At 44.5% G+C, this 144179-nt stretch overlaps 2 protein-coding genes and 1 long non-coding RNA gene across 3 annotated transcripts; 2 read left to right on the top strand and 1 right to left on the bottom strand.

Moving 5' to 3' along the window:
- The first annotated feature begins 32585 nt into the window (after positions 1-32585).
- On the top strand, positions 32586-110412 carry LOC311121032 (unconventional myosin-IXAa-like). The gene is made up of 41 exons (XM_084195573.1): positions 32586-32648; positions 33992-34091; positions 36903-36956; positions 44093-44190; positions 44399-44525; positions 46244-46333; positions 52021-52137; positions 53499-53633; positions 61634-61755; positions 62734-62875; positions 63998-64193; positions 67014-67133; positions 69628-69703; positions 73844-73981; positions 74253-74292; positions 74387-74509; positions 77177-77368; positions 79117-79239; positions 81559-81708; positions 84043-84353; positions 85010-86965; positions 89250-89352; positions 89682-89882; positions 90749-90852; positions 92102-92232; positions 92392-92600; positions 93043-93162; positions 94172-94360; positions 95477-95527; positions 95931-96042; positions 96429-96490; positions 98448-98640; positions 98793-98921; positions 99104-99209; positions 101015-101146; positions 106361-106484; positions 106812-106865; positions 107515-107532; positions 107982-108193; positions 108448-108590; positions 108768-110412. Exons 3-41 carry the CDS (start codon positions 36903-36905, stop codon positions 109274-109276), a joined length of 7212 nt encoding a protein of 2403 aa, XP_084051699.1. The 5' UTR covers positions 32586-32648; positions 33992-34091; the 3' UTR covers positions 109277-110412.
- A 5702-nt stretch (positions 110413-116114) lies between these two features.
- On the top strand, positions 116115-124037 carry LOC311121035 (secretory carrier-associated membrane protein 2-like). Its single transcript, XM_084195575.1, has 9 exons — positions 116115-116254; positions 116948-117025; positions 117806-117895; positions 119051-119168; positions 119380-119508; positions 120046-120205; positions 120549-120650; positions 121571-121688; positions 121900-124037. Exons 1-9 carry the CDS (start codon positions 116198-116200, stop codon positions 122044-122046), a joined length of 999 nt encoding a protein of 332 aa, XP_084051701.1. The 5' UTR covers positions 116115-116197; the 3' UTR covers positions 122047-124037.
- A 2202-nt stretch (positions 124038-126239) lies between these two features.
- Positions 126240-127708, bottom strand: LOC311121033. The gene is made up of 4 exons (XR_014612226.1): positions 127604-127708; positions 127272-127400; positions 127086-127166; positions 126240-126841 (listed from the first exon to the last, which is right to left on the bottom strand). It is a non-coding gene; the product is annotated as an uncharacterized lncRNA (long non-coding RNA).
- Between the last annotated feature and the right edge of the window lie 16471 nt (positions 127709-144179).

The following is a 144179-nucleotide window of genomic DNA, read 5'->3' as shown; positions in this document are numbered from 1 at the left end:
CTATCGACCAAACAATCGACCAGTCGACTAATTGGGGTCAGCCCTAGTTGTAATATAAATATAATGACGAAATTAGATGATAAGCTACTCAATTATAGTGCAAACAGGCCCACTTACTGTGATGGTGTTAGTCATTCAAATAGGCTGCATCCGAGAACACTGGGTTATGTGGAAACGTCATATGCTTCTGTACTGTGCATGTTTTAAACAGTGAACGTCCTGATTGGCTCTCTTGAAAGGAAGACGTGTACATACCAGGAAGTGTTTTAAACAGGAGGCTGTGTGTTGGTCCTCCCATTTGAATAAGTGTTCAGTAACTTTGGGTATACTGTGAATGGTTTCTACGGTTTCAATCCTTTTCCATCACCTTGAGATGGATGGTTAGGGGCAGCCCTCTTGCCACACTAACTACAGTTAATGTTATGATATATACGGTTGTTAACTATAATCCTCGTTAACTGGGATTGTTGATAAAAGTCCTGTGAGGTGTAGAATAGATGCAGTACAGTATATGGTAGTATGTAATGTATCAACCTGTTAAGAACACATGTATCTCTTTCTCTGCTGGTATGCTGTTTTAAATAGACTAGCCTCATTACAACGGCTGTGGTGAGCTGACCTCCTCTCTAGCGGAGCTACACACACCTCCTCTGTCCTCCCAGTTACACAGGCTGCATTCCGCTCGTGTGTGTGTGTGTGTGTGTGTGTGTTCGTGTGTGTGTGTGTGTGTGTGTGTGTGTGCACAAACCATGCACACACACAAACACTATTTTTGGGGGTACAGTGATATTACTACTCATCTTCTAAAGTGTTACCAAAAGTCCTATTGCTTACATGCAGTGTACATGCCAGTGCACTAACCTGTATTCACCCCCCCCCCCCAAAAAAAAAGATCAAGCTGTGGTGAAATTAAGTGATTTGCGTCTTCCGACTGCTACTTCTCAGCCCTACGGGCTCAGTGTCCCTCATTGAAGATTGATTCGCTAGCTGTCTGGCTCAGCCGTTCCTAGCAGGTAGAGGAATGCTAACCAACTCCCCTCTGCTTCTTCTAACACTCCTTATCTCCCCCAGGCAGAGCCAAGCACAGTTTCTCTCATAGACACTGGCCTGGTGCAGCGCTAGCTGGCTGAGGAGGGAGGGTTCGCTACAGTACATGCTGTTCCATCCTGGTCCTACTTTGTCGTCCTGACTCAACATTCATGTGTTTTGAATGTATTGCAGTCCTGTGTGTTTTTTATGTGCTAGTACTATACCTGACATCACAAATAATGTTCCCTCAGGTAAAATAACGTTTTCCCTCAGAAGTTCCCTCAGGTAAAAAAAAGTGTTTTCCCTCAGATGTTCCCTTTGAAAAAAATAAGCGTTCGTAGTGGATCGACGCTCACTGCTGCTTCTCCCATTGGCTTAAAGGGCAGCAGCAGGTCAACATTCAGTCAGACATTTTGTCTCTACGTCGGATCCAAGTGTCGACAGGGCCAGAGTGAATACTTTTGAAGGTTGGGAGTGGTGTGTTGTGTAAGTGAGAGTCCACTCCCCTTACTAAATCAAAGGAAAGGATGCTCCAACTGGACTCTTGATGAGTAATGCAGATATGTAAACATTATTAAAGTGACTAAGATACCGTAGAATAGTATAGAATACAGTATATACATATGAGATGAGTAGTCCAAGATATGTAAACATTATTAAAGTGGCTAGTGTTCCATTTCTTAAAGTGGCCAGTGATTTCTAGTCTATGTCTCCATGGCAACATCCTGTCTGTGTGACTGGGGGTACATTGTATTTGGGATACACAGTGCAGGGGGTGGAGTTTCTTACGAGGATACAGGCTAATAACTAATGTATTAGTCTGGAGAGAAAAAATGCATTGTTTACAGACAAATCCCTGAGTCCTTGATCTGCTCTAGTTACTCACATTTTTGTGCAATTAAGTCAAGATGACGCACCAAGAATTTGTTCAGAGGACCTTTTCTGTAGACAAAGAAGTCTCAAACAATACCATATCTCTTTATAGCATTCACTTGATCAGAAGTCTTTGCAGAAACGTATCATTGAACTGCAGAACAGTAGCCCAATCTCTGAACAGACGTAGCATTAGCTGTCCAGGCAGATGCTGGTGTACAGGGCCTGGCTCCTGTCACACTGCTGTAGGCTACCAGTTGGCTAAGCAGTGGCAGATGCTGTTGGTGTGTCCAGTCAGTGGCAGCCCAACAATGTGCTTGTGTTTGTGCGGCCTCAAAAAGCCTCTTTATTTAAGGGGAGGCACGTGAGAGTCCTCAGATTCCATGTCAGCGACACAGTGTAGCCAGCACCTGCTGTTAGCTGCCCCAGCTCACTGCCTGTACTTCCCCTGGGCCTTTGTCAGTGTGGTCAGATAGATAGATAGATAGATGGAATAGACTTGTTAGATATATGGGAGAATAGATGTATGGAATAGACTTGTTAGATATATAGGAGAATAGATTAATGGAATAGACTTGTTATTTATACATTGCATTCGGAAAGTATTCAGACCCCTTGACTTTTTCCATATTTTGTTACGTTACAGCCTTATTCTAAAATGGATTGAATACAAAACATTTCCTCATCAATCTACATTTACATTTACATTTTAGTCATTTAGCAGACGCTCTTATCCAGAGCGACTTACAGTTTGTGAATACATATATATATATATTTTCTTTTATACTGGCCCCCCGTGGGAATCGAACCCACAACCCTGGCGTTGCAAACGCCATGCTCTATCAACTGAGCTACATCCCTGCCGGCCATTCCCTCCCCTACCCTGGACGACGCTGGGCCAATTGTGCGCCGCCCATGAGTCTCCCGGTCGCGGCCGGCTGCGACAGAGCCTGGATTCGAACCAGGATCTCTAGTGGCACAGTTAGCACTGCGATGCAGCGCCTTAGACCACTGCGCCACTCAGGAGACTCCACAATACCCCATAATGACAAAGCGAAAACAGGTTTTTAGAAATGTTTGCAAATGTACTCAAAATAACAAACAGAAATACCTTATTTACATAAGTATTCAGACTCTTTGCTATGAGACTCGAAATTGAGTTTAGCTGCATCCTGTTTCCATTGATCATCCTTGATGTTTGTACAACTTGATTGGAGTCCACCTGTGGTAAATTCTATTAATTGGACAGGATTTGGAAAGGCGCACACCTCTCTATATATGGTCCCATAGTGCATGTCAGAGCTATATATATAATATATATATATATAGTACCAGTCAAAAGTTTGGACACACCTACTCATTCAAGGGTTTTTCTTTATTTTTACTATTTTGCGCCATAGCCAATCAGCGCTACAGTAGGCCTATATGCAAATAAGCAATTTGCCACACGGGCCTGCCATCATTCACTTTGAACTGGACTGTCTGTTTACAGTCAGTAGCAACAGCGCAACATTGTATCCATCTATTCTGCCAACAATGCCTTACTCTATGTCATGGAATTTTGAGTCAAATAGAACCTATCTTTATAACCTCTTATAAAGTTGGTTTTGTAGCATAAACTGGGAATTTGATATATTTTACTGATATTATGAGTGTTTGTTTCATATCTGCAAAGTAGTTAACGCTGTCAGTTCCACTTTAATGTTTCATCCCAATGAATAGGCTGTGTATCTTCCCAACAGCTTTAACTAATATACACAATGTGTCCCTCTGTTATTCATAGACATGCACTCACTGTCTGTGCACGTTTTGGGAGCGGAAAATAGACCTTCTGTATTTCTGGCTTGGTTTCATTCTTTCCAGTTGAAACTACATGGTTCAATAATTTCCGTTCAAATGCACTCAGTACCCCCAAAGAGTGATAGAGGAGCTGGTTACGCTCACTGTTTTATTCCTTGTGCTTCCTTCATTGTAGAGACACACACCATAGTGTATGAAGATAACAACACGACCATGCAGAGGGACGATCATTCACGCATCACTAATACACATCATGTCTCTGTTAGCTCCCGTTCTCTTTTTCCTACCCCCCCCCCCCCCCATACACACACCATCCATTCCTCCTTTCCTCTTTGGCCTTGACTGTGTCCGTCTGCAGCTGGCTGTGTTATCCTCCTGCTCCCTCCTCTGCAGCCCTCTGCACTCCTCTTCTGTCCTGGACATGGAAAGGAGAGGATGTCAGTTTGTTTTTACAAAAGTCATTTTTTGCACTCACTCATCTTCTGCCTCCCTCTTTCTCCTCCTCCTCGCTCCCTCCACCTTCCTTCCGTTAGAGGAGTGGGAGGGGCTTAGTAATAATGTCCTGTGTCCTATCTGGTTGTATAAACGCCAGTGTCTTTATGTTACTGTCTCTAGGTCCCGTGTGGCTCAGTTGGTAGAGCATGGCGCTTGCAACGCCAGGGTTGTGGGTTTGAATCCCACGGGTGGACCAGTACGAAAAAAGTATGAAAATGTATGCACTCACTACTGTAAGTCGTTCTGGATAAGAGCGTCTGCTAAATGACGTAAATGTAAATGTCTAGTTAGTCTATTTGGGTATCTAAAAGTCAGTGTCTTTGTTACTGTCTCTAGTTAGTCTATCTGGGTGTCTAAAAGTCAGTGTCTTTGTTACTGTCTCTAGTTAGTCTATCTGGGTGTCTAAAAGTCAGTGTCTTTGTTACTGTCTCTAGTTAGTCTATCTGGGTGTCTAAAAGTCAGTGTCTTTGTTACTGTCTCTAGTTAGTCTATCTGGGTGTCTAAAAGTCAGTGTCTTTGTTACTGTCTCTAGTTAGTCTATCTGGGTGTCTAAAAGTCAGTGTCTTTGTTACTGTCTCTAGTTAGTCTATTTGGGTGTCTAAAAGTCAGTGTAGATCACAATAAAGTAGACTCCCATGTGCACCACTTTCCCACCTGCCTCTCTCCTACCTGTATTAAACTAAACTGTAAAGGGGGAGCATTAGAATATGTATCCTGTCAGAGGACACGCCCAACACTCCTTAACCCTAACTCTTATATTGTCCGCACAGCTAAACCACACCCATATCCCCTTCGACTAGCTCATTGGTCAGTTGGGTCCTTTCCCGGGATTTATTTGAACAGGGACCAATCATATTCTGCCTATGGTCATAGATGTCCAGGCTCATTATAATGATGAGAGGTATAGTATTATCAGTGAAAATGTTCTCTAGAACACATAAATGAATACCTTCCTTTAAATTAATTGTTTTATTTTCCTGATTCGAGGATCAATAGGCATGTGCGTAATGGTCATGTGAGGTGAAATGTGTATATTTTGGGATGTGAGCACTCAGTTTGTTTGACCTTACGAAGATCCGTTTCAGATCGAAACGTTGTCAATAAAGCGGTAAATTGGGAGTTTTAACAGTGTACGGGCCTTCTTGTTCTTTACTGAAATAAAAGATCCCAGAGATTTTCTGTGCCCACAAAAAGCTTATTTCTCTCAACTTTTGTGAACACATTTGTTTTTGAACATTTCTCCTTTGCCAAGATAATCCATCCACCTGACAGGTGTGGCATATTAAGAAGCTGATTAAACAGCATGATAATTACACAGGTGCACCTTGTGCTGGGACAATAAAAGGCCACTAAAATGTGCAGTTTTGTCACACAACACAATGCCACGGATGTCTCATGGTTTGAGGGAGCATGCAATGGCATGCTGACTGCAAGAATGTCCACCAGAGCTGTTCCCAGAGATTTTAATGTTCATTTCTCTACCATAAGCTGCGTCCAACGTTGTTTTAGAGAATTTGGCAGTACGTCCAACCGGCCTCACAACTGCAGACCATGTGTAACCACGCCAGCCGAGGACCTCCACATCCTGCTTCTTCACCTGTGGGATCGTCGGAGACCAGCCACCCGGACAGCTGATGAAACTGAGAAGTATTTCTGTGATAAAGCCCCATTCTGATTGGCTGGGCCTGGCTCCCCAGTGGGTGGGCCTATGCCTTCCCAGGCCCACCCATGGCTGCTCCGCTGCCCAGTCGTGAAATCCATAGACTAGTGCCTAATGATTTTTTTTCAATTGACTGATTTCCTTGAACTGTAACTCTGTAACCGAAATTGTTCCATGCTGCGTTTATATTTTTGTTCAGTATACATCAATTCACAGAGGTGACCTGAGTGGTGTGGTTCACATCTGGCGATGGGCTTCTTAGCGGCCCAGTACTCTTAGTCCAGACGGGGTTTCTCTATCTGCAAAGTGTGCATGCTGTTCCCTCCTCACACTAAAGCACAGACATCTGGAAAACAGCAGGGTATTTTCCTAGTGAACAACATGAGGGACGGCACCCCGGAGTAGGTCAGTCGTGGAAATAACGTCACGGGCCGTGGACTGTGCTCTTACTGTAGCCGTCCCATAGTGTGGTTCAGGTGCAGGCCGTGTCTGACTCTGGTTCAGGTGCAGGCCGTGTCTGACTCTGGTTCAGGTGCAGGCCGTGTCTGACTCTGGTTTAGGTGCAGGCCGTGTCTGACTCTGGTTCAGGTGCAGGCCGTGTCTGACTCTGGTTCAGGTGCAGGCCGTGTCTGACTCTGGTTCAGGTGCAGGCCGTGTCTGACTCTGGTTCAGGTGCAGGCCGTGTCTGACTCCAGGCAGGTTTGGGGAGTTTGTGTCCTCTTCTCCATACTTTTTACGTTGAAGAGCATAGAGCTCTCTGAAGCATGTGTACAGCAAGGTTGAGGTCAATTCTGTTTACATTTAATTGAGTTAATTTGGTGAATGCATTAAAACTCTATAAACTTAACTCTGGTGGACAGTGACTTTTAGCGTTGACCCCAAAGGTCGACAATAAATTAATTGATGAAGGAAAGCTTGAACTGCCAGTCTCTTATCCCCTCCTTCTCACCCTCGCTCCCTCGCTCTCTTGCCCCCCCCCCTCTGGTTGTCTGGTCATTCTAACTGCACTCGACTCACTACCCTTGCCCTGTAAAATGATACGTGTCACCACCATGCTAAGAATATATAGTATACGGTATAGTAAAGGACATATTAACTGTCCACAACAATCACTACAGTACCCTCCCAATGTAAAGCCTTTAACAGCCTATATCTGCATTGTATCCAGACTTCACTGGTTCCTTCTGAGTAAGCCCTGGCCTTAACAATGTCCTGTTAATGCGTGACAGGACATTGTTACAGTAAATGCGGCAGAACATGGTTGTCCATTGAATGTTTAGGTACAATAGGCTACATTCGTTTCACGTTTGTTTAGCTAATGTAGAATTTAGCATATCATACTCACAGCCTACACCAGTACCTAGACAGGCCGCAGGGATATACCCCTGAGAATTGGCACGGGATTGGAGGAAGTGTCTGTTTGAGATCTAACTAATGGGATTGACCTCCTTTCTGCTGCGTCCACGTGGGTTAGCGTTAGCCTCATTGTGCTAAGTCACTCCCTTCCCTCTGTCTATAGTTAGCCCTAGCCTAGCCGTAACCATCTAATGCTTGACGTGTGGCCCACTTTGTGGGTTTGTTGCTGGCTGATAAGGCCAGCTGTTCTGGCTTTACCTCAACATGTCCGGTTTAGCAGGAAGAGCTCTAGAAACACCCAGAGCATTACATGTCCAGAATGTTGAAATGACAGTGTAGATTCAGGAGGTCTCAACCTTCCCCCTACTCCTCCTGCTCTCACACTTCAAGCTAGCTTAGAATCTGAAGTTTGACACTTCATTTATACTGAACAAAAAATATATAAACGCAACATGCAACAATTTTCAAAGATTTGACTGAGTTACAGTTCATATAAGGAAATCAGTCCATTTAAATAAATTCATTAGGCCCTAATCTATGGATTTCACATGACTGGGAATACAGATATGCATCTGTTGGTCACAGATACCTTAAAAATAATGGGCCTCACAATGGGCCTCAGGATCTCATCACGGTATCTCTGTACTTTCAAATTGCCATCGATTAAAATGCAATTGTGTTAGTTGTGCGTAGCTTATGCCTGCCCTTACCATAACCCCACTGCCACCATAGGGCACTCTGTTCACCATATTGACATCAACAAACCGCTCACCCACACGATGCCATACACGTGGTCTGCGGTTGTGAGGCCGGTTGGACGTACTGCCAAATTCTCTAAAACGTCTTTGGGGGCGGCTTATGATGGAGAAATTAACATTCAATTCTCTGGCAACTGCTCTGGTGGACCATTCCTGCAGTCAGCATGCCAATTGCATGCTCCCTCAACTTGAGACATCTGTGGCATTGTTGTGTGACAAAACTTTACATTTTAGAGTGGTCCTTTGTTGTCCCCAGCACAAGGTGCACCTGTGTAATGATCATGCTGTTTAATCAGCTTCTTGATATGCCACACCTGTCAGGTGGATGGATTATCTTGGCAAAGAAGAAATGCTCACTAACAGGGATGTAAACAAATTTGTACACAACATTTGAGAGAAATTCGTTTTTTCTGCATATGGAACTTTTTCAGCTCATGAAAAGTTTATATTTTTGGTCAGTGTAGTTATTGTTGGCTCACTTTGACAGAGTTTAGTGGATTAATTAAATAATCTCTTGTTGTAATCAAGCAAGATCGCAATGGAAGCTGTACGTGAGCCACTGCCCACTACACAGGAGCTTAAAACCATCAGTGGTGTGGCGTTTAGTGAAGGGTGTTTGCTGGGTAAATACTGGACTTGGATTAGGGAATGGAAGCTCTCCAAAGTAAACAATGTTCATGTGTGGAGGAGTTGAGGGAGAAACGTTTCATGGAGAGACAGAGGGAGAGCGTTAAGAGTGAGAGATAACAAAGGGCCGAAAGCCAAACGGTCTTTCTCCACCACCTCCGATCAAAAGCCTAGCGATCACAGCGCTGATAAAACCCATATGAACACAATGATAAAGTACCGGTTTCATACATTGCTTCTGGTGAATCCACATGGATTTCCTCGCAGTTTCGTAAGTGATTTCCTGCGTAGTTAAATATTTCCTGGCTAGTAGAATAGATGAAGTCATAGCTGAGGTTTAAGGAGCAGCTGCAGTGCTGTAGAGCAGGGGTTCTTAAACTTTTTCAGCTCAAGACCCAAATGACAAATTGACCGTCGTCCCATGACCTAAATCAACCGCCAGTGAGCCAAATGAAGTAGAAATAATGATGTGTGATTTTATATATTTATATCTCGCGACCCACCTCTCAAATGCACATGGTCCATTTTGGGTCTTGACCCCTATTTTAATAAACCCTGCGGTAGAGTGTTGACAGTGTTCAGTACCATTGACTTATTGTGGGCCAACTGGTTCCTGGCTGAAGTGGGTTATTGACATCTGGCCAGAAAGCGGTACGGTTTCCCTCCCAATTGAGGCTCAGATGCAATCACATGAATGTCCTCATGCTAACCTCAATAAAGATAAGGTAGACTTGTATTTGGTGAAGTTGGATACCTAACCTAAAGCTACCAGAAGTACATCTTCAGAAGGAGTAGTTTATTTTATGGAACATTTAGCTAACATCTTTAAAGCCTTGAGGTAAGTTTTTAAAAAAAACGTCCACAAGAACCAAGAATCTACCTTGCACAGAATGGCTTTTCATCTGTTTAACAGATTCTGCTCTCCCCGGAGTTGATTGGAACGCTACTACGGTATTGGCAAGGAACACAATAGAAGTTATTGTTCTACTGTCGCAGTGGGATGCCCAAAAGCTCACTGTAGGTCTGCTATTGGGAATTTTATCCTGGTTTGCCTTGACCGTGGCTCAGTCGGTAGAGCATGGCGCTTGCAACGCCAAGGATTGTGGGTTCGATTCCCGCTGGAACCACCAATACGTAAAATATATGCACGCATGACTGTAAGTCGCTTTGGATAAAAGTGTCGGCTAAATGGCATATATTCTTATTTTCTATATTACTACTGCATCTCCCTGTCCACTTCTGTCTTTGTGATTCAGTGTGTTTGAGAATTACTTCCCTTCAGCAGCCTCTATCACAGTAGACCTTTACATTCCACCGTCTCCATTAACTCCATCCCTGTACACACAGTCAGCTAAGGCAGTACTCTGGGAAAGCAGAAGTCCTAGCCCGGCCTCTGGCCAACACTGACTGATCTACAATAACAATTAGCAATACCATCGCTCTGTTAGCACAAGGAGTCTCTTGGCCTTACAAATACATGAGGAGAGTTGGGTTTACATGACTGCTGCTTAGGAATCCTACTCCATACTCTACCACTCCATAGCCCTTTTCACAGCGCTGCTCTTTCATGCTTCACACAAACAGTTTTTCCACCCAACATTTCATCTTTGAATAATGAGGTTCCTGGCGAAGGGATGTGGAGCTCGCGTTACAATTCAGCATCAAAGTGTGAGAAAGGAAAACAATGACAGACTGGCTAATGAGGCTTTGGGAACACTTTACTGTAGCTGTCCTTATTCATGCAGTCATAAAGCCGTTATAACAGATATATAACACTTTACAACTTTTGTCATAAGCAACATTTCTCTCTCTCTGTGTGTGTCTGTCTCTGTCGCTCTCTGTCTCTCCGTGTCTGTGTCTCTCTCTGTCGCTCTCTGTCTCTCCGTGTCTGTGTCTCTCTCTGTCGCTCTCTGTCTCTCCGTGTCTGTGTCTCTCTGTCTCTCCGTGTCTGTGTCTCTCTGTGTCTCTCTGTCTCTCCGTGTCTGTGTCTCTCTCTGTCTCTCTGTCTCTCTCTATGTCTGTGTCTCTCTCTGTTTCTCCATGTCTGTCTTTGTCTCTCTCTGTCTCTTTGTCTCTCTCTGTCTCTCTCTGTCTCTCTCTGTCTCTTTTTGTCTCTTTGTCTCTCCGTGTCTGTCTCTCTCTGTCTCTCCGTGTCTCTCTCTCTCTCTCTCTCTCTGTCTCTTTGTTTCTCTTTGTCTATGTCTGTCTCCCCCCTCTCTGCTACATTCCCTCCCCCACTATAGCAACCAGAATTGGGAAGCTTCTCTCCCCGCCACCCGCATTTCCTCTGCTTCCGCTCGCGTCTGAGCTCTCCTTCCTTTTCCCGCCATGGCGAGGCCAAAGCCTGGCGGGCCCCCTCTTTCAGCCATCCTCATTCTACTGTAGCTAACAAGCCAAGTGGAGGACAAAGTGCCTGAGTGGTAGAGAGGGATGTCTGGGTAATACTAGAGTAATCCACTTGTCCGAGTGCATCTTGTGTTTTGGTATGAACACACACATTCATATACTGACAAGTATACGAACGGATGCACACACACACAAATAAACTCACACGGATGGATTTTGGGTTTCTCTCCTTAGCTGAGAAATCCGTCAAAAGTTCATAAATCCTCCCCAGAATTCCCCCTCTTGTCTCCCTAGAGTGATCCTCTATGGTGGAGCTTTATGTTCTCTTGTCTAGAGTGGTCCTCTATGGTGGAGCTTTATGTTCTCTTGTCTAGAGTGATCCTCTATGGTGGAGCTTTATGTTCTCTTGTCTAGAGTGATCCTCTATGGTGGAGCTTTATGTTCTCTTGTCTAGAGTGATCCTCTATGGTGGAGCTTTATGTTCTCTTGTCTAGAGTGATCCTCTATGGTGGAGCTTTATGTTCTCTTGTCTAGAGGGGTCCTCTATGGTGGAGCTTTATGTTCTCTTGTCTAGAGTGAACCTCTATGGTGGAGCTTTATGTTCTCTTGTCTAGAGTGATCCTCTATGGTGGAGCTTTATGTTCTCTTGTCTAGAGTGGTCCTCCATGGTGGAGCTGTATGTTCTCTTGTCTAGAGGGTCCTCTATGGTGGAGCTTTATGTTCTCTTGTCTAGAGGGTCCTCTATGGTGGAGCTTTATGTTCTCTTGTCTAGAGTGGTCCTCTATGGTGGAGCGTTATGTTCTCTTGTCTAGAGGGGTCCTCTATGGTGGAGCTTTATGTTCTCTTGTCTAGAGTGGTCCTCTATGGTGGAGCTTTATGTTCTCTTGTCTAGAGGGTCCTCTATGGTGGAGCTTTATGTTCTCTTGTCTAGAGGGTCCTCTATGGTGGAGCTTTATGTTCTCTTGTCTAGAGGGTCCTCTATGGTGGAGCTTTATGTTCTCTTGTCTAGAGGGTCCTCTATGGTGGAGCTTTATGTTCTCTTGTCTAGAGTGGTCCTCTATGGTGGAGCTTTATGTTCTCTTGTCTAGAGTGATCCTCTATGGTGGAGCTTTATGTTCTCTTGTCTAGTGGGTCCTCTATGGTGGAGCTGTATGTTCTCTTGTCTAGAGTGGTCCTCTATGGTGGAGCTTTATGTTCTCTTGTCTCCCTAGAGTGGTCCTGCTATATCTTCTCAATATAAACTGTCTCACAGTGGAATCTTCCTATCATAGCCATGTGCCTCTCAGCAAGGTTTTCCCATGTGGAACACTTTACCAATGTTGGTCATATGGGTATTTCTCAAATAAGGTGCACCACCATTTAGACCAATTTGTGTAAACATTCAATTGAAGATATTGTATTTTCATGAGAGATGGAACATCAGCTCCGTAGATGGGTATTCAATGTATGGTCTTTCATTTTTGCCATAATATAGTGAGTTCACTGGAAAAAGGTGTCTCCTTTCAATAAAATACCTGCTATTCCCATTCATTTAGGTGGGTGTACTGAAGTCACCCCAACATCCAGTCATGTCACTGTTGTAAATAAAAAGCTATTTAAAAACATTTGTTATCCCTTCTCTTGTTCTTGGCTCTCGCTGCTTACTTTAGGAAATCCAGTGTCTTTCACAAGGGAGCTAAGTAGATAGGGAAGCGAAACCTCAGCAGGCCAACCCAGAAGATGGTTGGAGTTGTTGAGAAATCCCATATTGACACAGTCCTCGAGAGTGAGTGGGTTTTTATTGTTTGCGCTAGAAGATAGGGCCTGTTCTGAAATAGCAGGAGCACATTTACTTAGCCAATGTCAAACACATCACTGCCGGAGTGTGTGGGTGTGGGTGTGTGTGTGTGCGCAAGTCTGCTCTGCGTGCGTGTCTCTGCCATCGTGTGTGTGTGTGTGCTTTGGCTCTCCTCCACAGACTCCTGCGTGTCATGTTCCACTGAAAGTGACAGATCAGCGTTAACTCCAGTGGGTTTGTGTTGCAGATGTAATTCACTTTGAGTTAGGTCAGTCCAGGGACTTGGCTCTAGACTAGAGGACTGTTTGTTATCTTGTGGATCCACTGAGCCATCATTGGCTTGACATAGAGAAGGGTAAAAAGCTGTGTCCAAATGTGTCTGTTGCAAAAATCTTGGCCCAGCCTATAGTTTGTGCTTTTTTGGAGCTTTCGGACCGTTCTTTTTCACAGTTCTCGTCATTTTTACATATTACCTAAGTGCGATAATTGAGACTAATCCCAGCGGTCTATGGTGGCCTATAGAGATCTAGACCAGACATAGGCCTTATTGTCTAATTGAAACCTCCTCTAGCCCTGGACCAACAACAACATGTCCCATGACATCGCTACACCAGACAGACCTGACAACTCTCTTCCCAGAATGTTTTCACTAATCGAATAGATCCCCATCTCCACTAAGCGGAAAGATCCCCATCTCCACTAATCGGATAGATCCCCATCTCCACTAATCGGATAGATCCCCATCTCCAGTAATCGGATAGAGCCCCATCTCCACTAAGCGGAAAGATCCCCATCTCCACTAATCGGATAGATACCCATCTCCACTAATCGGATAGATCCCCATCTCCACTAATCGGATAGATCCCCATCTCCACTAATCGGATAGATCCCCATCTCCACTTATCGGATAGAGCCCCATCTCCACTAATCGGATAGAGCCCCATCTCCACTAATCGGATAGATCCCCATCTCCACTAATCGGATAGATCCCCATCTCCACTAATCGGATAGAGCCCCATCTCCACTAATCGGATAGATCCCCATCTCCACTAATCGGATAGATCCCCATCTCCACTAATCGGATAGATCCCCATCTCCACTAATCGGATAGATCCCCATCTCCACTAATCGGATAGATCCCCATCTCCACTAATCGGATAGAGCCCCATCTCCACTAATCGGATAGATCCCCATCTCCACTAATCGGATAGATCCCCATCTCCACTAATCGGATAGAGCCCCATCTCCAAAACCCTTAAACTATAATTAGAAACTTACATCATCTCCCACCAATACCTTTTTCTCTGAATCCCCTTCCTCTTTCTAGTGGCCAGTTGGTTTAGAGTGGGGGCCAGTTGGTTTAGAGTGGGGGCCAGATGGTTTAGAGTGGGGGCCAGATGGTTTGGAGTGGGGGCCAGATGGTTTGGAGTGGGGGCCAGATGGTTTGGAGTGGGGGCCAGATGGTTTGGAGTGGGGGCCAGATGGTTTGGAGTGGGGGCCGGGCCAGATGGTTTGGAGTGGGGGCCGGGCCAGATTGTTTGGAGTGGAGGCCAGGCTGCCTGCTGTCTGTCTCTCTAAAGCTTTAGGCTCTGTAGTCTTTAGTGGTGCTAAAGACCTCATCATAGGGACACTCTTTACATAATATGGCCTCTCTCTCTCTCTGGGCTTGCGTCTTAAGCTGGAAAAGCAATCAGCTTTGTAGCTACTGCCAATACAGCCCCCTTCCCTCACACGTGCATAGACACTCCCAATCCTGCATCACTCCCCATCATACATCACTCCCCATCCAAATTCTTTGTGGATCTCTGTAATCTGAGGGAAATATGTGTCTCTAATATGGTCAGGAGGTTAGGAAGTGCAGCTCAGTTTCCACCTCATTTTGTGGGCAGTGTGCACATAGCCTGTCTTCTCTTGAGAGCCAGGTCTGCCTACGGCGGCCTTTCTCAATAGCAAGGCTATGCTCACTGAGTCTGTACATAGTCAAAGCTTTCCTTAAGTTTTGGTCAGTCACAGTGGTCAGTTATTCTGCCACTGTGTACTCTCTGTTTAGAGCCAAATAGCATTCTAGTTTGCTCTGTTTTTTTGTTAATTCTTTCCAATGTGTCAAGTAATTCTCTTTTTGTTTTCTCATGATTTGGTTGGGTCTAATTGTGTTGTTGTCCTGGGGCTCTGTGGGGTCTGTTTGTGTTTGTGAACAGAGCCCCAGGACCAGCTTACTTAGGGGACTCTTCTCCAAGTTCATCTCTCTGTAGGTGATGGCTTTCTTATGGAAGGTTTGGGAATCGCTTCCTTTTAATTTAATTGGTTATAGAATTGAACGGCTCTTTTCTGGATTTTGATAAATTGCGGGTCTCTCTCTCTCCCACTCCCTCCTCTCTCTCTCCCCGGTGTGCTCCCTCTCTCTCTCCCCGGTGTGTGCTCTCTCTCTCTCTCTCTCTCTCTCTCCCCGGTGTGCTCCCTCTCTCTCTCCCCGGTGTGCTCTCTCTCTCTCTCTCTCTCTCTCTCTCTCTCTCTCTCTCTCTCTCTCTCTCTCTCTCTCTCTCTCTCTCTCTCTCTCTCTCTCTCTCTCTCTCTCTCTCTCTCTCTCTCTCTCTGGTTTTCCCAGTTTTTCTCTCTCTAACAGCTGTTGCTCTTGTGGAGGACAAAGGGCTCTTCGGTCCTGTGTGTGTGTGTAGAGGTCAGGGGGTTCAGTGGGCCCTGGTACCCTCCCTACTTCACAGCCTGCTTGTGACTGCAGTCCACCACAAACAGATGCCAAGAGCAGTGCGTCACAACACTCACAGTCCTGCAGGTCTTTCCTTTACGCTCTGTTGCATTGTACTGCAGTTGAAGGTCAGGCATTGAAGGGTTAAAGCCTCAGGAACACTACTGGCTGGACAGGGGTTAAGGATTTGTCTGATGTCTTCACCTAAGGCAGTTTGCGATGGATCAATGTCACCTCAAAAGAAATGGCAGTTTGGAACCACAATGGTTCAAATGTACTTTGATAGGCGTTTATTGCATCCTCTGAGTCCTACAGATAGAGATAATGCATCCTCTGAGTCCTACAGATAGAGATAATGCATCCTCTGAGTCCTACAGATAGAGATAATGCATCCTCTGAGTCCTACAGATAGAGATAATGCGTCCTCTGAGTCCTACAGATAGAGATAATGCGTCCTCTGAGTCCTACAGATAGACAGTGGCAAAAATACACTTTTTCACAGGGATGTGCATTTACACAGTACGTCTCTACACAGTGAGATGAATACGAGACGTGAGATAACAGAAACAACCTATTCAACCATTATTTTCCTTCAACAACATCGCTAACACATGCTAATGCTCACGCCACTCTGGACTCGCCCATAGAAGACAGTCAGTCCCGCCCATCTCTGCCTTGCTGCAGTGACCTGGCACAGACCCAGGCTGGCTGGGCGGTCCAGACGGGTCAGTTTGGATCAATATGAGTGATGTCGGACGCCCACAGCGGCGCTTAGTGATTCACATGGGTCAGTTCTGCCCAGTGGCAAGGTTAGTTTGTCACTATATGTAGTCAGTCAGTACTGAGAGACTGAATCAGCTCTGTGTCAGTGGGCTTCTGCATTAGGTCTGATATTCTCAGAAAACTATCCTACTGAATCAGCTCTGTGTCAGTGGGCTTCTGCATTAGGTCTGATATTCCCAGAAAACTATCCTACTGAATCAGCTCTGTGTCAGTGGGCTTCTGCATTAGGTCTGATATTCCCAGAAAACTATCCTACTGAATCAGCTCTGTGTCAGTGGGCTTCTGCATTAGGTCTGATATTCCCAGAAAACTATCCTACTGAATCAGCTCTGTGTCAGTGGGCTTCTGCATTAGGTCTGATATTCCCAGAAAACTATCCTACTGAATCAGCTCTGTGTCAGTGGGCTTCTGCATTAGGTCTGATATTCCCAGAAAACGAACCTACTTTAGTGATGCTATGTCATGGTAATGGGAAGTCAGGTGTCATAAGATGACATCATTTCTGTATTGTAATGGCTCTTCTGTTGTCTGTTATGTAATCGTTCTGATAGTGTTATCAAGTCCTTGTGATGGAGGGTTAAAGCGTTGCAGTGATCAAGTAATTCCTCAGGACTGAGGGACTAGGGTGTTATACTCTTGGATTGTGTCCAGGAGGGAGCAAAGCACTGAACGTTGCCGATTAGAAATGCTATGAATAGAACTGATATGATTCCTTACTCCACATGTCAGAGAGGCACAGGGAGGCATGTCTGTTCTACACAAGGGATTTCTATCTGAACGACTCACAGCGGTTTGTAATGGCTGTTTGGACACACACCTCAGGAGAACTGCAGTGCTGCTACCCAGGGTGCCTTGACATCAGCAGGCTGCTACACAGGCCTAGCCCTGCAGGGCACCCTGCCAAGTCTCTCCCTCCCTGCACCCCACACACACACACACACACACACACACACACACACACACACACACACACACACACACGCAGCATCTCCACAGTGCTGATACACTCTGTACGCAGTGCTGTGGGGATCTCTAGGGCAGGGCAGAAGAGACTGCTGGCTAGGGTAACCGTTACAGCTTCCTGCAACAGAGTAGTCTGATTCTATCCTGGGTGGGTGCTGCTATCTTACTTAATATCCAGCTCTGTTGATAGTCAGCTTTCTGGCTTCTGAGAAATCCGTTGTGTAACATGGGATTTACGGAGGAATTTGTATGGATTTAGTGTCAACCAGGAAGTGCTTTATACAGCACTACCAGTGGGGGTAACTGAGGGAGGGGTAGGGAGAGTGTTCCCCTTTCTGTGTACTCTTAACACATTAGTCAGTTCTCTAACCTCTTCCATCCATTATGGATCAATGGCTTTGTTTGTTTCTGGAACAATAGAACATTAGCTTGTTCTCTGATCAGTATGAACTGTTTGAACAGTCAGAATTTTGTCAAGGTTGGGTTGCCTTGTCCAAGTAAGCATCTCAAATCACTCTCACTGAGAGCTTTTTTCTTTTGCCCTTATTTTACCAAGTTGACTGAGACACGTTCTCATTTACAGGAACGACCTGGGAAATAGTTACATGGGAGAGGAGGGGGGATGAATGAGCCAATTGGAAGCTGGGAATGATTAGGTGGCCATGATGGTAAGATTTGGAATTTAGCAAGGACACCGGGGTTAACACCCCTACTCTTACAATAAGTGCCATGTGATCTTTAGTGACCACAGAGAGCCAGGACACCTTTTTAACATCCCATCCGAAAGACCGCACCCTACACAGGGCAATGTCCCCAATCACTGCCCTGGGGCATTGGGATATTTCATTTTAGACCAGAGGAAAGAGTGCCTCCTACTGGCCCTCCAACAGCACTTCCAGCAGCATCTGGTCTCCCATCCAGGGACCGACCAGGACCAACCCTGCTTAGCTTCAGAGGCAAGCCAGCAGTGGGATGCAGGGTGGTATGCTGCTGGCAAAGCTGGTATCTGAGAAAGATCAGTGGTCAGTTGGCTGGACAATACGGTCTTGTTGTTGGTCCTCTGTAGGTCGGTGGGTTGGGTGGATGACTCAGAGTCCAGAGCTAAGGCCGTGGGTGAATGGAAGGAATGGTCTCATCATGTGACTCTGACACATCAGTGCGTTTAAAAAAATGTTTTTAGTCATTTTTAGCAGACGCTCTTATCCAGAGCGACTTACAGTTAGTGATTGCGTACATTTTCATACTGGCCCCCCGTGGGAAACGAACCCACAACCCTGGCGTTGCAAGCGCCATGCTCTACCAACTGAGCTACAGTTTAGTTTTTAAGACATTTTCATGTTAATAAATAATAAGGATATAGGCCTAGAACACTTACAGTAGGTTTCTCATGGCAACCCACCCTCCTCAGACTATAGCCTAACTATAAACCAATGGAGGCTTAAAGGCTCTACGTGGTCAATCTGACGTCTGAAGTGGCCGTACAGCATTTACTGCCATGCAGCCTCCACAGACGCCAGGGCTTTCATACTTCTTGCGCTTAGCGGAGCAGAGCTATTGTGAAGGAAGTTGTCAAGGAAGTGAGTTTGTGTTTATACAGGACGTAACGCACCCACCTACCGTTAACATTTGAGACGTGCACGGCGATGTGGTACGGAGCTTGATTTGTCCTCTGCATGCCTCCAGAGGCTCCGCAATTGTGTCACACCCTCCATATGAAGCCTCCGACCACATTTTTGGATCAAGCATAAATTGGCTTTTAGCTGCTAGGCTAAAAGCTAGGCTAAAAGCTAGGCTAATAGCTAGGCTAAAAGCTAGGCTAAAAGATAGGCTAAAGGCTAGGCTAAAAGCTAGGCTAAAAAATAGGCTAATAAATAGGCTAAAAGCTAGGCTAATAGCTAGGCTAAAAGCTAGGCTAAAAGCTAGGCTAAGGTTGCATGCTATTTGTGTAGTTTTATCTTAGGATGTGTTAGCGTTCTTTCACTACCGCATTAAGCTGGCCGTGGCTAGCTGCTAAACACCAGGTAGCTTCCACTATCCCCCGCACGCACACGACTCATTTACCATCACCCTGCTGCTCTGTGTGAACACGCTGTGACTAGATAGCGCTAGCGCTAATCTCCTTAACTGCTTTGTGCCTGTGATGACTGGCTAGGCTAGGCTGGGGTGTCATGTGCATTCGAGGATCACTCTGCAGCCTCGTCTCTTACAGTAGACATAGATAGGACATAGTGTTTGTCCTTTTTGGAGTGTTCCAATTTTATACGAGCTACACAATATTTGTCTAGATTCTGTGATGAGAATGATATGTTAGAGTACCATATGCTTTATTGGTGTAACAAGTGTGTGAAGTTAACCTTATACGCTGTTCTAATGTCATTTTTGCAGTTTAGCCCTTGTTAGTTAGGGTTAGGATTCAGGGAAGGAAAGCTGGTCCTGGATCTGTGACTTGGGGGTCAACTTCTACCAGGGATTGTCTGCCTCTAAGGTTGATCAAAACAAGAACCCTTCAACCGTTTGAAGTTTCTCTCTCACTCCCCTACCTCTGTCTCTCTCTCTCGCGCTCTCTCTCGCTCTCGCTCTCTCCCACCACCTCTCTCTTTCTCCCTCTATCTCTCTTCCTAAAGCTTGCTCGACAGTGGAGCAGGTTGAGAGCTTCAAGTTCCTTGGTGTCCACATCACCAACAAACTAACATAGTCCAAGCACATCAAGACAGTCGTGAAGAGGGCACAACAAAACCTATTCCCCCTCAGGAGACTGAAAAGATTTGGCATGGGTCCTCATATCCTCTAAAGGTTCTACAGCTGCACCATCGAGAGCATCCTGACTGGTTGCATCACCGCCTGGTATGGCAACTGCTCTGCCTCTGACCGCAAGGCACTACAGAGGGTAATGCGTATGGCCCAGTACATCACTGGGGCCAAGCTTCCTGCCATCCAGGACCTCTATACCAGGCGGTGTCAGAGGAAGGCCCTAAAAATGGCCAAAGACTCCAGCCACCTTAGTCATAGACTGTTCTCTCGACTACCGCACGGCAAGCAGTACCGGAGCACCAAGTCTAGGTCCAAGAGGCTTCTAAACAGCTACTATCCCCAAGCCATAAGACTCCTGAACATCTAATCAAATGGCTACCCCCCCCCCCTCTTTTATGCTGCTGCTACTCTCTGTTTATTTTCTATGCATAGTCACTTTAATAACTCTACCTACATGTACATATTACCTCGACTAACCGGTGCCCCCGCACATTGACTCAGTACCGGTATCCCCTGTATATAGCCTCGCTATTGTTATTTTACTGCTGCTCTTTCATTATTTGTTACTTTTATTTCTTTTTTCTTAAAACTGCATTGTTGGTTAAGGGCTTGTAAGAAAGCATTTCACTGTAAGGTATTCGGCGAATGTGACAAATACAATTTGATTTGATTTGATTGCTCCACTTTCACAGAACAGTGCACTATTGTTTATCTCAGAATGTCCTGGGAATTTGTATCCAAAGAAGGAGCTTCTGCTCTGGGGCAGAATTCATGTTCCGCCATTCTTCTTTGTTCCACATTTATTTTCTGTTTGTCGCAGATGCCACTCTGGATCAAGGAGGGATAATTAATCACAAGCTCGGAGAGGAACTGCGTTTGAATGTGTCCACCTGGAGTAGAGCGGGCGGCTCCCCTTCAAAACACTGCCCCCCCCCCCCTCCACATACCTCTCATTTCTCACACTTAAGGAACCTTCCATAACAAAGGGTCAAAAGTTGAACGGGGGAAGAAACATGGCATATTTAGATTCTCATCACATATCTCATCTAGAAAAAAAAAACAAGGAACCTCTAGTTGAGGAACAGGAATGATAATAGGGTGAATGTTTGGCCAGGATGTTACTTTAAAGAACAGGGATCCCACTGTATGCGCTGTGAGAAATGACATCACATCTTAGCGATGTTGAAAATCAAACCAGTGTGACGGCCGTTCCTAGAGGATGAAAGGGGGCCTGAGGAGAGACCATGTGAGGCACTTTAGATCAGGGATGGCCAACTTTAATGGGGGTGGGGGCCACAATAAATCTCAACTCATCATGCGGGGCCGCAGTTGCTCGCGAGTCGTGTGTACCCACGTGCATTTTATTGATCCGAGGGCCGCCAGTCCCCAATCCCTGCCCTAAGAGTTGTGCAAAGTTAGTAGAATCTTACTCACAATGATTCACATCTGTAATGGCTGCCTAATATCTAAATAAGCAGCTAGGTCTATAATGGTCCCACATGTGATGGGGGTGGGGGCCTTCAAAAGGTTGCCCATCCCTGCTTTAGACCAAAGCAGAGCAGACGGTCACAGTTAGTTGTCAAGTTAGGTAGTATCTCCTGGTATTAGCAGACGTACCGTTCTGCATGCGTGTATATTGAGAACCGATAGTGGTAAATCTCAAGGCGTTCCTCAAAACCTCTGCCCTCCATCCTATCCCCGCCTCCTTTGTAAAATGTCAGAGGGAAGCAAGTTCTCTCCCTCAAGCCTGACCTTACAATCATGGAGACAACACAACACCTGATCTCCTCAAGCCTCACCTTACCATCATGGAGACAACACAACACCTGATCTCCTCAAGCCTCACCTTACCATCATGGAGACAACACAACACCTGATCTCCTCAAGCCTCACCTTACCATCATGGAGACAACACAACACCTGATCTCCTCAAGCCTCACCTTACCATCATGGAGAAAACACAACAGCTGATCTCCTCAAGCCTGACCTTACCATCATGGAGAAAACACAACAGCTGATCTCCTCAATCCTGACCTTACCTTACCTTACCTTAACAGCTGATCCTAGACCAGCGTCTGAAGGCAGCATCATCACTCTCCTGTGCCTCCGCAAATCAAAGAGCTCAGTTGAAATGGTCTGTGATTGACAGCTATAGGAGGTCCCGCCCATCACTGTTTTAAAGCCTTTCTTTTCCTCTCACCAGGTCTTTATTGGACGCTTCCAGTCGTGTTGACACGTTGCCTCCCGTTCCATGCCAGTGACCACACACAGTCAAGCCTAGTCATCAGCAGGCCCAACTTTTTAGCTTTGTTGTACACACACACACACACACACACATCTAAGCATCTGGTGCCAAGTTTGTGTACAGTCGGTACAGAAAACACCCCCTGCTTTCAATGAGGAGCGCTCGCGGGGGAATTCTACCCCAGTAGGGAACTTCAAAACAAAGGCGACTAACCTTCAATTTAGGAGTATTCACATCCCCTACGGGCACCTGCTTCTAAGGAATTCAGCCTTTTCAGTTAAACAAGTTCATGGGTGGTAGTGAAAGCTACAATATTGTAACATTAAATGGATGTATTTTGTGATGAAGACCTTTCGACACCGTCTTTCTGTCGTTTGTCTTTGGAACACGCATGTACCCTGAACTGGGTAGTAGCCCATTGCTATATGAGAACATTCTATCTGGATCAAATCAGTTAGGTAATAGATGATCAACTACTGGATAATACAGCAAGTGATGTGGGTGGCTGTAGATGGCACATGGCAATGCTGGGTCCTATTTACTACACTGCTATTGGATGAATCCTTAGTGAGTGGTACTGTAGCAGGGGATTAGGTGGAGTTGGATGAATCCTTTAGTACTGTAGCAGGGGATTAGGTGGAGTTGGATGAATCCTTTAGTACTGTAGCAGGGGATTAGGTGGAGTTGGATGAATCCTTTAGTACTGTAGCAGGGGATTAGGTGGAGTTGGATGAATCCTTTAGTACTGTAGCAGGGGATTAGGTGGAGTTGGATGAATCCTTTAGTACTGTAGCAGGGGATTAGGTGGAGTTGGATGAATCCTTAGTGAGTGGTACTGTAGCAGGGGATTAGGTGGAGTTGGATGAATCCTTTAGTACTGTAGCAGGGGATTAGGTGGAGTTGGATGAATCCTTTAGTACTGTAGCAGGGGATTAGGTGGAGTTGGATGAATCCTTTAGTACTGTAGCAGGGGATTAGGTGGAGTTGGATGAATCCTTTAGTACTGTAGCAGGGGATTAGGTGGAGTTGGATGAATCCTTTAGTACTGTAGCAGGGGATTAGGTGGAGTTGGATGAATCCTTTAGTACTGTAGCAGGGGATTAGGTGGAGTTGGATGAATCCTTTAGTACTGTAGCAGGGGATTAGGTGGAGTTGGATGAATCCTTTAGTACTGTAGCAGGGGATTAGGTGGAGTTGGATGAATCCTTTAGTACTGTAGCAGGGGATTAGGTGGAGTTGGATGAATCCTTTAGTACTGTAGCAGGGGATTAGGTGGAGTTGGATGAATCCTTTAGTACTGTAGCAGGGGATTAGGTGGAGTTGGATGAATCCTTTAGTACTGTAGCAGGGGATTAGGTGGAGTTGGATGAATCCTTTTAGTACTGTAGCAGGGGATTAGGTGGAGTTGGATGAATCCTTTAGTACTGTAGCAGGGGATTAGGTGGAGTTGGATGAATCCTTTAGTACTGTAGCAGGGGATTAGGTGGAGTTGGATGAATCCTTTAGTACTGTAGCAGGGGATTAGGTGGAGTTGGATGAATCCTTTAGTACTGTAGCAGGGGATTAGGTGGAGTTGGATGAATCCTTTAGTACTGTAGCAGGGGATTAGGTGGAGTTGGATGAATCCTTTAGTACTGTAGCAGGGGATTAGGTGGAGTTGGATGAATCCTTTAGTACTGTAGCAGGGGATTAGGTGGAGTTGGATGAATCCTTTAGTACTGTAGCAGGGGATTAGGTGGAGTTGGATGAATCCTTTAGTACTGTAGCAGGGGATTAGGTGGAGTTGGATGAATCCTTTAGTACTGTAGCAGGGATTAGGTGGAGTTGGATGAATCCTTTAGTACTGTAGCAGGGGATTAGGTGGAGTTGGATGAATCCTTTAGTACTGTAGCAGGGGATTAGGTGGAGTTGGATGAATCCTTTAGTACTGTAGCAGGGGATTAGGTGGAGTTGGATGTATCCTTTAGTACTGTAGCAGGGGATTAGGTGGAGTTGGATGAATCCTTTAGTACTGTAGCAGGGGATTAGGTGGAGTTGGATGAATCCTTTAGTACTGTAGCAGGGGATTAGGTGGAGTTGGATGAATCCTTTAGTACTGTAGCAGGGGATTAGGTGGAGTTGGATGAATCCTTTAGTGAGTGGTACTATAGCAGGATTATAGGGGGAGTTGGATGAATCCTTTAGTGAGTGGTATTGCTGTGATGATAGGAGCAGGCTGGACTGTTTACATCACCGTGCAATGCCTCATTACACATAAGATATGGACAGCAGCAGGAAATGATTACACATAAGATATGGACAGCAGCAGGAAATGGTGTGTGCATGTCTGCGTGTGCATGCGTGTGCATGTCTGTGTGTGCATGTCTGTGTGTGCATGTCTGCGTGTGCATGTCTGCGTGTGCATGTCTGCGTGTGCATGTCTGTGTGTGCATGTCTGTGTGTGCATGTCTGCGTGTGCATGTCTGTGTGTGTGTGTGTGTGTGAGAGTCAGAGAGAAAGAATGTGAATCAGATGCCTGACAGAGGCAGTCAGAGGAAGCTCGAAACACTGCCCTACTCCAGTTAAGGGATGGGATGGGGGGGGGAATTGTTTTGCTGACTCACTGGAGAAAGTCAAAGTCAGGTCACTCTCTCCTAGCGTGTGACCAGGGAAACCAACACAGATGGCAGGGCTGCCATCGCCCCATCTTCCACTCCACTGAAACAGGAAATGGACACATCCAGATGCCTATCAGTATCACTTACCGGTAAAGGCCAGATTACATACTCCATCCGTGCTGCTTCCTTTTAGGCTTTAGACAGTGAGTCAATCCCCGGCTCTCCCAGCTCTCACTTTTCTCACAAACGGCGGGGCGGGGCGGGGAGGTGTGTGTTTGACTGTGTGAAATTCTAGGGACTCTGGCAGCGATGGTGGTAAACGCTGTGTCACCCTCTGGCCTGCCTAGCCTCATGTGGATAGTGCTAACTAGCTAGGTGTGAGGGTTGTTTGCTTGGCCTGCCTAGCCTAATGTGGCTAGTGCTAACTAGCTAGGTGAGAGGGTGGCTTGCTTGCCCTGCTTGGCCTGACTAGCCTCATGTGGCTAGTGCTAACTAAATAGCTGAGAGGTTGGTTGGGATGGTGTAGTGTTAACGATGTGGAGGTTGGTTGGGATGGTGTAGTGTTAACGATGTGGAGGTTGGTTGGGATGGTGTAGTGTTAACGATGTGGAGGTTGGTTGGGATGGTGTAGTGTTAACGATGTGGAGGTTGGGATAGTGTAGTGTTGTCAGCGATGTGGAGGTTGGTTGGGATAGTGTAGTGTTAACGATGTGGAGGTTGGTTGGGATGGTGTAGTGTTGTCAGCGATGTGGAGGTTGGTTGGGATGGTGTAGTGTTGTCAGCGATGTGGAGGTTGGTTGGGATAGTGTTGTCAGCGATGTGGAGGTTGGTTGGGATGGTGTAGTGTTAACGATGTGGAGGTTGGTTGGGATAGTGTTGTCAGCGATGTGGAGGTTGGTTGGGATGGTGTAGTGTTGTCATTATGGAGAGAGTTGTACAGTATCTGATCTGTTTCCCGCTAGGTTATTTCCCGCTAGGTTATTTCCCGCTAGCAAATCTGGCTGATTAAAATGAACTGAACAAAAGTGTTTTATCTCGCCATGTATTCAAGTAACTGAAAAGCCGCTCGATGTACCCTTGAGCAAGGCACTTAACCCTAATTTGCTCCAGGGGCGCCGTACTATTATGGCTGACCCTGTAAAAACACAATAACACTGCACCTATCCGGTGTATGTGACAATAAAAACTATTTTTACTCATTCTCTCTCTTTTTCTCTCTCTTTTTGTATTGCTCCCTCCATCTTTCTCCTTTCTCTCTCTTGCACTTCTCTTATTCTGCCTCACACCCTGTGTCACGCCCTGTGTCACCCATATCTGGGTTGAGTCATCAGGTTGCGTCTACCTGTTGTGGTTCACTATGAGAGAGTTTGTCAGACACTCTTCTGTGGTTTCAGTTTCAAACCCAGTTTCCAGCACACCAATTCAGTGTCTCAGTTCTTATAGAATTAATATCAAGATATTATACCAAGGTAAACACCACCACTTAAACTGAATGGAGAAAGTAATGGTTGAAGGTTCTCAAGTCTTTTGTCTGTTTCAAAGCAAGACGACAGGATGGGACTTAGTTAAGTTCCAAGGCATGGTGGTTGTAGGGCGTAGGGAGAGGGTGTTGTGGGGGGTAGGGAGAGGGAGAGGGTGTTGTCGGGGGTAGGGAGAGGGAGAGGGTGTTGTGGGGGGTAGGGAGAGGGAGAGGGTGTGTGGGCGGCAGTCTTCATAGAACTGCATATGTGGAAGACCTTCTCCAACAATGGCATCTTATGTGCTCTGTCTGAAGAGCTTGGTTGTTCAAACTGACCTTTGGACTCGACCAACGCTTGTGTCAACGGCAGTGCCTTGGCATACTTAGACTATTTTTAATAACGCAGAAACTATTATTAACATGTCGAAGTCAAGTCACAATTTCCTGCATTGGCCAGGGTCAGTAGATTACTCATTTCGCGTGCAAAGAGATCCTCATAAAGAGTTAGTTTGTTCCAGTGTAAGATCCTGTGACACTTGTAACATTAGGTGGAGATGTTTAATTGCACCCGGAGGTTGCAGCATGACTTTCGGCGTTTCTCCTAAATTACTACAGTCCATGCTAGCATTAGTGTTGCTGCTAATTCCCTTAGGCCCACAACTTAAATTATTCTCCTTTCCTCTTGCTGGGTTTGAACCGATTGTAAACATTGTGGGGAATTTCCGTTGGAGAGATTTCATCCATTATTTTCTAGATAAGGGGTCAATAGTATTTTGTTTCAAGGGGTTTTTGGGATTACATTGTGACTTTTCAATTCATGTCTTTAGTAGAATCTCTTCTCCCTCACGCAATCACTCACTCACTCACTCACTCACAGGTTTATTTTGTGAACCAACTCAATCAAGATCACCTACTGCATCTTTGGCATGGCTAACATTCCCTATTTGAAGATCCAAATGTTTTAATTAAGTAACACCTGGTAAAGTAATGCTCTAACTAGTCTTAACAACATTGTTTAAAATTATGTTATGTAAGTTAGTTGGCCTAATTGCTTTGTAATTGCATAATAATGGAGATTAGAATCTTTAGTTTGTCACAGAAATGTGTTAACAACTTTGTCAATGTTCACTGTTTCTTTAGCAGGACCTGTAATCCCTCAGTCTGTCACCTTAGTAAAGATGCTATATGAAGGTATCACACTGGCAGCCTGGCATGGATCTCTAGGACCTTGTCTGTGAGCGACTGCTACCATTAAAACCCATTGCCTTCTTGTCTCTCCCTTGAAACAGTCTGGGAAACATGACTCAAAATAACACTGACTAAATAAAGCACAGTTACCACAGCCACTTTAGCCAGAATGACCTAAGAAGGTGTGGGATTACAGGGGAAACTGTTAGCAATTAGCCTGGGTAAAACGCTATCTGGGAAGAAGGATTGGCGCGCTCACCTCAAAAGTTTGTAGTAGAAAAGATCATTTGTGTGCCAGGTTCAAAAGCCATACGTTTGGAAAAAAGAAAAACCCGCACTCACTGGAATAATCTTTACGTTTTTATGTCTTTTTTTTTGCAGCAGAGGTCAGAACAAACCGACGCATTTTGGCAACAGCCTTTGTCAGCGTTTCTTTTTTAAACAGTATCTACCCCCCCTTCACCCCCCCCACACACACACACACACACACTGTGGCATAAAACATTTATCTGCCCACACACACACTGTGGCATAATTGTGATACAAGCTGAGTCTAGTCATTGGCTTTTTTATCTCATTGTGAAAGTTGTTGAACCCTCAGATTGCATTAGGTGAGTTGTAGACATACCATTGTGGATAATGGTAGGATGTATTCAGGGAAGCTGTATGAGTCAGTGAGCAGAAGTGTGACCTTGCATGTCTACAGACTCAATGGCTGCGTTTACACAGGCAGCCCAATTCTGAGATTTTTCTTTCACTAATTGCTCTTTTGACCAATCAGATCAGCTATGAAAAGGATCTGATGTGAAAAGATCTGATGTGAGGGGTCAGAAGACCAATTATTGGCCAATAAAACGCAGCCAAAGACAAGAAATCGAGGAAATGGGCATGAGCAACACGTAGTGAAGTACAGGAAGTAGCCTTCATCATCAGATGGATTTTTACTGTAACACTTGGTGACCTGCCCTATACAAGACAGCCGTATGCTAGGCATGAGCCTACATGACTTGAAGCAGTATTGGGCCTGAAAATGCACATAAACTATGTATAGTCCATGTATTGGAAATGTTGTTGCTGTGTTGGCTTTTTAACACGCACACACACAATGGCTCTGTTCTCCTCTCCTTCAGCAGGAGTCACTAATTAACTCCTCCTATATGATTAAGGTCTGTGTCTCCGCTCATCGATGCATGACCCAGTGCCCACTTCGTAGTGTCCCCGACATACAAAGCTCTAATTATCCACCACAGATGGGAGGCACTCATGGAATTCCTACAGAATGCGTAAGATCTGACTGGAACTATAATTATTCACCCTGCTGTTGAAAAGGAAGAGGATCTATCATAAAGTCAATGTGACTCAATGTGGCTAATCTATCTATGTGCTCTTCTACTTTGTAGATAGAATTATATTTTTAATTAGGAGGACTTCTTTACTGTGACCTTGCACTTATCAGCATGTTGCCTCCGTAGTGGGTTGGTGCATGTCACGTTAGCTCTGTACTAGGTTACTCATAACCACAGCTTTTCTAATATATTCTATGGAAAGTAGAAGATCTGTGCATCTTGAGACTGATTACAACAAGAACAGTGCTATGACCGGTACCATGCCCAGTTGCAGTCCATGACATCACACAGCAGTTGCTGTAGTCGGGTCACATGTCCCTATCAGTGGCAGGACACTAGTCTTTATAACACAGCAGCACAAGACAAGGTCCCCTCGGGAGCTATCCCAGCCCACCCTTCCTGCACTCTCTCTACTCTGGCTCCACTCCTCTGAAGCCCTCCAGAAATGTCAGCTAAACAGTCCCTCCCTGCACTCTCTCCACTCTCGCTTAACTCCACTGAAGCCCTCCAGAAATGTCAGATAATCAGTTCCCCATGGTTCCTATCCCAAAAAATTATGAAGCGCATATTTCTGCTCTGATACAATGCAGTTTGGCAGTGCTGTTTTTGTTTCTGACCACGCCCCTGTTGTAGTTGTCATAGACTTCTACTTGTGAACCAATGGCATTGTGAGTTCGCTCCTTTGATCACTTATCCACCTGCTTCTTAAAGGACCAGGACCAGGTCTCTCTTGTTGCATGCTGGATGCTAGCCAAGGTCCTGCTCCTCCCAATATTATCTGAGGAAGATTTACTGTGGCAGATATATGTAGCTAGCCAAGCCTGGGGAACAATACATATGTTGTCGGCCGTAAATGTGTCCGCTCTAACTAGGGATGGTTTTACACAGACCGTGTGGATGTACACATGGTACACCCAAGTAAAACATTCAGAGTTTTTAATGGTTCCCACTCCTGTATAACGTGGGGTTTTGAGCGTCGAATAATACCTGAAATGTTCCAGGGTCTGCTGTTTGTGTGACCCGAGTTTGTTTCCTTCACCTTGAATAATGTGTGTTAGATTTGTGCGTGGGCTCCGAGATGCACTTCTCCTTCCTCTAGAGAGCAGGAAGTGATGAAGGGATACTGGTTGCTGGTTGGCTGTCTCGTCTGACCTGTACTTTCTGGATGGTGCAGGTTAGCTAGGTTATGGCTAGAAGGGGTACAGCTAACCCTAACCCTTTTCTTAACCTAATTCTCCTAACCTGCTACGTTCATTCTTTGATTGTCTTAAAGCTCCATGGAGCATATCTCATTCACAGCCTATCATCTAGCCTTTCAACATCTCACCCTTAATGGCTTCCACATCATCAACTCCTATCCAGTACTCCAATAGGATTGACTTGGCACTCTAATGCAGTTTCACCTCAATATGGGAACATGGTGTATTAACTTTTCCTCTGTCTGCCTGTGGACAATTTGTCTGGTGGGCGAGGCACAAATAGAGCTGTGAGGTCGCTGATACTGGCTGCGACCCGGACGTGTTCGTCTGGCCCTGCCCTACCAGTAGCAGAGTGGCCAAGTGTCCTGGGTTCCCTCGGCCTGCCGCCAGTGTAGCGTCCTCCAGTGTAGCGTCCTCCAGTGTAGCGTCCTCCAGTGTAGCGTCCTCCCAGTGAAGTGTGAATACGAGCAGGGAGGTGTGCTCCCGCGGTCTCCGGCCTATTTACTCAACCCGTCCTGGGGCGCCTCCAGCTAGCCTAGCATTAGCACGCTAACCACCCTTTTAATAAGCGCGCGTGTTAGCAGACGCACAAGGTGCAGCTCAAAAAGGTGATTCACTGAGGAATTAGTTTACTTGCGGCGGAGGCTACAAATAACTGCAGGGTTTATATAGGGCGAATAAGGACTTCCCCTCCAGGCAGCCGTACAACACAAACCCAGCCAGAGGGGAATAACTGGACTCTTATTAAAGCACACCACTGCACATGTTCCAGCAGGTCCACATGGATTGCATTACCCGACTGACTATTTTTTTCCCCATCAGGGCTTCTTGCTGCAGCTCCATCATTTTTGGTGAATTTGTCTGACTTTAAACTGAAGAACTTTGGAGCGTTCTGAAGACCTGTTGGTTTCTGTGCTGCTCCCAGCCTGTTGTGTGTATGTTGTGTGGCGAGGCTCCTGTGTCAGCAACATGACACATTTCCTGTATAATGCATAAATAAAGATCTATTCCATGTTATTAGACTGAATGAAATATGGCTCTGAGGTGTAGCTGATCAAAGAAATGTCTTGAGGTTGGCTCACAGTGGTTGTTATCCCATATTGGTTGACCCACAAACATGCCCACGCCTATCAATATTTTGCAACATGGACATATAACCTACAATGAAACATATATTTAAACGCAAGATGTAAAGTGTTGGAGCCCATGTTTCCTGAGCTGAATTTTTTGATTTAATCCCAGAAATGTTCCATATGCAGAAAAAGCTTATTTCTCAAAAAGTGTTGTGCACAGTTTTGTTTACATCCCTATGAGTATTTCTCCTTTGCCAAGATAATCCATCCACCTGACAGGTGTGACATTTCAAGAAGCTGAATAAACAGCATGATCATTACACAGGTGGACCTTGTGCTAGGGACAATAAAAGGCCACTTTAAAATGCCACAGGTGTCTGGCATGCTGACTGCAGGAATGTCCACCAGAGCTGTTGCCAGATAATTGAATGTTAATTTCTCTACCATAAACCGCCTCCAACATTGTTTTAGAAAATTTGGCAGTACGTCCAACCGGCCTCACAACCTCAGACCACGTGTAACCACGCCAGCCCAGGACCTCCACATCCGGCTTCTTCACCTGCGGGATCATCTGAGGGGGGTGGTGGGGTGCTGAGGAGTATTTATGTCTGTAATAAAGCCCTTTTGTGGGGAGAAACTCATTCTGATTGGCTGGCCTGGCTCCACCCATGGCTGCACCCCTGCCCAGTCATGTGATATCCATAGATTAGGGCATAATTGAATGTATTTCAATTAACTGATTTCCTTATATGAACTGTAACTCAGTAAAATCTTTGAAATTGTTGCATGTTTAGTTTATTTTAGTTCAGTCTAGTTTCCTTGTCTAACGGTCTCCTGCTTGGATTTTCTCTCATCACCTCTTCTCTCTCCTCTGCAGGCGTTTGGGAATGCAAAAACTGCCCACAACAACAACTCGAGTCGCTTCGGCAAGTTCATCCAAGTGAATTACCAGGAGAGTGGCACTGTCCGAGGGTGAGAAACATACCCGTTCAGATATTACATTTCAAGTCATTGTTCTAGTTGACTGGCTATGTCACCTGGCTATGTCCCCTGGGTCCTCATCTGTATTCGGGCACCGATGACGTGTACGTTGTTTAACGGCACCCCGCACCTCTCTGATTCAGAGGGGTTGGGTTAAATGCGGAAGACACATTTCGGTTGAATGCGTTCGTTGCGCAACTGACTAGGTATCCCCGTCCCCTGTCCTTCCTATGTCCTCTGTCCATTCTGTGTCCCCTGTCCATCGTATGTCCCCTGCTAACACATCTATAGTCCTACCTGTCTATAGTCCTACCTGTCTATAGTCCTACCTGTCTATAGTCCTACCTGTCTATAGTCCTACCTGTGTATAGTCCTACCTGTGTATAGTCCTACCTGTGTATAGTCATTCAATTCTATATCTATACTCATACTGTTTATAGTCCTACCCAACATCATAGTGAATTTGGTGGCAGCTTAGCGTGCATTGTCCAATGCCAATATCTGATCAAGTTGGTCCCGACTCCCTATCACCCCCATGTTGTGACTGACGCCGGGGTCTGTGCTGTTTGTTCCAGAGCCTATGTTGAGAAGTACCTTCTGGAGAAATCAAGACTGGTCTACCAGGAGCACAATGAACGGTAAGCCCTCACAGCATCTTAATCATCCTACTGCCACACACAGTCATCATTCTACAGTATTGTACTGTAGTATCATATTAGTGCAGAACAAGGACATGGTGTTGTATTCACATAGAATCAGACACTGATCACTTCCCTAATTGTTTTGTAAGACTGAGTGGAACACTTACACAGCAAACCCCACTGGGAAAACAAATACACAATGAATGACTAGTTGGATCATTTATTTTCACCACAGTGTTCAAAAAGTGTCAATCTCTGACCTTGAAGTGTCTCTATAGAGACTGTTTGATAAGAATCCAGAATTGAGTAGCTCTCATAAACTAGGCCAGAAATCACATCTCCTTCCAATGAGGTTGTCTTTGCTGAGAGAACTTCAACTCAGTGTGAATAAGCACTCCATTCTATATAAAAGGGATCATGTGGGAATGATTGCGTCACATGATATAGAGTGTCTCTAGAGTCATGATTGGATCCCACTGCTGCCACCAACCACCAATGCGTTTAGACGTTGACACTTTTGGCGAGGAATGTAATAGTCCATTCGTGCTAGAAAGTCCTTTCCTACAGTAGGTGTGTGTTTCAGTTGGTTACAGCAGGGTCAGAGAGAGACATGTGGTGCCAGATGAATCCTGACACCAGTGTGGACCAGGACTGTAGCCTCCTGTACTTAATGTTCCAATACTGGAGTCGCTGTCTCATAATTCACCCGATCCTGAAAACTCTTAACAAAAAATGGACTTCTCTTTTCCACTGTAATTCTGGGGTCCTTCACGGTTCATGATTTTGTCCTAAAGAAAGTTAACGGCAAGTATCAAGTAGTTTGACATCAACAAGTGTTCAACAGAATCAGTTTAGATGATGGTGAATTACCCAGCCAAGCTCGGGCTGCGTGCTGTGTTTCTCAGTAGCCCTAAGTGGGGTTGACACTAATATGCTGTGCAGGCTGAATGGTGTTGCGAGGGTTAACCTCACTGTGGGTGGGGTGGGGGGGGGGGGGGGGGGCTCAAAAGGGGCCCCTTTAGGTCAGGGGGCTCTTATTGAGATATATTTCTGACTCCAGGCTCCCACTACAGCTGCACAAAATGTGTGTGGGTGGGTGTGCCACGAGAGGACCAGCTGCAGCACAGTTTTGCCCTCTGACCTCTGACCTCTAGACTATACACATTCACACACACACACACACACACACACACACACACACACACACACACACACACACGTACACACACACTCAATGAGTCAACTCTTCCCTAATGGACAATCCAGTGTTTGTTTGTCTTGTTAGTAAAAACTAATGTTGTTAAGTGGTGTTAATGTCTTCTGACCTGCTTGCTTTTCAGGAACTACCATGTGTTTTACTACCTGCTGACAGGAGCAAGTGAGGAGGACAGGAGCACCTTTCACCTCAAAAAGCCTGAAGAGTATCATTACCTCAATCAGGTGAGAGATACAGTAGGACTTCAACACTGTAGCCAAGACGCATCTGTAGCCCCTCCTCACGGACTGGTGATTGGAAAGAGATGTCTGACTCTGTCTGTCTGTCTGACTCTGTCTGTCTGACTTAATGTGCACGACACATGGTTGTCTCTGGGTTTTGTTTCTGTGTATATGGTCTGTCTGTCTGTCTTTCTGTCTGTGTGTGAGCATCACGCAGCTGCCTGCTCCCAGAGGTCCACGGTGGCCACACCCCTCTCTCTCTGCTAACAGGAAAGAGAGGAAAGCAAAGCCCAGAGGAAACATTACATTGTTGGTGGCTTTCAGCAGCTCCCATAGTCTCTCTCACACAGAGACACACAGAGGCTTTAACAGAGCCTCATCCCTCAGCCCACCAGAGAGACAAGGCAGTGGGCCCTCTCATTACCATGACACTGCCTTGTGGCCCAGTTAATCTGCTGGCTTTTGGCGCGTGGATGTTTGTTGGTCTGTGGAGTCTATGTACATGTGGGTTTGCATATCTACATGCAGATGTCTTTTTATTTGTGCTTTTGACTGTGTGTGTATATATATATATCTATCTATATATATATATATACTGTGTGTGTATATATCTATCTATATATATATATATATAATTGTGTGCGAGCCTTTTTTGATTGATTGATTTACTGTTATTCCCATACCATTGGACTTAAACAGTAAATTATTTTCAGGGTGTGTGCGTATGTGTGCGTGCGCATGTGTGTGTTTAAGAAGGAGGAAGAGGTTAAACTCTTTGCTTAATTTTCTCAGAGAAGATCTGTTGATTCAGTTATCTACACATACAAAGCAACACCAGTCAAGTCCCATCACGTAACATCCTACTGTACCATACATGCATATTGTATTTAATTCATTTCATGATATACAGAGGGGTACTTAATTCAAAAGTCAAGATATTATTATTCATATACACAAGTCCACTCGTTGAACAAATGGATGTGATTTCTAAATTGTAATTAAGCAGAAGCCAATATGTATATATAATGAATTATTCATCATCAATCTACTTGCTAAAAGTCAATTAATTGTAATGGTTCTTGGGTAGTCTGGCCCAATGCCTTCGGAACATTTTAATTAAACCGAACCATAACAACAGGCTATAAATTTGCTTGGCTGCGGTTTGATGAGGCTGTGTGTGTGTGTGTGCGCACGCAGGTGGATGTGTGACCCTCTCATCCCTGTTAGACATCTGTCAGGCAGCACGACAGGGTCTCTTTCCGTGTCTCAGTCACACACACATAAACACACACACACACACACATACACACACACACTCACTCGTCTCACACACTCCCTATGACTGTTGTTGTCAATATGCTCTCACAACACTCTGCCATCTCCGTTATCCCCACTACTCCAATCCCAAGGGGATGCAACCCAGTCTAACCAATCACATAAGAACACACACACTTAGAAACATCCAGAAGGAGAAGCTGACTGGCTGGCTACCACTCTGTCTACCCCTCTCTGTCTACCCCTCTCTGTCTACCCCTCTCTGTGTACCCCTCTCTGTCTACCCCCCTCTGTCTACCCCCCTCTGTCTACCCCCCTCTGTCTACCCCCCTCTGTCTACCCCTCTCTGTCTACCCCTCTCTGTCTACCCCCCTCTGTCTACCCCCCTCTGTCTACCCCTCTCTGTCTACCCCCCTCTCTCTACCTCTCTGTCTACATCTCTCTCTACCTCTCTGTCTACCACTCTCTCTCATGCCAAGCTTTGTTTCCCTGTTGCTTTCCTGGGTTTCACATAACAAGGCAACCACACACACTCACTCATACACGCAGATACACACACACACACACACACACACACACACACACACACACACACACACACAAACACACAAAACCATTACAAGCGGGGTGCAAAGTGTGGAATGTTGATGTTGTTCAAAACTTGTTGCACCTCTGCCAGCTCCGAAGCTCCAATGTTCATAACATAACATAGAGATCCAGCCATGTCCAACCCCCCCGCTACTCTGACAACCTGACGCCCATTCTGAGAAGGGTGTGAATTCCTTCTGTTTCTCCGGTGTTCTCTCTCTCTCTCTCTCTCTCTCTCTCTCTCTCTCTCTCTCTCTCTCTCTCTCTCACGCTCACTCACTCACTCTTTTCCTCACTCTCTCTCACTCTCACTCTCTCTCTCTCTCTCTTACGCTCACTCACTCTTTTCCTCCCTCTCTCTTTACCAAAGTGTATATTGTAACCCAGTCACTCAGAACAGCTCAGAGTATTTCACAACTTCACATTCTAAGGGGTTCAGACAGTCTGTTTACAGGCAAAATAAGCCATTTTGAAACGGAGCAATTTGCAGACCAATTTGTTCTCATAGCTATAGCATAGCTCTCGATCCATATTTCTTGCCCTTATTCATCATAATGCAGTCACCACACATTAGAATAATGCTATGGCTAACTTCAGTGGTTCTATTACCTTAGCATACTGTACGCATGGTGTCAGGATGAAAGCATTTTTCATCCCGATTTGGTTTCTGACCATGTGTTTTATGTCCCATGCTTCTGTGTCTGTGTTTGTGTGCGTTGAGAGAGTGTGTGTGTGTTTTTGCATTGAGTGTGTGTTTGTAGGACGGGCCCCAATGTGAGGTCTAAATATGACTTCATTTCCTCTACTAACTGCATGTCCCTTCCAGTTCCATGTGTAGTGTGTGTGTGTGTGTGTGTGTGTGTGTGTGTGTGTGTGTGTGTGTGTGTGTATGGAATGCTGCGCTGCCTAACCCTAACCCCCATCTACTCTACCTTTTTCAACCCTTTCCAGATGACAAAGAAAGTCCTGAGACTGCACTGGGAGAATTACTATGAGAGCGAGCCGGTCAGTATACATCTCTCTCTCTCGACGAGAGTACGTTGAGTGTTCACCAATCACCTGGAGTTTTGGTTATCAAAACTAATAATCACTGGCTTCCCCCCTCACAACCACATTGTCCTCGCAAGTGCTTGTGCCCCTGAGATATATTCTGTGCACTACTACACGCCTTTCTCCTTGCTTTCCCGTTTAGTTTTAGTTTTGTTCTTCTTCCTGGTTTGGGTTGTGTCCACTTCCTCAGTTGTATGTAGCCTGTCCCAGTCTCTGTTCCTTAGATCTCTGTTCTGATCTTCTGATTGGCTTCTTTGGTCTTTGACTAGATTGATTAGATGGAAAGATATTCAACCTACACCGTCAGTATCTCCTGTACCGGGAGTTGGAAACCCCTAATCTATGACTACTGTACTCTCCCACCTTAGTGAGGACGCTACTGGTACAGTATGTCTACCACACACTGGTACCCTGGGTCTCCACTCACTCAGCCATTAACTAGTGTTACTATTAATACAGTGAACCCGGTGTATCCCAGTCAGAATCTGCCAACAAACACTTTGGGCAGATTGAATAAGCGCATGGCGATAAGCAGCCGTCCAAACATTCCCCTGTTTGGCCCGGTACTTGTTGACATAGCCTCGCAGTAGCTGGCCCGTGATCCCCCCCCCCTGTGTGTGTCACAGCCGGCCGGTGCAACCTTAATTGGGGAGGATGGGCTCATAGTAATGGCTGGAATGGAATCAATGGAATGATATCGAACACATCAAACCCAAGGTTTCCACATGTTGGATACCATTCCATTTACTCCATTCCAGCCATTATTATGAGCCGTCCTCCCCTCAGCAGCCTCGTGTGTGTGTGTGTGTGTGTGTGTGTGTGTGTGTGTGTGTGTGTGTGTGTGTGTGTGTGTGTGTGTGTGTGTGTGTGTGTGTGTGTGTGTGTGTGTGTGTGTGTGTGTGTGTGTGTGTGTGTGTGTGTGTGTGTGTGTGTGTGTGTCCAGGCAGTAGGCTCACACGGACAGTCGTTTGTTCTGAGCTCTCCTGCTCTTGACCACCATAGGATTGATGACTTGACCTGTGAACTTTTGACACTAATCAGGAGGCAGTGGAATATGGAGGGGAGCTTTGTTCAAAAGCCTGGACATACACACACACTCAACCAGACACACACACACACTCAACCAGACACACACACACACACACTCAACCAGACACACACACACACTCAACCAGACACACACACACTCAACCAGACACACACACACACACACTCAACCAGACACACACACACACACACTCAACCAGACACACACACACACACACACTCAACCAGACACACACACACACACACACACACACTCAACCAGACACACACACACTCAACCAGACACACACACACACTCAACCAGACACACACACACTCAACCAGACACACACACACACACACTCAACCAGACACACACACACACACACTCAACCAGACACACACACACACACACACACTCAACCAGACACACACACACACACACTCAACCAGACACACACACACACTCAACCAAACACACACACACACACTGACTCAAGGTCAGCTTCTGTGGGGCTATGTCAACAAGTTTCCATTTTGAGCCAACGAGCCCCTCATGTGAGCATAGATGGATAAATAGTCATCCTGAGCAGTCGATGACCAAAACCGCCTGGCGACAGGTGTCTGATTCTGGGTTTGCTGATTGAATTAGTGATGGATGTTCTGGTGTCGGTGTATGGCATGCTCACCATATGCATATTCCATAGCCTTGAATCAGTGTAGTGCTTCACCGATCATCTCACCAATCACAATATGTGCAAAGACATTTCCCCAATGTCTCCAGGTAAGTGAGTGTTTTGTGATTTTTGTGTTGATTTGCTGCACATCTGCAACATGGGGACAGGCAAGGCTAATACGTTGTTACTGGAAAAGACTCTGAATTATTATATACTGTCTTGACATTAAAGAAAGGGAAGGCAAATAATGTACAAGGTACCACTGAAAGAATGTGTACTTTTGTAGTATTTTTATGTTACGATACTATATACATAGTAATACATTATGATCATTGTATAATGATAGTTCTGTTGTAATAGACAGCCAATGTATATTACAATACTATCAAAGACTCAGTTGTTCATTTGTTTTTCTACCCTTCTCTGACATTGTGGAATTGTAGAGGCCTGGTGAGTGTGAGCTGTGCAATACATGGAGTGTCTGTAGAACAGACCTGGTGATCTGGAAATAGACCTTTTCATTTCCACCCGGAGCCAAAGAATCAGAAACGGCTTTTATTACCTCAGCGTTGTTGTGGTTGGGAAGAATCATACTGTTGAACAGGAGAAGTGGACCTTTTTATATTACACACACTGGATATTTGAACGGGGGAGGGACGGATAAAAAGTTGATGTTGAAGACATGAAAGTAGAGCGGGAGAGGTGGATGAGGCACTTGTTAAGAGCTGAGTCATGTCAGGAGTGTTTGGTATGGAAATAATTATGGCAACAATGGAGGAATGAGCCCGTACAGGAAAGACCCCCACTCACATTAAGGAGGTGTGTGCGTGAGAGTGTGTGTGTGCATTTGTGTGAGCGTATGTGTAAGCAACTGTGTGATAAACAGCTGTGTAGCGTGCGGTGTGTTTATATTCTGCTGGAGAGGAGGTGTTTATATTCTGCTGGAGAGGAGGTGTTTATATTCCTCTGGAGAGGAGGTGTTTATATTCCGCTGGAGAGGAGGTGTTTATATTCCGCTGGAGAGGAGGTGTTTATATTCCGCTGGAGAGGAGGTGTTTATATTCCGCTGGAGAGGAGGTGTTTATATTCCTCTGGAGAGGAGGTGTTTATATTCTGCTGGAGAGGAGGTGTTTATATTCTGCTGGAGAGGAGGTGTTTATATTCCGCTGGAGAGGAGGTGTTTATATTCTGCTGGAGAGGAGGTGTTTATATTCTGCTGGAGAGGAGGTGTTTATATTCCGCTGGAGAGGAGGTGTTTATATTCTGCTGGAGAGGAGGTGTTTATATTCCTCTGGAGAGGAGGTGTTTATATTCCTCTGGAGAGGAGGTGTTTATATTCCGCTGGAGAGGAGGTGTTTATATTCCGCTGGAGAGTAGGTGTTTATATTCCTCTGGAGAGGAGGTGTTTATATTCTGCTGGAGAGGAGGTGTTTATATTCTGCTGGAGAGGAGGTGTTTATATTCCGCTGGAGAGGAGGTGTTTATATTCTGCTGGAGAGGAGGTGTTTATATTCTGCTGGAGAGGAGGTGTTTATATTCCGCTGGAGAGGAGGTGTTTATATTCTGCTGGAGAGGAGGTGTTTATATTCCTCTGGAGAGGAGGTGTTTATATTCCTCTGGAGAGGAGGTGTTTATATTCTGCTGGAGAGGAGGTGTTTATATTCCGCTGGAGAGGAGGTGTTTATATTCCGCTGGAGAGGAGGTGTTTATATTCCTCTGGAGAGGAGGTGTTTATATTCTGCTGGAGAGGAGGTGTTTATATTCCGCTGGAGAGGAGGTGTTTATATTCCTCTGGAGAGGAGGTGTTTATATTCCTCTGGAGAGGAGGTGTTTATATTCTGCTGGAGAGGAGGTGTTTATATTCCGCTGGAGAGGTGGTGTTTATATTCTGTTGGAGAGGAGGTGTTTATATTCCGCTGGAGAGGAGGTGTTTATATTCCGCTGGAGAGGAGGTGTTTATATTCCTCTGGAGAGGAGGTGTTTATATTCCTCTGGAGAGGAGGTGTTTATATTCCTCTGGAGAGGAGGTGTTTATATTCTGCTGGAGAGGAGGTGTTTATATTCTGCTGGAGAGGAGGTGTTTATATTCCTCTGGAGAGGAGGTGTTTATATTCTGCTGGAGAGGAGGTGTTTATATTCCGCTGGAGAGGAGGTGTTTATATTCTGCTGGAGAGGAGGTGTTTATATTCCGCTGGAGAGGAGGGGTTTATATTCCGCTGGAGAGGAGGGGTTTATATTCCTCTGGAGAGGAGGTGTTTATATTCCGCTGGAGAGGAGGGGTTTATATTCCTCTGGAGAGGAGGTGTTTATATTCCTCTGGAGAGGAGGTGTTTATATTCTGCTGGAGAGGAGGTGTTTATATTCCGCTGGAGAGGAGGTGTTTATATTCTGCTGGAGTGGAGGTGTTTATATTCCGCTGGAGAGGAGGTGTTTATATTCCGCTGGAGAGGAGGTGTTTATATTCCGCTGGAGAGGAGGTGTTTATATTCCTCTGGAGAGGAGGTGTTTATATTCCTCTGGAGAGGAGGTGTTTATATTCCGCTGGAGAGGAGGTGTTTATATTCCGCTGGAGAGGAGGTGTTTATATTCTGCTGGAGAGGTGTTTATATTCCTCTGGAGAGGAGGTGTTTATATTCTGCTGGAGAGGAGGTGTTTATATTCTGCTGGAGAGGAGGTGTTTATATTCCGCTGGAGAGGAGGTGTTTATATTCTGCTGGAGAGGAGGGGTTTATATTCCTCTGGAGAGGAGGTGTTTATATTCCTCTGGAGAGGAAGTGTTTATATTCTGCTGGAGAGGAGGTGTTTATATTCTGCTGGAGAGGTGTTTATATTCCTCTGGAGAGGAGGTGTTTATATTCCGCTGGAGAGGAGGTGTTTATATTCTGCTGGAGAGGAGGTGTTTATATTCCGCTGGAGAGGAGGTGTTTATATTCTGCTGGAGAGGAGGGGTTTATATTCCTCTGGAGAGGAGGTGTTTATATTCCTCTGGAGAGGAAGTGTTTATATTCTGCTGGAGAGGAGGTGTTTATATTCCTCTGGAGAGGAGGTGTTTATATTCTGCTGGAGAGGAGGTGTTTATATTCTGCTGGAGAGGAGGTGTTTATATTCCGCTGGAGAGGAGGTGTTTATATTCCTCTGGAGAGGAGGTGTTTATATTCCGCTGGAGAGGAGGTGTTTATATTCTGCTGGAGAGGAGGTGTTTTATATTCCTCTGGAAAGGAGCAGTCATACCATCTGATCCACTCTGCCCTCCTGGTGTTATAAGCAGTCATACCATCTGATCCACTCTGCCCTCCTGGTGTTATAAGCAGTCATACCATCTGATCCACTCTGCCCTCCTGGTGTTATAAGCAGTCATACCATCTGATCCACTCTGCCCTCCTGGTGTTATAAGCAGTCATACCATCTGATCCACTCTGCCCTCCTGGTGTTATAAGCAGTCATACCATCTGATCCACTCTGCCCTCCTGGTGTTATAAGCAGTCATACCATCTGATCCACTCTGCCCTCCTGGTGTTATAAGCAGTCATACCATCTGATTCAAACTCTCATCTACCATGGGTCTTAAAGTGATGGTTCACTTCAAATTGCTATCGATAAAATACAATTGTGTTTGTTGTCCGTAGCTTATGCCTGCCCATACCATAACCCCACCGCCACCATGGGGCACTCTGTTCACAACATTGATGTAAGCAAAACGCTCGCCCACACAATGCCATACACGTGGTCTGCGGTTATGAGGCCGATTGGACATGCTGCCAAATTCTCTAAAGCGATGTTGGAGGCGGCTTATGGTAGAGAAATTAACATTCAATTTTATGGCAACAGTTCTGATGGACATTCCTGCAGTCAGCATGCCAATTGCACGCTCCCTCAAAACATGAGACATCTGTGGCATTGTGTTGTGACAAAACTGCACATTTTAGAGTGGCCTTTTATTGTCCGCAGCACAAGGTGCACCTGTGTAATGATCATGCTGTTTAATCAGCTTCTTGATATGCCACACCTGTCAGGTGGATGGATTATCTTGGCAAAGGAGAAATGCTCACTAACAGATGTGAACACATTTTTGCACAAAATTTGAGCGACAGAAGCCTTTTGTGCGTATTGAAAATGTCTGGGTATCTTTTATTTCAGCTCATTAAACATTACATTTACATTACATTTTAGTCATTTAGCAGACGCTCTTATCCAGAGCGACTTACAGTTAGTGTGTGCATACATTTTCATACTGGGACCAACACTTTACATGTTGCATTTATATTTTTGTTCAGTGTACTTCCCCATTTTTATTTTAATGCTAACATGGTGGCAGAACTTGTGGATACAATTTTTTTTCTTCTGCTAGCATTGCGCTAACGCTAGTTAGCATTGTATCACGAAACTACCTCTAACTTCCTTCATATTGGACACAGAGGTATAAAAATGGTATCCCCTAGTTCATCTGACTCTGGGGAAGTAAAGGGCCTCATTGCCAACATCCCCAAGTATCCCTTTAATATGCTGCAATCATAACTCTTCTCTCTGTTGGCCAATGGACAAACAAATAAATGATACAGCTTCTTTTGAGCACTTACTCCAACAGACCCTATAAAAACACTTACCCCAACAGACCCTATACAGACACTTACCCCAACAGACCCTATAAAGACACTTACCCCAACAGACCCTATACAGACACTTACCCCAACATACCCTATACAGACACTCCAACAGACCCTATAAAGACACTTACCCCAACATACCCTATACAGACACTCCAACAGACCCTATACAGACACTTACCCCAACATACCCTATACAGACACTTACCCCAACAGACCCTATAAAGGCGGTCATAAATTGCTACTCTTCTTATTTCCTTTGCCAGCAGGCCAAATTTCCACAGAAAGCATAGCAGAAAAAGCCCCTGAATTTTCCACTGCATGAGCAGAACATGCATATGTTATCGTTCACCAGGCCCCTAAAATCTGACCAGAAATGTGTCTCTCTTGTCTCTGGTTTGTTAGACCGAACTTCCTAATGACATGCTCTTATAAGTCACTCGGCCTCTCTGTGTGTCATGCCACTGAGCTGTCTTAGGAGAAGCCTGTCACTACAAGTCATCTTCAGTTCTTGGGTGGACATTTTCTCTAAGTTAGTTAGTCACTGATACAGCATGTAGTGTTGTTGATGGCACAGCACTGGCTAGTACAGCACATACTGTATCCGCTCAGCTGAGCACACTGGGCTGACTTACTGTTTGGCAGTCGCACTGATTTTGTGCTACAGTTGCAGTGTTGTTTGAGCCAAAATGGCTATCCTGTAGTAGGCCATGATGTGGTAAGGCCAAAATGGCTGCCAAATGGACACTGATAACACCTGGTTTCCTGTCGTTGGCCCGTGCAGGACTGCTTCACAGTGGAAGGGGAGGACCTGAAGCACGACTTTGAGAGACTGCAGCTGGCCATGGAGATGGTGGGATTCCTGCCTGCCACGCGCAAACAGTGAGTACACAAACGCAAGCACACACACACAAACTCACCGCTCATACACACACTGACACATTGACATACACTGAAATTACAAACACAGGCCAAGGAATCATAGTCACAGGTCAATTACCATGATACACTGTCCAAAAGCTCTAACCAGTTTCTGTGTTGAAACGAGCCATGTTTCTGTGTTGAAACGAGCCATGTTTCTGTCCCGCAGGATCTTTTCTCTGTTGTCGGCCATTCTTCACCTGGGGAACATCCGCTATAAGAAGAAGACGTACCGAGATGACTCCATTGACATCTGCAATCCAGAAGTCCTACCTACTGTCTCAGAACTGTTAGAGGTAAGCATGTTACTGTCTCAGAACTGTTAGAGGTAAGCATGTTACTGTCTCAGAACTGTTAGAGGTAAGCATGTTACTGTCTCAGAACTGTTAGAGGTAAGCATGTTACTGTCTCAGAACTGTTAGAGGTAAGCATGTTACTGTCTCAGAACTGTTAGAGGTAAGCATGTTACTGTCTCAGAACTGTTAGAGGTAAGCATGTTACTGTCTCAGAACTGTTAGAGGTAAGCATGTTACTGTCTCAGAACTGTTAGAGGTAAGCATGTTACTGTCTCAGAACTGTTAGAGGTAAGCATGTTACTGTTGAAATGATTCCTTATTACATTTACATTTGACATGTTAGTCATTCGGCTGACGCTTTTATCCAGAGCGACTTACAGTTCATCTTAAGATAGCGAGGTGAGACAACCACATATCCCAGCTATAGTGAAGGACGTTTCTTCTCAGTAAAGGAGCTAGTCAACAAAGCCGGTGCGAGTAAGAAAACACACGTGCAAGTTTAAGTTCAGGAAAGGTTTTCTATTTTATAGTTTTATAATGGATACAACAGAAGGTGATTGAACGAGACGTACAGTCAGAAATAAGACCTATGGGGATGGCGGGGTGTGGAAATCTATTCCTCAACTGTGTTCCCATCCACACAGGCACTTTGTTACTCAATGTCAGAATGTTTTCAGATGCATTTGCAGTGACGTACTGTGCAAGGCTTTTCAGTACCAAGCCACTCGGTGGAAAATGCAATTCCTCGGTCAGGAATTTGGTTTGTATGCAGCATATAATTACATCATTTCCAATTCTGTCATCCGTCTACAAATATTCTGTAGGCATAAGACTATTTCTCTCTCTCTCTCTCTTTCCCTCAGTTTATGAATTATCGTTTTTCCAGTGAACATGTGATGCGAAGGGACAGAAGTCAGGACTTATAAGGGCAGATGTATTTTCAGAATACTGATCCAACCATCAATGAGGTTTGCAGGAAAGCAACAGAAGCAGCTAGTGGCTAAGGAACATGGCTTGTGCTTTATGTGAAAGAACATATGCTCCCCAAATGGGTTGGGTCAGAGTCAATCAAGCATCTTACAGATAAAGGGAAATCCATTTTTAAATAATGTTAATATGAGGAACATGAGATGATTTATACAGCTTACTTATGATTCAATATGAGATGGTTTGTAATCAGTATTTAAGTACCTTCAGATAAAGTGTTGCTGTGATTCCTCCACTAGGGTTGCAAAATTCCTGGAACTTTCAGTAAATTCCCTGGCTTTCCTGAAATCCCGGTTGGAGGATCCTCGGAATCAGGAGGGAACAAGCAAGAAATCCGGTATCCTACAACCAGGTTTTCTGTTAAACCAGGGGATTTATTGAACGTTCCAGGAATTTTGCAACCCTAGTTGGGACATAGTCTACATCCAAGAAGAGTGCACTGTGTTGGGACATAGTCTACACTCTCTAGTTACAGGATTTTTATAGGATAGTGCAGGTCGTTGGCCCCCCTCGTGTCAGTAACTAGGAATAAGTCTTTCTCATGACCGTGAGGGCCCGCCCCACTAAACATAGCAGGGCACATATCCACCCTCATTACCTAAACATTTGGCAGAATGAAAGCTGTTGTAGGGCTTGGTGTGTGTTCAGTAGCAGGATGACCTTCGTGTTTCTGAAACAGAAATGACTTTCAACTGTGAAATGAATTGTGATCTCTTGTCTTTTCTGTACAGGTCAAGGAAGAGATGCTATTTGAAGCCCTGACGACGAGGAAGACCGTGACAGTGGGAGAGAGGCTGATCGTGCCCTACAAACTGGCTGAGGTGAGACCAAGTCAATGGCACAAACCTGAAACTCATCCCAAACATTATCAACCCTTAGTGCAAAGAAGAGGCACCGTCAAATACTCCACCTTACCTCAAGACGTACCATTCCTCATCCCAATCCCAAAGTATTCTTGAAAATATGATCATCAAGATGTTTTGCATTATTCTGCATTGGTAAATGCTAAGGAATAGTAGGCACCCTGCCTATCTAAATAACGATATAGGGGAAACACTGGGTCCCAGTCCCAGGGCAGGCTGTGAAGCAGCTGGAGTCAGAGCTGGTCGGTCTGTCTGTCAGTCTCTGTCTGTCTGTCTCTGTCTGTCTCTGTCAGTCTCTGTCTGTCTCTGTCTCTGTCTGTCTCTCTCTGTCTCTCTCTGTCTCTCTCTGTCTCTCTCTGTCTATCTGTCTATCTGTCTATCTGTCTCTCTGTCTGTCTCTGTCTGTCTCTGTCTGTCTCTGTCTGTCTCTGTCTGTCTCTGTCTCTGTCTGTCTCTGTCTGTCTCTGTCTCTGTCTGTCTCTGTCTCTGTCTGTCTGTCTCTGTCTGTCTGTCTCTGTCTGTCTGTCTCTGTCTGTCTGTCTGTCTCTGTCTGTCTGTCTCTGTCTGTCTCTGTCTGTCTGTCTCTGTCTGTCTGTTCGGTTGGGTCTGTCTGTCTGTCTCTGTCAGTCTCTGTCTGTTTGTCCGGTTGGGTCTGTCTGTTTACCCGGTTGGGTTCAGATGGATGTGTACAGTGGGGTAGGCCAAAGCAGATGTCAGGGCCGTTAAAAGGGGTCTGCTCCGCAGGGCCAGCGGAACTCACAGCTACACACACACACACACACGTACACATACGTACACACACACACACGCACAGTGCATTCGGAAAGTATTCAGACCCCTTGACTTTTTCCACATTTTGTTAAGTTACAGCCTTATTCTAAAATGGATTAAATAAATAAAAATCCTCATCAATCTACACACAATACCCTATAATGACAAAGCGAAAACAAGGTTTTATAAATTTTTGCAAATGTATTAAAAATAACAAACAGAAATACCTTATTTACATAAGTATTCAGACCCTTTGCTATGAGACTCGAAATTGAGCTCAGGTGCATCCTGTTTCCATTGATCACCCTTGAGATGTTTCTACAACTTGATTGGAGTCCACCTGTGGTAAATTCAATTGATTGGACATGATTTGGAAAGGCACACACTTGTCTATATAAGGTCCCACAGTTGACAGTGCATGTCAGAGCAAAAACCAAGCCATGAGGTCGAAGGAATTATCCTTAGAGCTCCGAGACAGGATTGTGTCAAGGCACAGATCTGGGGAAGGGTAACAAAACATTTCTGCAGCATTTAAGGTCCCCAAGAACACAGTGGCCTCCATCATTTTTAAATGAAAGAATTTTGGAACCACCAAGACTCTTCCTAGAGCTGGCTGCCCTGCCAAACTGAGTAATCGGGAAAGAAGGGCCTTGGTCAGGGAGGTGACCAAGAACCCGATGGTCACTCTGACAGAGCTCTAGAGTTCTTCTGTGGAGATGGGAGAACCTTCCAGAAGGACAACCATCTCTGCAGCACTCCACCAATCAGACGGAAGCCACTCCTCAGTAAAAGGCACATGACAGCCCGCTTGGAGTTTGCCAAAAGGCAACTAAAGGACTCTCAGACCATGAGAAACAAGATTATTTGGTCTGATGAAACAGAGATTGAACTCTTTGGCCTGAATGCCAAGTGTCATTTTTGGAGGAAACCTGGCACCATCCCTATGGTGAAGCATGGTGGTGGCAGCATCATGCTGTGGGGATGTTTTTCAGCGGCAGGGACTGGGAGACTAGTCAGGATCGAGGGAAAGATGAACGGAGCGAATTACAGAGAGATCCTTGATGAAAACCTGCTCTAGAGCTCTCAGGACCTCAGACTGGGGCGAAGGTTCACCTTCCAAGGACAACGACCCTAACCACACAGCCAAGACAACGCAGGAGTGGCTTCGGGACAAGTCTCTGAATGTCCTTGTGTGGCCCAGCCAGAGCCCGGACTTGAACCCGATCGAACATCTCTCTGGAGAGACCTGAAAATAGCTGTGCAGCGACACTCCCCATCGAACCTGACAGAGCTTGAGAGGATCTGCAGAGAAGATCAGGTGTGCCAAGCTTGTAGCGTCATACCTAAGAAATGTAATCGCTGCCAAAAGTGCTTCAACAAAGTACTGAGTAAAGGGTCTGAATACTTATGTAAATGTAATATTTCCGTTTTTTTATTTTTAATAAATTTGAAAGAAAATTGAAAACCAGTTTTTGCTTTGTCATTATGGGGTATTGTGTGTAGATTGATGAGGGGGGAAAAAACAATTTAATCCATTTTAGAATAAGGTTGAAAAAGTCAAGGGGTCTGAATACTTTTCGAATGCACTGTATACACACACACACACACACATATACACACACGCGCACATGCACGCATACACCATGTCTGTAATTTTGGCCTTGGAAGCTCTGACTAGGGAATGGGAGTGGAAAGTGGCTGTGTGTAGACCTGTTAGTTCCGCTGGCCTTACTGAACAGACCCCCTTTTAATGTGAGCGTGTTTGTAGCCATGCAAAAACCTAGATATGGTTTTAAGTTAACCAAACAAATGAACAGGTTGGTGAAGTATCCTTGAAATGTGCATCCGCATTGCAAGTCAACCTTACACCAAGCTACTGAAAAAGTCCCTTTTGAGAAAGACTGCCGCAGCTCTCATAATTCCAATGGCACAAGCTCCTTTTCTTTAATGCTAGTCCACTAAGGCTGCATCACCAGAGAGCTGCCTAGTGTGTTTACAGACACCAGAGAGGGTTTCTCTGGAAACAAACACATGCCACCGCCGTGTAATGCAGACAAGACCCAGCTGAAAGATTGACCAACAAGCTCACAAAGTGGAAATCGGAGGCCTATTCTTTTAAGGATAATTCTAAAGTATAATTGTTATTTTAAGTATAATTGCCTATTGGCTACCTCTTATTGTTCGTCGTTTACACCGACAGTATGTCCACATGTTGGATGGGTATTTTATCTCAATCTTTTCCACAAAGTCGATCCTTTCCACAAGATCGCTCTTCAGTCCTACCTCCCATTCCCCAACTAGCATGTGGCTACGCCATATCACAGCATACAAGAAACATCCACATTACACACACCTTTTATACTACACAGATACGCCCTCATTCCAGACATTAGCTGTTCAGGAGCCATTTTATATGAAGAAAGAGTGCTGATTGTTTTGGCAGCTCTTTGGGTGGTCCTTTCTGTAAACATTGTTGCAACAGTGAACTTTTACTCATTCACTCTATAGTCTAAACTGGTATTCTACTACTTGAAAACTCAAGTACCATGGATTTATTTTTATCTCTAATTGTCTTACCCATTTGTTATTGAGATATTTAAAAGATGAATTCTCATCAGAATGTTTTGAATCCAACTTCCTTTAAATATGAAAAGGCCTCTCACTTTTTAAGACTCTTGCAAGCAATATAAATATCATTTTGTATGACCTGTGGGAGTTGCTAGGCAGATCGGTCAGTAGTCACTAAAAATAAAGTAGTAAATTATGTAAAAGACAGTCATTTCAACTTTTGCGGTACCTTTGTATAATGGCATGTTTTGAGCAACAGTAGACATCTGAAGCTCTGCAGGCACTTGTACTGGAAACTAAACTAACCTCCCACACAGTTGGGTCACATTTTTGTGTCTGGTAAATCTATCTCACCTTGTTGATTAATGGACATTTAGGCATGGCAACAGAAGATGACAAACAGCCCTTCACTGTCTGTTGATGGTATATGAACTGTAACTCAGTAAAATCGTTGAAATTGTTGCATGTTGCGTTTTTATATTTTTGTTCAGTATATATTGGAAGAGATTTAGCCTTGTTTGATTCCAATGTAGAAAAACAAGCAACAAATCCATGTTGATTTCTAGATGTTTATTAGTTATTCATTTGAAGCCAAACCCGATGGGGCCCAGATGTTTGGAACATTGTATAATTAAAGCAGGAAATCCACACAAGTGAAGTTGATTCCATTGTCTGATAGAAGTGTTTAGGGTATTCCATTGTCTGATAGAAGTGTTTAGGGTATTCCATTGTCTGATAGAAGTGTTTAGGGTATTCCATTGTCTGATAGAAGTGTTTAGGGTATTCCATTGTCTGATAGAAGTGTTTAGGGTATTCCATTGTCTGATAGAAGTGTTTAGGGTATTCCATTGTCTGATAGAAGTGTTTAGGGTATTCCATTGTCTGATAGAAGTGTTTAGGGTATTCCATTGTCTGATAGAAGTGTTTAGGGTATTCCATGGACCCCATTGTCTGATAGAAGTGTTTAGGGTATTCCATGGACCCCATTGTCTGATAGAAGTGTTTAGGGTATTCCATGGACCCCATTGTCTGATAGAAGTGTTTAGGGTATTCCATGGACCCCATTGTCTGATAGAAGTGTTTAGGGTATTCCATGGACCCCATTGTCTGATAGAAGTGTTTAGGGTATTCCATGGACCCCATTGTCTGATAGAAGTGTTTAGGGTATTCCATGGACCCCATTGTCTGATAGAAGTGTTTAGGGTATTCCATGGACCCATGGCACGAGAGTCTCAGAGTAGGAGTGCTGATCTAGGATCAGTTTAGCCATTTAGATACAAATGAATAAGAGGAGGTTCTTTGTGAATATGGGCCCAGGTCTTTCACATTCAACCTTTTGAGGTCAGTAGTAATATGGATGAATAGTGAGGTGCAGTAGGTCAGTAGTAATATGGATGAATAGTGAGATGCAGTAGGTCAGTAGTAACAGGGATGAATAGTGAGGTGCAGTAGGTCAGTAGTAATATGGATGAATAGTGAGATGCAGTAGGTCAGTAGTAACAGGGATGAATAGTGAGGTGCAGTAGGTCAGTAGTAATATGGATGAATAGTGAGATGCAGTAGGTCAGTAGTAATATGGATGAATAGTGAGGTGCAGTAGGTCAGTAGTAATATGGATGAATAGTGAGATGCAGTAGGTCAGTAGTAACAGGGATGAATAGTGAGGTGCAGTAGGTCAGTAGTAATATGGATGAATAGTGAGGTGCAGTAGGTCAGTAGTAATATGGATGAATAGTGAGGTGCAGTAGGTCAGTAGTAATATGGATGAATAGTGAGGTGCAGTAGGTCAGTAGTAATATGGATGAATAGTGAGGTGCAGTAGGTCAGTAGTAATATGGATGAATAGTGAGATGCAGTAGGTCAGTAGTAATATGGAGGAATAGTGAGGTGCAGTAGGTCAGTAGTAATATGGATGAATAGTGAGGTGCAGTAGGTCAGTAGTAATATGGATGAATAGTGAGGTGCAGTAGGTCAGTAGTAATATGGATGAATAGTGAGGTGCAGTAGGTCAGTAGTAATATGGAGAAATAGTGAGGTGCAGTAGGTCAGTAGTAATATGGAGGAATAGTGAGGTGCAGTAGGTCAGTAGTAATATGGATGAATAGTGAGGTGCAGTAGGTCAGTAGTAATATGGATGAATAGTGAGGTGCAGTAGGTCAGTAGTAATATGGATGAATAGTGAGGTGCAGTAGGTCAGTAGTAATATGGATGAATAGTGAGGTGCAGTAGGTCAGTAGTAATATGGATGAATAGTGAGGTGCAGTAGGTCAGTAGTAATATGGATATGTTTTGGTGTGTTCCTCCAGGCGGGCACGGTGCGAGACTCCATGGCCAAGTCCCTGTACAGCGCACTGTTTGACTGGATCGTGTTCCGGATCAACCACGCGCTGCTCAACAACCGGGACTTGGAAGAGAGCGCCAAGGTAAGACCAACGTGACTGCTGTCATGCTTTGTTATGACATGCTCATGTCTGCTTATAACATAACTATGTCATGCGCTGATCACATGCTCACCTCTCCACTTCATTAAGATTAAGATCACTTTATTGGTCGATTTCAAGGTCCAACCAAAATGTTACTTCTGCTTTTAACCCAACCCCTCCGAAAGACACACATACATACATACAGTGGTGGAAAAAGTACCCAATCGTCCTACTTGAGTAAAAGTAAAGATACCTTAATAGAAAATGACTCAAAGTGAAAGTGAAAGTGAAAGTCGCCCAGTGAAATACTACTTGAGTAAAAGTCTAAAAGTATTTGGTTTTAAATATACTTAAGTATCAAAAGTACAAGTATAAATAATTTCACATTCCTTATATTAAGCAAAACAGACGGCACGATTTTCTTGTTTTTTAAATGTATGGATAGCCAGGGCCACATTCCAACACTCAGACATCATTTACAAAGGAAGCATTTGTGTTTAGTGAGTCCGCCAGATCAGAGGCAGTAGGGATGACCAGGGATGTTCTCTTAATAAGTGTGTGAATTGGACCATTTTCCTGTCCTGCTAAGCATTCAAAATGTAACGTGTACTTTTGGGTGTCAGGGAAAATGTATGGAGTAAAAAGTACATTATTTTCTTTAGGAATGTGGTGAAGTAAAAGTAAAAGTTGTCAAAAATGTAAATAGTAAAGTACAAGATACCTCCAAAAAATGACTTAAGTAGTACTTTTAAATATTTGTACTAAAGTACTTTACGCCACTGCATACATATACAGGTTTTGGAGAGGTGTGTTGGGCTGCCACACTGGGCGCCCGGGGAGCTGTTGTTTGGGCGGTTAAGTGCCTTGCTCAAGGGCACAACGTTTACCCTCCGTTTGCCAGCTTACCTCCTGCCAGATTGTTTTCCGTCGAACCCGGGATTCGAACTGGCAATCCTCCAGTTGCTGGCTCACCTCTCTAACCACTAGGCTACCTGCCGCTCACCTCTTCACCCAGAATAACTGTGTCCACGGTCATAGTTGAAGCACTGGATACACACAGGCTTTATACTTCTGTTACAGGTGTTCAAATAGAGCATGAGCACGTTGGCAGAGACATGCTGCGATAAGACAATGCTTTTTTATTGATTTAATAAATCATGGTATGAACCACCTTCTGGAAACAGTGACATCAGTGGTTTTGTTTGAATGGCTTTGGTTGAGCTTGTTTGCCATTTATATGGCTAAGGATCTTTGGTAACTTTCTCAGTAAGACTTTCACCAATATGGCCTTCATATTTAATCGTTTTTTAATCAAAACGCATATCGTCAATTGAGATTTCACCCTCATGTATCCCTCACAGATCTTTTCCATCGGAGTGCTGGACATCTTTGGCTTTGAGGACTACGAAAACAACAGCTTTGAGCAGTTCTGTATCAACTTCGCCAACGAGAGGCTCCAACACTACTTCAATCAGCACATCTTTAAGCTTGAGCAGGTAAGGCATTTGACATTCCTGCACCCTTTCAGTACTAAATGTGCTTATGCACAATGCACTTACATGGAAGACTACTATACAGTAGTCCTTTAAAGACGCAGGCAGGCTCCTCCAGTGGGTTATGCAATAGGGTTTATTATGGGGCTGACCACCACATGACTCACCTCTTCAACCCTCTGACTACTGATTATGATGGATGGATGTTACCTCCTCAACCCTCATTATGATGGATGTATGTTACCTCCTCAAACCTCATTATGATGGATGTATGTTACCTCCTCAACCCTCATTATGATGGATGTATGTTACCTCCTCAACCCTCATTATGATCGATGTATGTTACCTCCTCAACCCTCATTATGATGGATGGATGTTACCCCCTCAACCCTCATTATGATGGATGTATGTTACCTCCTCAACCCTCATTAGGATGGATGTATGTTACCTCCTCAACCCTCATTATGATGGATGTATGTTACCACCTCAACCCTCATTATGATGGATGTATGTTACCTCCTCAACCCTCATTATGATGGATGGATGTTACCTCCTCAACCCTCATTATGATGGATGTATGTTACCTCCTCCACCCTCATTATGATGGATGTATGTTACCTCCTCAACCCTCATTATGATGGATGTACAGTGAGGGAAAAAAGTATTTGATCCCCTGCTGATTTTGTATGTTTTCCCACTGACAAAGAAATGATCAGTCTATAATTTTAATGGTAGGTTTATTTGAACAGTGAGAGACAGAATAACAACAACAAAATCCAGAAAAACGCATGTCAAAAATGTTATAAATTGATTTGCATTTTAATGAGGGAAATAAGTATTTGACCCCCTCTCAATCAGAAAGATTTCTGGCTCCCAGGTGTCTTTTATACAGGTAACGAGCTGAGATTAGGAGCGCACTCTTAAAGGGAGTGCTCCTAATCTCAGTTTGTTACCTGTATAAAAGACACCTGTCCACAGAAGCAATCAATCAATCAGATTCCAAACTCTCCACCATGGCCAAGACCAAAGAGCTCTCCAAGGATGTCAGGGACAAGATTGTAGACCTACACAAGGCTGGAATGGGCTACAAGACCACCGCCAAGCAGCTTGGTGAGAAGGTGACAACAGTTGGTGCGATTATTCGCACATGGAAGAAACACAAAAGAACTGTCAATCTCCCTAGGCCTGGGGCGCCATGCAAGATCTCACCTCGTGGAGTTGCAATGATCATGAGAACGGTGAGGAATCAGCCCAGAACTACACAGGAGGATCTTGTCAATGATCTCAAGGACCATAGTCACCAAGAAAGCAATTGGTTAACACACTACGCTGTGAAGGACTGAAATCCTGCAGCGCCCGCAAGGTCCCCCTGCTCAAGAAAGCACATATACAGGCCCGTCTGAAGTTTGCCAATGAACATCTGAATGATTCAGAGGAGAACTGGGTGAAAGTGTTGTGGTCAGATGAGACCAAAATCGAGCTCTTTGCCATCAACTCAACTCGCCGTGTTTGGAAGAGGAGGAATGCTGCCTATGACCCCAAGAACACCATCGCCACCGTCAAACATGGAGGTGGAAACATTATGCTTTGGGGGTGTTTTTCTGCTAAGGGGACAGGACAACTTCACCGCATCAAAGGGATGATGGACGGGGCCATGTACCGTCAAATCTTGGGTGAGAACCTCCTTCCCTCAGCCAGGGCATTGAAAATGGGTCGTGGATGGGTATTCCAGCATGACAATGACCCAAAACACACGGCCAAGGCAACAAAGGAGTGGCTCAAGAAGAAGCACATTAAGGTCCTGGAGTGGCCTAGCCCTCCTGAGATGTGTGCAAACCTGGTGGCCAACTACAAGAAACGTCTGACCTCTGTGATTGCCAACAAGGATTTTGCCACCAAGTACTAAGTCATGTTTTGCAGAGGGGTCAAATAATTATTTCCCTCATTAAAATGCAAATCAATTTATAACATTTTTGACATGAGTTTTTCTGGATTTTTTTATAAAATGGGTGGTCCTCTGTAGCTCAGCTGGTAGAGCACGGCGCTTGTGGTTTCGATCCCCGGGACCACCCATACACAAAAATGTATGCACGCATGACTGTAAGTCGCTTTGGATAAAGTGTCTGCTAAATGGCATTGTTATAATAAACCTACCATTACAATTATAGACTGATCATTTCTTTGTCAGTGGGCAAACGTACAAAATCAGCAGGGGATCAAATACTTTTTTCCCCTCACTGTATGTTACCTCCTCAACCCTCATTATGATGGATGTGTGTTACCTCCTCAACTCTCATTATGATGGATGGATGTTACCTCCTCAACCCTCATTATGATGGATGGATGTTACCTCCTCAACCCTCATTATGATGGATGTGTGTTACCTCCTCAACCCTCATTATGATGGATGTGTGTTACCTCCTCAACCCTCATTATGATGGATGTCTGTTACCTCCTCAACCCTCATTATGATGGATGTATGTTACCTCCTCAACCCTCATTATGATGGATGTATGTTACCTCCTCAACCCTCATTATGATGGATGTGCATGACCTCCTCAATCCTCATTATGATGGATGTGTGTTGGTGTTAACTGACTGGATTGGAGAAAAAGGTTGTTTCGGTCATGATCAGCTTTGTAGGTAAACATCATGTTTAACCACGATTGACTGAGTCACTTGTCCTTTAGTACTTTTAGGCTGCGTTAAGACAGGCAGCCCAATTCTGATATTTTTTTCCACTAATTGGTCTTTTGACCAATGACATCAGATCTTTTTCAAAGCTGATCTGATTGGTCAAAAGACCAATTAGTGAAAAAATATCATAATTTGGCTGCCTGTCTAAACGCAGCCTTAGTGAGTACAACTGAAACTGATTGACTGAATCACTTGTCCTTTAGGACTCTTAGTGAGTACAACTGAAACTGATTGGAGAGTTCCTTTTACAGTGCCATATCGGCAATGACACATACTGTATTTGCTGAAGGAGGCCTCCTGTACAAAGGCACCCATCCATAAAGCCACTGCCTTCATTAACCTCCATGTTAAAAATTAGCCATGGCTTTTGAACATGTACAGCCCTCACTCAACTTCTAAGAGGGTTTGTTTGCTTCATGCTTTGGTAAGGTTGGGCCATTGCATCGTGCTACTAATAAGTCCGATTTTGTGGGATTTCCTATGTTAAGATGTACTGTTCCTCAACAGAACAAATGGCTTATGAAATGAATTGTCATAGAAGACCACTGAAATGAAGTGTTAGAACTCAATCAAGACAATACTCCGATATAGTTCTGAACTGTTAGAGCTCAATCAAGACAATACTCCGATATAGTTCTGAAGTGTTAGAACTCAATCAAGACTATACTCTGGTATAGTTCTGAACTCAATACTCAGAATTTACTAAAGCAACCATGTGCTGCTTGTTATAAGCAGGCAGCCATTTTTCTGGTGGTTATAAATGTCCTTATCCGCTACCGTTTCTGGTGGTTATAAATGTCCTTATCCGCTACCGTTTCTGGTGGTTATAAATGTCCTTATCCGCTACCGTTTCTGGTGGTTATAAATGTCCTTATCCGCTACCGTTTCTGGTGGTTATAAATGTCCTTATCCACTACCGTTTCTGGTGGTTATAAATGTCCTTATCCACTACCGTTTCTGGTGGTTATAAATGTCCTTATCCACTACCGTTTCTGGTGGTTATAAATGTCCTTATCCACTACCGTTTCTGGTGGTTATAAATGTCCTTATCCACTACATTTCTTTTTGATAATTTTGAGCTTATAAATTAAAAATTACAAAATAATCCCAGGCATGCACATTCTCGTAGAGGCATTGCTATAAGAGAGAGGTGTGTGTGTGTGGCCTGAAATCCTCCAGAGTGCGGGTGGAGTGTGTCATTCAGCAAGCTGCAGCGTCTCTCTCCCCAGTGACTGTCATATCAGCAGTGTTGGCAAACCATCAGACGTCTAAACCACTGCTGGCAACGTAGAGGAGCACAGTGTTTATGGTCCATTCACACTCAATGAACAGCATGGTGGCCTACTGTACTGTACACAGCCAGCTAGCAGGGTCACAGTCTTCTTTCTGCTATTAGCTAACAACTATTGTGTTGATAATCATGTCTCGTGTTACGCTGTGCTGAAGTTGTCATCGTCCATAGTGTATACAGAGCATGGGCCTTGATGTTTATACTGACTGAACTGTGGCTGATCCAAGTCATGTATAGCATCAACATGCCCTCAAAGTCACTGATTTATGATTTGACTAGAAAATGTCTCCATATTGTGTGATCCTGTAAGTCACACTAAAAGGCTCTCTGTGCAGACAGGCATGTTCAGACCCTGTTATAGTGAGAACACGCCAGCCCATCGTCAATGTGTGACTGTGTTGACATCCAAGAATCGGGCTGTCAATGTGACCTGCTTGAGTAGCACAAGGATCATCGATTCTAATGCTTTCCCTTTTCCAAGCACTCACCATAGTTGTCCAGGCATGTTTTGCCCAGTGCTTTCCTTGACAGGAAGGTCCCATTGCAGACGTCCAAGTCCTCTGGGTAACAGAAAATAAGGACTGGGTTATTTGCCATGGTTTGGAGGCCAGGGCAGCCATGCTGCAGAACCGTTTTAGCCGTGCTCAAGGGTGCAACGTCAGGAGAAGGCAAGTTATTTGTGCTCATGGGAAATTGAATAAAGCAGGGGTTTATTTGAATATCTGGATTGTATTGTTGTGATAGCATGACTAACCTGCACTAGGGAAGGAAATCCACTAGAAATAGTTGTAGGAAACCAAAGTGTTGGAGGCTACATTGGGAAAGCCTAGTGGTGTCCCTTACAGACTAGAGATCAACATGGAGACAATATCAAGGTGGCATCAAGGAGCTTTTTTCCCACGTAATTACTCTGTCTAAAGAGAAATTCTGCTAGCCTGTATTTGCATGTTGCCCCTCAGTGAAAGGAAGTGTGTGGGTGTGTGTGACGGAACAAGCGACAGGGGGGGGCAAAGTTGACAGACGTCCAGGTTGGCTCATCTCCAGCTACGTCTGGCAGGCATGACATCACCATCATAAATCACTACACATGGAGGGATTCTTGGAATACTTAGACTCCTCACACACTTGTATACACACACACACACACACACACACTCACACACACACACACTCACACACACACTCACACACACAGACATGCACACAGATACGCACAGACACGGACATGCACACACAAGAGCTTACACACACACACGAGCGCTCATTATACAGTTAATGGTATGTGGTTCGGTATGTGTTTTTACCTAACCATTTATAGAGATCTTGTAAATGTAGTTTTATGGTTTTTCCATGTGCTACCGGGGTTCGTTCATGTTGTTGGCCAGATCGAGGCTCACTGAAGGAGACGTGACGGAGTCAAGAGAGGGAAGCAGATTAGAGACGGAGGTTAACTGACAAACAGCAGATTGAAGACGGTCCACAATAGAGACCGAGGTTAACAGACAAACAGCTGATTTAAGACGGTCCACAATAGAGACCGAGGTTAACAGACAAACAGCTGATTTAAGACGGTCCACAATAGAGACCGAGGTTAACAGACAAACAGCAGATTTAAGATGGTCCACAATAGAGACCGAGGTTAACAGACAAACAGCAGATTTAAGACGGTCCACAATAGAGACCGAGGTTAACAGACAAACAGCAGATTTAAGACGGTCCACAATAGAGACCGAGGTTAACAGACAAACAGCAGATTTAAGACGGTCCACAATAGAGACCGAGGTTAACAGACAAACATAGCAGATGCTGTATGCACTATGGCATTGTGACACATCAGCCTGAGCCTACCATATCTGAAATATCCACTACATTTTATAGAACCTTGTACAGCGTTTGTGGTGTAAACACAATACATATATGTGGTCCCTTTTAGTCACAGATCTAGGATCAGGTCACCCTTCCCAAATGCCAAGAGTGTGCAAAGCTGTCATCAAGGCAAAGGGTGGCTATTTGAAGAATCTCAAATATAAAATATATTTTGATTGTTTAACACTTGTTTTGGTTACAACATGATTCCATATGTGTTATTTCATTTTTTTGATGTCTTCACTATTATTCTACAATGTAAAAATGTTTACAAATAAAGAAAAACCCTTGAATTAGTAGGTGTGTCCAAACTTTTGACTGGTAGTGTATATGCTCCCTTTTAGTCACAGATCTAGGATCAGGTCACCCTTCCCAAATTCTAACCATGAACACTGTCAGCTTGTACCAAGTACAATAATCATGGCGGGCAAATATTTTCATTTGAGCCTAGCATTGAAGGACTGGACCGTTGGTTCATTCCATTCTTCTACAGACTGGGATCATAAACCACCGTATTAGGTTATTGTTTTTGTGCCCATGCAGCGCACCAATGAGGTTTGTTCTCGTATTTCCCAGTCCTTATTTGCGAGGACAGTGGGATAACAGATTAACTGGTTTGTTCAGCTGACTTGTGTGACTTTTGGCTAAAAGAAAGGAGGGGGGGGAAAGGAGGGTGAAGGAGATTGATTTGATTAAACCCTCGCTGGGATTATAGTCCTTTATTGCGCCGTTCTTTTTCCCAGCGAGTCAAGGAGACGACGTGCAGGAGGGGAAAAACACTGCAAAATGCTAAGAATGCTTTTCACATTATTAAACCGCAAAGTGGTCCAGGCAGGCCCAGCCCAGCCCAGCCCAGCCTAGCCCAGCTCAGCCCAGCTCAGCCCAGCCCAGCCCAGCCCAGCCCAGCCCAGCCCAGCCCAGCTCAGCCCAGCTCTGCCCTGCCCAGCCCAGCCCAGCCCAGCCCAGCCCAGCCCAGCCCAGCACAGCACAGCTCAGCACAGGGAAAGGTTGTGCTGTGTTGTAGCACAACAGGAAAGCAACACTACTACTGGAACACTGTTGTTTTGTTTGTTCAGGCCCAGTGTCAAGGGTCAGTGGAGGCTTCTGAGGGGAGGACGGCCCATAATAATGGCTGGGACGGAGCGAATGGAATGGCATCAAACAAATAGAAACCATGTGTTTCGATGTATTTGATACCGTTCCACCAATTCGGCTCCAGACGTTACCAAGAGCCCGTCCTCCCCAATTAAGGTGCCACCAACCTCCAGTGCCAAGTGTGAAGAAACACCATACAGTTAGAGTACAAGTACATGTTTTTTAACCTGTCCTTTGGATGAAATGTGTGATGTGTGGGCTGTGAATGACGGTTATGTGATTGATGTTTGTCAGGGCAATCAGTTTCCCTTACTCCACCACCATATGCATAGTTTTCTGACTTTGCAGTTGTTGCAGACAACCCAAACCTCTGTAGAACAGCATATAAGAGAAAAGGGAGGTCCCATACAATGTTATGGGGCTCAGTGGTATTTGGTACAAATTGATAAGATTCTTACTATACTTACTTTGAGTGTTGAACCATAGCATTGTACATTAATAGTAAGATCACATCTTCATGTTTCTGTTGTTTGTTCATCCTGGAAACCCTAGACCTACTCCAATTCGCATACCGCCCCAACAGATCCACAGACGACGTAATCTCAATCGCACTCCACACTGCCCTTTCCCACCTGGACAAAAAGGAACACCTATGTGAGAATGCTGTTCATTGACTACAGCTCAGCGTTCAATTAATTAATCAAATAGCCACCCGGACTATTTGCATTGACACCTCCCCTTTTGTTTATTATCTATGCATAGTAACTTTACCCCTACCTACATGTACAAATTACCTCGACTAACCTGTACCCCCGCACATTGACTCGGTACCGGTACCCCCTGTATATAGCCTCATTATTGTTATTTTATGGCGTTAAGTTTTATTATTTTTTATTTTTTACTGTAGTTTATTTAGTAAATATTTTCTTAACTCTATTTTCTTAAAACTGCATTGTTGGTTAAGGGATTGTAAGTAAGCATTTCACGCTAAGGTCTACACCTGTTGTATTCGGCGCATGTGACAAATAAAATGTGATTTGATTTGTTTGTATAGGAGGAGTACAGGGCGGAGGGCATCAGCTGGCACAACATTGACTACGTCGACAACACAGGCTGCATCAACCTCATCAGCAAGAAACCCACAGCGCTGCTCCACCTGCTGGATGAAGAGTCCAAGTGAGTCCATCAGACCTCTCTCGCTCTCTCTTTCAGATTCCCTCTTGCTCTGTCAGACCTGGGTCAAAATACGATGCATGATTCCACTCCGTAAGACTGGCAAGGAAGTGACTGTGACTAGGATGATGTTATAGTGGAGAACAGTGATACTCTGTAATGGGAGATATTCAGGTCGCTTCATACTGCATACTCTATGAAGTCTTAAAATATACACAACCTGATATCCAAACAGTCCTCTTCTGATAACAGACAGTTTTAATAAGCATGTTTTAATTCATTCATGAGCATGGCTGAAATGGGACATTTTTGTTTCAGTACAACGTCCTCATCATTCCCTCTCCATGTGTTGTAACTAAACGCTCCTTCTTGATTTGGACACTGACGCACCGAATTCCTCCCACTTGAAATACCTGGAAATCGAGTCCCTGGCGCTCTGTGTTTGTCATAGCTCAAGTTCCCCTTAGCCTCCCCCTGACCCACTCTTCCTCTCCTCTTCCTGTAAGCTGTTGGTTTACTGTGAGCACTTCTGACAGGGGAACTGCTGTGCAGCGTCTCTAAAGGCTTGAGAGAAAGCAGGAGTTTATCGTCCTCCTCTGGCCCAACCACCTTCTCTCTATGGGGAGAGTTTGACTCTTAGGTGTAAATCTAGGATCAGCTCACCCTCCATTAATCCTTGCCTTAGCCATTAGAGGGGAAATATAAAACTGACCTTACATCAGTGTTCATGGGTGACTTCGTTCTATGGATGAAGATTCCAAGGAGGAGTTGTGGAAGTTGGAACCACCCATAACTCTTTGTGCTACTATATAATCAGAATCATTATTCTGTAGGGACTAGAAGAGGAGAGCGGGATGAATAGGTGTCTGTCTGTGTCCGTCTGTGTTTCTGTCTGTGTCCGTCTGTGTTTCTGTGTTGTGATCCTCTCTGAGACATGATGACATCACCCCCCCCCCCCCCCCCCCGTCATCCTTGTCCCAGCTTCCCCCAGGCCTCTAACCAGACTCTGCTGGACAAGTTCAAGCGTCAGCATGAGGGCAACGGCTACATCGAGTTCCCCGCCGTCATGGAGCCCGCCTTCATCATCCGCCACTACGCCGGCAAGGTCAAATACGGGGTCAAGGTCAGTGTCTGCCTGTCTGGGTTCAACGAGAGCTTCATGTTTGTGTCATAGCGTCCTAGCTTAAATCATTCCATTGAATGGAAATGTCTGTAGGACCAACTACTGTTTACTTTGGCAGGAATCATATCAGAGCCAGCATGGTTCAGGTTAGCACGGTAGTGTTAAGGTTATAGGGGTCATCTCATATCTCTGTGGTAGTGTTTTCTTTTTGCGTGGGAGGTTGTAGTTCAAATCAGGCAAGGTGTTTCATGCATTTGGACATATAGTCTACTGTAGCTGACAGGCACAGACACACACACCCAGTAATGGGCTGTGAAGACTTACACATTCCTGTACAGGGGGATTTCTTCATCACTCTCTTGGCCCGGTTCCCTGCTGCAGAGTCCTATAACCCAGACCTCAGACTTGGCAACCAGGAATATTTCACACACTGTGCAGGTCTGGACAGTCGTCTTTAGCTAAACTTGTTTCTACCTCGTCTCCTGCGAACAACAAACGCTTCATTCTCTCTTGAATAACCTGTTAATTTCCATGGTATTTACTATTGTTGTTTTTGGATGGAACAGAGTCCAAGTAACACTTCACAGCTTGGTTGGAACCACATTGGCAATATATGAGGCATCAATCAATATAATTACACTGCGGAGAGGAGCATTAAGAAATGTTTTAATTAGAGGTGTTGCAATCCAGTTCAAACTGAGTGCATCCTCTATTACACGGCTTCTTTAGTGACATGGTTTTGGAAACCTCAGGAGTTCTTCTGCCATACCATACAATCTGTAGCTCAATTGGTAGAGCATGGCGCTTGTAACGCCAGGGTAGTGGGTTCGATCCCCGGGACCACCCATACGTTAAAAAAAATGTATGCACACATGACTGTAAGTCGCTTTGGATAAAAGCGTCTGCTAAATGGCATATTATTATATATTATACAAGAAGCTGTGTACCTGTTCCAATGAAAGTCTCACTAGAGAGGAAATTAAAAGCTGAAATATGTATTGAAGCTAAGCTGAGCTTATGTGTTTGTAAACTGAGGGTGAACTGAGTGCAATGCTTAGCCCTTCACTCTCTCTCTCTCTCTCACTCACTCACTCACTAACTCACTCACGTATTCCCACACAGGACTTCCGGGAGAAGAATACGGACCACATGCGTCCGGACATCGTGGCCCTGCTGAAGAGCAGTAAGAACGCCTTCATCTGTGGCCTGATGGGCATCGACCCCCCAGCCACCTTCCGCTGGGCCGTCCTCAGAGCTTACTTCAGGGCCATGGTGGCCTTCAGGGAGGCTGGGAAGAGACACGTACACAGGAAGAGTGGTGAGTGTGCTGCACACTGTAGACTTTTTTCCTGAGTCCTTTTCCCCCTTTAGGCTCCTGAGTCCTTTCCCCCCTTTAGGCTCCTGAGTCCTTTCCCCCCTTTAGGCTCCTGAGTCCTTTTCCCCCTTTAGGCTCCTGAGTCCTTTTCCCCCTTTAGGCTCCTGAGTCCTTTTCCCCCTTTAGGCTCCTGAGTCCTTTTCCCCCTTTAGGCTCCTGAGTCCTTTTCCCCCTTTAGGCTCCTGAGTCCTTTTCCCCCTTTAGGCTCCTGAGTCCTTTTCCCCCTTTAGGCTCCTGAGTCCTTTTCCCCCTTTAGGCTCCTGAGTCCTTTTCCCCATTTAGGCTCCTGAGTCCTTTTCCCCCTTTAGGCTCCTGAGTCCTTTTCCCCCTTTAGGCTCCTGAGTCCTTTTCCCCCTTTAGGCTCCTGAGTCCTTTTCCCCCTTTAGGCTCCTGAGTCCTTTTCCCCCTTTAGGCTCCTGAGTCCTTTTCCCCTTTTAGGCTCCTGAGTCCTTTTCCCCCTTTAGGCTCCTGAGTCCTTTTCCCCCTTTAGGCTCCTGAGTCCTTTTCCCCCTTTAGGCTCCTGAGTCCTTTTCCCCCTTTAGGCTCCTGAGTCCTTTTCCCCCTTTAGGCTCCTGAGTCCTTTTCCCCCTTTAGGCTCCTGAGTCCTTTTCCCCCTTTAGGCTCCTGAGTCCTTTTCCCCCTTTAGGCTCCTGAGTCCTTTTCCCCCTTTAGGCTCCTGAGTCCTTTCCCCCCTTTAGGCTCCTGAGTCCTTTCCCCCCTTTAGGCTCCTGAGTCCTTTCCCCCCTTTAGGCTCCTGAGTCCTTTCCCCCCTTTAGGCTCCTGAGTCCTTTTCCCCCTTTAGGCTCCTGAGTCCTTTTCCCCCTTTAGGCTCCTGAGTCCTTTTCCCCCTTTAGGCTCCTGAGTCCTTTTCCCCCTTTAGGCTCCTGAGTCCTTTTCCCCCTTTAGGCTCCTGAGTCCTTTTCCCCCTTTAGGCTCCTGAGTCCTTTTCCCCCTTTAGGCTCCTGAGTCCTTTTCCCCCTTTAGGCTCCTGAGTCCTTTTCCCCCTTTAGGCTCCTGAGTCCTTTTCCCCCTTTAGGCTCCTGAGTCCTTTTCCCCCTTTAGGCTCCTGAGTCCTTTCCCCCCTTTAGGCTCCTGAGTCCTTTTCCCCCTTTAGGCTCCTGAGTCCTTTTCCCCCTTTAGGCTCCTGAGTCCTTTTCCCCCTTTAGGCTCCTGAGTCCTTTTCCCCCTTTAGGCTCCTGAGTCCTTTTCCCCCTTTAGGCTCCTGAGTCCTTTTCCCCCTTTAGGCTCCTGAGTCCTTTTCCCCCTTTAGGCTCCTGAGTCCTTTCCCCCCTTTAGGCTCATTTAAAGGAACATAAAAAAAAAATCAACTTCATATTCATCATCTCCAGCACTACCCAAACATCAACATATGTGAAAATGGCGCATTACCCCTCCTCTCATGGACAACATTTAGAGGGAGATAAGTGTTTTCAATGACATCATTGCTGTGCATCGTGATTTTAACCAATTATGAGTAGGCATTGCATACTAATCGTCTACTAATTGGTTGATGTTATTTTCAATCATGCATTAGTAGGCAACACAGAACGCACCATTTACACATACATTGATGTTGAGGTGGTGCTGGAGATGATGAATATGAAGTTGAAACATTTTGAAATGTCCCTTTAATTCAAGTACACCAGTCATTAGGCATACAGAAATGATGTAGCTATACGGTTGTGTCCCATACCTCCGTCTATGTTTGTATACTGTAGTGTGTGTGTGGACCCCAGTGCAGCCAGGGCCCAGACTGTGTCCCATACCTCCCTGTATGTTTGTATACTATAGTGTGTGTGGACCCCAGTGCAGCCAGGGCCCAGACTGTGTCCCATACCTCCCTGTTTGTTTGGATACTATAGTGTGTGTGCCTAGTGCTGCTAGTGCTGTCATGCATTCAGTAGCTATCTCTGTTAGCTTCCGCTCTATATGACTGCCTTCTGTCCTTCAACCCTTTAGTCTACAGTGGTGCCTTCTGTCCCTCAACCCTTGTCCCTCAACCCTTTAGTCTACAGTGGTGCCTTCTGTCCCTCAACCCTTTAGTCTACAGTGGTGCCTTCTGTCCCTCAACCCTTTAGTCTACAGTGGTGCCTTCTGTCCCTCAACCCTTCAGTCTACACTGCTGCTACCTCTTGTCTCCCTGCACTGAACATAGACACATTGACATTGTGATTCAGCTTTATGCACTGTACACTCCTAGATAGACAACTATAGCCTTTATGATTCCTAAACACACTTTCACATAGTATAGCTCCCCACTTCCATGCTGACAAAGCAGTAAAGACATTGATTCATTTCCTTATGTGTGAGCATCAATACCAACTGCTGGGGCCCAATACCAATTGACGGAAATGTGTGTCAGATAACTGACTCAATGTTCAAATTCTTGATTACGCATTCAGAAATGTGCTCACGCCAAATTTAAACGTAACACTGTCAAAGGGACATGGAGTTATGAATTTGAAAACGGATCACTGGCGACGTCACGATCTCCTAAAGCTGACGACGTGTGAAGGAGCGGAAATAGCCTGCGGGTTAACTCTGTCACCGTTAAGTCAAACTCACACTGGTAGAACCACAACGGATCCCACCTCTGACACCGGCTGCAGTTTGAATGTAGTGTACATCCTCTCTCCTGAACGTCTGGCAGGTGTCTCTCTCGTAGTCTGCTGCTCTTCACTCTTCCTCTGTCTAATTTGTCTTTTCTCTCACTTTGTTCTTCTTTTGTTTTTGTTTCCTTCTGGTTTGTTTTGCTTCCCAAAGGGCATGATGCCGCTGCTCCCTGTGCAGTTTTGTGCAGTGTGGATAGTTTTAGCTTTCTGCATCACCCTGTGCATCAGAGAAGTTTAGAGATCCTGCAGAGGTGCAAAGAGGAGAAGTACAGTAAGACTGCATTTCCCACAATACCCCTCTCTCCTCACTTTCATGCAACGGTGAGGGGAAACCGTAGGGGTGAGGCAGACCAACAGCATCAGACCAGATACCCTTTTTTTTTGTAAATAAACATTGTGATCGAGTTGAATTATAATGTTCTTTAGATATCATTTTTGTGGGGGGGTGGGACCAATTTAAAACCCCAAGATCTCTTGTTAACTCTACATTAAACTCTGTAGTTTAGTTCCAGAGCATTAGTCATCCACCTGTACGTTTTGTCTAGATGTTTACTAGGTGAACCAAGAAGGCATAATGTTTCTATTCATCCTTCCTTTAAATTAGATGCTTGTTGGTCTCCTCTCCCTCTACACCTCTCCCCCTCCCCCAATCTCTGCATGTACCTGTATGTGTCTTAACAGCCAGTGTTGCATGTGATCTAGTATGTGCCTATGCTAGTCTCTCCCCCCCCCCCCCCCCTTCTCACTAACTCTGTGATTGTGGGTGCGACCCAGCACTGAACGGTCCTGTTAGCATGGTGACAGGCACTCTAACCTCCTTTAATCCACACTGTGGTCTGGGGTAATGCACAGTAGCACCACTATCACCATCACCATCATAGACACATGCAGTGTTGTCACCATGTTGCCCTGGTGGCCCTGGCCTGTTACGCTGCCCTGGTACCTGCTATGGGGCAGGGGGCGTAGATCAGGGGTCATCTCACTGGCCACCATGTCACTAGTCTGCACCCCCCCCCCCCCCCCTACAAAACACACACACCTCCACATGAAGGCACTCATTTGGGGTGGTGGTGGAGGAATAGGGGATGTTTAGATCTACAACCAATCCCAATTCGCCCTCTAGCCTCCCCGCTATGCATGTTTTTAGATCTGAAAGGATTTGGCAGGTGTAAGAAATATAGAGAACTCCATCCAGCCAATCAGAGGGCATGGTTGTGCTATTACCATATTGTTTATTGCTTATCCTTATCCTATTACCATATTCCAATCATCTCAGATCTACCCACAGGTAGGGTCTAGGGGACGATCTGGAAGGGTATGGTTTCCATGTAGGGGATGGGGGTTGGGTTGGAGGGGTTTCCATGTAGGGGATGGGGGTTGGGTTGGAGGGGTTTCCATGTAGGGGATGGGGGTTGGGTTGGAGGGGTTTCCATGTAGGGGATGGGGGTTGGGTTGGAGGGGTTTCCATGTAGGGGATGGGGGTTGGAGAGGTTTCCACCTTTCCCACCATGTCTCCCTCATGTAAATCTAGCTAAGCTATTCACACAGACACCAGTAATATCACTCTTCTAGTGTTCTAGAAAAAAATAACACATTCTTCAGGGTTTTTCAACATCAAGTCCACACCAAGCACAGTTTTTAAGAGCTTGTACCCAACTGTTCAGTTTTTTTCTTCTCTTTTTGACCCTTCGACAGCGCAGGATATAGCAGAAAATACTGATGATACTGAAAACGGTATAGCATACAGCCTTGAACCAGTCTGAAATGAGTCGCTAGACTGTAGTTCACTTCAAATCCCTGATGGCATGCTTTCTAGATGCTCTGTTTTCTCTCACTGTGTCTGATTGGAAGAGGTTTCACGACTTTAAGATGGAATGTTGGTGTATGGATTACATCATCTCCTCTGCCAACTGTCATAAGCCAATCAGATTGAGGGAAACCTCACTGCTGCCAAAAACACAGCCATTGGAGATATTGAAAAATGCTTTCCTGACCAAACCGGTTTGCTTTCTCCAATTGGAGGCCAACAAATATCTCACTCAAATAGGTGCCTCTGAATTGAGTGTATGTATATTTTGGCTTCAGAGCTACAATGGTTCATTTAAAATCCAGAAGCACCCATTGTTGTTTTAAATGCAACAATTCAGCTCAATTATATTTTGCATAAATAGGTTTTTGACCACAAAGTTATAGATTCTCCTCTAGGTCTTCATGTATATCATCATACAATTCTTCATAGAATATCATCTTCCGAGAAAATAGATGTTTCTTGGAATATCAGGATGATTCATGAATCATGGGTTTATATAAACATTTGGTTTCTGGGGAGTTAGAATCGTGGTTCTTAGTGTTGGACCTTCCCAATTATAAAAGGCATGTTTCCAATAACTGTGTCTTTAACAGTGTCTGTCCATACAGTGAACTAAAACCCTTGTTAATCATTAGTCCAAACTAAACTGAGTAACACTTCCAAAATGGATCTTCCAGACTTCTGTAATTCTCACAATCACTCTAACAACAGCACACAAACTTAACCCGATTTAAATCAGACATTTGGATTACATTTTCCAGCGGGCAAAACTGGTTGAAATGACATCATTACCACCAGAAACAGCCCAGTTTTGTCCACTTGGTTGGAACTGGTATTGTCCTGGTGTCTGAGGTGGTTTAACATTGGTCTGGGTTTGGCCTGGTCCATCTGTGCGTGTCCTCTCACCTGGTTGTGTCCTCCTCCTCCTCCTCCTCCCCTGTCTCTCCCGGCTCAGGTGTGGTCAGGAAGAGTCTACGCACACCGCTGTCGGACCTGCAGGGCAGCAACACGCTCAACGAGAAATCTCCACGGTAAGACCACCTGTGTACTGTAAGGTGTATGCTGAGATATGTTGCAGCCCAGAGGTTAGCAACATTGGACCAGTAACCGAAAAATGAATGGTTTGAATCCCTGAGCCAACTAGGTGAAAAATCTGTTGACGTGCCCTTGAGCAAGGCACTTAACCCTGATTGCTCCTGTAAGACGCTCTGGATAAGAGCGTTTGCTAAATGACTTAAATGTTGATGATTTTGATTGGGATTTATTTTGCTTATCTACACTCCGGAGTGTCCAGGGCAATGACGCTCTCTAGTACAGAAGAGGAGGGTTGTTCAGCAATGACGCTCTCTAGTACAGAAGAGGAGGGTTGTCCAGGGCAATGACGCTCTCTAGTACAGAAGAGGAGGGTTGTCCAGGGCAATGACGCTCTCTAGTACAGAAGAGGAGGGTTGTCCAGGGCAATGACGCTCTCTAGTACAGAAGAGGAGGGTTGTTCAGCAATGACGCTCTCTAGTACAGAATAGGAGGGTTGTTCTGCAAAGAGTTGGAGAAAAGGCTGACAAAGCTTTACAAGAATGAATAATGACTGTGCACTGACCCACTTTACACCCTCCACTGCCCCTAGATCCCCATACCCCCTAATTAACCCCATAACACCCTCCACTGCCCCTAGAGTCCCATACCCCATAATTAACCCCATAACACCCTCCACTGCCCCTAGAACCCATACCCCCTAATTAACCCCATAACACCCTCCACTGCCCCTAGAGCCCCATACCCCCTAATTAACCCCATAACACCCTCCACTGCCCCCTAGAACCCCATACCCCCTAATTAACCCCATAACACCCTCCACTGCCCCTAGAGCCCCATACCCCCTAATTAACCCCATAACACCCTCCACTGCCCCCTAGAGCCCCATACCCCCTAATTAACCCCATAACACCCTCCACTGCCCCCTAGAGCCCCATACCCCCTAATTAACCCCATAACACCCTCCACTGCCCCCTAGAGCCCCATACCCCCTAATTAACCCCATAACACCCTCCACTGCCCCCTAGAACCCCATACCCCCTAATTAACCCCATAACACCCTCCACTGCCCCCTAGAACCCCATACCCCCTAATTAACCCCATAACACCCTCCACTGCCTCCTAGAGCCCCATACCCCCTAATTAACCCCATAACACCCTCCACTGCCCTCTAGAACCCCATACCCCCTAATTAACCCCATAACACCCTCCACTGCCTCCTAGAGCCCCATACCCCCTAATTAACCCCATAACACCCTCCACTGCCCTCTAGAACCCCATACCCCCTAATTAACCCCATAACACCCTCCACTGCCCCCTAGAACCCCATACCCCCTAATTAACCCCATAACACCCTCCACTGCCCCCTAGAGCCCCATACCCCCTAATTAACCCCATAACACCCTCCACTGCCCCCTAGAGCCCCATACCCCCTAATTAACCCCATAACACCCTCCACTGCCTCCTATAGCCCCATACCCCCTAATTAACCCCATAACACCCTCCACTGCCCTCTAGAACCCCATACCCCCTAATTAACCCCATAACACCCTCCACTGCCTCCTAGAGCCCCATACCCCCTAATTAACCCCATAACACCCTCCACTGCCCCCTAGAGCCCCATACCCCCTAATTAACCCCATAACACCCTCCACTGCCCCCTAGAACCCCATACCCCCTAATTAACCCCATAACACCCTCCACTGCCCTCTAGAACCCCATACCCCCTAATTAACCCCATAACACCCTCCACTGCCCTCTAGAACCCCATACCCCCTAATTAACCCCATAACACCCTCCACTGCCCCCTAGAACCCCATACCCCCTAAATAACCCCATAACACCCTCCACTGCCTCCTAGAGCCCCATACCCCCTAATTAACCCCATAACACCCTCCACTGCCTCCTAGACTCCCATAATCCATAATTAACCCCATAGCATGACATTACTGCCCCCGTACACAGCAAGTGCCAAAAGACCACCCTTACAACAGTGCTTTTGTTACAAGGAGTCAAGTCTTGGACTGTTAAAGTCCTCTTAATGTGATTTTAGGAGGAGACACACACAGACAGACACACACACACACACACAGAGACTCATGGTTACTAAGTTAGTGCTAAAGCCCACATGCAGCTGCTTCCTGCGTGATGTCAGGTCAGAGTTATGTGTTTCAGGAGACGACCCAGGGACGGATAAATACTGGCTCTCGGCAGGGGTCTTCTCAGATGAACGCTACAGTGGACAGTACAGTACTGTCTGGGATCCAGAGGGGTACTCTGAAAACAAACATTCTGTAGCCATTCCTCCTTGTGGCATACACAGCATTAGAGTAACATTGTTTTAAAGGGACAAGTCTCCATATTTCAGAAATGAAACATTTCTTACTCATTTTCATATTTATAGGATTAGTCTCAAATGTGGTCTGGGAGGAAACCTAATTTATTTCCACCAGGGCATTTTGTTTATATTGCTTTAGTGATATAATTTATATTCCCTAGGCAACGGAGTTATAGGTCTCCAGTTTAAATCATCCAAACGTATTGGGAGGCCTGTTTAAATTGTAAATATATCTCACCACTTGGGTTCGGGATTTACTCTGTTCTTTATATGAATCTTGGACCTGATTACTTCCTGTAGCTTGGCTAAAGTAGGTCTTTAGGGTCTCTTCCATGACCTCTATGGAGAGAAATCTAAACAGGTCCAGCTAAGACAAAACCAAGAGACGCAGCCATTTACGCCCAGAGTCTATTTTCAACCTGTCTCCACTGTCCAAACTATTCTTGGCTGTGAATGCACAAAACAGAGCAAAATATGTTTGAAATGTAAGCCATGTTTTTTCCCCATCGGTTTAACCACAAAAGAAAATATTGCAAAAACCATGGGATCCTAGATTGGGTCGTAAAAACAAAACACTTTGAGACCTCAGTGTTATTTTACTATGACTGCCTCTTCTTGGGCAAATAAATACTTTGGTGTTTATTGTTTTTTATACCAATAAAACCCTAAGACAATGAGTAACCATTTTAGTTTGGGTGCCAACATCAAAAAGTACAATCCGAAGACGAATGGCTTGCTGTAAGTCTTCACCTGTTTGCCTTGTCTTGCACTTGTCACCCATGACGCCTCCCCATGGACCCGTGTCTAACCTCTGACCCCGTCCCGCTTGTAGGAAAGACGGAGCCCCCCCATTAGTAACATTCTATATGTTCTATGTGTACTCCCACGTGGATACCGTGTTTAACGTGTCGCTGTGTGTGGCCACAGACCCAGTAGGAAGTGGCGTATAAATCATTATGAGTCAGAGTGTGAAAACAAACCTCCCTCCCCGGCTGCTACGATGGCTTGCTGGGTGGAATCCATGATGGATCGCCTTCTCCTCCCAAGTCCTGATGGCTTGCTGGGTGGAATCCATGATGGATCGTCTTCTACTCCCCAGTGCTGATGGCTTGCTGGGTGGAATCCATGACGGATCGCCTTCTCCTCCCAGGTCCTGATGGCTTGCCGGGTGGAATCCATGATGGATCGCCTTCTCCTCCCAGGTCCTGATGGCTTGCCGGGTGGAATCCATGATGGATCGCCTTCTCCTCCCCAGTCCTGATGCAGTATACTATCAGGGCTAAAGGGGTTTGGTGTTGGGAGGTTTGGTGTTGGGAGGTTTGGTGTTGGGAGGTTTGGTGTTGGGAGGTTTGGTGTTGGGAGGTTTGGTGTTGGGAGGTTTGGTGTTGGGAGGTTTGGTGTTGGGAGGTTTGGTGTTGGGAGGTTTGGTGTTGGGAGGTTTGGTGTTGGGAGGTTTGGTGTTGGGTTTAGGTGTTGACCGTTAACCGACCCGAGCCGCTGTGTTGATAGAAAAACCTACTGTTTGTTCAGGCGCTTGGCTGGGATGACCAGAGTTTACCTTGAGGCCTGAGGCTTTACACTGCAGAACCCAGGGCTAGGATAGCATATCCCATTTGTAGTGGTGCTTAACATGGAAAAGCCCCTTTCTGCAGGACATGAAATACAGTCAAATGTTGGTCAAACATTTTCTTATTTAAGCTTTTTCCTAGTTGTCCAGCTAAAATGAAATCTCTATATTTCCTAAAGGCATATTTTTAACTGTGGATCATTTTGAAACTGATCTGTGTGTGTTCCTAACCAGGGAGGGTGTGAGCTGGGATGGGCGTGGCGGGTGGCAGGGCCGCCTGTCATCCAGCGGGTCCAACACAGAAGAGGACGGAGGAATCTTTGTGAACTCCACCAGCAGCAAGCTCCTGGAAAGAGCCCATGGCATCCTCATGTGAGTGACTCAACATCTTTGTTTAACACCGGTCATCCACCCACCCATCCACCCACCACCACTACTCCTTAAATTACTCTCAGCACTGACTGTTTCTGTCTCAAACCTCCTACACCACTCCTTAAATTACTCTATGCACTGACTGTTTGTCTCAAACCCCCTGCAACACTCCTCTTTAAGCCTTTTATTGGCCTGGTAGAGAAGACACAATGTAGATATTCATAATGTAGATATTCTTATGTCCCTAAAACCATCTGCTCTCTTTTACCAGGAGAAACAAAAACTACAAATCAAAGCCCAGTCTTCCAAAGGTAAGCCACTTGTTAAGCCACCTTGTCTTTAAACCTCTAGTGATAATACTAGTGCTGGATCTTACTGGTCGTGTGTTCTTCCCTTTTACCACAGCACTTGCTTGATGTCAAGTCCCTCAAGTACCTCAGCAACCTGACGCTGCACGACCGCATCACCAAGTCCCTCCTCCACCTCCACAAGAAGAAGAAACCACCCAGCATCAGCGCTCAGTTCCAGGTCAGTCCCCCTTAGGCACAGACCTAGGATCAGTGTATCTCTCCCAAATCATGCCCTTAACTATTAGGGTCGAGGGTGTCAAACTTATTTCCTGGCGGGCCATGTGTCTGCTGGTTTTTGCTATATCTTTTCAATTAATGTCCAATTACGACCATTGAGACATAGACAACATGGTGAGGGGAGTTCCTAACTAATCAGTGACCTTAATTGATCAATCGAGTGCAAGGGAGGAGCGACGCCCCGCAGACACTCTGTCCTCGAGGACTGGAGTTTGACACTTGTGTATTAGGGGATAAAATACTAAACTGACCTCAGATCAGTGGTTAGGGGTAACTTCACTCTACTCCACTTATCTGGGATGTGTATTGGAAGTTGCCAGCTGAGTCCAGCTGACAGTATCGATGTTCTCTGGAACTCAGGGTGTTGTCCCATGAGCTGCCTGTTACAACCTCCTCCCTCTGCCTGCCTGCCTGTCTGCCTGTCTGCCTGTCTGCCTGTCTGTCTGCCTGTCTGTCTGATCCTGTGACGTCTTTTTCTTTTTGTAATCCCACCCAAAAGACAACGATGACATCATGTCTGGGTGGAAAAAAATAACTATTTCATAAAACATCTCTTGCCCAGAACATTCCCATTTCTCTGTCACTTTGGAAATTAGTGTGATCCCTGATGATGAATTTTAAGCTCAGTTGAGCAGATTTGACCGTGTCAAAAAGAGAAGAATAAAACCCCAAAATCCTATTTTTAAATTAAAGCGATTCTCCAGTACTTTTTTATACTTTTTAGCCAGTAGTTCTGAAAGTAGTGGTCACACGCCCTGCTGTGTGTTCATCATGTGCATCTTGCTAGCTGTCTCTCATATGGCGAGGGGCTGAAGCTCATTGGTTGAACTCAAATTGCTAGGGGGCTAAACCACGTTGGGGATAATGTAGGGAAAATGGCGCAGCACACCTTCCAGAAAAACAGTTGCTTTCAAACTAGGTTTAAAAAAAATACTTAGTAGTCGCCAAAGTTCCGGAGCATGTCTTTAATAGAATAAAGGTGATACTTAAAGATGGAAGTCCCCAGCTTATCTAAGACCAGCTGAGTAGGCTGATGAGACAGAGGGGGACGTTGTCAACTCATCTCAGTTATGATCATCCCTTTATCACAGCCGTAATCATCTCTCCCTCCTACCAGCTTGTCTTTCTTAACTCCTCTGTTGTGTCTTTACTCATGCCTGGCTGTCTCTATTGCTCTTGGCTCACAGAGGGTGAGTGTGAGTCCCAAATGGCACCCCATTCCCTACATAGTGCACTAGTTTTGACCAGGGCCTGGTGTGGGGGAGTGTGTGGGGGGGGGGGGGGGGCATTTGGGACGCGGTATGAGTGTAAAGAGGCGTGACCGCCCCCACAACAACAATCCCCTATCCCCCAGCCCTGGCCTGTACTCTAACCCTCTCTGGCTGGCAGGAAGCCTGGCTGTACTCTAACCCCCTCTGGCTGGCAGGAAGCCTGGGCAGAAGGCAGGGAGTGGTGACATCACTTCCCACATCCTGTTGTGTGGCTGATTGCTTTCATCTTCTGAGCGGAGTGGGGGGAACTGCATTCCTGGCCACCGAAATAGCCACACACACACCCACACTCTCATACACACACATGCATACACACATATACTTACACACACATGCATACATGTGTGTGCAGCCGTCTAAGGCACTGCATCTCAGTGCTTGAGGCATCACTACAGACCCTCTGGTTGGATTCCAGGCTGTATCACAACCGGCCGTGATTGGGAGTCCCATAGGGTGGCGCACAATTGGCCCGGCGTCGTCCGGGTTTGGCCGGTGTAGGCCGTCATTGTAAATAAGAATTTGTTCTTAACTGACTTGCATAGTTAAATAAATGTTAAATAAAATAAAAAAAATACACACTCTCATACACACATATACATACACACACACTCATACACTGCTTTCATCTTCTGAGCGGAGTGGGGGGAACTGCATTCCTGGCCACCGAAATAGCCACTCCCACACCCACACTCTCATACACACATATACATACACACACTCTCATACACACACATGCATACACACACTCTCATACACACACATGCATACACACACATTCCCTCACTTTCTCTCTCTCTCACACACGCGCACACACACACAGTTTTGGAATGTTATGGCATCAGGTGGACCTTACCCAGTGTCTGTTTGTTGTTGTCCGGAGGAAGAGAACCCAGGAGGACCTGTCTCCCTCCTCACCCCAACCCTCCATGCTACAGCAGCTAACCACACGCTAGCCTATTATCCTAGACCGTCTTTTATTATGTGGCAAAAAAGGGTTATAAAGACAGGACAACAATTATTCACACCAGACAAAACCACTCCTCCCTGCTATAAAACCAACAAAGCCAATGTGCCGTGTATTATTTCTGTCTGACAAAGGTTGTATATATGTTTATATGATGTTTAATATGGTTTTGGTGATGTCAATACCTGGGATGTATTCACTAGGAACCAAACAGAACCAAACGGAAGCAAACGAAACAGGGACGGGCCTACCTGAATTTGTCCAATAGAAACTCTTGTTTTCGTAGCAAAACGTTTTCCGTTTGGAGTAAACAGGTTTTTTTTTGCTAAACGTTTTGGACTAATGATGACACCCCTGATCTGTCCTACCACAGGCCTCTCTCAATAAGCTGATGGAGACTCTGGGCCAATCAGAACCCTACTTTGTCAAATGCATCCGTTCCAATGCAGAGAAGCTGCCCCTGCGCTTCAACGATGGTCTGGTGCTCAGGCAGCTACGCTACACAGGTATGCTGGAGACCGTGCGCATCCGCCAGTCAGGCTACTGCATCAAGCACACCTTCCAGGTAAGCCGTTTTAGACAGATGCACAGACGCGTATGCAAACTCTCACACACACACACATATACATGCACACACACTCTCATCCCATATTTACCCCATCTACAAGTCTGTCTCACATCGTAGACATTAGTCAGTGTTAATCTGCCTGTCTTCTCTCCTGGAAGCACTCACATCGTAGACATTAGTCAGTGTTAATCTGCCTGTCTTCTCTCCTGGAAGCACTCACATCGTAGACATTAGTCAGTGTTAATCTGCCTGACGCAATTTCCTCTGTTCCTCAGTAACCTCGGAGTCAAGTCCTCTGTTCCTCAGTAACCTCGGAGTCAAGTCCTCTGTTCCTCAGTAACCTCGGAGTCAAGTCCTCTGTTCCTCAGTAACCTCGGAGTCCTCTGTTCCTCAGTAACCTCGGAGTCAAGTCCTCTGTTCCTCAGTAACCTCGGAGTCAAGTCCTCTGTTCCTCAGTAACCTCGGAGTCCTCTGTTCCTCAGTAACCTCGGAGTCAAGTCCTCTGTTCCTCAGTAACCTCAGTCATTGTTTCCACTTCTTTCTCTGTGTTTCCGTTGGCTTGGTGATTGGGATCAGTTGTATGCAACATGTCGTGCTGTTCATTGAGAAAACAAAGGCGTCTGCTGTATCTGTTTGTGTAAGAAATTATTTACTAGCGATTTGAAGTGGCTGCCATATTGTCTCCAAGACTTCATAAGTTAGATGTTGTTTGTATGATAGTATTGTGGGACTATTAGGACAGTGCTCTTAAGTTAGGTGTCATTTGAATATGACTAGTTGGGTACAGTAGATGTCACAATAATGTTATGGATTGTCTAGAGTCTAGCTCGTTACTGTACTTTTAGCCAATCCTTCAGTTTTAAAGTAGCGTCACCTTTATTTTCGTATATTGCTTGTCCTGTAAGGAACCGTTGAACTAGTGTTTACAGCTGTGGAAGCCAAACATTAGGTCACTGGGCGAAACCATTGTGATGGAACGTTTGTAATACACAACCTTGACGATGAAACGAGATGGAATGCCCCGCCCGTGACCTCATTCTGCCGCTCATGAACTTACTCACAACACTAGATAGTTTTAGCCTCAGACTGACGTTCTCATTGATCTGAATTCCCCTGACATATTAGAGCTGCGGCCCTTCTGAAGACTGTCCTGAGATCAGTGTGGAGAACAGGGCCTCTATAGTCTGTAATGAAACGCTTGGTCCTGTGGAGGTAATTGTATAAACACAGCATCTGTTTCCCAGTCAGTCAGCCACACCCCTACTGCCTTCAACGGTTTCCCAGACTGCCAACTGTGTTGACATCAGACAACGGGCCTCCGTTTGGGGGGGAGTGGGATGGTGAATATTTTTTTGATGATGTTAGTTAGCCTCCCTGTAAATATCACCATGGACTATCCCTAAAACCACATGTGCCCCGAACAGGACCTTGTCCCTGTGTCACTCCTGTAGAGTGAAGCTAAGAGATGGTCCTTTAGAGACTGGCTGGTGATATCACTTAGAGATGCACAGCTCCAATCCTCAGGAGCTGCAGTGTTTTGTGCTGCCTGCGACAGATTCAGACCAAGTGAGAGAAGCCCAGCCAATCAGGTGATCAGTACAGTGCCATAGAGAAGAGTTAACCAGTAGAGACCGTTGCCGTTGAGGACTGTCCACCGACTCACACTTCTGAAAATTGCCTCCTACATTTATTATAACCATTGTTTTTTTTGTGTGTTTCTCCTTTTCCCTCTTCTTGCCTGGCAGGATTTTGTCCGTCACTTCCGCGTGCTGCTACCCGAGGGCACCAGTGCCACCCAAGAGGGCATCAGACAGTACCTAGGCCAGGTGGACCTTGCGCCCGATGGATACCAAGTTGGCAAAACCATGGTACTAGTCACCCTACTGCATGTCACTACAGTAGATTAAAACCATGGTACTATTCACCCTACTGCCTGTCACTACAGTAGATTAAAACCATGGTACTAGTCACCCTACTGCCTGTCACTACAGTAGATTAAAACCATGGTACTATTCACCCTACTGCCGGTCACTACAGTAGATTAAAACCATGGTACTAGTCACCCTACTGCCTGTCACTACAGTAGATTAAAACCATGGTACTATTCACCCTACTGCCGGTCACTACAGTAGATTAAAACCATGGTACTAGTCACCCTACTGCCTGTCACTACAGTAGATTAAAACCATGGTACTATTCACGCAGCTGCCTGTCACTACAGTAGATTAAAACCATGGTACTAGTCACCCTACTGCCTGTCACTACAGTAGATTAAAACCATGGTACTAGTCACCCTACTGCCTGTCACTACAGTAGATTAAAACCATGGTACTAGTCACCCTACTGCCTGTCACTACAGTAGATTAAAACCATGGTACTATTCACCCTACTGCCTGTCACTACAGTAGATTAAAACCATGGTACTAGTCACCCTACTGCCTGTCACTACAGTAGATTAAAACCATGGTACTATTCACCCTACTGCCTGTCACTACAGTAGATTAAAACCATGGTACTAGTCACTCTACTGCCGGTCACTACAGTAGATTAAAACCATGGTACTAGTCACCCTACTGCCTGTCACTACAGTAGATTAAAACCACGGTACTATTCACCCTACTGCCTGTCACTACAGTAGATTAAAACCATGGTACTATTCACGCAGCTGCCTGTTACTACAGTAGATTAAAACCATGGTACTAGTCACCCTACTGCCGGTCACTACAGTAGATTAAAACCATGGTACTATTCACCCTACTGCCTGTCACTACTGTAGATTAAAACCATGGTACTATTCACCCAGCTGCCTGTCACTACAGTAGATTAAAACCATGGTACTAGTCACCCTACTGCCTGTCACTACAGTAGATTAAAACCACGGTACTATTCACCCTACTGCCTGTCACTACAGTAGATTAAAACCATGGTACTAGTCACCTTACTGCCTGTCACTACAGTAGATTAAAACCATGGTACTAGTCACCCTACTGCCGGTCACTACAGTAGATTAAAACCATGGTACTAGTCACCCTACTGCCTGTCACTACAGTAGATTAAAACCATGGTACTAGTCACCCTACTGCCTGTCACTACAGTAGATTAAAACCATGGTACTAGTCACCCTACTGCCGGTCACTACAGTAGATTAAAACCATGGTACTAGTCACCCTACTGCCTGTCACTACAGTAGATTAAAACCATGGTACTATTCACCCTACTGCCTGTCACTACAGTAGATTAAAACCATGGTACTATTCACCCTACTGCCTGTCACTACAGTAGATTAAAACCATGGTACTAGTCACCCTACTGCCTGTCACTACAGTAGATTAAAACCATGGTACTATTCACCCAGCTGCATGTCACTACAGTAGATTAAAACCATGGTACTAGTCACCCTACTGCCGGTCACTACAGTAGATTAAAACCATGGTACTAGTCACCCTACTGCCGGTCACTACAGTAGATTAAAACCATGGTACTAGTCACCCTACTGCCTGTCACTACAGTAGATTAAAACCATGGTACTAGTCACCCTACTGCCTGTCACTACAGTAGATTAAAACAAAGGGATAAAATTGAGACTTTTTAGTCAAGATATCAACAATTGTATCCAATTGTCTTTGGTTTTCTGTAGTATATTGTACCCCCATGGGGATTTGCCATAAGGCACTGATCTGTTTTATTTTACACATTTAGACCAGCCTTATATATAGAAAAGTGTGTGGTCATACGCACATCCTTAAAACACAGGTGCTGGGCTAATGAACTATACTAGAACAGAACAGACAGGCCTTGCGTTGTCCTCATAGCTAGTGGATAGTTGACCATGAGTGGTAGTTGACCATCAGTTTATCAGTCTCCACGGGGGGGGCTGGAGACTCAGCCCTGCTTTAGGTTATTGAACTTTATTTAAATATAGAAACAGGAACATAAGGAGCAGTGCCAATATATTACTGTAGTCTTTCTGGGAGACAGGACGTAATACACACACGCACTCTGATAGATGGGTCCAGAGCTATTCCTTTGGTTTGATGTGTCTATAATTAGTGGTCCATACCTGAAATTCTTGTGTCCCTGTGTCTGATCATCCAGGGAGGAGGATGTCCATACTTGAACAGTGTGCCCTTGTGTGTGAGTATATATGTATGTGTGTATGATGTGCCACTCATTGTGTCCGCTGTCAGGTGTTCCTGCGTGAAGTGGAGCGTCAGCGGCTGCAGGCGTTGCTCCACAGGGAGGTCCTGGACCGTATCGTCACGCTACAGCGCCGCTTCAGGGCCCTGCTGGAGAGGAAACACTTCATCAGGATGAGACTAGCTGCCACAACCATCCAGGTAACCACCGTCCCCTTCTTATAGCCTCATCACCCCAGGGCCAGTGACCGGGTAAGCTTCATCACCCCAGGGCCAGTGACTGGGCAGGGGGCACCAACCCTGGTCCTGCTACAGGGGTATGCAGGCTTTGGTTTCATTACAGTTGCATGGTCCTGCTACAGGGGTATGCAGGCTTTGGTTTCATTACAGTTGCATGGTCCTGCTACAGGGGTATGCAGGCTTTGGTTTCATTACAGTTGCATGGTCCTGCTACAGGGGTATGCAGGCTTTGGTTTCATTACAGTTGCACGCAATCAGGGTCTTGATGAGTTGATTAGTTGACTCAGGTGTGTTAGCGCTGGGCTGGTAGAAAGTCTGCACACCCTGTTCTGTGGCTCTCAGCACCATAGTTGGTGATATTAACTGTGTAAATGATCTATAGTATATCCAGGCTATAGATACAGTAGGTGTTTGTTTGTAAATGTGATATTTATTTAGTATTTAGTAAATGGATTTAAGTGGGAAATAATGCACATATTGGTGTTATTCAACTGAGGTAGGAATGCTTCTCATCCCAATGTTATATGTCAGTCCTTATCTGTGCAATCTTGCTCAGCCCGGTTTTGATGGGCCACTAAAGATATGTAATTGTATGTGTTATAGAGGGATGTTTAGATTCAGAGCCCTTTCAGTAATCCCACAAAATCCCACAATTAATTTTTGTGGAAAATTATGTGAATTAGCTCAACTATTTGTCTTGACCGTTCCTCAACTTTGTTTTGGATGTCATTCAACTTTCACGATCACAATCTAAGACTCATACCAGATATTTGATCCTAGTACTTATGCAATTGTTGATTCAGTTACGTTACAGTATCCAGCAGGAACCAAAACTAAGTCCTCTCATAAAGTGGGACATTATTGTACTAGAGAAGTTGGCTATGAATGGTACTGGATATAATACACCTTAAGGATAGGTACTTCGGGTTTGTCAGTTGGCCTTTTTTGCTTTAGATCTTTGAGACCTTGGTGCAATTTAGCCAATCACTGATATTGATCAACTAGCACAGTTGTTGAGGTGATTAGTAGAGTCAGGTGTGGTACCTGGTTGGAATCAAACCCTGCAATACCTCTGGCACTCCGGGATCAAGTCAAAGTTTATTGGTCACGTACACAGTTTGACAGATGTTATAGCGAATGCTTGTTTTACTAGCTCCTAACAGTGCAGCAAAATTGTCAAACAAGTACACAAATAATAATAATCAAAAACTAAAAACAAGAAATCAGGAATGTCAGAACTAATCCAGTTAACACTATCAGTAATCCAAATGCAATCAATGTGTATATACACCTACAATATCTACTTAAGAATGATATGTTCAGCAGTAGATATATTACAGTGAGCCATGTCAGGAATCCAGTATATAGATACGCGATGGGAATAAACAGTGTAACAAAATGCAATGTACTGTATTAGATATATTAGAAAGAGCTATGTGAAGAATACAGTATATGAATACACAGTGTGAAAAACAGTATAAAAAAAAAAGAAACCAAATGGATCAGGGCATCTACCCTTGTTAATGTTCCCCTGCTACACCTCTCCCTTCCCTGCTTGGAGAGGGCCTCGTATTATATTTGTTTACACTGTAACCGCCTATTTGGTCCTTTGGAAAGAGACTCGGGTGTTTTGGTTTTGCCTAGTTGAAAAGAAAAAGAAATCCAATCAATGGGTAGAAGTGTTAGTAGCCAGAGACTTAGGGAGAGCGCTAACAACATTGAAATAAACCCTCTAATGGAAGTGTTGTGATCATGTTCCCAGAGCAGGAGAACAAAAGGTCTGTCAAACAGTTAATGTATTTATATTATCTCTGCTGAGACTGCCTTTGCTCTTTGTGTAGTCAGCCAAGTTTGGATAGCTTTGTGTCCTGTTTTGACAACATTTTCCCTGACTATACCAAAAATTATTTTATTCAGTAGTGCCCAATCCCAGCTCCCCCTAGGCTCCTCACCCCCCAGGCCCTCCTAACCCCCCAGGCCCTCCTAACCCCCCAGGCCCTCCTAACCCCCCAGGCCCTCCTAGCCTCTATGCACTTGTGGAAATCTGAGAGAATTGGATAGGTGTAAGCAACATGGTAATAGCTCCACCTTGATTTCTGATTGGCTTGATGGAATATTTGCCAATTTGCCTATACTGTACCTATCAGATCTCCACAAGTGCATAGGGGGGTGATTTTTGGATTGGACGTTGCTATAGATGGATGGACTCAAATCCAAGAAACTTAACAAATTCCATCATACTATAAATGCGGTAACATCCACAGCGCTGATCTCACCTGCTTTTCCCTCACACAGCAATGGTGGCGTGCCTACCTGTCCAAGCAGGAAGATGACTACGACCCCAGCATCCAGGAGGAGGCGGCTTTGTGCCTCCAGACCGCCTGGCGGGGATACAAGGAGCGCCGGAGGTTCGGGCTGTGGCGGGAGGCGGCCCTGCTGCTGCAGAGGGAGTGGAGGGCGTGGCTGAAGCGGAGAGAACGGGAGGGGGCAGCACTCGCCATCCAGACGGCCTGGCGCTGCCACATGGCCAGAGACGCCTACCTGCGACTGCGTGGCACCACGGTGCTGCTACAGGCAGCGGGGAAAGGATACCTGGCCAGACAGAGGTAAACTAATGTTAAGTGTTGTAGAACGTTTCTTAGAGCAGACGTGGTTCTCCACATGACATGAGAGTGAATAGTCTGTTCTACACTTTGTCTGTTCTACAAATGCATTTCTATCTGCAGCTGAGCTTTCAAAACGTTATGCTTCATTACTGTTTCTGGATACTTTTGCATGATCATGGAAATCAATATGAAATGCCATGGAACATTTTATGAAGGCAGTGTTGCCACAGAAGACCATCTGAACTTCCATCATTTCAACCATCATTTCAACTCAAACATTCTTGCAACGAGATTAGAAATTGCTGCAAAGTTCATTCACTGTACTTATTGGTCATAATTCTATATCCAATCCCCCTCCACGCCCAGTCGTAACTGGTGACGTGCCCGTATTCATGGCCTGCCAGCTGAAAAATCTCCTGTTCAGATAATGTGGTTACATAAACACCCAGAACAAAGTAGCAACAGTCAGCTGAGCTGGAGGAGGACATTCTCCCGTAAGGCTGCCACTTTGAGTTGACACATTCAACAGGAAGAGACTGTTATATGTTTTTAAGTGTCTAGTCTGTCTTGTCAAGGAACAAGGAAGTAAGACTCATTGAAGGTGTGGTGTTGCCTTGTGATTGGTTTAGCTGTAACCATGCCTCCTTGATTGACAGCTTCGGGCAGCTGAAGGAGCAGAGACTGAAAGAGAAGGAGCAGAGGCTGAGGGAGAGAGAGAGTCAACAACAGCAGCAGCTGCTGCAGAATGGACAGACTCGCCTCTCGCCAGAAGAAGATGATCAGCCAGTGAGGATCATGGGCCTGGACCTGAGCACATGGGAGGACCGCTCATACAAGGAGCGGGAGAGGAGCCTCCAGAGACTGAACAGCCAGGAGGAGAGGAGAAAAGAGGGAGGAGGTGAAGGAGGAGTGGCGAGGGCCGCAGAGAGCTCCGGTAGGGCCCAGTCTGAACCACCGCCAGTTTCGTCGACAGCTGCCACTGCCACGGTGGTGGTGAGAGAGAGGACCAGGACCCTGGACGAGCCCTGCCAGAGGACCACCAGGGCCAAGAGGGAGAGCCGGAGGATGAGGGAGCTGGAGCAGGCCAAGTTCAGCCTGGAGCTGCTCAAGGTGCGGGCCACGGGCAGTGGTGGGGCCTCGTCCCCCTCTGAGGAGAGGCGCTGGTCGGCCGAGCTGGCCCCCGCCACCACCCCGCCTCTCCGCTCCCCCCAGGGGCCCGGAACCCCCGACAGCCAGAGCTCCAAGGGCAGCTTCGAGCTACTCAGCGTGGACGACGAGATACTCAGGGAGAGGGCACCTTTGGCGGATGCGGAGGAGCTTGGTTCCCCCCTCTCTTCTGAAGCGCCGATGGAGCTGGAGCAGGCCCCAGAGGTCATCCCCATTAGCCCCATGTCGAAGGAGCCTCCCAGGGCTTCTGTGTCCGATGTCGCCTCCCCACCTCCAGACAGTCAGAGCCAGGCCAAGCCAGAACCGGCTGCCGTCTCTCCACCTCCGCCCAAGATAGAGAACTACCTCCCTACCTTTTACGTCCCGTCAACTGATGGCAGCTTGGTCATCACCCGTCGTCCTGGCGTTGACCCCTCGCGACCCCTCGAGGAAGATACCACCACCACTACCACTAGTACCACCATCATCACCAAGCCGCTCAAGTCAATCAAACAAAGGCGGGAGTCGTCACGGCGACCCGTGGTGGTGGTCATCAGCATGCAGAAGGAAACCCCCCTGTATCAGGAGGAGCTAGGTGGTGCTGTTGTTCATCTTCCCCTTGTAGAGGTTCATGACGGGTCGGCACAAACCGGCGAATCCCCTTCATCGCCACGGCCATCAGTTCCGGCGCCCGTTCAACCACTAGATCCCGCCCCCGTCATCCCCGTCCCGGCCGCCAACCAGCTGGTCCTGGAGAAGCTGGAGCGACTGAACGAGGAAAAGGAGGAGCGTCAGCGGCACCTGCAACAGCAGAACGAGCGGGAGATGATGGACCAGATCCGACAGCAGAAGGAGGTTCTGGAGAGACAGCGCCGCCACTTCGCCCAGTACGAGAGGGAACTGTTGGAGAAGCAGAGGGGCGAGGCCCTGGTCAGGATCCAGCAGAGCCGGCAGGGGGGGCCCCTCCAGGGAGGGCCCTCCCAAGACAGGAGTGCAACCGCAGCTACCTCGACCAGGCCCCTAAGACCCAGCTCCCTTCTCATCGAGAGAGCCCCGGCTCTGGCTCCACCCTTCAAGACCAAGTCTGTGTCCGCTGCCCCTGCAGACCTCTCTCCTCCTGGGCCGATGGACACCCAGAGTGTTCCCAAGCCCCATCTTGAGCCCAACAAGGCCCAGCCCAAGGCCCAGCCCAACAAGACCCAGCCCAAGGCCCAGCCCAACCAGACCCATCCCCAGGCCCGGCTCCCTCCACCTCCCTCAGTCCCCAAAGCAAAGACCAGGGATGGGAGGCCCGTTGCGGACGGCTGGGCGCCGAATTTGACCCTGGAGTCCAGAGAGGGCGGGGGAGGAGGAGCCAGAGGGAGGGTCCCCAAGAAGGCCCTGGCCAATCAGGGCGCCAGTGTCAGCATGACTGACAGGTCGGGGAACATCTTCTTTGCGCCCAAAGACAGGGTGTCGTTCTCTAAGTGAGTATTGAATCCAGCTATGGAGTTATCATGTACTGTAGGTACCTTAACCACTCAACTAGACATTGATACACATTTAATGGAGAGATGGGAGATTATTCCTAAAAATGTCTGTCATATACAGTGGGGAAAAAAAGTATTTAGTCAGCCACCAATTGTGCAAGTTCTCCCACTTAAAAAGATGAGAGAGGCCTGTAATTTTCATCATAGGTACACGTCAACTATGACAGACAAAATGAGAAAAAAAAATCCAGAAAATCACATTGTAGGATTTTTTATGAATTTATTTGCAAATTATGGTGGAAAATAAGTATTTGGTCAATAACAAAAGTTTCTCAATACTTTGTTATATACCCTTTGTTGGCAATGACACAGGTCAAACGTTTTCTGTAAGTCTTCACAAGGTTTTCACACACTGTTGCTGGTATTTTGGCCCATTCCTCCATGCAGATCTCTTCTAGAGCAGTGATGTTTTGGGGCTGTCGCTGGGCAACACGGACTTTCAACTCCCTCCAAAGATTTTCTATGGGGTTGAGATCTGGAGACTGGCTAGGCCACTCCAGGACCTTGAAATGCTTTTTATGAAGCCACTCCTTCATTGCCCGGGCGGGGTGTTTGGGATCATTGTCATGCTGAAAGACCCAGCCACGTTTCATCTTCAATGCCCTTGCTGATGGAAGGAGGTTTTCACTCAAAATCTCACGATACATGGCCCCATTCATTCTTTCCTTTACACGGATCAGTCGTCCTGGTCCCTTTGCAGAAAAACAGCCCCAAAGCATGATGTTTCCACCCCCATGCTTCACAGTAGGTATGGTGTTCTTTGGATGCAACTCAGCATTCTTGGTCCTCCAAACACGACGAGTTGAGTTTTTACCAAAAAGTTATGTTTTGGTTTCATCTGACCATATGACATTCTCCCAATCCTCTTCTGGATCATCCAAATGCACTCTAGCAAACTTCAGACGGGCCTGGACATGTACTGGCTTAAGCAGGGGGACACGTCTTGCACTGCAGGATTTGAGTCCCTGGCGGCGTAGTGTGTTACTGATGGTAGGCTTTGTTACTTTGGTCCCAGCTCTCTGCAGGTCATTCACTAGGTCCCCACGTGTGGTTCTGGGATTTTTGCTCACCGTTCTTGTGATCATTTTGACCCCACGGGGTAAGATCTTGCGTGGAGCACCAGATCGAGGGAGATTATCAGTGGTCTTGTATGTCTTCCATTTCCTAATAATTGCTCCCACAGTTGATTTCTTCAAACCAAGCTGCTTACCTATTGCAGATTCAGTCTTCCCAGCCTGGTGCAGGTCTACAATTTAGTTTCTGGTGTCCTTTGACAGCTCTTTGGTCTTGGCCATAGTGGAGTTTGGAGTGTGACTGTTTGAGGTTGTGGACAGGTGTCTTTTATACTGATAACAAGTTCAAACAGGTGCCATTAATACAGGTAACGAGTGGAGGACAGAGGAGCCTCTTAAAGAAGAAGTTACAGGTCTGTGAGAGCCAGAAATCTTGCTTGTTTGTAGGTGACCAAATACTTATTTTCCACCATAATTTGCAAATAAATTCATAAAAAATCCTACAATGTGATTTTCTGGATTTTTTTTCCTCAATTTGTCTGTCATAGTTGACGTGTACCTATGATGAAAATTACAGGCCTCTCTCATCTTTTTAAGTGGGAGAACTTGCACAATTGGTGGCTGACTAAATACTTTTTTTCCCCACTGTATAATTCTTAACCTCTGAAAAGAAACAAAGAGACGTAATAGATGCATAGTTCACATAAAGGTTATTTAAATAAATAAAAACATGAGCAAAATAGGTGTTGCTTGGGAATTAATGGGTTTGGAATAATGATTTACTATTTCACAGATAAACTTAAAGGTGCAATATGCAGAAATCGCTCCACCATTTCCTGGTTGCTAAAATTCTAATAGTTCGCCTAATTTCAGTTTATGACAAAACAAGAACTCAGAGTGTAGAGAATCATTGTACCATCTAAACCGCTGTGAAATATATCTTCCATAACCAAAAATATGGTATTTTCAGCTCTTTGAAGCTGGTGTACAAAACCGAAAGTAAAAGATGCAATATGAAACTTAAGAGCAGGAAGCATAGAAATAGCGCACATAGAACATATCTACCGCTTCTTAGACTTGCTTTCAATGACAATGACAGATCTATAATTCACCTTTCTATGTGAAGTTGGTCGGGTCGCCCAAAAAGTTACATATTGCAACTTTAACCCCATCTTCATTCCCTTACTCAATGACTCGATGTGTTTTAGGTTTGACAAGGACAAGCCTGTCAATCAAGAGAAGGCTGTAGCAGTCCCAAAGGAGGACCCCTCCTCAAGCTCCAAGCCCTCGATAGGACTGAAAACACAGGAGGTTAGTGAATAGCAGAACTGGTAGCATTTGTTGTCATAATAGTATGTATTTGCATGTCCATATCTAATAGTCAGACTGATAAAGAGATATTGTGTGGGTGTGGGTGTTCTAAGTGTTTGCATGTGTGTACATATCCTAGAGAGAGAGAGAGACCGACGTAATAAAAAGATGGTGACACAGAAAGCTAGTTGCACAGATTGAAAAAGGAAACATTGGGGCATCCCCAACGACCCTGTCTAGTATCCACAGGTCCTAAAGAGGAAAGCAGCATTCAATGGCCTGTTTCTCAGTGTGTTTCAACTGTTGTTATATCGTTTTTGGTCAACCAGGTCAGCAGGGCGGGCCACAGAAAGAAAGCCCGCATGGCACGGACGCGCTCTGACTTTCTGACCCGCACGCCGACCTCCTCGCTGGGGGGCGAGTCGGAGGAGGATGAGTACGACGGAAAGCCCTCCCTCTCCTCCCCTCCCCCCTACACCCCAACCCTCCCTAAACAGCAGTCCTTTGAGTGTTTCAGTGACTCAGAGATGGTAAAGAAAACAGACCCAAACCTAAACCTTGGCCTACACCCCAATTCAACTAATATAAGTTATTCTCTTGTTCCTCTAAGCTTCACAGTGGGACGGCCATCTTTCTTCCCCCTGCTGTTAACCCTCTTTAGCACTGGCTGGGCAGACCTTCTCTACCGACCAACTCAACTAAACAACCTACGCTTTAACTAGATTTTCACTCTTCCGCCGAGCATAAACTGTTTCAACGGTGCTAACACACTCTTCTCTTTAAAACCCGATCAAGGTTCTAGCCTAGCTTAGCCTCTCTCCTCACTTCTTCACAGCCCCGAAGTGATTCTCCTTCTGCACCTCTGTCAGCATAATTAACCACGGCATGTGTTACTGTAGCTTGTTAGCCTGTTAGCTTTCTCTTCTCACCATTAGCCCTGCTTTCTGACCGAACCCTGGGATCCTGGGTCGAAGGTCATCGCTCAACCTTGACCTTCCTCCCCTGATGATCCACTAACACACATTCCTGACCTCTCTACTTCGGTGTAACATAAACTGTCTTTATTGTGCTAGCTGGCTATCCATGTTAGATATACTGCTAGTCAGGTATGCTAGTGAAAAACTGTGAGCTATAGACAGCATTGGAAAATGTTAGTCTTGAGTACAACTGACAACTCAGGCTAGTGGAAGTGCTACATTTTGTCAAGGAATCCATTGTTGTACTGCCATCTACTGGCGTGGGGGAAAAATCCTCCCGTCTCCTGTGAGATACGAAAACATAGACGTAGAGTAACACACAACTTCAGTTAGTACTGTAGATATTGAAAAGTCTCTTTAATTGTCCTATCTGTTTCTATATGATGATGCTGACAATGTGTCATTCATTGGCGTTTCAGCCTTCCACCAGCTCTGAGGAACAGAAGAAGATGCACAAGGCCATGTCGTCTGGAGATCTGGCCAAAGTTGACACGATACGCAAGAACACCCAGTCAGATGGAAGGTTTGTTCCTGTCATGGTGTCCATTGGAGTCATTTTAATACAGGATACACGGAGTGTACAAAACATTAAGAACACCTTCCTAATATTGAGTTGCACCCCTCCCTCCCTTTTTCCCTTAGAAAAGCCTCAGTTTGTCGGGTATGGACTCTACAAGGTGTCGAAAGCGTTCCACAGGGACGCTGGCCCATGTTGACTCCAATGCGTTCCACGGTTGTGTCAAGTTGGCTGAATATCCTTTGGGTGTTGGACCATTCTTGATACACATGGGGAAACTGTTGAGCGTGAAAAACCGAGAAGCGTTGCATTTCTTGGCACACTCAAACTGGTCCGCCTGGCACCTACTACCATACCCTGTTCAAAGGCACTTCAATCTGTCTTGCCCATTCACCCTCTGAATGGCACACATACACAGTTCATGTCTAAATTGTCTCAAGGCTTAAAAATCCTTCTTTAACCTGTCTCCTCCCCTTCATCTACAGTCGTGGTCAAAAGTTTTGAGAATGACACAAGTATTGGTCTTCACAAAGTCTGCTGCTTCAGTGTTATGAGATATTTTTGTCAGATGTTACTATGGTATACTGAAGTATAATTACAAGCATTCCATAAGTGTCAAAGGCTTTTATTGACAATTACATTAAGTTTATGCAAAGAGTCAATATTTGCAGTGTTGACCCTTCTTTTTCAAGACCTCTGCAATCCGCCCTGGCATGCTGTCAATTAACTTCTGGGCCACATCCTGACTGATGGCAGCCCATTCTTGGTTAATGAAGCTGAGATCTGTCTCCCACCACCAGGGTTAGGGATAATGAAGCTGTGATCTCTCTCCCACCACCAGGGTTAGGGTTAATGAAGCTGTGATCTGTCTCCCACCACCAGGGTTAGGGATAATGAAGCTGTGATCTATCTCTCCCATCACCAGGGTTAGGGTTAATTAAGCTGTGATCTGTCTCCCACCACCAGGGTTAGGGTTAATGAAGCTGTGATCTGTCTCCCACCACCAGGGTTAGGGATAATGAAGCTGTGATCTGTCTCCCACCACCAGGGTTAGGGATAATGAAGCTGTGATCTGTCTCTCCCATCACCAGGGTTAGGGTTAATTAAGCTGTGATCTGTCTCCCACCACCAGGGTTAGGGATAATGAAGCTGTGATCTCTCTCCCACCACCAGGGTTAGGGTTAATGAAGCTGTGATCTGTCTCCCACCACCAGGGTTAGGGATAATGAAGCTGTGATCTGTCTCCCACCACCAGGGTTCGTGGTAAGATGCGCTTCTGGGGCAAGACGAAGCAGGGCGAGAAGAAGTCATCCAGAGAGAAGCTGTTCTGCGGAGGTGACTCCATGGAGGCAGACGACGGAGACACGGGGCCACTGCTGGGTGAAGGTGGGTGGGGGTTAAAGGGCATCGTGGGGTTCAACAGGTCTAACTGTCAGAAGAAGACACAGTGAAGATCACTTGAGTCTAGACGACTTGAACGAAAGGTGTTAGACTTACTGTCTGTCTGTCTGTCTCTCTGTCTGTCTCTCCATCCCTCCCTCCCAGCAGGACAGGATTACATGTCTCCGCCTCGTAGTCCAGACATGACCCTGGAGCGGGGGGCCAAGGAGAACAAGGAGCCCAAAGTGAAGAGGCGGCGTAGCGTCAAGATCAGCAGCGGGGCCCTAGAGCCCGCCCAGTGGGGGAACGACGCTCTGCAGATCCTCACCTGCACCAACGACTACAGGAGCATGAACGACTTCCTCATGAAGAAGGTACACACACACACACACACACACACGCACACACATACACACACACGCACACACATACACACACACGCACACACACACACACACACACCCACGCACACACATACACACACACAGAAATATGCAGGCATATGCAGACTCGCACACATGGACACAAAGCACACACTCGAACATACACACACATATAGATACATGCATATGAAGAAACTCAGAAAAACACAAACACACACACACAGAGCGTTATTACATCAGCACGAGGAAGGTGGCGCTTTCAGGTTGACTACCAATATAAATTCTCAATTTGAATTTTGAGCTTTGAACATGATGATGATTTGAATATCAGTATTGAGGTTGTTCAATGTCCAGTCTTAAGTTGTTTTACAAGGCTCATGTACCAAAGCCCTAGAGAATACTTTTATCAAGGAGTTGTTTTTGTTTCATTTAGATCAGTGACCTGGTGGCAGAGGACGGCGGTAAGAAAGACACAATGGTGGACGTGGTGTTCAAAAAGGCCTTGAAGGAGTTCCGCCTCAACATCTTCAACTCCTACTCTACTGCTCTAGCGGTTAGTACGGCAGCGCAACAACCCTGTTAGAATCCGAGGGTCCCTAATACCCATGTATTTACATGGCAGTAGTTACATGGTAACTACTTTACAATAGTGTCCTTAATACCTATGTATTTACATGGCAGTAGTTACATGGTAACTACTTTACAATAGTGTCCTTAATACCTATGTATTTAAATGGCAGTAGTTACATGGTAACTACTTTACAATAGTGTCCTTAATACCTATGTATTTAAATGGCAGTAGTTACATGGTAACTACTTTACAATAGTGTCCTTAATACCTATGTATTTAAATGGCAGTAGTTACATGGTAACTACTTTACAATAGTGTCCATAATACATATGTATTTAAATGGCAGTAGTTACATGGTAACTACTTTACAATAGTGTCCTTAATACCCATGTATTTACATGGCACTAGTTACATGGTAACTACTTTACAATAGTGTCCTTAATACCTATGTATTTACATGGCAGTAGTTACATGGTAACTACTTTACAATAGTGTCCTTAATACATATGTATTTAAATGGCAGTAGTTACATGGTAACTACTTTACAATAGTGTCCTTAATACCTATGTATTTAAATGGCAGTAGTTACATGGTAACTACTTTACAATAGTGTCCATAATACATATGTATTTAAATGGCAGTAGTTACATGGTAACTACTTTACAATAGTGTCCTTAATACCTATGTATTTAAATGGCAGTAGTTACATGGTAACTACTTTACAATAGTGTCCTTAATACCTATGTATTTTCATGCTAGTAGTTACATGGTAACTACTTTACAATAGTGTCCTTAATACATATGTATTTAAATGGCAGTAGTTACATGGTAACTACTTTACAATAGTGTCCTTAATACCTATGTATTTACATGCTAGTAGTTACATGGTAACTACTTTACAATAGTGTCCTTAATACATAAATTATGTATTTAAATGGCAGTAGTTACCGGCATGTTTTTTTAATGTAAACCTCTTGTTTGTGCTCTCCAGATGGATGATGGGAAGAGTATCCGCTACAAGGACTTGTACGCCCTGTTTGAACAGATCCTGGAGAAGACCATGCGTCTGGAGCAGCGGGACTGGAGCGAGTCGCCTGTCAAGGTCTGGGTCAACACCTTCAAGATCTTTCTGGACGAGTTCATGACCGAGTACAAGCCCATGGACAGCACCATCAGCAAGGTACCACCTCCACCGCTGAACTTCTGTCTGATGCAATGTTGTTATTGTAGCCGTTGGCTATGTAGCTAAGTATCACACTGTGCACTGCATGCTGTCTGAGCTGAAGCCATGGTTTAGGTGGGTTAGCAGTAATGTTGGTAACTGAAGCCATGGTTTAGGTGGGTTAGCAGTAATGTTAGTAGCTGAAGCCATGGTTTAGGTGGGTTAGCAGTAATGTTAGTAGCTGAAGCCATGGTTTAGGTGGGTTAGCAGTAATGTTAGTAGCTGAAGCAATGGTTTAGGTGGGTTAGCAGTAATGTTGGTAACTGAAGCCATGGTTTAGGTGGGTGAGCAGTAATGTTAGTAGCTGAAGCCATGGTTTAGGTGGGTTAGCAGTAATGTTAGTAGCTGAAGCCATGGTTTAGGTGGGTTAGCAGTAATGTTAGTAGCTGAAGCCATGGTTTAGGTGGGTTAGCAGTAATGTTAGTAGCTGAAGCAATGGTTTAGGTGGGTTAGCAGTAATGTTGGTAACTGAAGCCATGGTTTAGGTGGGTTAGCAGTAATGTTAGTAGCTGAAGCCATGGTTTAGGTGGGTTAGCAGTAATGTTAGTAGCTGAAGCCATGGTTTAGGTGGGTTAGCAGTAATGTTAGTAGCTGAAGCCACATTACTGCTAAAGGTGGGTTAGCAGTAATGTTAGTAGCTGAAGCCATGGTTTAGGTGGGTTAGCAGTAATGTTAGTAGCTGAAGCCATGGTTTAGGTGGGTTAGCAGTAATGTTAGTAGCTGAAGCCATGGTTTAGGTGGGTTAGCAGTAATGTTAGTAGCTGCAGGGTGTGTGTGTGTGTGTGTGTGTGTGTGTGTGTGTGTGTGTGTGTGTGTTGTCGGCACAGCACTTCTACAGTGGCCTGGTTAACAGGGTTAGCTGCTGATGTAACTGCTTCCAACACCCAGGTAACTAATTTTAATCCCTGTACGGGTCACATGAAGCCTTGGCTACTATACTTAGCCCCTCTGGAAGAGAGGGTCTGCTGGAAAATAGCATTTTGGTCTTTACGATCTTATTAACTTGTAAGCTACAAGGGTATTACAGTATTTGTTGTTGTCAGAGCTCTGTTATATTTGGTTGTGTTCCCCCAGCAGGTCCCCAAACCTGAGCGCAAAAAGAGGAGGAAAAAAGACGCTGACATTGTGAGTGCCTGCTCTTTCTGTTTCAAACTAGTAGTCAACCATTTTGGTATGAGACTGAGACCAGACTGATCTTAAATGTATAGTCAGTGATGCACGAAGTAAACAGCAAAATCGGGCCGCAACAACTAAAAAAGCATTGAAGCACGAGGCGAAACTTCTCCGCTGTTTTGTTCCCGCGGCTATCGCACTGTAGCAGATTGAACCTGCTCGTAGCAACGTCATATCGCGGAGTCTCAATTTAAAACATATTAACCGCCAGTCAGCCATGATTCTCTTTCCTTTAGAAACAAAAGAAAATAGGCCATTAACCAGAACAGACAGAGTCAGAGACTATAGAAAGAATTAATGTCAACATAAACTCTCCTTGGCTCTTTTCTTCCCTCCTCTCCACTGCCCCCTACAGGTGGAGGAACACAATGGCCATATTTTCAAGGCCACCCAGTACAGCATCCCCACCTACTGCGAGTACTGCTCCTCTCTTATCTGGATGATGGACAGGGCCTGCGTCTGCAAATGTGAGTACTCGCGCACACACACACACAACACACGCACGCAAGCACACACACACACACACACAGACTCACACATTATTACTGTGCATGTCCTCAGCTGCCCTTTGGCCAAGCTTTGAGCTGTGGCCCCTCCTAACCCCTCCTACTAATCAGATTGTGTTCAACTGGACTCGTGGTCTGCAGCTCCTCATCCTCCACAGTTTTCTCAAGCAGCAGTCAGAAAGGATGTTTTCTCCTCCCTGGCCAATGTTGCCTCTGTCTCTTAGCCCTGTAGTCAGTTAGCTAGCGCCCATAACAGTTAGTTTTTCCTCCCTTGGTAACAATGCGGAGGCACTGTCTTTCGGTGGAAAATGGCGCTGACTTGCATTTCTCTGGCTGTGTTTATCCAGTGTGTCGCTACGCCTGCCACAGAAAGTGCTGCCTGAAGCTGACCACGAAATGCAGCAAAAAGGTGAGACTACCTATACTAGATCAACGGACACCGACAACTACCTATTCTAGATCAACGGACACCGACAACTACCTATACTAGATCAACGGACACCGACAACTACCTATACTAGATCAACGGACACCGACAACTACCTACAGTGGGGAGAACAAGTATTTGATACACTGCCGATTTTGCAGGTTTTCCTACTTACAAAGCATGTAGAGGTCTGTAATTTTTATCATAGGTACACTTCAACTGTGAGAGACGGAATGTAAAACAAAAATCCAGAAAATCACATTGTATGATTTTTAAGTAATTAATTTGCATTTTATTGCATGACATAAGTATTTGATCACCTACCAACCAGTAATCATTCCGGCTCTCACAGACCTGTTCGTTTTTCTTTAAGAAGCCCTCCTGTTCTCCACTCATTACCTGTATTAACTGCACCTGTTTGAACTCGTTACCTGTATAAAAGACACCTGTCCAAACACTCAATCAAACAGACTCCAACCTCTCCACAATGGCCAAGACCAGAGAGCTGTGTAAGGACATCAGGGATAAAATTGTAGACCTGCACAAGGCTGGGATGGGCTACAGGACAATACGCAAGCAGCTTGGTGAGAAGGCAACAACTGTTGGTGCAATTATTAGAAAATGGAAGAAGTTCAAGATGACGGTCAATCACCCTCGGTCTGGGGCTCCATGCAAGATCTCACCTCGTAGGGCATCAATGATCATGAGGAAGGTGAGGGATCAGCCCAGAACTACATGGCAGGACCTGGTCAATGACCTGAAGAGAGCTGGGACCACAGTCTCAAAGAAAACCATTAGTAACACACTACGCCGTCATGGATTAAAATCCTGCAGCGCACGCAAGGTCCCCCTGCTCAAGCCAGCGCATGTCCAGGCCCGTCTGAAGTTTGCCAATGACCATCTGGATGATCCAGTGGAGGAATGGGAGAAGGTCATGTGGTCTGATGAGACAAAAATAGAGCTTTTTGGTCTAAATCCACTCGCCGTGTTTGGAGGAAGAAGAAGGATGAGTACAACCCCAAGAACACCATCCCAACCGTGAAGCATGGAGGTGGAAACATAATTCTTTGGGGATGCTTTTCTGCAAAGGGGAAAGGACGACTGCACCGTATTGAGGGGAGGATGGATGGGGCCATGTATCGCGAGATCTTGGCCAACAACCTCCTTCCCTCAGTAAGAGCATTGAAGATGGGTCGTAGCTGGGTCTTCCAGCATGACAACGACCCGAATCACACAGCCAGGGCAACTAAGGAGTGGCTCCGTAAGAAGCATCTCAAGGTCCTGGAGTGGCCTAGCCAGTCTCCAGACCTGAACCCAATAGAAAATCTTTGGAGGGAGCTGAAAGTCCGTATTGCCCAGCGACAGCCCCGAAACCTGAAGGATCTGGAGAAGGTCTGTATGGAGGAGTGGGCCAAAATCCCTGCTGCATTGTGTGCAAACCTGGTCAAGACCTACAGGAAACGTATGATCTCTGTAATTGCAAACAAAGGTTTCTGTACCAAATATTAAGTTCTGCTTTTCTGATGTATCAAATACTTATGTCATGCAATAAAATGCAAATTAATTACTTAAAAATCATACAATGTGATTTTCTGGCACACTCTCACAGTTGAAGTGTACCTATAATAAAAATGACAGACCTCTACATGCTTTGTAAGTAGGAAAACCTGCAAAATCGGCAGTGTATCAAATACTTGTTCTCCCCACTGTATACTAGATCAACGGACACCGACAACTACCTATACTAGATCAACGGACACCGACAACTACCTATACTAGATCAACGGACACCGACAACTACCTATACTAGATCAACGGACACCGACAATTATTCAGTAGAAGGTGTGTGTGTGTGTCCACATGCACTCCTACATCTCTTATGTCTGTGTGTGTGTGTGTGTGTGTGTGTGTGTGTGCGCGTGTGTGTGTGCGCGTGCAGTACGACCCAGAGCTGTCATCCAGGCAGTTTGGGGTGGAGGTGTCCCGTCTGACCAATGAGGAGAGGACAGTGCCCCTGATGGTGGAGAAGCTCATCAACTACATCGAGATGCACGGCCTCTACACCGAGGGCATCTACAGGAAGTCTGGCTCCACCAATAAGATCAAAGAGCTCAAGCAGGGACTGGACACAGGTACTGTATACATGCTAACAGAGACCAGGGGGAGGCAATTACGCTAATGGCTATTTGCTAATGAAAATGTCAATGCTATGGCTAAAGGCTAATGCTAACTTCAACACGGGATGCTTGTTTCATTCTGACATTTTGGCCATTTGTACACACAGACGTGAACAGCATGAACCTGGATGACTACAACATCCACGTTATCGCTAGTGTCTTCAAGCAGTGGCTCCGGGACCTGCCCAATCCGCTTATGACCTTTGAACTATACGAGGAGTTCCTCCGCGCCATGTGTAAATACTCCTAACTTCCTGTCATTTCATGTCTGAGAAATGTATACTCCTTACTTCTTTTATTTCTGTATGTAGTTCAACTTCATTGTTGGACATTGAAAAATAACTTCTCTCACTGATGAATATATCAAAAACCCCATGAAAAATATAATCAATATGTTTGGTGATGAATGTGTTTGCAGGCTTGCAGGACAGGAAGGAGGTGATTCGAGGGGTCTACTCTATCATCGACCAGCTGAGTAGAACTCACCTGAACACCCTGGAGCGGCTCTTCTTCCACCTAGTCAGGTAACAAGCTTTCTACTCTCTCTCTCCCACTGCTATCTACTGTAGCAATTGGACGTCACATCAAATCAAAAGGAAAACGCAAGACAGAAGATTCATACAATAGCAGAACATTTCTGTAATGTCCTAACTCTTAAGCCTATCACCTTGAGTAAGAAGCTGGAACCAAACGTCACACATGTATTATACCTAGAGTGCCTTCACAAAGTATTCATACCCCTTGACTTATTCTACATTTTGTTGTGTTACAGCTTGAATTCAAAATGGATTCAATTAATTTTTTCTCTCACCCATCTACACACAATACCTCATAATGATTGATAACATGTTTGTAGACATTTTTGCAAATGTATTGAACATGAAATACAGAAATATCTCATTTACGTAAGTATTCACACCCCTGAGTCAATACATGTTAGAATCACCTTTGGCAGAGATTACAGCTGTGAGTGTTTCTGGGTAATATGTCTCTAAGAGCTTTGCACACCTGGATTGTACAATATTTTCACATTATTCTTTTTAAATTCTTCAAGCTCTGTTGGTTGTTGATCTTTGCTAGACAGCCGTTTTCAAGTCTTGCAATAGATTTTCAAGCTGATTTAATTAAAAACGAACTAGGCCACTCAGGAACATTCCATTTCATCTTGGTAAGCAACTCCAGTGTATATTTGTGTTTTAGGTTATTGTCCTGCTGAAAGGTGAATTCATCTCCCAGTGTCTGGTGGAAAGCAGACTGAACCAGGGTTTCCTCTAGGGTTTTGCCTGTGCTTGGCTCTATTCCATGTATATTTTAACATTTTATTTTACTCCCTAGTCCTTGCTGATGAATAGCGTACCCATAATATGATGCAGCCACCACCATGCTTGGAGCCACCACCATGCTTGAAAATATGAAGTGTGGTACTCAGTGATGTGTTGTGTTGGAAATGCCCCAAACATAACGCTTTGTATTCAGGACTTACAGTTAATTTCTTTGCCACATTTTTTGCAGTTTTACTTTAGTGCCTTGTTGCAAACAGGATGCATGTTTTGGAGTATTTTTTTCTGTACAGGCTTCCTTCTTTTCACTTTGTCTTTTAGGTTAGTATTGTGGAGTAACTACAATGTTGTTGATCCATCCTCCGTTTTCTCCCATCACAGCCATTAAACTCTGTAACTGTTTTAAAGTCACCATTGGCCCCCTGAGTGGTTTCCTTCCTCTCTGGCAACGGAGTTAGGAAGGAGGCCTGTATCTTTGTAGTGACTGAGTGTATTGATACACCACCCAAAGTGTAACTAATAACTTCACCATGCTCAAAGGGATATTCAATGTCTGCTTTTTTTTAAATTGTACCCATATATCAATAGGTGCCCTTCTTTGCAAGGCATTGGAAAACATCCCTGGTCTTTGTGGTTGAATCTGTTTGAAATTCACTACTCTCAACTTAGGGACCTTACAGATAATTGTATATGTGGGGTACAGCGATGAGGTAGTCATTCAAAAATCATGTTAAACACTATTATTGCACACAGAGTCCATACAACTTATACTTTTTCTCCTGAACATATTTAGGCTTACCATAACAAAGGGGTTGAATACTTATTGACTCAAGATTTGTCATATTTTCATTTTTAATACATAAAAAATAAATACATCTAAAAACATAATTCCACTTTGACATTATGGGGTATTGTGTATAGGCCAGTGACACAAAATCTCAATTTAATCAATTTAAAATTCAGGCTATAACACAACAAAATGTGGAAAAAGTCACGAGGTGTGATGAATACTTTCTGAAGGCACTGTATGTGTCCGGTGTATTCTCCAGGATCGCCGGGCAGGAGGACACCAACCGTATGTCGGCAAACGCCCTGGCCATTGTCTTCGCCCCCTGCATCCTCCGCTGCCCCGACACCATCGACCCCCTGCAGAGTGTCCAGGACATCGGCAAGACCACAGCGTGAGACCACAGTCCTACTGCTGCTGCTATAGTATCCTACTGCTGCTACTATAGTATCCTACTGCTGCTACTATAGTATCATACTGCTGCTGCTATAGGATCATACTGCTGCTATAGTATCCTACTGCTGCTACTATAGTATCCTACTGCTGCTGCTATAGTATCCTACTGCTGCTACTATAGGATCCTACTGCTGCTACTATAGTACTGCTGCTGCTATAGTATCCTACTGCTGCTACTATAGGATCCTACTGCTGCTACTATAGTACTGCTGCTGCTATAGTATGCTACTGCTGCTGCTATAGTATCCTACTGCTGCTGCTATAGTAAACTACTTGCTGCTATAGTATCCTACTGCTGCTACTATAGTATCCTACTGCTGCTGCTATAGGATGCTACTGCTGCTATAGGATCCTACTGCTGCTGCTATAGTATCCTACTGCTGCTGCTATAGGATCCTACTGCTGCTGCTATAGTATCCTACTGCTGCTACTATATGATCCTACTGCTGCTGCTATAGTATCCTACTGCTGCTGCTATAGCATCCTACTGCTGCTGCTATAGTATCCTACTGCTGCTACTATAGGATCCTACTTTTGCTACTATAGTACTGCTGCTGCTATAGTATCCTACTGCTGCTGCTATAGTATCCTACTGCTGCTACTAGCAGTATCCTACTGCTGCTGCTATAGGATGCTACTGCTGCTATAGGATCCTACTGCTGCTGCTATAGTATCCTACTGCTGCTGCTATAGGATGCTACTGCTGCTACTATAGGATCCTACTTTTGCTACTATAGTACTGCTGCTGCTATAGTATCCTACTGCTGCTGCTATAGTATCCTACTGCTGCTACTAGCAGTATCCTACTGCTGCTGCTATAGGATGCTACTGCTGCTATAGGATCCTACTGCTGCTGCTATAGGATGCTACTGCTGCTATATTATCCTACTGCTGCTGCTATAGTATCCTACTGCTGCTACTATAGTATCCTACTGCTGCTGCTATAGGATGCTACTGCTGCTATAGGATCCTACTGCTGCTGCTATAGTATGCTACTGCTGCTGCTATAGTATCCTACTGCTGCTGCTATAGTAAACTACTTGCTGCTATAGTATCCTACTGCTGCTACTATAGTATCCTACTGCTGCTGCTATAGGATGCTACTGCTGCTATAGTATCCTACTGCTGCTGCTATAGTATCCTACTGCTGCTGCTATAGGATCCTACTGCTGCTGCTATAGTATCCTACTGCTGCTACTATATGATCCTACTGCTGCTGCTATAGTATCCTACTGCTGCTGCTATAGCATCCTACTGCTGCTGCTATAGTATCCTACTGCTGCTACTATAGGATCCTACTTTTGCTACTATAGTACTGCTGCTGCTATAGTATCCTACTGCTGCTGCTATAGTATCCTACTGCTGCTACTAGCAGTATCCTACTGCTGCTGCTATAGGATGCTACTGCTGCTATAGGATCCTACTGCTGCTGCTATAGTATCCTACTGCTGCTGCTATAGGATGCTACTGCTGCTATATTATCCTGCTGCTATAGTATCCTACTGCTGCTACTATAGTATCCTACTGCTGCTGCTATAGGATGCTACTGCTGCTATAGGATCCTACTGCTGCTGCTATAGTATCCTACTGCTGCTGCTATAGTATCCTACTGCTGCTGCTATAGTAAACTACTTGCTGCTATATTATCCTACTGCTGCTACTATAGTATCCTACTGCTGCTGCTATAGGATGCTACTGCTGCTATAGGATCCTACTGCTGCTGCTATAGTATTCTACTGCTGCTGCTATAGTATCCTACTGCTGCTGCTATAGTATCCTACTGTTGCTGCTATAGAATCCTACTGCTGCTACTATAGTATCCTACTGCTGCTGCTATAGTATCCTACTGCTGCTGCTATAGTATCCTACTGCTTCTGCTATAGAATCCTACTGTTGCTGCTATATTATCCTACTGCTGCTACTATAGTATCCTACTGCTGCTGCTATAGTATCCTACTGCTGCTGCTATAGTATCCTACTGCTGCTGCTATAGTAAACTACTTGCTGCTATAGTATCCTACTGCTGCTACTATAGTATCCTACTGCTGCTGCTATAGGATGCTACTGCTGCTATAGGATCCTACTGCTGCTGCTATAGTATCCTACTGCTGCTGCTATAGTATCCTACTGCTGTGCTATAGTATCCTGCTGCTATAGAATCCTACTGTTGCTGCTATAGGATCCTACTGCTGCTGCTATAGTAACCTACTGCTACTATAGTATCCTACTGCTGCTGCTATAGGATGCTACTGCTGCTATAGGATCCTACTGCTGCTGCTATAGTATCCTACTGCTGCTGCTATAGTATCCTACTGCTGCTGCTATAGTAACCTACTGCTGCTATAGTATCCTACTGCTGCTATAGTATCCTACTGCTGCTACTATAGGATCCTACTGCTGCTGCTATAGGATGCTACTGCTGCTATAGGATCCTACTGCTGCTGCTATAGGATGCTACTGCTACTATAGGATCCTACTGCTGCTGCTATATTATCCTACTGCTGCTACTATAGTATCCTACTGCTGCTGCTATAGTATCCTACTGCTGCTGCTATAGTATCCTACTGTTGCTGCTATATTATCCTGCTGCTATAGTATCCTACTGCTTCTGCTATAGTATCCTACTGCTGCTATAGGATCCTACTGCTGCTGCTATAGTATCCTACTGCTTCTGCTATAGTATCCTATTGCTGCTACTATAGGATCCTACTGCTGCTGCTATAGTAACCTACTGCTGCTGCTATAGTAACCTACTGCTGCTATAGCATCCTACTGCTGCTGCTATAGTATCCTACTGCTGCTACTATAGTATCCTACTGCTGCAGCTATAGGATTCTACTGCTGCAGCTATAGGATCCTACTGCTGATGCTATAGGATTCTACTGCTGCTGCTATAGGATCCTACTGCTGCTGCTATAGTATCCTACTGCTGCTACTATAGTATCCTACTGCCGCAGCTATATTATTCTACTGCTGCTGCTATAGTATCCTACTGCTGCTGCTATAGTATCCTACTGCTGCTGCTATAGGATTCTACTGCTGCTGCTATTGTATCCTACTGCTGCTGCTATAGTATCCTGCTGCTGCTGCTATATGATCCTACTGCTGCTGCTATAGTATCCTACTGCTGCAGCTATAATATCCTACTGCTGCTGCTATAGGATCCTACTGCTGCTGCTATATGAATCTACTGCAGCTGCTATAGTAACCTACTTGTTGCTATAGTATCTACTGCTGCTACTATAGTAACCTGCTACTATAGTATCCTACTGCTGCTGCTATAGTATCCTACTGCTGCTGCTATAGTATCCTACTGCTGCTGCTATAGTAACCTACTTGTTGCTATAGTATCTACTGCTGCTACTATAGTAACCTACTTATTGCTATAGTATCCTACTGCTGCTACTATAGTATCCTACTGCTGCTGCTACAGTATCCTACTGCTGCTGCTACAGTATCCTACTGCTGCTGCTATAGTATCCTACTGCTGCTGCTATAGTATCCTACTGCAGCTGCTATAGTAACCTACTGCTGCTACTATAGGATCCTACTGCTGCTGCTATAGGATCCTACTGCTGCTGCTATAGGATTCTACTGCTGCTGCTATAGGATTCTACTGCTGCTGCTATATGATTCTACTGCTGCTGCTATAGTAAACTTATTGATGCTATAGTATCCTACTGCTGCTGCTATAGGATCATACTGCTGCTGCTATAGTATCCTACTGCTGCTGCTATAGGATCCTACTGCTGCTGCTATAGGATCCTACTGCTGCTGCTATAGGATCCTACTGCTGCTGCTATAGTATCCTACTGCTGCTACTATATGATCCTACTGCTGATGCTATAGTATCCTACTGCTGCTGCTATAGTAACCTGCTACTATAGTATCCTACTGCTGCTGCTATATGAATCTACTGCAGCTGCTATAGTAACCTACTTGTTGCTATAGTATCTACTGCTGCTACTATAGTAACCTGCTACTATAGTATCCTACTGCTGCTGCTATAGTATCCTACTGCAGCTGCTATAGTAACCTACTTGTTGCTATAGTATCTACTGCTGCTACTATAGTAACCTACTTATTGCTATAGTATCCTACTGCTGCTGCTACAGTATCCTACTGCTGCTGCTATAGTATCCTACTGCTGCTGCTATAGTATCCTACTGCAGCTGCTATAGTAACCTACTGCTGCTGCTATAGGATCCTACTGCTGCTGCTATAGGATCCTACTGCTGCTGCTATAGTATCCTACTGCTGCTGCTATAGGATCCTACTGCTGCTGCTATATGATTCTACTGCTGCTGCTATAGTATCCTACTGCAGCTGCTATAGTAACCTACTGCTGCTGCTATAGGATCCTACTGCTGCTGCTATAGGATCCTACTGCTGCTGCTATAGTATCCTACTGCTGCTGCTATAGGATCCTACTGCTGCTGCTATAGGATCCTACTGCTGCTGCTATAGGATCCTACTGCTGCTGCTATATGATTCTACTGCTGCTGCTATAGTAACCTTATTGATGCTATATTATCCTACTGCTGCTGCTATAGGATCATACTGCTGCTGCTATAGTATCCTACTGCTGCTGCTATAGTATCCTACTGCTGCTGCTATAGGATCCTACTGCTGCTGCTATAGGATCCTACTGCTGCTGCTATAGTATCCTACTGCTGCTACTATATGATCCTACTGCTGATGCTATAGTATCCTACTGCTGCTGCTATAGTATCCTACTGATGCTGCTATAGGATCCTACTGATGCTGCTATAGGATTCTACTGCTGCTGCTATAGGATCCTACTGCTGCTGCTATAGTAACCTACTTGCTGCTATAGTATCCTACTGCTACTATAGGATCCTACTGCTGCTGCTATAGTAACCTACTTGCTGCTATAGTATCCTACTGCTACTATAGGATCCTACTGCTGCTGCTATAGTAACCTACTGCTACTATAGTATCCTACTGCTACTATAGGATTCTACTGCTGCTGCTATAGTATCCTACTGCTACTATAGGATCCTACTGCTGCTGCTATAGTATCCTACTGCTGCTATAGTATCCTACTGCTACTATAGGATTCTACTGCTGCTGCTATAGTATTACATTGATGTAGTAGACTGTAATATGACCATGGCTCTTCCTGTTCTAGGTGTGTGGAGCTCATCATTGGTGAGCAGATGAATAAGTACCGCGCCCGGCTAAAGGACATCAACAGTCTGGAGTTTGCCGAGAACAAAGCCAAGTGCAAGCTGACCCTCATTCGGAGGTCAATGGTAAAGTCAAAGGTTATAGCTGGTCATCACCACTATCTACAGGCTGTATTTAACAAGACATCAGCTCTCATCAATAGTAGTTTTAACAAACCCCAACTAGCTAACCTATCCTGTTAAAACACCCTTCTTAAATTGACCCTCCCAACTAGCTAACCTATCCTGTTAAAACACCCTTCTTAAATTGACCCTCCCATCTAGCTAACCTTATCCTGTTAAAACACCCTTCTTAAGTCAGCCTACCTTGAACCTCCTCCTCCTCTTCTAACCCTGTTTTCTCCCATTTTAATCCTGTCATTTCCCTTCCTTTCTTTTTCCTTCCTAATCCAGAAACCTGTACTAATTGCTGTTAGATTTATGACCATAGCCCGCAGTACTGTCCCGGTATGTATCCACTCACTGTTACTCAGCCCAACCCCACCTAATCATGGTCATCCTCCTGTCAGCCATTTTGTTGTGTATTGATCACTGCCCACCTCGTCCTAATGCCAGGGTCTGCCCGGTGTCCTCCATCCTCACAACATGGCGCCACCTCACTTCGACCTTCTATCTCTTTCTCACTTTCCTCCTGACCTTGGGGTCAAAATTTGGGAAATGATGTCCTCCACTTATTTTGTTATCTCTCGTGGACAGACTACTTATTATGTAATATCATGTAATATAACCTATTCGTAATAGAATTTCTTAGATTTGCTGCCTCTTGTCCCATGACTACGGTTAACCAATATTACTTATTATGTAATAACATGTAATATAACCTATTCGTAATAGAATTTCTTAGATTGGCTGCCTCTTGTCCCATGATCCAATCAAAGATCTGCTCAACTACATGTACTGTAGACCGTAGCAGATCTTTGGTATTAAAGCAATTCCAGGAGAAATGTCCTCACAACACAAACAGACCTGCTGGATCATCACAAGTTAGCTTTATGGAGGCTTTGTATGAGGTTAGGGACCAAATACTGTCCAGTGTCTTTGGCCTCATTTTCACTTTTATATTCTCTTTTGCTTCTCAATTGATTGTACCACGCAGCCAAACGCAGCCAAAAAGGTAACCCATGCAGCATCCAACATGATTTTGTGATTGGGTGTCTGCTGTGGCTGCTGGGTGTTAGACTGCATGTGTGAGTGGGGAGCATGAGTCTTGGGGTTGTTGTGGGTTTAAAAGGCAAACTATGGAACACATTGATGTTTCAAGTATTACAATTGTGTATTACAAAGTAAAAAAAGATTGTGCATGTGCTGGTGATTGGTCTATCATGTACCGTCAATGTAACTTGGTGGAAGGGGCCTCCTTGTAGTAGGTAGTAGGAGTAACAGTTGCTGGCTATACAACCTGAAATAGAATTTGCTACCAGATGCTGTCATTTTCCCCTGCTTTGCTATTCTTGTCATGAATCAGGACAATCCTACACCAGGACAATTGCTGGCATTAGCCTAAGCTAACATAAGCTAATACTAACTTCCCCCTAACTGACTGTTTTGTGCTTTGTTTCGCAGGGCAAGGGCCACGTTCGGCGGTTCAGCTACCACACGCCCTCGCCCCCGGTTAGCCCGCGCCTGCCGTCCGTGACGGGTGCAGTGATGCAGGAGAGCGGCGGTGAGGAGGTGGGGGCCGGGCTGGAGCCTGAGGTATCAGAGCACCAGCGGTTGGCCATGCAGCAGGAGGAGAGGGTGCTGACGGAGCAGATCGAGAGCCTGCAGAAAGAGAAGTACCTTATTTTGCATTGTACCTACAGTAGAATTTTGGAGGGGGCTCCCTCAGTCAATGTACAACTGATATTGTTGTACAATGAAAAGCGTGTTATAAAATAAATGTATAAATACAGTATTAAACCTATACCTACAGGAGATTTGAGAAATCTCAAATAAATGGCAAAGTATACCTAAAATTAGGAAGATGAATGATTAAAACTATCATTGTGTTTTTCTTCTGCATTGACCTCACCCATGTTTGTCCCCACAGGGAGGAGCTAACCTTTGAGATGCTGACTTTGGAGCAGCGAGGATCAGACGATGAGACCCTGGAATCGGAGGCGTCCATCGGCACGGCCGACAGCTCAGAGAATCTCAACGTGGACACTGAAGGAGCCACCTCCGACTTCTCCGGTATGCCATGATATTAAACAGTACCATGGTGAACCTGTTTGGAAAATGCTTGTTAAAACTTGTGGTTATATTTTAAGTTTCTCTCTACAATTCTGTGTAGCAAAAGGAGACGTGAGTAAAAAAGGTGTGTCATTTAGTTGAAACATTGCACCATGGTCTGACCTCTGACCTTTTTAGGTCCCTCAGAGAGAGGCCCCACGCTGGCCGCCATCGCCCAGCCCAAGAGGTCAGAGGGGAAGAGCCACCGCCGCCGCAACCTACGCAGGCAACCAGACTCCCAGGACTCAGTGGACTCCTGTTCCTCCCTCTCCTCCCTCTCCTCCTCCTCCCACTACCACCCGCCCTCTTCCTCCTCTGTGGCCACAGCTCGCCACTTTCGCTACCGCTCCAAGTCGCCCTCCTCTGGCTCTGGCTCCACCCATGGCGCCCAGAGCTTGTACCCGACCCAGCCTCCCCGCCGCGACAGCATGGACTGTGTCCCCCTGGCCGAACAGGAGGGGGCGTTCGAAGAGAGGTCACAGTTCACCAGCCGAGGCACCTTTAACCCAGAGAAGGGCAAACAGAAACTGAAAGGGTCCAAGAACTCACCCCTGAGGCACTCCCATGACAGTGGGGGCCACAGCAGGGATCCGCCTGACTTACCCCAGCAGCTGGTTTTGTACGGCAGCAATGAGTTCATGGTATGAAGGACAGTGGGAACACCTCCTGCGTCACAGCCCACTCTCCCTACCCCCCGGCCAGCACCCAAGCTCACGAAAAAGGGTGAAGAGCATGCGATCTGACCCCCTTCCTCAAACACTCCAGCTCACCCTTTCTCAGTCTACGTCCGCAACAATGCAGAACTGTCCCCCTAAGTGCCATGTACACACAGTACTGTGTGTCCACCTCAAAACAGACAGGAGAGGGAGAGGCTGGGAGTGGGAGAGGAGGAACCAGTAGAAGGGTTGATCTCCTGTGGCCTTAACAGCCAACCACACTCCCCATGGTCCCTCTGCAGGTCTGGGCCTCCCTCAGCCCAGGGGAGAGGGGACGTGTGGAGCAGGAGAAAAGGGAATACTGGGACACTGGGAGAGGACCACTCAGCATCCGGGAGATTTCCCGAGTTGACGTCCCAATGCCAACTAGGAGGTGGAACGAGGCTTGAAGACGAAGAAAAGAAAAGGCTACCGAGCCGTTGACAGAGCTGCCGTGTCCATGAACTTGAGTTCTCAATCATTGGCTGCTTTTAAGTTTACAGTTCAAAACAATCAATGTAAGCAGTGGTTCCTCTATTATTACAAATGTATTTTTCCCTTAAGCCTATTTAATAAATTTTAATTTCATGGAAAGTATAAATCTATATAACTATATTAGAAAGGTATAAATACTGTACAAAGCCGGAACACCAGTAACTGCTGGGTAGTTGAAGTCAAATATTTATCTTTTTCTTGAGTATCTTGGGCAGAGATGTATGGTATTGGGCAAAGGCTGTGTACGTGTGCGTGCTTGAGTGTCAATTTGTGCTGGTGTGTGTATGAGAAGACCACTCCATGTTTTTAAGTTTGCGCTGCTTTGTTCCTCTCCTGAGGGAAATACCGCCATGAAAGGGACCAAGTTAGCTGGTGTTTCTTCCAGCCAAGGGGATCCCAGCTCTGTAAAGAATGTCGGATGTGTATAAAATCACTGCATTCACTGCTTAACAGCCACACAACAATTAGAATGTACAGTACAATATGTATTGGACAAATGCCATTCTCCTTTCTCTGGATACATGTTACCCCCAAATCCTTGTCTTCCTGAGATATCAGTGTTGGACTCAATAGCAATCAAACAAGGACATGAACTTTCTTGTCTTTTGTCATTATTCTTAACGTTTCTTGTTTTTTTATGGGTGTATTAGTTTAAAAAATGTATTGGGATAGTTTTATGTGGAGATGTCATTTTGGACAGTCAGCTGTTATTCAGGCAACAGTCAAAAGCCTCCTTTCAGTTTAAAACTCACTTTTTGTAACACTATCAGAGTTGAAATATAAATTCCTTATCAGTTATCAGAGATTCGAAGATCAAAAAAACAATATTCAAACACCTCACAGTTCTAAGTGTTTGAGGGTGAAAATGTCAGAAGGCCACAACAGTGTAAAAGGTTGTTAGTTATAGTTATACCAAACAGTATTTTCCTAATACTGCACGGAACTGGAATGAGCTTCAATTCAGAGGTTCAGAATCAGAATTGTGTTTATCATACAAGAGGAAAATCTTGGCACAGCTCACACATCGCATACACAAAACATAATAATATTATTATTAAATAGGTTGATCATACTAGTGCAGTGTACATGATCACTGAACAGTAGAAATGTATTATTATTAATAAATATAATATAACATTTAGCTGACGCTTTTATCCAAAACGACTTAAAGGCATGCGTGCATACATTTTACGTATGGTTAGTCCTGTCATTATTAATAATAATACTACTACTTTACAATAGTTAGTGTATTGATCAGTTGGAATGGAATATCTCCACCAGATGTGATATGACTGCTTCAGACTCTTTCAGTTGGAATGGAATATCTCCACCAGATGTGATATGACTGCTTCAGACTCTTTCAGTTGATGGGTCTTATTAGCTCTTCTCGCTCCAACCATCAAATCAAATTGTATTTGTCACATGTGCCGAATACAGTACATGTCCTACTTCCTGACAAAGCTCTAACCATAACAGTACGTCCTACTATACACTTCCTGACAAAGCTCTAACCATAACAGTACGTCCTACTATACACTTCCTGACAAAGCTCTAACCATAACAGTACATGTCCTACTATACACTTCCTGACAAAGCTCTAACCATAACAGTACGTCCTACTATACACTTCCTGACAAAGCTCTAACCATAACAGTACGTCCTACTATACACTTCCTGACAAAGCTCTAACCATAACAGTACGTCCTACTATACACTTCCTGACAAAGCTCTAACCATAACAGTACATGTCCTACTATACACTTCCTGACAAAGCTCTAACTATAACAGTACGTCCTACTATACACTTCCTGACAAAGCTCTAACCATAACAATACATGTCCTACTATACACTTCCTGACAAAGCTCTAACCATAACAGTACATGTCCTACTATACACTTCCTGACAAAGCTCTAACCATAACAGTACGTCCTACTATACACTTCCTGACAAAGCTCTAACCATAACAGTACGTCCTACTGTACACTTCCTGACAAAGCTCTAACCATAACAGTACATGTCCTACTATACACTTCCTGACAAAGCTCTAACCATAACAGTACGTCCTACTATACACTTCCTGACAAAGCTCTAACCATAACAGTACATGTCCTACTATACACTTCCTGACAAAGCTCTAACCATAACAGTACGTCCTACTATACACTTCCTGACAAAGCTCTAACCATAACAGTACATGTCCTACTATACACTTCCTGACAAAGCTCTAACCATAACAGTACATGTCCTACTATACACTTCCTGACAAAGCTCTAACCATAACAGTACGTCCTACTATACACTTCCTGACAAAGCTCTAACCATAACAGTACGTCCTACTATACACTTCCTGACAAAGCTCTAACCATAACAGTACATGTCCTACTATACACTTCCTGACAAAGCTCTAACCATAACAGTACGTCCTACTATACACTTCCTGACAAAGCTCTAACCATAACAGTACATGTCCTACTATACACTTCCTGACAAAGCTCTAACCATAACAGTACGTCCTACTATACACTTCCTGACAAAGCTCTAACCATAACAGTACATGTCCTACTATACACTTCCTGACAAAGCTCTAACCATAACAGTACGTCCTACTATACACTTCCTGACAAAGCTCTAACCATAACAGTACGTCCTACTATACACTTCCTGACAAAGCTCTAACCATAACAGTACATGTCCTACTATACACTTCCTGACAAAGCTCTAACCATAACAGTACGTCCTACTATACACTTCCTGACAAAGCTCTAACCATAACAGTACGTCCTACTATACACTTCCTGACAAAGCTCTAACCATAACAGTACATGTCCTACTATACACTTCCTGACAAAGCTCTAACCATAACAGTACGTCCTACTATACACTTCCTGACAAAGCTCTAACCATAACAGTACATGTCCTACTATACACTTCCTGACAAAGCTCTAACCATAACAGTACAGTGGGGAGAACAAGTATTTGATACACTGCCGATTTTGCAGGTTTTCCTACTTACAAAGCATGTAGAGGTCTGTAATTTTTATCATAGGTACACTTCAACTGTGAGAGACGGAATCTAAAACAAAAATCCAGAAAATCACATTGTATGATTTTTAAGTAATTCATTTGCATTTTATTGCATGACATAAGTATTTGATCACCTACCAACCAGTAAGAGTTCCGGCTCTCACAGACCTGTTCGTTTTTCTTTAAGAAGCCCTCCTGTTCCCCACTCATTACCTGTATTAACTGCACCTGTTTGAACTTGTTACCTGTATAAAAGACACCTGTCCACACACTCAATCAAACAGACTCCAACCTCTCCACAATGGCCAAGACCAGAGAGCTGTGTAAGGACATCAGGGATAAAATTGTAGACCTGCACAAGGCTGGGATGGGCTACAGGACAATAGGCAAGCAGCTTGGTGAGAAGGCAACAACTGTTGGCGCAATTATTAGAAAATGGAAGAAGTTCAAGATGACGGTCAATCAACCTCGGTCTGGGGCTCCATACAAGATCTCACCTCGTGGGGCATCAATGATCATGAGGAAGGTGAGGGATCAGCCCAGAACTACACGGCAGGACCTGGTCAATGACCTGAAGAGAGCTGGGACCACAGTCTCAAAGAAAACCATTAGTTACACACTACGCCGTCATGGATTAAAATCCTGCAGCGCACGCAAGGTCCCCCTGCTCAAACCAGCGCATGTCCAGGCCCGTCTGAAGTTTGCCAATGACCATCTGGATGATCCAGAGGAGGGATGGGAGAAGTTCATGTGGTCTGATGAGACAAAAATAGAGCTTTTTGGTCTAAACTCCACTCGCCGTGTTTGGAGGAAGAAGAAGGATGAGTACAACCCCAAGAACACCATCCCAACCGTGAAGCATGGAGGTGGAAACATAATTCTTTAGGGATGCTTTTCTGCAAAGGGGACAGGATGACTGCACCGTATTGAGGGGAGGATGGATGGGGCCATGTATCGCGAGATCTTGGCCAACAACCTCCTTCCCTCAGTAAGAGCATTGAAGATGGGTCTTCCAGCATGACAACGACCCGAATCACACAGCCAGGGCAACTAAGGAGTGGCTCCGTAAGAAGCATCTCAAGGTCCTGGAGTGGCCTAGCCAGTCTCCAGACCTGAACCCAATAGAACATCTTTGGAGGGAGCTGAAAGTCCCGAAACCTGAAGGATCTGGAGAAGGTCTGTATGGAGGAGTGGGCCAAAATCCCTGCTGCAGTGTGTGCAAACCTGGTCAAGACCTACAGGAAACGTATGATCTCTGTAATTGCAAACAAAGGTTTCTGTACCAAATATGAAGTTCTGCTTTTCTGATGTATCAAATACTTATGTCATGCAATAAAATGCAAATGAATTACTTAAAAATCATACAATGTGATTTTCTGGATTTTTGTTTTAGATTCCGTCTCTCACAGTTGAAGTGTACCTATGATAAAAATTACAGACCTCTACATGCTTTGTAAGTAGGAAAACCTGCAAAATCGGCAGTGTATCAAATACTTGTTCTCCCCACTGTATGTCCTACTATACACTTCCTGACAAAGCTCTAACCATAACAGTACACGTCCTACTATACACTTCCTGACAAAGCTCTAACCATAACAGTACGTCCTACTATACACTTCCTGACAAAGCTCCAACCATAACAGTATGTTCTACTATACACTTCCTGACAAAGCTCTAACCATAACAGTACGTCCTACTATACACTTCCCGACAAAGCTCTAACCATAACAGTACGTCCTACTATACACTTCCTGACAAAGCTCTAACCATAACAGTACGTCCTACTATACACTTCCTGACAAAGCTCTAACCATAACAGTACGTCCTACTATACACTTCCTGACAAAGCTCTAACCATAACAGTACGTCCTACTATACACTTCCTGACAAAGCTCTAACCATAACAGTACGTCCTACTATACACTTCCTGACAAAGCTCTAACCATAACAGTACGTCCTACTATACACTTCCTGACAAAGCTCCAACTACAGTAGCTTTGACATTTGTGAACTGTCCATTCCAGCCATGTAAGGAAATAACACCTTCCATGTACCCCAATCCATAGACTTGTACATCAATTATGAGACAGTATAATACGTCTGTTGGCTGTAGAAAACTATGGGGGCCTACTGGTCAGTGTGACAGACAAATAGACATGTACAGTAACCATATTATACTGTCTGTCCACTTTCATAGTCCATGTGTAGCGAGACATGTCTGCATGTCCTAAGTATATTTTACCATACATACACTTATGTGCTGTCTGTGGTCCTCCGATCTCTGCATAGTACTGGTGTTCTCCATCTGACTCGGGTGGTTCAACCCTGAGCTGACCACTGGACTGCACTGAACAGGACAACTGCCAAGCTGATGTCCAGACACAAACTCACCAAAGGGATAAGTTTAGACTTAAAAGAGCCTATGATAAAGATAATTCATGAGTTTACAGAGATGTGTACCAACTCTTATTACATCCATGTATAGAGTGGGTGCCTGTTAAACAATGTGATGTAGTTTTTAAAGCCTTACTCTTTTAGGTAGATATGAGCCACGTAACAATTCCCACCAAGTTGGTTAACCTTATTGGCGTGATGCGTAGGATGTTTACCTTTCGCTTCCCTGTCCCTCCGTTCTCTACACTGGTGTCAAAAGTGGGATGGTGGCCGTGAGGCCATCGGAACGCCTGGCAGTACGTGTGAGGGGGCTAATGTGGTCGAAGCACGGGACAGTGTAGCGATCCTCACTAATATGAGCCAACTTGCATTTACCACCAAATGGGTTAACCCTATCCGCATGATGCCATTCACGCCAGCAACACAAGGTTCGCTTCCAAGTCCCTCTGTACGCTACAATATCAAACCATGTGACATTACTTAAATATAACCATCAAGCTTCATGTCAGACTACAGTCCAGATGATGTATGCAGTGCAATATAATTAAGTCGTGTTTCGTTGAAACGAATACTTCTTAAATAACAAATTATTTATGGTTATAAGCCTACAAATACTTGTCTGAACTGGCTTCAAGACATGCTTTGGTAAATTACTCCCTGATAAAATAAAGGTTAAATAAAATATAAATGAAATGGAATCGTCACTGTACTTTCACCAGCTCTAAGACAGGGGAGTAGGATATAGGCAGTCACGAGAATGTCACACATTTGAAACCAATTGTATCCTATTTTCTAAAAATAAAGATAATTGATTATAAATGACTGCTCGAGACCAGCTGACGCAGTGTGCGTATCCTGTAACGCCTGCGCACTTGAGCACTTTCAAACAGCACCATCAACAGACGGAGGCACAAGCTGGCGTTTTGTTTACCTCCAAAAGAAGATCAAATTATCGCAACATGTCGGGATTTCACGAGAACCCCTTTGTAGATGCAGTGGAGGTCAATCCTTTCCAGGTGAGCAATTTATTTAGACCTAACTGCAAGCTCTGACTTGCGTTTTCCTTATGTGCCATTCTTCTAAACGCTGTAAAAGATATGCCGCAACAGAAACCTGTTTGTTTGGTTGCTGGGTTGGGCCTGGGTCTACTTCCTCGTTCAGATGAGAGAACGTAGCATGATTGACAATGTTGTGTGCCAGTCATTTTAGTAAATATATTTGGTAGGCCAATAAGGACACGTGTAATGTGTCCTATTAGCCTTTACCTAAGCAGGTTGCTAGGTCCCATTGACTTGTACAGGCCCCGTAGACTTGTATAGGCCCATAGATGGCTGGCTATCAACAACTTGTCCTTTTAGCCCCTCAATTAAAATTACTACTGGGAGCAAATTGTTTTAATAGACTATTATCTTCCATTTATTGGCCTACACTTGTAAGAAGGTCAGAACGAATTTCCTACCAATAAAGAAGTTATGCGCCCGTAACAAATGCACCTGTCAAAATTACCTGTTCACTAGTGCAGCAACTCTGCCAACAAAGATAGCCCCCTGCTATTCTCACTATTGTAGTTCTAGCCTAATGGACTATCCCCAATAGGTTTGCGTGGGATTTTATACCTGAAAGAACCAACTATCAGTCAAATAACCTGAGGGAAGTTGTTATTTCGTGTCTTTACTGTAAGAAAATATATTGTTGTCTCTGTAATACAGGATGCCTCAGTCACACAAATCACCAGCGGTGGGATTGAAACCGTTGAGGAATTCAACCCGTTCTCAGCCAGTGCTATGGTAAGATGAGCCAGGAGAAGTGGTGTAAACATACTTTAAAGTACTACTTAAGTAGTTTTTGGGGGTATCTGTACTTTACTATTTATATTTTAGACAACTTTTACTTTTACTCCATTACATTCCTAAAGAAAATAAATGTACTTTTTACTCCATACTTTTTCCCTGACACCCAAAAGTAGTCGTTACATTTCGAATGCTTAGCAGGATAGGAAAATTGTCAAATTCACACACTTAACAAGAGAACATCCCTGGTCATCCCTACTGCCTCTGATCTGGCAGACTCACTAAACACATGCTTTGTTTGTAAATTATGTCTGAGTGTTGGAGTGTGCCCTTTGGCTATCTGTAAATAAACAAGAAAATAGTGCCGTCTGGTTTGCTTAATATAAGTATATTTTAGCAATTACGTTTACTTTTGATACTTAAGTACATTTCAAACCAAATACTTTTAGACTTTTACTCAAGTAGTATTTTGCTGGGTGACTTTCACTTTTACTTGAGTCATTTTCTATTAAGGTATCTTTTACTTTTACTCAAGTACGACAATTGGGTACTTTTTCCACCACTGGCCAGGAGGATATCACATGTATTCATTCAGTGCATATTAATTTAAATGTTGACACAGTGACGTAATCATCTTCCTGAAAAGAAGCAAATACATCTGACAAACATCCAGAGGAAATATGTTGTTAAAGAATGCTGATTTGGGAGCGTCTTATGATGTGCTTGAGGCTTAATTTAATTTCAGACAAGAATTAAACGTGTGTGTGTGTGTTTCAGGGCACCCACACTGGGACCACCATCCCCATCTCTGCTGCCTCCTCCCAACCAGCTGTCCTACAGGCTTCTGCTGTGGAGCCCACCCCACAAGTGAGTGACAGAAACATGAATGAGGAGGAGGGAGGTTGGCAGCGTGGTACACGGACAATTTTAAACACAACAAGAACATCCTTTTTACTCTAGATATTGCTCAAAGATGAGTACAACACACTCTCGAATTCGCTGAACTCCTGAGTTGTTTGTGATGACTTTAAGTGGCTAAGAGAGGCCACATGTAGGCAAATCAATACCACATGATGATTATTTTGAATTTAAATAGACTGGTTAGCTGACAACGTCACGAAACGATGTGCGCGCTTCATTTGGGCAGAAGTCAGTGTGTTGTTGTGATTCTGGATGGCCAGTTAGCTAGCAATAATGACAAGAAACTGCCATGTGGGGAATCGTAAGTGGCTCGTTTCAGCTCGTTTCATCTTGTTCTTGATACCATGTCTTGAGGTGTTTTGACTGATTTCATGTCAATGCTAATAAGGCTAAAATTCGCTAGCTAGCTAACCAACAACTGAAACAATGTATTTGAGAGACAACAAGTGCTCATTGCGCAAATGTATTTATGTTTTCAATAAATATTGGAGACAAAATATAGTTTCCATGTTGTCAACAGTCGAAGCCAACACCGTCTGTTTTGCCCCATAGTTGTGCACGCCTCGGTTTTGTTGCTAAACAACCAACCCATCTATGAATTGATCTGAAACAGCACATTGAAACAAAGGTCAGAGAGAACTGGAGAAGCATCCTTACCTGGTCATACTATTCAACGTTTTTTGCAAGGGCCCTGGTTTTGGTCCTACTTTACCTTAAGTGGACAAAGTAGTATTTACATAGTACTGTGTAATGACAGTGTAGTTTAGGTACACATTGTTCCAATTCTTCACTTGCATCATTTCCAAGTTACCTCACAATACAGAGATAAACCAATTGTTTTAGGGTTATGGGAGGTTTAGTTTGTTTAACCAAATGCATATGAAAACTCCACCGTGTAATAAACACATTGCAAGAGTTGTCAATATGGGTATAAATGATCTCTGCAAATGGGCAGTGTTATTGTGAAGGAACTTCTTCTTTTTAAATCTAATGCCAATGAATTATACCCATCAACTTGATGCATTGCAACCCTTTTGTGCCAGAACACTCCATCTTGGTTCAAGATGGTTTGTAACACAGCTCTTTCTCATTGTCCACCAGGCGACTGCGGCTGCTGCCCAGGCTAACCTGCTCAGGCAACAGGAGGAGCTGGAGAAGAAAGCTGCTGAACTGGATCGGAAAGAGCAGGAGCTCCAGAACAGGCCTGGAGGCCCCATTGGTAAGTTACAGATTATGTCACTTGATTATGTTCAATTGAAATCTGTCTTGACCAAATGATTAATACAATAGTTGATTAAACTGCCTTTAAATGGACTCCCTACTGTAGTGTTTTATCTTTCTAAGTTACCTTGTACTTGTATTGCTTTGTCTGATTATGTACCTATGTAACTCTTCATGGCAGTAAACAAGTACGACTCTTTATTTGACAGCGAAAGAAAACAACTGGCCGCCACTCCCCAAGTTTTGCCCCATAAAGCCTTGCTTCTACCAGGACTTCAACGAAGACATCCCTGAAGAGTACCAGAAGATCTGCAAGAGGATGTACTACCTTTGGATGTGTACGTACACCTCGCATCTTAAAGCTGCAATATGTAACTTTTGGGGCAAACCACCAAATTCACATAGAAATGTGAGTTATAGATCTGTCACTCATTCAAGCAAGTCTAAGAAGCGGTAGATGTGTTCTTTGTGCGCTATCTCTATGCTTCCTGTTCTTAAGTTTCGTTTTTGCGTCTTTTACTTTCAGTTTTGTACACCAGCTTCAAACAGCTGAAAATACAATATTTTTGGTTATGGAAAATATATTTCACAGCGATTTAGATGGTACAATGATTCTCTACACTATACTTGTTTTGTCACAAAGACTGAAATGAGGCGAGCTATTAAAATATTTGCAACCAGGGATTGGCGGAGCGATTTCTGCATATTGCATCTTTTAATTGAGTAAGACTTTGTTCACATTTTTTATGATATTGCATGCTTGTCAGTGACAGTCAACAAACCCAAAGTAGTCATAAGAGATTTGTCCCCAAGCTCCTCTCCAACACGGCACCAGTTTCTTCTAGTCTCACATTCATTTTGTTTTGCCTCTCCAGTTCACAGTGTCACTCTCTTCCTGAACTTTCTGGCCTGCCTGGCCTACTTCACGGCCGATCAAAACGCTGGGGTGGACTTTGGCCTGTCCATCCTCTGGTTCATCCTCTTCACCCCGGTCTCTTTCATCTGTTGGTACAGGCCAGTGTACAAAGCCTTCAGGCAAGTTCTTTGCTCAAATATTGTTCTACTTTTCTTTGAATAAAAGTGTTTGTATAAGTAACGTCCCTCGTGACGACAAAGGAGTTGCTAAAGTCAAAACAGACTGGAACCTCGGCTACTTAACACTGTAGAATGTCTTAATGTCTTAACTGCATTGTTGGTTTAGGGCTTGTAAGTAAGCATTTCACTGTAAGGTCTACACCTGTTGTATTCGGCGCATGTGACAAATACAATTTGACTTGAATTGATTTGAATTCCACATGACCTAAGTCGTTTTCTTGTGAAGTCCAAATGATATTTGCGGGTGATTTTGTTAACCCTTTGTCCTTGTTTCTTTCTGCAGGTCGGACAGTTCCTTCAGTTTCTTCTTCTTCTTCTTTGTTTTCTTCTTCCAAGTGTCTGTCTACGTGATCCAGTGTGTGGGGATCCCCAAGTGGGGGAACAGGTCAGTGGAACAACATGATACACTAGTGGGGATCCCCAAGTGGGGGAACAGGTCAGTGGAACAACATGATACACTAGTGGGGATCCCCAAGTGGGGGAACAGGTCAGTGGAACAACATGATACACTAGTGGGGATCCCCAAGTGGGGGAACAGGTCAGTGGAACAACATGATACACTAGTGGGGATCCCCAAGTGGGGGAACAGGTCAGTGGAACAACATGATACACTAGATAGCACCTCAGGGATTCTTCTTCGTGTGAGTGAGAGAGATAGTGTTTGATGTGTATGTATTTGCGCACACAAGTACAGGTGTGTGTGTGTGTGTGTGTGTGTGTGTGTGTGTAATATGTACTGTGTGTTTGAGTGGGTGTAGGTCTCCCTTCACATCTTTGTGTGTGAGTGTGTACGTGTGTGTGCATTCGGTCCTGCATCTTCTCTCTTGCCATCTCTTTGACAGATCTCCTGCTGGCTAAACTGATGGTGTGCTCTTTGTCCTGGGGGCTACTTTGTAAGTGTGTGGCAGTCTGCTCAGCTCTCTTACCTTTTTCACACTATCGTGTTGAACCAAACCAAATTGTGTTGGTGCAGCTATTTTATTTTCACATTGTTATTTTCAACACGATTCCAGTAACCAGGCCAGCTCAGTCCAGCTTGGTTTGGTTTGGCTTAGTAGTGTGAAAAGCCCTTCTGGCTCCTCAAACCTTTTGGTCTTTCTTCTTTTAGTATGCTTCACTGTCCCGTGTCGTCCTCAGTTATCATTCTCATCAACTTTGCCTGTCTGTTGGTCATCGTGTGGGTTTGTGAGTGTTTGATACATTTTTTCTGTCGACAAAGGGTTTTGTATGCCTCATTGATGTTGTGGGGCTATGGATTTTTTTTTCTGAAGCTGTAAATGAGGTGTTATTTGTCTTGTTTTCCAGTGGATGGATCTCGTCCATCACCATGATAAGAAGCAACGTGGCTGTAGCTGTGATCATGATGGTCGTGGCCGGCTGCTTCACTGTGAACGCTGTCCTCGCCATCATCCTACTCAAAATGGTAAAGTCAACTGTCCTTTTGGCTGTCTCAATCCTTCAAAACCGATTCAAACTTTATTGCAAAGTGTTGAGGTCATTATGGATAATACATCCACCCACCAAGGTCAATGCAGCCTGAAAAGGTTCAGAAGGCAAATAAATTCCCTTCAATAATCCCCTATTTATTGACCCTTGACCCTATTTATTGACCCCTGCCTTCTCCCCTTTCTCAGGTCCACTCCAAGTACCGTCGGACGGGGGCCAACTTCGCCAAGGCCCAGCAGGAGTTCTCTTCGGGGGTCCTCACCAACCAGACCTTTCAGAGCGCCGCGGCCAGCGCTGCCTCTTCAGCCGCCCAGGGGGCCTTTCAAGGACGCTAGGGATCCTAAAGCCACAGGGCCAGGTTCTTCCTAACCTCCCTAGCCACCTCTCACTCACTCCAAGCCCCATTTTGTCCCATTGCCCCAGTGTCTCTGCAGAGGCAACAGAAATGGCTGACAAGGCAGAAACAAGACTGGTATACAGGCACATTACAATGTTCCACTATATCATGAACATTCTCTAACCACAGCCATTGGTACATAAACCCAAACCCAATTCAACCTTTAGCCCCACCCTCTACCTCCTTGGCAAATGAGTAGATCTGAAAGGATTGGAAATGTGTATTCAACGTGGTGGAAACTCCACTTAGCTGATCAGAGGGTAAAATGGAGCTGTTACTATGTTGATTAAACTTATCCAAATGTCTAGGTGGTAGGAGGGTTGGATTGAGGTGCCTAGGTGGTAGGAGGGTTGGATTGGGGTGTCTAGGTTGTAGGGGGCTAGGGTTGGTTTGGGATTGGGTTGCCTAGGTGGTAGGGGGGTTGGGTTGGTTTGGGATTGGGCACCAGAGTTCGGCAAAGTGTCCTCCATGTTGGTACCAAACATTCCATGACAATAAGGTGAATTTTCATTCTAAGTGGAATGCGACACGTTAAGAAAGCGAATGCGTAATCTGTCTTGCTCGTCTCCTGTAGCTTTGAATGCAGTATGTTACTAGCGAATGAGGAATGCTCTCCCTAGAATACTTTACGATGTCATTTTAATCCTCAATAGAATGAAGTAGTTTGGTACCAGCATGGTGCTTATCATCATAAAAACACAATCTCAAATTGAGTTTTTTTTAAATGTATTTTCTATTCAGTATATCCATTTCTCTGTTCAACAGTCCCATACTCTAGTCTTTACCATGATAGGTTCTCTTCCCCCTTCCTCTACTGCCCCTATCCAGACACTCAGGTCCTCTTCCCCCTTCCTCTACTGGCCCTATCCAGACACTCCGGTCCTCTTCCCCCTTCCTCTACTGGCCCTATCCAGACACTCAGGTCCTCTTCCCCCTTCCTCTACTGGCCCTATCCAGACACTCCGGTCCTCTTCCCCCTTCCTCTACTGGCCCTATCCAGACACTCCGGTCCTCTTCCCCCTTCCTCTACTGGCCCTATCCAGACACTCCGGTCCTCTTCCCCCTTCCTCTACTGGCCCTATCCAGACACTCCGGTCCTCTTCCCCCTTCCTCTACTGGCCCTATCCAGACACTCCGGTCCTCTTCCCCCTTCCTCTACTGGCCCTATCCAGACACTCCGGTCCTCTTCCCCCTTCCTCTACTGGCCCTATCCAGACACTCCGGTCCTCTTCCCCCTTCCTCTACTGGCCCTATCCAGACACTCCGGTCCTCTTCCCCCTTCCTCTACTGGCCCTATCCAGACACTCCGGTCCTCTTCTCAGGCCATACTGTTCCTTTAACTCTAGTCGCCGAGAGCCACTAGTTAGTGCAGGGTGCCGTTCTGTCCTAACACTAACACACACGTTTCAAATACTCACCTTATGGTCTTCGGTCTCCACCTTTTGATGATTTGAATCCGGTGTGTTGGTGCTGGGCTGGAACAACGCCTGCGTATCAAGTGGCTGTCCAAGAATGAAGTTGGAGACCCTTGTATTAAAAGGGTTTGGGTACAAAAACGGTACTGAAGTGGGCATCTGAGGTAAAAACACTGAAATGTCAAAATGTCTACTGAAGGAATTATTACGTTTATTTTGTGAAGTTTCCATTGAGGTTGTTTATGTTTATTTTTGCTCTGATAATATATTGAAGGGATGAATGGTTTTATTTTCCTTTAGATGTTTTTGTGATTTTTCATATTTTACTCTTCTTCAATCCCTCAGTAGGGTTGGACTTGCTGAAGTATGATATTAAGGCAACTGCTGTGTTTTTGTAGATAAGATAATGAAGATATTGGGTGATGGTTGAACTAAATGGGAATTACTGTATACCCACCCCCTGTATCCCTCCTACTGTACTTTAAAGGAACTGTCCAATGAAAATCTAACTTTTAAAAGTTCATATTCTGTTAACTCATACCCAAATAATGTTGTTGACTCATCCTATACTCATATTTGTGGCAAAAGCATAAATTGGAGACAAAACGGTTTAAAAAATGCTTGTTACTTCCTCAGAGGAGGATGAGCTGGCCAATCAGTGGTCTATAGGAGGATGAGCTGGCCAATCAGTAGTCTAGTCGCAGTAATATTTTTAATGACCGGTATACGCCCACACCATTCCAACATAGAAAAGCTGCTTTTTATCATATTTATTTATTTTTAAATTGGAAGGAAAACTATTTGTCATATAGTGAATAATTATAGGTCATATTTCATAGAAATCTTTAAACACCGGACAGTTACTTTAATGAACATAGAACCACTACATTTTGGAGTTGGTGGCTTTGGTATTATGAGGTCAGGACAGGTGGGATCTTTTCTTACAGATCAGACAAAGGACTCTAGTTAGTCTTAAGTTGACACTTAATTCTTCTTTCTTTATGAATGAGATCTAGACCACTCATTGTGGGTACTGTGGCATGTTCATAGAAATTGCTGGAAGATTGAATGTATTTAGTGCTAGAATGAACATGTGAATGTAACATAGGTACCGCAATGTGAGAATGAGTGAGTGAATGGTGGAATGAGCTGACAGGACAAAAAAATGAATGCATGATTGACTAATTACATGAAGATCTAAATGTATTAATGAATAGTTAGTTATTGATTGGGGATATGTGCCTGAAGTAAAGTTCTGTACAATAACCCTAAAGATTGCAGTATACCAAGTCACGACTTCTAATACAGCAACGATCAAAAACAGATTTACATTCTTGGTTTTAGTTGTTGGGTAGTAGTCACCACACCAGGCATTTTTTTTAAATGTACGGTTACTCTACACTTTTTCTGAAATGTCACAATATGCTCTCTACTGGACATTGGTCTTGCTACACTACCACTGTTTGTTCCTGATATGTCAACTCTCAGATGTTATGTAGCTGACACTGGTTTACTGGGATTTCTTTTTGAGCCTAAAACTCACTGAGACCAGACACTTTTTTTTTTTTTTTTTACATGACTTTAAATGAGCCTCACCTTCTGCCTGTTAACTACCATGATGATGTTCTGAATGTTCTGAATGTGTGTTTTGAATGTTCTGAATGTGTGTTTTGAATGTTCTGAATATGTGTTCTGAATGTTCTGAATGTGTGTTCTGAATGTTCTGAATGTGTGTTTTGAATGTTTGTCCAGATACTTATGTATTGTTCTATTGGGTACTGTATTGTAACTGGGTGTTATCTAGCAAAGGGGTGTCCAGCCCTTCTTCTGGAGAGCTACTGGGTGTACAGGCTTTTGCTTTAGCCCTGCTCTAACACCTGATTCAGCTACTCAACTGCTCATCAGGGCCTTGCATGATTAGCTGATAGCAGACAATAGGCCGCTGATCAGTAGAATCAAGTAGGGATGGAATGAAAGCCTGCACAGTGCACACCTAGTAGCTCTCCAGGATGGCTGGCCTCCTGGAGGTCAAGGGTCAAATCTGTTTGTCACTGTACATATGTCTGAGGGATTTTTAAGATGTATCTCTGAAGTAATTTATAGATTTATTGTTACTGCTATTATTTAATAAATGGATGCATTTCTTTGCTCTCTTGAATGTCAAAGGTTCTGGATTTTTTTTTATGTATAACTACAAAAAAGGCACATGCCCAGGCTTTCCGTCCGCCTGTGGGGCGTTCAACTGCTGTCGGAACTAGGAAAGTCGTTGTAGAAAGATGCTACCCGACTTTGCCACTTGGAAAGTATCAGAATCAACCAATAGGAAGCTCTACGCAAATAACTTAAGTTAATTTCAACTCTGAGTCGGCGGTTCCTAGTTTCCGACTTGTCATGAATGTGCCAACGGGACTACATGTCGTAGTAGGGGGACGATGTATCCCCGCCTTGCTCTCTCGCGCGATTTGGGGACGCTGGGGTCCTGATTGAACCATTTGTATCTTAGGGGGTTATACAGCAGCATGCAGCCCCACTTCTATCATGCAGCATTACTACCACCTATTGTACTTAAACTAGCTAATCCATCAACAGTCACATTTAGTCAGTGCACAGAAAATAACTTATCTATAGAATTAATAATACGAGTTATGTGGCTGACGGCACAACGCAGGGAAAAAAATAACACTGTTGCCAATTACACTGACATTACAGTCTTGGTGGAAACAACAAAAACTAGCAGTTTAATGTAAACTAACGTAACAGTATTAAGACCATTTTTTTAAAGCAAACATAACCAAGAGTTCAAAAGTTGTGCAGGTTATAACCAAAAATATTAACGTGATTCAAGCATTGCAATAGGAAAAACGTAGTCCCATATAATTTTTGCATTCAAACAGGTTGATTATAACAGTCAGGAGGAACGTTTGGACTGATCTAGAAAAGCTATTTTCTACTGCCGTTTCATGCCAGCATGATAGCTGTACTGTTCGTTTATGGTTGACCTCGGTACTTAGCCGTTGGCATTAGCAACAAGTTCAAAGTACGTGAATGCATGCAACTCGATGCACTGAGTTTACAAGTCATATTTCCGAACACTACGAGAGGTCGAGAACATGGCATTACATCCAACAAAGCTGTGGCCTCCAGGGACACAATGCTTTATGGGTGATGCAGTCCCTCTTCACAAATCAGTCTGTTTCCTGTGACCTCACTTCTACTGTGTCTGGTGAAGTCTGTTCTGGTAAAGATCCAGGTCAATCATCCCATGGTGTGGAGTTTAAAGACAACCAGTATCTCCCTCTAGTATGGCAAGCAGGAAATCTGTTAAAGAAATAAGTAGCAAAACTAAAGAGTTGATCACAGTGACAAACATGTTCCAACAAAAACTGGAATAATTAGTTATACTTGTCAATAACCTACAATCTATTGTCTGTTCAATGTTAACACATAAGTTAGAGATATTTACAGTATGTGCTTGAGGTTAATCTACCTGGTTATATGACTCTCTGCTCCTGTCACCCAAAGGGTGTATGAAATATATTCTGTTACAAAATGATGAGCTCACCTTATCTTGACTGAGAAGACTCCTTCTCAAGTGGACACGCCTCTGCTCCTGACATACTGTAGATGGCGTCTTTCTCCACCACTAGATGAGGAATTACAGTAATATAAGCAGGGATGAAAAGGTCAAAACAAGTATTTAATCAATTATTTGACTAATCTGTGACTAAAAAGATTGACAACAACAAACCATTAGGGCTTTGAGGTTTTCACTTGTGAAGAGTTGAAACAGTTCAGTCCAACATAGAGAAGGGACAATAACACCATGCAGATTTAGCGACACTGCTGCTGGAAAGACATTAGCATCACCTGTGAAAACCTGTGTATGACGTCATCAGAACAAGCAATTACAATTAGCCTACATTAATTACAAGTTGAAGTCATTGGAACTTCACTCTGAATAGGACATGAAGAAATTCAATTTACATCCTAGATTAATGTATAAATGTAAATGAATTTGATTACCATTATTAGCTACAATAACTAACAGTACACAGATGGGTCATGCACACACTGCATTACCTTCATACATTTGGATCCAGTGAAACTCATCCTGTTGCCTGTGTCCAAGGAACGCTGGAATGCCAATGGCACAACCTTTTCAAGAATATCTTATTTTTTACTTTCAAATCATGGATTAAAGCAGTGTACTTCCTTAGTTGAAAAATGGATGAATATAGTCTTGATGAAAACTTGATAACTTACTGATCCCCCCCAACAAGAACATGAAAAGATAAAACAGCCTGTCCCAAAAAAAGGCTGACAAGCAAACAAAAAATATATACATATTAAAGTCCAGTAATAATCAATAATAAAATAAAACAATAACTGGTCCCCTTTTAAATCACTTTGTTCTTTTGCCGTTTTCAGTCTTCAGGTTTCAAAGTCAGGACCAGGCAAGTGAACAGGAGGCCATGGGAAAGCAAAGACTGTTCAGACTAAGCCTCTGTATTAAAGGAACGGCACGACTAAGATCAACTGTGAGGTAGCATACTAGTATAAAGAAGGTGAAGGTAAAAAACAAACTCTCCGCCACGCTGATCCTCAACACTGGGGCCCCACAGGGGTGTGTGCTCAGCCCCCTCCTGTACTCCCTGTTCACCCATGACTGCTGGACTCTGACATTGCTGTTTCTGATGTCTTAATTTCCCTCTGTTATTTATATATATATTGTTATTATTGTATTGTTATTATTGTATTGCAAGATATTGCTGCATTGTTCAAAAACATGGACATGTCAATGTTATTGGAATGCTTTGGAAATAGCCTAAAGTTCAAAGTTCAACACAACTGATCCTACTCATTATGCTATAGTGTAACTAAGGGCCCGATTCAATCAAATCCACTTTAGCCGACATCCGCATAGCTGACGTTTTGACGGTCTGAGGTGGAACTGTGTTAGAGCTGTAAAATCCACAAGCAGCTCCTGGCGTTATACCTAAAGAGGACGTTGCCATTGGCTGCACAGAGTCACATTAAGAGAACTCCAATGCAGCCTTGTTTATAAGTTTGAATGCTGGAATGTGAGATGTAATCTACACCTCGATTAGGCTCATAGAAATCCTCATTATTTTGTTTCATGATTTTCAATTTGAGCGACATTATTTCCATATAGCACTTTCTCATTCTAAACTTCTAACGTGAGTGGCACGGGTGTGGCTTCGTGACAATGATCAAGAGCAGCTGCTCGACGACGCAGTTATACCTCCTACACCGTCAAAACATCAGCTACGAGGGGTGTCAATGCTTGATCTGATTGAACCTTGGCACCTGTGTCACAAGCACCTACTGCCATAACAAAAACATTTTAGCTACATGAATTAGGGTAATACCACTGTACTCGTCCTAGTTCAGATGACTTAAATAGTCAATAACCATTCAAATATTGCTTCGCCGTATCGTTCAATCATCATTCTGAATACAAAGGCTATAAGGTGGTAGACCAAAAAGACACCCGTTTTTAACTGGGCTGTCAAGGCAATTGTATAACCCAAATATATCAGTCATTAAAATGTTTGTCCAGTTTAGGTTCCACTGCTGCAGTTTCATTGGTGAACAGAAAGTGACTAATACACAGTTATGGGCCTACACTGTCTTACAACGTAGAAAACGATTAAACTTGCCATTGTGCTTTCTGCCACACCACACCACTCTCCCAGGGAAAACTAACTTTGGACTGGCGGGAACTGTACCTTGTCCTTTGAATGCCTTTCTATTTTCCCTGCAGTTGTGGCAGTTAGGTTACGGATGTCCTCTTGGAGTTCAAGACATCTCAATATTTATTTATACTTCTAGAACAAACCTAGAAAACAGGAGTTGGAGCTGCTGAATATCTGTTAATCAAAAGAACCTCTGTTCCAACTCATTGTTCATGTCAATATTTGGCCTACAATTATATGAATCCTCAATGGCTTTCCTTCTTCCTTTGTCTACACTATCTGGAGAGCTTTCAACACTGACACTATTTTTGGTGCATCCAAAAAGGACAGCCATTCCCAAGTGTGATTCTTCTTGCACATGCCCATGGCTTCAACTGCAATACTGATTGAATTGGCTTTTGCCTTTTGCAATAGTTCTATGACTTCCAAATCCTTTCTGCATCGATAATTTATCTTTGACACTTGCTGCAGGTCGACCGGCAGCATCTTACAACATACCCTCAGAAAACTAGCCAGGAGTAACTCAACAATCTGAACGGTCAATTGAAAAAAGTCTGGGTCTGTCCACATGGTAAGCCTGTCAAACACAAGGTCCTTGGGTACCTCAATGTCATCAAACAAGCGTACATTTCCTTCAACAAGGTCTCTTCCATCTTCATGCCATTGCTTGAGCTTGGTAACAAGGGTTTGGTATCTTACTTCCATGTCCAACACATTTTCCTTCAAAGTCAAGGCTCTCCAGAGAGGATCAATGATTATCTTAGAAATCAGACCCAGAGCTCTGCATCCTGCTTTAAATGGTTGAACCTCCAAACCAGCAGCAACTGCTGCAAGCATACTACTCTCATCTTCATAGTCCCTGGTGAACGCAATTATATCATCATGGATGCTATACACCCCAGCAGCATTATGAAACAGACCGTCAATTCTGTTTCCACTGGATGGAGTTAAGGGCACTTCTTCAAATTCTCCTTTGCTGGCCAGAAAGGTTGTGAACGGAACAAGATAACCGTCCATTCCCCATCGCTGTTCTTGGACAGCATGATTCACAGTATTCCCCAATCGCACTGTTCCAGACTCCAACTCTGTTGGTCCAACGTCAGGAGAGCTGTGGACTCCTACTTCCTTTTCTCCTAAAATCATATTTTCCCAGAGAAGAAGAGTTGTTTTTGCCTGGTGAGCCAAGCCGTCAATCAAATGTAAACCACAAAGGAGCTGATTCACAAGGGACATCATTGTCTTCTCAGCGTGGCTAAAGCCATCATATTCCTCAACTATGAGTGGTAGGACATCTGATCTGTATCTAGCAAGGATTTGATTGAAATTATTTTCGGAACCAATCTGATCACCAAAACAGTTTTTTAATTTGGAAAAAATCCCTCTCCTCCAATGTACCTTTTTACACATTAAGATTTTATGGATATATGTCCAGCAAAAGTTTACTTGATTGTTCTCAGAGTCCGAGGCTTGTTCTATGACCCCAGACTGACGATCAGACTCTTCCTTTATGAAGATGTCAGCAGATCTATTTTCATGGCCGAGTATTGCTGTCTCATCAGCAAACCGGGATGCAACCATCTCAGTAAAGATGCTCTCTGTCTTTATAGGAACTTGTCTGGCTTCTTCAAATGTGTCTGCCTGCATCTTCCTTGGTATTAAAGTTTCTCCATTTTTATTTTCCCCCCTGTAATCCCATGGCATTCTTTGAAATTTACATTTAGAAATCCCAGAACGTGTCCATTTCTTGGAGGGCTCCAATAAGAATTTTTCCTTTAGCAATTCACATTTTTGTTTTTTACCTTTCAATTTCCCCCTTTGACATAACAAGCGTTTCATTTTCTTTTCAACTACTTCTACTTTATGAATTATATTTTCAAGGAGACCTATATTTTTGGGGAAATCAAGATCAAAATTGTACTGGAGAACAGCATGGACAATCTGCCTGTAGGTTCCACAAACTTCGGCCGCAAACTTTGCCACTTCAAGCATTACACCTCTAGTCAATAAACGGAAGTCAAGTTTTTCTTTTGCCTCACCTTTTGATTTCACATCAAGGTCTAAACCTATTTCCTTACAGAAAGGGTAGAGATCCTCCGTTTTATCTTCTGTTGTAGATGTCATAACATATTGGTTATTTCTAGGTCTGTGTCCTGCTTCCTCATCAGACAGTGATACATCTGTATCATTAGAGATGGTCTCCATCTTAACATGCTGAGTTGATACGAGGTCCAGATTAGGTTCATCCTTAATACAGATGTTAGTAGGTCCATTCTTGAGGGCAAGTGTTGCTGTTTCAACAGCACTATGTGGTACATCTGTTTCATTAGACATGGTCTCTTTGACATGATGAGGAGTTACCTGGCTGGCATTAAGGTCAAAGTTCATCAGAGAGACAGTGTTGTCCTGTTGAGCCTTTTCATACTCAACCAACCCATTTTCCTCAAAGGACGATATAGGAACACACTCCTCCTCCTCCTTCTTTATAACCAATTGCTGTATTTCTACATCTTTTTTCAATCTCCGATTAAATGACACAATGTCATTTAAAAGCTTTGAGCCTTCATGTGTTTTTGATACAGGAATTGCCCTTGGATCAGGAAGTTCGAAGACTTTTGTTATCAAGTCAGGTCTTTGCAGTCTGGGCTTTCCCATCAAGTACTTTACTTTCGCCATAGTCCGAATTGCGAATTCATAGCGTTGATCATTTTGCAAACCAAGATCAAAGTTGTAATCTAAAATATCACAAATGACATGTGCGTGAGATATATTAATCTCTTTGGCAAAATGTGAAACCTCAGTCATTACCCCATTAGTCAGTAGATCTATGTCAAGTTTCTGTTCCGCTCCAGATCCAACATGGAAATCTACACCTATTTTCTTGCAGTAGGGGTATGGGTCCTCAACCTTTCCTCCAGCGGAGGGCTGCCCTAATTCAGTTATTTTTGAGTCATTTACTGAGCAGATGTCGTTGGCCATCGTCTGATATTTCACTTCCTTTATGTTATTTGCTATTTGTATCATGTCAGAAACTAATTTTCCTTTACCTGATTTTTTACGTGTGACATTTCTTTCAGATTTCCCAATTAGAGCAGCTGTTTTTTTCACTGTGGAGACCATTAGGGGTTGGTTCATAACATCTCTTTGCACTGCTTCAGCATTACACTGTGTTACATCAGTCTCTGTGTTGATGGTCTCCATCTTAACATCCTGAAGAGATATGAAGTCCAGATCAGTCTCTTCCTTTATGCAAATGTCAGCAGATTCATTCTCATGGCCAAGTATTGCAGTCTCATCAGCAAACCGTGTTGAATCAGTCTCAGTAAAGATGCTCTCTGTCTTAACACACTGAGAAACTTGTCTGGCTCTTTCAAATTGGTCTGTCTTCATCTTCCTTGCTGTGAAAGTCTCTCTTTCCTCCTTTATCCTCATTAAATCCAGTTGTCTTCTTTTAGTTACTTCTTTAAGTCTTTGATCTTTTGACACAACTGATGCACTAGTGACCTCCATGTCACCTGAAATTACTGCATGTTTCCTTTTTTTGGGAGGCACAATTGTTAAAGTTTCCTGTAACAATTCATGTTTTTCTTTACTTAACATGCCTTTTAAATTCGGCCTTGTTTTCTTTTCGACTAATCGTAAGTTGAGGATGATATTTTCAAGAAGATCTTTATCATTTTGCAAATCAATATCAAAATTGTACTCGAGGACATCATTGATAATCTGCCTGTAAGTTCCACACACTTTTTTGGCAAAACGGCCCACTTCAATCATTGCACCTTTGGTCAATAAACACAAGTCAAGTTTTTCTTCTGCCTCACCTTTTGATTTCACATCAAGATCTAAACCTATTTCCTTACAGAAAGGGTAGAGGTCCTTCGTTTTATCTTCTGTTGTAGATGTCATAACATATTGGTTCTTTCTAGGTCTGTGTCCTGCTTCCTCATCAGACAGTGATACATCTGTATCAATAGAGATGGTCTCCATCTTAACATGCTGAGTAGTTATGAGGTCCTCATTAGGTTCGTCCTTCATGCAGATGTCAGTAGGTCCATTCTTGAGGCCAAGTGTTGCTGTTTCAACAGCACTCTGTGGTACATCTGTTTCATTAGACATGGTCTTTTTGACATGATGAGGAGATGCCTGTCTGGCATCAAGGTCAAAGTTGATTAGAGAGACATTGTTGTCATCATGGGCCTTTTCATACTCAACCAACCCATCTTCCTCAAAGGATGATATAGGGACACATTCCTCCTCCTCCTCCTTTATAACCAACTGCTGTATTTCAAAATCTTTTTTCAATCTCTGGTTAGCTGACACAGTGTCATTTGAGTGCTTTACACATGAGTGGTGTGTTTTTGATACAGTCATTGTCATAGGTAGTTCAAAGACTTGAGTTAACAATCCAGGCTTTGGGACTTTGGACTTTGTCAATGTCATCAAGTACATTATTTTGTAGTAAGTCCTACTTGCAAATTCACGACGTTGATCACTTTGAAAACATAGATCAAAATTGTTTTCTAGAATATCACAGATGACATTCTGAGAGGTCCTAAAGTATTTGGCAAAATTTGAGATCTCTATCATTACACCATTAGTGAGCAGTTTTAAGTCAAGTTTCTGTTTTGATCCAGATCCGACATTGAAATCAACACCTACTTTATTGCAGTGCTCCAAATGTATTCGTTTTGAGGCATTTTCAAAAAACTGGCACTTAGTTTTTTTACTCTTTAGATTGTAGCCTTTTGCCTGCGCAGTTGGGTCGATTTGACCTCCAGAAGAAGCACTTTCTGCAGCTGACAGTGGTGATTGAGACAGTGTAAGCCTAAATACGTTTCCAATTTGAGTATCACTGTGTGGTATTTCAAAACATGACTCGTCTTTGACAGAGGTGCTGGGGTTATCTTGCTCTGTATGGACAATAACATGTTTACCTTCAACGTTTGTATTCAGAATGACTCGCTTTACACCCACGGCCTGTGACAAGGAGTTGATACTCGGTATCAGTACATTATCTGTAATCTCCCTGTCCTGAGCACCAATAGTATTAAGACCTATTGATTCTGCTTTAATCTCCACATCTCTTGCTCCGCTATCTTTTGACAAAATTCCACATATCTGCTGTGGTGTTGTTTCATGAGGATTTATATAATATCTATAACCTGCTTGAGTATCAAAAAGATCAGCCTTAATAACAGCTGGGGATATAGGCATATCCCTCTCATCCGCCTCTAGCTTTAGTTCCACATCCATCTCACGCCAAACTAGGCAAAATAACGTTTGTTGGGAGACAGGGTCATTTCTAAGGAAATGTGGTAGATTCCTAATCCTAGCACAGCCCTTTTAAAACAGTCGTTCCACTCCATATTAATCCCATTCAAATGAGTTGCAGTGGCAGAGGATGAAGTAAATTAAACTGAAATGAATGGGGTCCAGTGGTGCTATTTTGAACATGTTCGGGTTAAATAAAACGTTGTTGCAGTGTGGTATTCATTTTTCCCCCTCGAAATAAGTCCCAGTTGCCTTTTAAAAAAACGTGATTTTGCCCAACTCTACTGAAAAACGATTTGATACTGCAAGGGTCGACACTCAGCTGATACAACGTGACTAAAACAATAAAACCAGTACTAGCAAGTTAGCTACTTGTTCCTAGCCAATATGCTAAATGTACCATTCGCCCTTTGAAGATCACAACTATAGATGGTCGTTTTGTTGACTGCAAACAACGCAGTTTATAAGTGCTACATTCGTTACAGTATAGCCTATGAAATTGCTAGCTATTTATGCTGGAAAAGCACCTACTAGCTTCCACCAGTTAGCTTAGCTAGCTAGCCCAACCTTAGAAAAGTTATGCTAAATCCACCTTGAAGTTGCAAGTCCCCTCTGACTGTTTGGAATTGGAAGAAAAAGATTGCAAACTGTATCTGATGTCCTCAAGCCGTGGAACTATCTAGACTAGCCATCTGTCTTGAGGCAGCATTTTTTTGCCAATATTAGAATAAAAAAATAACGTGGTTAAATTTGTGACTAGATAGGCAGCTTCAATCTTTCGTCATTCTCGCTCCTGATTGGACACTTTTTCTTCTTCTTCTTCTTTACAGTTTTATGGCAGATTACACCTATTGGTGTATTGCTGCCACCTACTGTACGAGGTATTGAAACAAAACAAAAATGATATATTCCATATTCTGAGATAATACAAAATACTATTCAGTCACATTCAAATCACTTCCCTACACAGGCTCAGGTGCCTGCGATGCCGGAGCATTCATCGACAGGATTCCTTGCAATGCCTCTGCAGAACAGTTCCCGAGTCACCAAAAACGCTCAGCCGCACTCACAATTATGCCTATTTTCGCTCCACTCTCCATTTGCGCTGTGCAGTTGATAACCAAAGTAATAAACGCTACAAAGTCCACCTTCTTAACATATCAGGATCCCTCTGTTGACAAGGAACATCATCTTGTGCCTCTACTCCTACTACCATTATTTCTTCAACTTCACTCCTTTCATCCACTCTTCTCACCGCCTCCAGATAGGAGACATTCTGGACAGCCCTTATTCTTGCCAGCCCCATCTCCTTCACCCTAACAGGACACTTCAGAAATTCGGGTGCATGTTCACCACCACAATTGCAGCATTTAGGCTCAGCTGGAAATCTCATACAACCCAAATACATGTGTGAAGGGAGAGACTCTTCATCCAAAAACAATAGAATGGATGGAGTGGGCTTCCGCACACCATCTGCCATGCGGGTCAGTCATTGTGCACCAACCACTTGATCCAATTCTTCACTTATAGCCTTTGCATCTAGCGCCACCCCAGAGTTAACACCCTTGATAGGCGCCCTGCTTCGAAGATCCACACACGACACATTCCAATCCGACATCTTCTTGAGGTGCAGAGCACACTCCTTCTGTTCCATGGAAACACTAAAAACTAAATAAGCCCACATCTCATTATTCTCATCCACGCCACGTCATCCAACGCATCCACAATTTTAATAGACTTCAAAACGGATCTCCCAGGTAACAACATCGATCCAAAACCCTTATTCCAACCAAAAAAGACTCAGAACTAGGTTTGGATTTACTAATTTCCACTACGACTTTACTTCTCGTATTCCATGTTAGTCATTTAGCAGTATTCCCTTTTCCATTCTCCACTGTAATCCAATTATTCTCACTCTCATCTCCACTCAACACGTCATCCGATTCAAACAGAACATCCGGTTCCACCGTTTTCCCAAAACCTTCATCCGCCGTTACGGCGCCTCGTCCGCCGACACTTTTCTTCTGTACTTTTTATATGGCGGTTGGCAACATACTTTAATGTACCGCCACCCACTGGACTGGAGTGTGGACCAGCGACACGAAAAGTCTAAATCCTACCTATTACGTCTTCTCCTTAAAGGGCCAATCAACAGTTGCTACATACATTAAAGGGCCAATCAGCAGTTGCTACATCCATTTTTTGACTTAAAAATGATTGAAGAATATACACTGAACAAAAATATGAACGCAACATGTAAACTGTTGGTCCCATGTTTCATGAGCTGAGATAAAATATCCCAGAAATTTTCCATATGCACAAAAAGCTTATTTCTCTAACATTGTGCACAAATTTGTTTGCATCCCTTTCAGTGAGCATTTCTCCTTTGCCAAGATAATCCATCCACCTGACAGGTGTGGCATGATCATTACACAGGTGCACCTTGTGCTGGGGACAATAAAAGGCCACTCTAAAATGTGCAGTTTTGTCACACAACAGAATTAATTTCTCTACCATAAGCCGATTCTAGAGAATTTGGCAGTACGTCCAACCGGCCTCACAACCACAGACCACGTGTATGGTGTCATGTGGGCAAGCGGTTTGCTGATGTCAACGTTGTGAACAGAGTGCCCCATGGTGACAGTGGGGTTATGGTATGGCCAGGCATAAGCTATGGACAACGATCACGATTGAATTTTATCGATGGCAATTTGAATGCAGAGATACCGTGACGAGATCCTGAGGCCCACTGTCGTGCCATTCATCCACCGGCATCACCTCATGTTTCAGCATTATAATGCACGGCCCCGTGTCGCAAGAATCTGTACACAATCCCTGGAAGCTGAACATGTCCCAGTTCCTCCATGCCCTGCATACTCACCAGACATGTCACCCATTGAGCATATTTGGCATGCTCTGGATCGACGTGTACGACAGCATGTTCCAGTTCCCGCCAATATCCAGCAACTTCGCCTAGCCATTGAAGAAGAGTGGGACAACATTCCACATGCCACAATCAACAGCCTCATCAACTCTATGCGAAGGAGATGTGTCGCGCTGCATGAGGCAAATTGTGGTCACACCAAATGCTAACTGGTTTTCTGATCCACGCCCTTCCTTTTTTTTTGTTTAAGGTATCTGTGACCAACAGATGCATATCTGTATTCCCAGTCATGTGAAATCCATAGATTATGGCCTAATTCGTTTATTTCAATTGACCGATTTCCTTATATGAATGGTAACTCAGTAAAACCTTTGAAATTGTTGCATGTTGCGTTTATATATTTTGTCAGTATAAATGGGTTAGTTAATGTCACGAAAACGATGTGCGCACTTCCATGGGGCAGAAGTCAGCATGTTGTTGTGATTCTGGATAGCCAGATTGCTAGCAAGAATGACAAGAAACTGCCATGTGGGGAATCGTAAGTGGCTCGTTTCAGCTTCTTTTATCTTTTTATTTTATTTATTTTGTATTATTATTATTGAATATTAAAACATACAATCTACCTGCAGTGAGATAAGAAAACTGTAAAATTTGACCCAATGACAGGTCAGATGCCCATTTTACACACACACACAAACCCAGTGAGAGGAATTCACTAAGTTCTTGCCTAGCAACAGCAATGTACCAATGTTTAATTATGACTCCTTGTTCGTCATGTGTGTAATTAACCTTGTTTATCTAATAGTTTACAGAAAAATTACCATCAATTTTCCATAAATACAGCACATTTGAGTTCAACCATAATATTTGTTGTAATATTTGTTCTATCTTTTCTGGAAGGTGAAATTTAAATTGTAACCAGTTTTGTAATGCTTGTTTGAAACAAGGTTTCAATGATACTTTGAACAAGGTTTCATTTTAAATTAATTGAAAATTAGACATGACAATCTGCACAAAGGCAAAAAGGCCATTTTTAAACAATGGATGAGCTTTTCATAGTAATCTACTTCAGAACCATTTTGGGTTCAAGTACATTTTTTGTATAAGTCAAGCTTTTAGAGAGCGGTTTAGTGCTTTTATATTTAATCATCTCAACCCACCCAGTTCATATTCATTATATAGATCGGCACGCTTTATCTTGTCTGGTTTAGCACCCCAGATAAAGCTAAATATTTTTCGCTCATATGATTTGAAAAACAAATCATCAGGAGTAGGCAAGGCCGTAAGTGAGTAAACTGAGATATGACTAAGGAGTTAATCAGTGTAATTTTTCCATAAATAGACAGGTATTTACCTCTCCATGGTTGCAGGATCTTGACTATTTTTACTATTTTTCTATTGAAATTCATTGTGGAGAGCTCATTTATATATTTTGTGATATGAATACCAAGTATGTCTACTTCACCGTCAGCCCATTTCATAGGTAAACTGCAGGGTAAAGCAAAAGTTGTGTTTTTTAAAGATCCAAAACGTAATACGGTACACTTATCATTATTAGGTTTTAGACCAGAGAGGGCAGAAAAGTTATCTAGATCTTCAATGAGACATTTCAGGGATCTAGCTTGCGGATTTAATATAAAACTTGAGTCATCGGCATACATGGACACCTTTATTTTTAAGCCTTGAATTTCTAATCCTCTAATGTTGTTATTTGATCTGATTTTAATAGCTAGCATTTCGATGGCAATAACGAATAGATATGGTGACAGCGGACACCCTTGTTTAACGCCTCTTGACAGTTCAAAACTCTCTGAGAAGTAGCCACTATTTACTATTTTACACCTGGGGTTGCTATACATTATTTTTACCCATTGAATAAGAGACTCACCGAGATTTTAAAAAATCCAGGTATTTATATATAAAATCCAGTCTTACTTTATCAAAGACCTTTTCAAAATCCGCTATGAATACCTTCTTAGATGTTTCATGTTGTTCTATTATTTCTAGTAGTTGCCGTATATTATCTCCAATGTATCGTCCATGTAAAAAACCTGTGATCAGGATGAACAATACCTGGTAAAACCTTTTTAATTCTGAGTGCTATTCATTTCGCTAGTATTTTTGAATCACAACATTGAAGTGTAAGAGGCCTCCAGTTTTTTTGGATAGACTGGATCTTTATATTTGCCATCTGGGTCTTGTTTTAATAATAGTGAAATCAGACCTTCCTGCTGAGTACATGACAGTACCATTTCTATAGGAGTAGTTAAAACAAGCTAATAATGGAGCTTTGAGTACATCAAACTACCGGTATGCCATCAAGCCCTGGTGCCATCTAGCCCTGGTGCCATCTAGCCCTGGTGCCATCAAGCCCTGGTGCCATCTAGCCCTGGTGCCATCTAGCCCTGGTGCCATCAAGCCCTGGTGCCATCTAGCCCTGGTGCCATCTAGCCCTGGTGCCATCTAGCCCTGGTGCCATCTAGCCCTGGTGCCATCAAGCCCTGGTGCCATCTAGCCCTGGTGCCATCTAGCCCTGGTGCCATCAAGCCCTGGTGCCATCAAGCCCTGGGGGTTTCCCAGACTGAAAGGATTGAATAGCCTCAACAAGTTATTCCTCTGTAATTTGGCCTTAACACTGATCTTATTGTGCATTGGTTAATTTTCAATTATTAGTTATTATTTGGAAATAATTCCTTACAGTAATCGTCATTCAGAGGGTGAGGATGAGACGGAAAAGAAAATATCTGCTTAAAATATTTAGCTTTTAAAATATAATTAGGAGAATCATGGATGACTCCGTCTTTAGTAACGAGTTTCTGCAGATCCTTTTTGGTAGGGTTCCTGTGTAGGGAGATTTAGGAAGAATTTGGTGCATTTTTCTCCATATTCCATCCAGTTTGCTTTATTTTTGTAATATATTATATTAGATCGTTCTTGAATAAGTTCCTCCAGTTATTTTTGTTTTTCCTCTAGCTTGTTTCATCTTGTTTTTTATACCATGTCTTGTTTTAAGGTGATTTGACTGGTTTCATGTCAATGCTAATTATAGCAAAACATTTGCTAGCTAGCTAACCAACAACTGTAACGATGTATTTGAGAGACAAGTGCTCATTGTGCTCATTGTTGCTAAACAACCAACCCGTCTAGAACTTAGAAATGCCTCATGAGCTTAGTTCAACTGTCATACCCCATCAGAACCAATCATATTAGCTTGGTTTACTCCATTGTTTGTAAACAAAGTAAATGTAAACCAAACACTGTATAGCCTCAAAACATGGTTAAAACTACTATTTTGATATCATGGATGATGAGTCCTTGCATCCATAGCTCTGTCTATGAATTTGAGAGTGGTTACATTTCTCCAGCCCCATCCCTCAGCTTTTCACCAAACAGGGGTGGGAGGAAACGCTTTGTTATTATTTCTACTGCTGATTGCCACTTTAAGGAAACAAAATACATAATTAAATACTAAATACCCTGAAGATTTTTTCAGCAATTCACTTATGCTTGGCTCTTTAACACCATTACTCTTTAAATCTGGTAATCTCTCCCTTTCTCTCCCATATTGCTGGCACTGAAATAATACATATTCCACAGTCTCCATCTCCTACTGACAGTGAAAACACCTCCCAGTCAGATGTTCTAATGTACTGTTGAGCCTTGTGATTACACTTCCTCCCTTCTCTCTGGACCTGAGGACCTCCCTGCCCCCACCTTTTATTACACTTCCTCCCTTCTCTCTGGACCTGAGGACCTCCCTGCCCCCACCTTTTATTACACTTCCTCCCTTCTCTCTGGACCTGAGGACCTCCCTGCCTCCACCTTTTATTACACTTCCTCCCTTCTCTCTGGACCTGAGGACCTCCCTGCCCCCACCTTTTATTACACTTCCTCCCTTCTCTCTGGACCTGAGGACCTCCCTGCCCCCACCTTTTATTACACTTCCTCCCTTCTCTCTGGACCTGAGGACCTCCCTGCCTCCACCTTTTATTACACTTCCTCCCTTCTCTCTGGACCTGAGGACCTCCCTGCCCCCACCTTTTATTACACTTCCTCCCTTCTCTCTGGACCTGAGGACCTCCCTGCCCCCACCTTTTATTACACTTCCTCCCTTCTCTCTGGACCTGACGACCTCCCTGCCCCCACCTTTTATTACACTTCCTCCCTTCTCTCTGGACCTGAGGACCTCCCTGCCCCCACCTTTTATTACACTTCCTCCCTTCTCTCTGGACCTGAGGACCTCCCTGCCCCCACCTTTTATTACACTTCCTCCCTTCTCTCTGGACCTGAGGACCTCCATGCCCCCACCTGCCCCCACCTGCCTCCACCTTTTATTACACTTCCTCCCTTCTCTCTGGACCTGAGGACCTCCCTGCCTCCACCTTTTATTACACTTCCTCCCTTCTCTCTGGACCTGAGGACCTCCCTGCCTCCACCTTTTATTACACTTCCTCCCTTCTCTCTGGACCTGAGGACCTCCCTGCCCCCACCTTTTATTACACTTCCTCCCTTCTCTCTGGACCTGAGGACCTCCCTGCCCCCACCTTTTATTACACTTCCTCCCTTCTCTCTGGACCTGAGGACCTCCCTGCCCCCACCTTTAATTACACTTCCTCCCTTCTCTCTGGACCTGAGGACCTCCCTGCCCCCACCTTTTATTACACTTCCTCCCTTCTCTCTGGACCTGAGGACCTCCCTGCCCCCACCTTTTATTACACTTCCTCCCTTCTCTCTGGACCTGAGGACCTCCCTGCCTCCACCTTTTATTACACTTCCTCCCTTCTCTCTGGACCTGAGGACCTCCCTGCCCCCACCTTTAATTACACTTCCTCCCTTCTCTCTGGACCTGAGGACCTCCCTGCCTCCACCTTTTCCTGGATCTTATACAGGTCTTCCCTTTCCCCCACAACTCTTGCCATTTGTTTTTGACCACTATTCTTATTAACCCCTTGGTTTTTGCTTTACTGATTTGACTATTCCATTTCAACACTAGGATATTTGAGCACCTGCTTGGCAAGAACACCCACCTCCTCATTCCCCTATACTCCCACATGAGCTGGTACCCAGAAGAACCTCACAAATACCCCCATCTGTCTCACCCTAAACAGGCACTGCAAAATCTCAGACAATACATCTTGTCTGCTCCGTGACACAAATGAATTTAAGATCATCAGTGCAGCACATAAGTCAGAGCAGATGACTACCGTGTCTGGCCTCACCTGCTCCACCCACTCTGCAGCCTATAGTATGGCCAACAACTCCATTGTGTATAAGGATAAATGATCAATTGCTCTTTTCATCACTGCCACCTTAAACTCAGGAACACTAAAAGCTGCACCTGTCCTCCCTGTTTTAGGGTCCTTAGATCCATCAGTAAATATATTCAAGACAGCATAGTACTGAGTTCTTAAATGTTCACTCACAATATCTACTGGATCCACTCCTACCTCACCTGCTCTTACCCTCTCATGCAACCCTAGGTCTATCATTGGCTGAGGGCGCAACCACGATGGGACGCTTTCTTCTTCTTTGTAGTATTGGAGCCAAATAGCGCAATGTCGCCACCTAAGTCGCCACCTAACGCACTAGAGGCAACAGTGCCGCTTTTTATTTTTACTGGACTTCCTGGGGGGTTCCACTAGATTCCATAATCAAAAAATTGGCTATATTGTAAATATTAATTTAAGGTTAGGGATAGGCATAAGGTTAGCAGTGTGGTCAGGGTTGCATTTAGAAATAGGCAGGGTTTTGCCATAATTATGACTTTGTGGCTATGGAAGCTAGTGATGACTCCAGCCAGAACGAATCTCTGGTAAACCCAAAGGTGGTTTAAGAGAAAGCAATTGCAAAACACAGGCAAACGATCAAGCAAATGAGGGTTCTGGCAGGTCTGTTATGGTGTGGGGTGCAATTTCCTGGCAAGGTTTAGGTCCACTCAACCCCTTAGAGGGAAAGGTAAACGGCAATAACACAGCCATTCTGAGTGACCACCTTCAACCCATGGTGAATCATTTCTATCCTGATGGGAGTGGTCTCTTCCAGGATGACAACGCGCTAGCCACAGTGCACAGGGGTTTGATGAGCATGAAAACTATGTAAACCATATGCCATGGCCGTCTGTCACCAGTTCTCAACCCCAATTGAACACTTATGGGAGATTCTGGAGCGGTGCCTGAGACAGCGTTTTCCACCACCATCAACAAAACACCAAATTATGGCATTTCTTGTGGAAGAATGATGTTGCATCCCTCCAATAGAGTTCCAGACACTTGTAGAATCAATGCCAAGGTGCATTTAAGCTGTGCTGGCGGCTCTTCGTGGCCCAACGCCTATTAAAACACTATGTTGGTGTTTCTTTTATTTTGGCAGTTACCTGTAATTCCTCCATAATCTCTGATGTTGTCTCCCTGCCTTTCTTTCTCGTGCGATTTGGGGACGGCAGGTGTGGTGATACTGATGGTTTGTCGGCACTGGTGGTTCGTTTACATAGCAGGTTAGGATAACTAATGTGGCAGGCTAGGAGAACTAACGTGGCAGGCTAGGAGAACTAACGTGGCAGGTTAGGATAACTAACGTGGCAGGTTAGGAGAACTAACGTGGCAGGTTAGGAGAACTAACGTGGCAGGCTAGGAGAACTAACGTGGCAGGTTAGGAGAACTAACGTGGCAGGCTAGGAGAACTAACGTGGCAGGCTAGGAGAACTAACGTGGCAGGCTAGGAGAACTAACGTGGCAGGTTAGGAGAACTAACGTGGCAGGCTAGGAGAACTAACGTGGCAGGTTAGGAG

Source organism: Coregonus lavaretus, assembly GCF_964263955.1.
Source record: "Coregonus lavaretus genome assembly, contig: HAP1_SCAFFOLD_870, whole genome shotgun sequence".
Taxonomy (NCBI): Eukaryota; Metazoa; Chordata; class Actinopteri; order Salmoniformes; family Salmonidae; genus Coregonus; species Coregonus lavaretus.
Note: the sequence above shows the minus strand (reverse complement) of the source record. Positions and strands in the feature narration are given on the sequence as shown.

What these genes read in the sequence shown, in the direction of transcription:
- LOC311121032 (XM_084195573.1), top strand. Translation starts at nt 36,903, where the DNA reads ATGACAAAGAAAGTCCTGAGACTGCACTGGGAGAATTACTATGAGAGC. An exon ending in CTGCTGGATGAAGAGTCCAA is followed by an intron (nt 61,756 to 62,733) that starts GTGAGTCCATCA and finishes TCCTTGTCCCAG; the next exon opens with CTTCCCCCAGGCCTCTAACC. An exon ending in TAGCTGCCACAACCATCCAG is followed by an intron (nt 81,709 to 84,042) that starts GTAACCACCGTC and finishes TCCCTCACACAG; the next exon opens with CAATGGTGGCGTGCCTACCT.
- LOC311121035 (XM_084195575.1), top strand. Translation starts at nt 116,198, where the DNA reads ATGTCGGGATTTCACGAGAACCCCTTTGTAGATGCAGTGGAGGTCAAT. An exon ending in TGGAGGTCAATCCTTTCCAG is followed by an intron (nt 116,255 to 116,947) that starts GTGAGCAATTTA and finishes TCTGTAATACAG; the next exon opens with GATGCCTCAGTCACACAAAT. An exon ending in CGTTCTCAGCCAGTGCTATG is followed by an intron (nt 117,026 to 117,805) that starts GTAAGATGAGCC and finishes TGTGTGTTTCAG; the next exon opens with GGCACCCACACTGGGACCAC.